Here is a 144,179-nt window from a genome sequence, read left to right on the forward strand (position 1 = left end):
AACGTGCCGATACGGAGCCTCTCCACTTCTCGCATGCGTACTCGTAATGCGCAGTGGTCACATCTGACTCTGGACTCAGCACACAATAGAGACCTCCTACACCCCCGTGCTTACCCACGTAAGCAAAATCGCTCAGGGCCTGTCTTTTTATAAAAGAATATAAGTCTAGAATGGGAATTTATATCTTAGAATAGTGGAGATCTTCTAACTCTTCTTCTTTCCAGCCTTCCTCTTTTTCTCTTTCTCTGGCTCTCTTACTTTCCAAGGCCCTAGAGTAGGTTTGTAAAAATCTTGTAAGCGATTCTTCTTATTAATATGTGCGAAGCTTGTAGGGGCTGGTGTGTATTATGTTCTGAGTAACTGGTGGTCTGTAGGTGTGCACAAGAATCTTGCATTTTGCTGGATCAGTTGATGTCACTGACAGTAGACATTTTACTATTTGCTTGTTTAGTGATATGATCAAACAGTTTAAGTGGGTTTTTTTTTCAGAAGTTAGAAAGTGGCTGAGTGTCATTTAAACCGTGTAAACGCTTTAAGAGTAGGCAGTATCTTATAGATGTGCTCAAGTGAGCCTGTTGTCTAAATACTGTAATTAATCAGGGTACTTGTTGGCAAGGTGGGACGACCTGGTGAGCGTCAAATGTCGCTACCATAGTCAAGGGTAACACCATGGGATAACCTTGGTGGCAGGTTTATTAACGAAAAGTCAAATTAGTGCTTTGCTGTAGCCCTTGGAGACAGTGCCACCAGTTAACAAAGGTTCATAATTCAAATGTTAAGCAATGGTGGGAAGAAGCTTAGAATGTTCGCTCTTCCTTAGAGGATATACACCTAACATCTGATGTGTAAATATGGAGAAAAGAGAGTGGGACAGAAACACACACCGAGTTATCAATGAAAATTAGCCCAAAGCTTACGACAGAATAATAAAAGCGCTATTATTAGTTTTTTTTAAATTATTTTAATTGTTTTTTTAAGGGAACACCTGCGATTTCCTAGATTTTAACTTCTGACATCACTAAAAGTACTCGAAGTGAGACTCTTGTAAATAACATGTTGGAATAACATAAGGAAAGCTGGGTGGTCAAAGTGAGGGAGGGGACGGTTGTCCACAGGAGGACCTTCTCAAGCGGCCCAAGATCGCTCCGGTTGGCATGAGTTTATGAATGCATCACTCCATCAGCTCTCCCTTCCACTGATACTAGGTATGACATGACATGACATGACAGCAACTTTAATGACTTCCTTGAAAATCAAATATATGTATTTATTAAATCGCAGGTATGGATTGTGCTGTTCAAGGGCTTGTTTTTCTCAAATTTGAGTATCGGGTTACTTGCAATGAACTACACCCATGTATTTAACCTTTAACGGGAGAAGGGTAGCAGCATCACGCAAACACAAGATTCCTGGTTGAGGCTGAAAAGAAAGGGTTAAAACTAAATTAAGTTATAAAGTAGTGTGCACTAAAGGAAGATGGGAGTTCAAAACAAGTATGCACGAGAGCAGCAAACTCAGAGATTTATATGGAAGCAGCGGCGAATATCTCGCCGGCACGACGGCAAATCAGGGTCTGGCTGGTTCCCACGATTGTCACACAGCAGGAGGATGAGATGACCGCGCCTCACTCGCAGTTTATCCATCATGACTGTGTGAGGGCCTTGTCACCATTTTCATTCGCACCTAATTCACTGAGTGCGGACTGCTTCGATGGTCTCTTGCCGGCTTGACTCCCTCCCACGGCCTGGTAGCCACGCAGCTTTCGCTTACTCCATCTTCATCTTTGCCAGCAGCTTGCTTCACATTGCTGTTACAGTAAACGAGACCATCAATTAAAGACAAGAAGACAGAACATCAACGATGATGATGATGATGATGAAATTTGATTTGTCTTCGTGTAGGTCACTATACAATCTTCTTTGAGCTAAAAATGCCGACAAGTTTGCTTTAAGGGCGGTTCCTGTGTATAGCACGTGGCATGTGTTGATATTACTGATGCCGGTCTGTGCACCCAGCTTTTGAAAGGCTGGAGGGTAGGGTAGGGGTCGAGAGGTTGGTAGGGTTGAGGCGAGGTCTGAGTGAATGCGAACAATGCCTCTCTTCTTGAACACCACCGACCGCACAATGGTATAAAATAAGACCGTGCGATTGAAACAATGTCACAAGATCTGTTCTATTGTCATTTCGCTCACCCGTCTAATAAGACATGGGTGGAAAACTAAATGTCCCTTACTGCATGGTAATTCAAATCCTACAGTCTTGGAAATAAGGATGCAACCTGTCTGAGGTAGTTCGCTTGCTCTCTCTCTCTCACAGAAGTGGTAGACAGACGGGAATGTTGTCTTCATATGAATGACCACATTCAGTCTTTTTTTTCTGCATATCTGTTTTTCGAACTGCGTACAACCCTTTCACAACCTCTAACCCCTGTATCACATTCTGCTGCTGTCCTAAGGAAGAGAAACAGTCTAGATACCCAGAGATAAAATGATTAATTACAATTACAAATAAAAACATCTTTATTAATTCTCTTCATAAAGGTTTCTTCCATATTACATAATACATAAGAGATTACATGATACATCAAGTATGATATTAAATATAAGCATTCATAAAAACAACAACAACAACAACAACAAAGAAAAACTGGGCGCTCTAGGAGCCAGCTGAATAATATTCACTCAAAGACGAGTTCTGGCCATGATTTGGTTGTATCTGTGGATAAAATTGTAGACAGTTTGTGATACTAAACTTGCGATATACTGTCTCTAAGTCATTCTGCTCCTTTTTAATCGCCCATCCTGGTTTTTGTTCACTTGTCCCTCTCCTGTGTTGCTAGGCTTGCACTCCAGCACAAGAGGTCAAAAGTCATGGTGCTGCATCTTACTAAAGTGTGGACATCTTGCAGGAGTTCCGGGCTCATGTTAAAATATCTTTTTCTCAAACAGTAAAGGTGGCTATGCATTTTCTTGACAGCACCATTAATATGAGCTTTCCATGTGAGTTTATCATCGACAGTTAGACTTAAAGGGATACTAAAGGGAAAATTAAACTGCTTAGAAACTCGTAAATAGTAGGATAAATTTGAATCTCATCTATTTTCATGTCTGTTCATGTGGAAAACGTTGAAGGTTTTCAGTAGAATGTTGTGTTTAATAAGAGAAATATCACGGGACTCTTTCGTCTGCGACGACGAAGTCTCGTTCTTCGTCACGTGACCCTATGACGTATGGTTTCCATAGTGAGAACCATGCCTCGAGAATGTGCTGCACCCGATTGCCACGAAAAAATGGGAAAAGATACGATATTGTCTTTTCATCAGTTTCCGAAAGACAGAGCCTTACAAAAAGAGTGGGTCATACAATAACAAGGCTCGATCCCACACGTGTGGGAGCCCAGAGAGTGGGACATGTGCAAGCATTTTGTTGACGATCAGTGCTTTACTAGCCGGACCCGAATGTCCAAACAGTTAGGTTTGGCCTTCAAGGCACAGCTTCTGCCAGATGCAATTCCGACAATTTTTCAACACAATGAAAGTGCTCGAAAAAGAAAGAAGGATCTATCTGACAGACGAGTTTCACTTGCCAAACGACCACAGCATAAACAGGTCAGTGTCAGTGCACTGTCACTGTGTTTACAAAATGCACTTTTCATTATTGGTAGATAACATTACAATATACATCTATTAAAAATACATAATAATAAACGTGTTATGTGGTACTTATAATAAGCGGGTTTCAGTAGGTAAAAATTCATAGTACATGCATAATAAATTTAAAAATGTCAGCATCAAACTGCAAGTTTAAAAGAAATGATTGTTGAAATCCTTGCCCTTGTTACATTTTTTTTTAAAATCCATGTTTGCTTTTATAAAATGAAATATTTTTAAATTCATATTTTTGAAAAGACAGCCTATTTGTTTATGAAATCTAAAAACAATAAAATACATGTGAAAGGTATTTCCTACATAATGAGCTTATCAACAATAGTAGTGAAATCTATGTGCAGTACACTGCGGAAGTTAGAATTGATATTTCAACATTTGAAAATTAGAGTAATATTAATGATTGTGTTTTATGTTGGATACTGTAAAGAATTAAAAATAATAATAGCTTGATCACATGGTATAATCATACATGTTTTATTATTGTTTTAATGTTTTGTGGAATGATTACTTTATAAAAACTTTATGTTCAGACTATGACGAGTCAGTCACAACAGACAGTTCAACTGTGCTTAAATAAAGAGGTCCAGACCCAGACCTCAGCTCCAATCCTGAAAGGTAATGGCCACTTTTCAGTTCTTTTTTTCTATTACACATCTCTTTTATCTAAAATTGGCATGAATTCCACAGACTGTGCCAGATATTTTCTTCTTATAAGGATATTCAAGGCCAAAAATATGCGCAGTTTTAAACACTTAGATAAAAAAATAATTTTATATGGCTTTGTAAAATTTTCATGTGGATAATTTTTTTCATAATGAAATGAAAAAAGAAGGAAATTGTGTCTATAAATGTCTGCTAGGTGTGATCCTGATATGGGGAGTCAGAAAATGAAAACGACACCTCAGAGTGGAATAATTCAGCAGTCAAGGAGCACCAGTAAACAAAGTTTATATTGCAGTTACTAACAAACAGTCAGTACTTGATAGTTTATATCAGAAACATGCTAGCACAAGAATTTAAGCTGATATTTAGCTATAAAAATGATTTATGGTTTTAACTATGATTTTAGTCTTGATATTTGTCTCTAGGAATTCTCAGAAAGATGAACTGGACACATATCCCTTCCTTGAAAAAAAATTTATCATTCACAAAAAGAAGTTGGAGGAGCTGCTGAGTGTCTGCAGGCAGTGTAGCAACCCCTCTACTATCACAACTATAGACGAGTGCCGCATAGAAGTCAAATTTATAACCATATGCCAAGACAGCTCCTGTGGCCATCATTACTCCTGGACATCACAGCCACACTCTTTTAGGCTTCCTAAATGTTCAACCTTTGACAAGTACACAAACACACATGTGTCTCAAATTGTCCACTTGGTTTATTGGAATCCATAACTGTGCAAGAATTAAGAAAATTATGACAATATACATTGTTGAAACTATTTTTAAATGCTTACAGAGCAATCAAATGAAAAATTCACATGCAGTGGAACTTGAGGAATTAAAAAGATTAAGCCACATGTCTGTATATTATGTGAAAAAAAAATCAGTTGTCACACAGTTTTCCTTGCATTATTATTAGTTTTTAAGAAAATAAAGAATGAAAGGTACATTCAGCACCAAGTATTTCATAAATGATGTCTGTAAAATAAAAATGCCAGATGCATGCAAGATTTGTTTTGAACATAAAAATGAAATGTGTCCCATACCTGAGTTTGAACAAATAAAAAAATTTAATGTTAATAAAGGGAAGATCTTATTTTACAATTCATGTCAGATACATGAAAATATTTTTAGACATATGATATGAAGTGTGTCCAATAACTGGATTTGGATAAATATAACAATTTTCATGCTGTATAGGGAATATTTTCTTGACAATTCACTTTTAAGCTTTTACTCTACATTTTTTTATGCTTCAACATTTTGTATAAGATTTTTCTTTAAAGTGCTTTTTCTTGCATTCATCCTTTTAATTTGATGTTGCTCAGACTAAACTTTGCCTATAAATAAAAAAATGCTGGTACCTTGATTGAAATATCACTCACTTGTGTGATTCTGTTTGCATATAGTCTTCTCGCAATCTTTTTATATTAATCTACTTTATTAGCATTATAGTGGAATTCATAACAAACCTGAAAGAGCCACTTATAAAGTCATTATGTATTCAGAGCATTTCTCTCAAAAATCTGAAATGTAAGCATTATATATGGTTTGCCTGCAAAGTGGCTAAAGCACCACTAAGACAATAAGAAATAGCCTTCATGGCTGGTAATGCACGTCTGGTCCTCCTCTACATTATTTTTAATTTGTGCATAATAAGGCAAGATTTTCTTTCTTCATCTTTTTGTTGTGGCCATTCCTCACAAATGCACCAGTCTGAAACTGATAAATGAATCTATGTACACACATTTAAACAACAAACATATAAGTTAAAAGCACAGGCATAATAACAGATAAAGCAAATGTCTCTGCTTGAATTCTATGCATCGTTGTTAAAAAAGTAAGTCGTTAGTCGAATTATTCAAACTATATCCCCCAAAAAGGCTGCAAATATTGTCTGTTTAAAATATTTAAACACAGATATTTCAAAATATTAATTTTGAAACTATCCTTAGGAAAGTTCACTTTAAAACCCAAATTATAATATACAATGTGTATATTCCGGTGTGTGTGTGTGAGGAAATAATTAGCATACCAAATGTAATTTTATTTTTTAAATACACTACGAAGTGAATTTGTCAACAACAATGCCCAGTGTAAAGAGTTCGAGTGCAATATGTTTATTTAAAGTGCTTGAAGGTAAAGCATGCGTTCACTTTCTGTTCCCGTGCACACAGTATGACTTACTTCTATAGTCCTACGTACCTGCTTTGTGCTTCGACTGCTGCAACGTTTTCCTCCTCCGCCGAGGATGTGCAGTCGATTGTGAGTTGATAAAAGTGGTTGAAATTGGTAAAATTGAACATTACTCATGGCAATCTTGATTGTTAATGATTTTGGATATCACAAATCCAACTAACGAAACACACCGATCACTATCCTAGCAATGACCACAGACACTTCCTGTCCTCTTGTGACGTCACAAGAGGATTTTCCTCTTGACCGTCTCGGGAAGCTATCGTGGTTACTCGGCGGAAGGACACAAGGGTCGATTTCACTGGATTTTTTCGATTCTTATAAACATCGGCAACCGAAATAATGTTAATAAGCGGTAATTAAGTGAGAAACGAATCATTTATTTCTCCTGCATTGCTGTCATGCTCTGTAATTTTAACTAAATATAGTTTTGAAACGTTTGACCGTCGCCAGAGCCTTATCACAACCCTTTAGTATCCCTTTAAATAAACTGTCTACTCTTGTTACGATGTTACGACCTCACCTTTAATGAGTATGTCATCAAAGTCATTCAAGCCTTTCCTGTCAAATGAGACTGCATGTAACACTAATGTAATGAGACTTGTAATGAGAAAAAAAATTAGGTGGGAAGTGCACACACAAACAGACACATATACATGTACACGCACTCACAGATACATGTAAAACACACCCATCCACACACACACACACACACACACACACACAACTTTCGCGGCGTGTAAAAAGTCTTATAAATAAATTGTGCCTTACTCATCATTGTACATTTTTTTTAAATGGGTGGCCTAACCAGTCGTACCATCTGCGTTTATAAAATTTGCAACCTTCGAAAAATGAAATGAAATGAAATAAAAATGGCAGCGGTAATACCCTTCCCCCACCCCACTATCACCCAAACCACAAGCACAAGCGTGTACAAGATAAGATGATTAATACAACCGATGATTAGATGATTACAGGGTGGCTACCTTTGGGGTACCTGAAGACTAATAGTTCTCTCTTTACATCTCCTGTCAGAGTGAGAGAAAGACGCTGATCACAGTGTAATCTCGGGTGGGTGTCGCGGACAAGGTCGACCCTCAGGGAGTGATAAGACTCTCGCCACAAAGTCACGTGATGTCGCTGGCACAGGCTGCGAGTATGTGCACGCACACACGTACAGGTGGTTGACAAGAACAGGCAGTGACCATGGCTAACAGACAGGTGGGCGTGCACCGTGTACATATGCACGTACGCACCCTCCTTCTTACTCTTTCTTTCATGCATATATATATATAAACTATAGAGACCATGGAGAAATAAGTACATCAAAATCGGATAACGGATCATCCAAATATAGGTGATCAGAACTTGAACTCAGCTGCAAGAATGATGCACACACACACACACAGATTTTATTTGGTTCTTTATTGCTTCATTATAGCACATCAAGGGATTAATTCTTAGTTGATTGAGTTATGAGAGGGGACATTGCTCTCTCAACTATGAGAAGCTTTGAAATAGGACTGGTGTGTTCTCTTTATGTTTTTTTTCTTGTGGAGATTGGAGAGCAAAGACATTAAAGTACAGAGACAGAGAGGGTGATAGGGTAAGGTATCCCGATCAAGTTTCATGGATACAGGTATTGAAAGCGTTGGTCGGCGCTTTTGCGTGTACCAAAGTATATCTTTAGTATGACAGCCCTTTAATTAGAGTTCTTTCAAGTCTCCATTATTTTTTGTGCGTATGAGTGTCCTTGTCAGAATAAATTTGCACATCATATTTGTGTGTGTATATATATATACTTATGTGCTCATGTGGTTGATTTCTGTTTATTTCTGTTTTTGTGTGCGGGTGTGTGTGTGTGTGTCCGAGTGAGTCTTTGTTTGCAAGCAATCGAGTGGATGAGAGTGCAATATATGTTGTTGTGTATAAGTTGGCTTACATCAATAGCTTTTAACATTAAAGAGAAGACATTCAAACGAGATAATGCCGACCTATCCATCACCTTTCAAAGCGCTCCTCATATTGTACTGAGCTGACCACGCTTTCATTGTCTACATCAGACCTGGGCAAGGGGCGGCCCGCGGGCCGGATTCGGCCCGCCCGCTGGCCCGCCGCCAGTATATATACTATATATACAGTATTGGGTACAACTGAGTTAACTATATTAGTCCGGCCCTCTAGAAGAGATCCCTGAGTGGTTACTCATACCGTATGTCATGACATGTGTTGAACTTTTAATTATTTCTATTTCATTTTGTCAGGTCTATATTTTACTTTCCAGAGACGACATCCTGGTGTTCATCGATTCTGACATACTCTAACAATTGAAATTAAATAACATATGAAACACCAAGCAGCTTTCCCAAGATTGAAAATCCTCTGATGACCCTTGGCTTGTCAAAGGAAATATGCTTTAGCACAGACTGAAATAATAATAATAATAACACGGATGAATGGTAACACCAATTACTGGTCCGTTTGTTTGGTGCTTACAACAAAAGTTACTTTACAATATAGGTGCCTCGAGTTAGGTATCAGGACTGTCAGAGGCAATTATGGACAGATGCTGAGGATCAGAGGAGTAGCGATGTAAATGGAAGAAGCATGTCAAGACTGAGCCATCAACCCAGACGAACAAGAAAAGAGTTTATCTGCAAGAATGCCTCGAAGTATCTCTCTATCTAATAATGACCTTTTCGTCGTTAGAGAGTATTTTTAGAAGTTCCTCAGCCTCTTGAGATTGCTCAACACCCGGTCCACGCGTAGGGCGGTGCCATGGTTTCACTCGGAAATGCTTGATGCATGACATCCTTGCTGTCGACAACTGGCGGTGGGATCTTTAATGAGTGCGCAACACCACGCAAAAGAGCAAACGATACAAAAAAAAAAAAAAATACTAACACACACAGAGAGAAAGAGAGAGATGTTTGAGTTAAAGCATATTTCCTTTCATCGGGATGCTGCCGTTGCGACATTCGCTGGCACCCTCACGAATGTGTCCTTGAGCTTCACAGAAGGTCGGCCACAGAAATACACATTCAGCCTGTAGGTCGACTGCAGGTCACCTCATCGTTGCCTGACAGAAGTCAGAGCAATAGTTGGAAGACTATTTTATACATGCAATACCAATGTCTGCTTATTTCCAGAACAATAAGCCTTCATAGCCCTTACATACGGATACCTTTTTGTACAATTCTTTGTTGATTAAATCAGCCAATTTTTCCTTTCTTTTTGATTCAGAATTAATTTTAATAAAATATCTTACCCTTATTAACTCAGTTCTGTTGTATTGAATTGGCTTTTTAAAAAAAAAAATTGTGTTTGCGATTTACAAACCTGGTTCTACCATCAGACCAACTCGCCATTTGCTTTATGGCGCAAGCACTAAGGGATGGTCACCAATAATTTTTAAGCGGCGAATGAAAATTGTATTTTGTACATATATCTGCTACCTTTGATCTAGAAGTTTGAAATAATGATATGTTTAAGCTTTCCTGTAATTTCCTAACTGAAAATTTCAATAATGTGTCGTGGTTTACATAAAACCAGTGATGACTGTCGCGGTTTTATCAGCGAAAACACACGCAGTAGCGCAAGACTTCCCGAGCCTTAACATGAATCCTAACGAAATGTTGATCTTCATTGTCCAGTATCAATTACTACATACTGTACCACATGTTGCAGTCTCATTCAGAATTTTACTGGCCCTGAAGGTGGAGGATGAAGTTTCCCAAAGTTCACATTTCTTTTAAAAGTATCGCCAATCAACAATGATGCAAGAAAATTTAATTGCGCTGGTCAACATATCCACTGAGCATGAATTTACAGCAAAATACATGGAAAGTGAGGTTTGTAAGCCCTGATGTTTGATGACAAAAATATAGACATTAACTGTTGAATGTCTTGTAACTGATTTAAAGTTTTGATGAGAGGTGAGGGGTTGGAGGGGAGTTACTTGTCTCTCACAATAAAGTCTACTGATGGTCCACCTTCTCACACCATCTCCTGATCACACACATTCACTCACACATTCACTCACACATGGCACAGACTCTCACAGCTGTCGGTGCCAGACGTTGTTCCCACCTGTGGGAGACTGGCACCGCAAGGAACATAAAAGCATCGGTGTGTTACTCAGTTGTCAGTACTACTCAATGCCCTTTGGCGGCTGGAAGCCAGGCAGCATGCATTTCCAGTCATCAACAAATTAAAATGATTGTTCTTTCTTATATAAGAAAGAAACTTTATGCTACTAAAGTAATAATTGCTCTTAATTAAATAAAAATTTTGAGATTAAAACTAGGGAGCTAATGTGAACATTTGAAATTAAAGTACAGTGGAACCTCGGTTAACGAACATAATCCGTTCTGGAAAGTTGTTCGTTATCCGAAATGTTCGTTATCCGAAACAGTTTTTCCCATAAGAAATAAAGGAAATCGATTTAATTGGTTCCCAGCCCCTAATGACTCGCTATGTACAACTCTGACGTCTGTGCGAGTGGCCTTGACCTGTGCATGCTGATGTTTGTGGGTGTGTATCTTGAGAATGGAAAGGGTGGATTACTTTGAATTCGGCAAGTCTTATCTTGAACGTATCATTATCTGGTATCATTAGACATTACTCCATCATTAGTTTTTTACTTGCATGGAAATCTTTCCAAAGTGAACGTACAAACAAATAACTGAAGATTTTACAGAAGATCTTTGTAAGGATGTTTTCTAAATCTTAAAAAAATAAAGTCTTTTTACGGGTAAGACCTTCCGACTCCGGTAGCCTCTGTGTTTATTTTCTTCTGTCTGTGAATATTTTTACTGTTAATGTTATTTGCGTTGCTATGATATACTTTAATGTGAAATCTGTATGAAAGACCCGTACAGTCATTCAAACATTAAACAGCGCTCCGGCTATGAAATATTTCTCAACGTGCAAGATAGACATAAATTGAACCTGCAATGCCAACAACTGTACTGAAATCATTAAATTCCACACACTACGCTATATCAACATCATTAAATGCCGCAGAGTTTTCCATGCAGCAAGAAAGCTTTGTGACTCCTTTTAAAACGAAAATAAAATCCCTCAACTAGAATTTGACAGAAGGTAAACTCTGCTCCATAACGACAGATGTTACTGGTCTCGGCCATCTTACAGACAAAGAAACCCTCCATGCTTATAATCACTTGGAAGGCAACAGGCGGTCAAAATGTGTTGCTGGGTGCACAAAAAGTATCCTCCTCCTCATCATCATCATCATGTAGAGGAGGTCACTTCTCGATTGTTCCTTCTCCCGAAAATTCAAGGGTCCCATAAAGTTTACTGAGATAGACTTCGTAAGCAGGGTTCTATCTGTATTACTTTCTTATTTTTCTTGTTGTTGGCTGTCTGAACTCTTGCTCAAAATCCAGCTATCCCAGATACATTCATATACAAAATAGTATATAAACTTCATACAGTAGTACAGCCTAAAAAAACTTGACCACTGTCTGTTGCTTCTGCCTTTTTTGTAACACTCTTGGGTAATACGACATCACATTTTCATTGAACATGTTTAGGCTCCTATTGCCTATTGCACTGTTAGGGAAAGACTTTTCTACAGACTTTTCTTTGGAGCCATGATTGAGGATTATCTTATTAAAATAAAGCACAAAAATCACTAAATAAGAAGGATGCTCACAGATAAGGAACGACCGATCGTAACTGTGTCTCGAACGCGAATGATGACATGCTGGTCGGTCACGTGTGGTTCACGTGGCTGTTCGTTATCCGAAATTTTGTTCGCTATCCGAGACAAATTTTTAACGAATGTTTTGTTCGTTATCGGAAATATTCGCTATTCGAGGCGTTCGCTAACCGAGGTTCCACTGTATATCGATATTATAAACCCGCTTTAATACGTCTTGCCTACGCTAAAGCAATATGAAGAAAACTAGGCAAAAATTTTTGGTGAGTTTTTTTTCCCTTGCCGCGACACCTCACACCCCTTTGGTCGTATTTACTTCAAAAGCAACTTGTTCAACTCTCAAGCCACGTTAGGCAAAGTTTTCTCCTGCCTCGGCTACCCCTCCCCCACCTCCACCTCCATCTTTGACGGTAACCAAGTAACGCGAGGAAAAAGACTGCACGACAACGCCCTCTAGGCTGCAGTTGTCCAAATGTGGGAGCAAGCGAGAGCATCCACACAGGCAGCAAAGGCAGTGAACTCGCCTCATCCAGTGACGTCAGGAGTCCAGGTGTCAGCAACACCAACCTCTGATATTTTCTTGCCGAACTTCTTGCCAATACTTAGGTTTCCGGCCTCACTCACTTCAGGGGGGAGACCGATGGGGAATAAATAATAAAAGGAGGTTGCGTGCACGCGCACGCACGCACACACACACGCACACGCACACAGAGAAGAACAAGGTTGAGACTGAAGCAGACGGAAAAATAAATAAATACACAAGGATGTGGGGACCAAGTGTGCATTTACTGAGATATGCACCCAGTTAACTCTTGTTGCCCAATGCGTTTTATGCTGATGAGAGGGGCGTACACGGTCTAAATCCACAGCGGTGCCAGACATACACCATAGACATTGTAGACCCTGCTAATGATGTGCTAGAAAATTATTCTGGAAAACTGTTCACACGAATAAGTGCATTTCCCACAATCACACCAACACCAAAAACTTCTAGTCCCATCTTGTTCTTACTATTCTTCTCTTTCTTTGTCTTTTTGGTGAAGTCACTCTATCATGAAGATGTTAATCTTTGGGACTAAAAATAGCGAACAAAATTTTCTGGAAAGTTTTCATTTCTTTGCAATTAATTACATGCATTTTATATGTCCGTTCGCGCCTTCCTAATTTCACGAGTAACATGAGTTCTGCTTCCATTTCAAAAATATTGTTTCAATCGCCACTTTGTACTTGCATGGCAGTCGTCGTGTCACTGGTGGCCAGTTTATGACAGTGTGTGGTGAAGTCGCGTGTACTTGCTGTTATTCGATGTCTCCTCCAACTCGCACAGTGCGGTGCAAGTGTAGCAAAGATTTATTTACATTGTCCCGAAAAGGATAAAGGAAATAGTGTTTGGATGTGTTTGAAAGATTCGCAAACCCTCGCCCCTACATCACTTGCAGTTTCCTCATCTAGGTTTCCTCTCTTCCGCCCTTGATCTTTCCTGCCTTCACTCTCATAGGTGGTGTGTGTGAGAGAGAGAGAAAGGAAAGAGAGAAAGAGAAAGGATGTTTGTGAGGGATGTGTATGCCCGCACGTGTTAAAGGGTGTGTGACGGGAAATCGTTTGACATTTCTCCTCTTATCTATATGTATACATGTGCTTATAAAAGAAATAGAATCGCCTTTTAATTAATTCTATATCCAGATAGCTTCCTGCTGTATATATTTTATTTCTAAATTCATAGTAATTGTGTGATTAATTAAGTTCTTTTAAATAAAGTACAATAATCTTGAAAGTAGCCCTGTCTCTAAATAAAACATTTAACTTCCGATCACTTTCTCTCAATCCCGTTCTCTTCCGCTCTCCGTTTATTGAAAGTTGTCAAAAGTACTTTTGAATTAATCATAATCTAAAAACTGCTGTTCTGAAAAGAAAGCTGGACCCACATTCAGGATACAGTGACCTTAGACGACCCTGTTAAGAACGAGCACTCGCCGGAGTTGTCCTACAATGACTTGAGACTGTTCCATGTACACGAGGACGCCTGGCAATCTGTTGCATCATGGTTCATCAATCTGTCATTAGTCTTCATCTGCTATCAGCGAGATAAGGAGGTGAGGTGGGAGAGGGGGATGGAGCCGTTCCTGTTCCTTTTATCGCGCGGCGAGCACCTGCACGTAGAGGGCGTCGCCTTCCGGACAGCACATCGGGGTACGTGGCTGCCGGTCCTGGGACCGCACACGGGTGGCGAACAGACGTGCACAGAGCCGTGGATCAAGGACGATCGTCCTTCCGTGGATAACTGCACGCACACCTCCACTGGGCATGTTGCCGAGGTGACTCTGACCTTTTCTAGTGAGTTCAGGTAGCTGGAGGGAGAGAACGTCAACCTCAAAATGCCAGCGTTGAGGGGAATCGGTTCTAATTTATAGTTTACCTGAATCAGCAGCTTGTGGTCGTCTTCTAGTTGCTGACACTACATAATAAACATGGCGTGTTTTTCTCTCGAATATTGTGTGGTATAACACAGCATATGGCTACAGAGCGTTAACCCTGTAAAATGTCTCGTAAAGGTGCAAGTGAAAAAAAAAAGAGTATACACAGTTAACAACCATTCATTATCTTAAACTTTAAAAAAATCTCAGATACTAAATTTTGCTGTGTGAGTGCATTTTGTGAAAACAGTTAACGGATCACGCTTAAATTTATTTATATAAAAAAAAATAGATTTCAAATGATTTGTTTGTTTTATTGTTTTGAGGGATTTAAAAAAATAAAACTGTTTGGTTTCTTGTCTGAAACCGTTTTGCTTTATCTGGCCAAGAGACTTAAACGATATTGAAATGTCAGCACTCGCTTTTTTTCTGGAGCGAATGAAGTTTTCTTTAGCGAACACTGCGCAGCTACCCATGTTCTGGAAATTTCCCCTGAACCTTGGGCGATGTGCCTTTGACTGTTTGCGGGGGATAAGGGGTAAACCTTAAGGAATACAAGGCTTTTAGTAAATAGCATTCACCGTTGATCGATGTCTGAGTTGCAAACCGGTAGATAGACACCACTTCATGTCAGTAAGACTTTGTGCAAACGTGCTCTGGTTTCGCGTAACACAAAGGATAATAGAGAAAACCGAGATCAGATCAGGAATCTTAATTATTTGGTAACCACGATGTAGATGTAAAGCTAACCGGTGGTTAAAGAGGAAGATGTGCAAGGTTTCAGGCAAAGCGATAAGAGAAGAAGAAAACAAAAAGGCAGTCTGTAAATCACAGGGGAAGGGTGTTCAACGATTTGTCAAACATTCTAAAATAAATTACCTTAACCTCTTCATTCCTCAGAAACTATACCGCTTTAGAAAAAGAGGAAAAAATCTTTGAGTCGAATCTTATACATTGGACCTAAAAACATTTTACAAAGTTTTGTCAGAGAAATGCCCTGACCCCTTACTCATCCCGGTGTGTTCATTGTGTGTACTGTGTACTGTGACTGTTTAATCAGTGGATCCTATTGTGGGATGATGATATCTATCAGTTCTGATATTGAAACGATCGAAACATTGTGACATATTTATTATTCAAAATTTAATTCAAAATGTTCCGCCACATCTTTCTAAAGTTTTAAAATCTTATACATTCATTTTTTTTTTAATCTAAACATTACATCAGACAAGAGTAGCAAATCAACAAAAGCGTGCTTTACATTCTTGATATGACCCAGTACAGTCGACGCCGTATGAGACATACTAAACAACGCGCAAAATAATAAAATAAACAAAACAAAAATTAATTCATCCCGAAGCACAAAAAAAACTATATTTCAGAATCCACTCATCGTACTGATGTGCAATATGAGTGATTTTTTTCTCGTGAAAATGCGATGTTGATAAAATTACAGCTTCATTAAGAGAAGCATGCATAATAATAACAAAACGGATGAGAACTTATGAGTGGATGAATTTATTATGATTGGATATGACGATGATGTGAGTAGGTTAAGGTTTGAATGGAATGATGAATATATCGGCTGTCCAATTTGACTTGATGTTCACAGATACTGTGTCAAATTCACAAATGGGCATTTTTCCATGATGGATGGAGATATTGACCTGTTTGAGAACACCAGTTAAAAAAAAAAAAAAAAACTAAAAAAATAAAAAAGCGCTGTACCTTGTTAACGTAAGAAAAGGACGGTAGGATTAGAATGGAAATGCGATGTGAAGGGTGTGGGGAAAGAGCAAATAGTCTCATCAGCTCTTCCCATTGCCATCATGCACTCGGTGCACTGGGATGCCAAGGATATTTTTCATCCTCCAGGGCGAAAGGTCAGGTGAGAAAAGAGCCTGAGAGAACAGCAGAAGAGAACGCTGTTGACTCCGGAACACCGCAAACCGTATTTTTCATTCTGCAGGTGGTTCATGTAGGCTTTGCAGTTAAAATGAGAAATCCTCCTTCGCCTTTCAGCTGTTGGTGCCCAAAACTGATCTTCTGACATCACAATTGTGTTGCCAACTATGTGTTAATAATTTTTCATGCATGTTTCTATTTACTTTGAAACTTTGCTATGAAACAGCCACGACCGATTAGAGAGAGAGCGCGCGTTTTGAAAACGTGTGTACCTATATATACCTGTACCAGCCATCCGAGTGGAATATGAACGTCGGTGACAATCATCTTATTTTAAGTCAAGAAAGGCAGTTGGATCGTGAGTGCTTCTGAAAGGATCCCTAACCCCCGAGTTCCTGATTAGCCCACGCCTCTAAGTGGATCTCGTCAGCAGTTGACATTAGTGTTTCCTCCTCTAAGGAATCGAGGGCAAGTAGAGAATTTTTTTTTTTAAAGCTGATGGTTACCTGTTGATAACTTCGCAGTAGTGGCGATGAAATAGGATGGTCTCTCCATGAAACGCAGTCACTGGGCAAATGTTGTGCAGTCCTCGCGTTCACCTTCAGAATTAAGCTCCGCTCTGCGAGGGGGGGTAAGCTTGAGAAGAGGGAATGTGCGAGGAAGAAGAATGCCTCTGAAGGAGACAAGTGGAAAAGGCTGAGCCACATCAAGTCGCCTCAGATGTTCGGCACGCCCCTCAAACATTTACCTTTGGTTGCAGTCCGTAGGGCGCCTTCCGTTGGAGTTGTCTCGGGTCAGAGTCTTTGAAGAACATCGCAGACGAATGGAAGTTATATCTCAAAGTTGCAGAGTTCGTAGAGTTTGTGGTCCCATGCAGTTTGAAGCATGCCTCACAGTATTTTTGTGCATTTGCCTTAGATGTTAGTCACATTGGCCAGTTTCTTTTTCTTTCACTCTCTCCAAGCGTCAGAATCACCAGCGTTCCTCACTCCTCTCACCCACTGGAATATCTTACATTCATTTACATACTACGCCTACAATATCTACGATGCTCCAAGCTTTCTTATGAACATGACACTCTTTTTTTCACCAGTTTCCTCTACCAGTGTACTTAATGGAGAAAGGGAAAGAAATGAAAAATACAGAACAGATCGAAGACTATAAAAGTATGTTCTCTTTTGTCTGGCATTTAAAATCCTGAATTTACAAAAAAAAATTAACTTTAATAAAAATAGTGGCCATCCCAAAACACATTTCGGAAACAATATTATCTACTGTCCAATTCTTTTTAACAGATTGAGAAGCCTGAAAATAACCTTGAAGCTGCTTTGGAATCTGTCCTACACAACACACTGACTTCAAATTAACAAGATACAAGTGTTTTAAGAAAACGCTTTATCCCAGAGGACAATTTGAGTCAGCTCAATATGAAAACACAAAACAGTACCATACCCTGTCAATATCTGCCGAACAGACTCATGCTTTTATTTGTACACAGTAACATGGTCGAAACAGGAAGAACCTCATTATGTTGGTCCTCCATGCAGGTACACAGAATCAGTGGCCTGATGGGTATTAGAAAATCACTAGGAATCAGAAAAGAACCAGTTTCTGGAGAACAAAGAAGCCCTCTTCTCCAATGTAATTCCCTTCTTATAACTTGCAATTTCTAATTATTTGCAAACTTTAATACTGTCTACATGACTTACCCCAGATTTGTCTGATTTTGACTTTTGTTGAATTATTTTTTTCTGTAATGTTAACATCCACTTTTTTTTTACAATATTTCTGAACAGATGTGGCTTTTTTGGCTATAATCAACTGAACTGTAAAGACTTTATCAAAGAACTAAAGCATACATGTTCCTGAAAACTACAAACATTACTGACCAAATAAAACACTATTTAAAGGTTCCAACATTGAAGTGCAACATATCTGAGGAAATATATAGACATGCAATCAAAAACACACCCATCCACCTGCTCTCATGTTGACATAGGTTAACTATTTCAATACCCATTGCACTCTGCTCATTAGGATATTATAGAAGAGGCCACTACCCAACACAGCAACACCGCACTGCATCAGGTCAAAGGTGAAATTGACTGGAAGCCAGGTTTTCGGATATTGAAACTTTAGTCACAAGATAACTTGCATGTCAATAGAACTTGGGGCTCTTTCTCATGATAAAAGTGGCCTTAATAGATTTAAAATGACAAAAAAATTTTGATATTTCAAACTTTGTTGTGAGGTTTCTATGCATCATACACCAATGAATGTGAAACGGAAGTTGTCTGTCAGTCTTTTATTTAATTCGCATGTATATCGAAGTCCAAAATCAAACTAACAGGTCAATGTCACACGAGGTTGTTCAGTAAAGTTCACAGATATATAAATTATACCTGGCGGACTCTTACTGCCCAGGACAAAATGCATTCTGTGACTGATGAAAGATGAATTAAACGACATTAATGAGCCATTATCTCACACAAATCAATAGTAAAAAGAGAAACAGATATAAATCATAGATCCTTGATAAGACTTTCTAATTCTTCTTTGGTGAACATCCGGAACAAATTCTGTGGTGTAACGGTGGCCATCTGCAACAAAAATGATAATGAACAGATATTATGGCACCAAGGCAAGGAGATTTTTATTTTGGAAGAATACACAATGATTGTTGTGGATCGCTCTTCTTTATCATTTCCCAAATATAATAAAAGTATATAAAATTTTAACCTTAACAATTAAACTCCTCCTAAGTTAAATATCAATATCTATGCTTTCTCTCACTCTCACACACATACAGAGCATGTGCACATTATAGCCATCACACCTCCACATTGGTGGCATTGAGTTTCTCTTCCATGACTTGCTTGAGAATAGTAAGGGCAGACTTGCAGGCATCCTTTAAAGTCATGGACTGCACATAAATGAAATAATGAAATATACATAAAAATATGAATTTTGTACATATCTAGCATATGAAGATCCAAAAAGTGTGCGGTTCTCTGTGACAGAAACTTATTTACATCATAAACACCAGCATAGTACCTTTGACTATACAGGTGTAAACATGGACTACACCATAAAACAGAATAGAAAAAGAGATACAGTCAAATCTCGCTACTATGCCACCTACCGGAACTGAGCAAAAGTGGCATAATAACGAGGGTTCGTAAAAAAGGCTTTATTTGCTCAAGTTACCCGTCAGTCCAAAGCTCTCAAGAATCGTCTGCTAGCACTAGCTGTCCCCTCTCATTCTCCCCCTCACCTCTTCATGCATCCTACACCCCTCCCAACCACATCCGACCTGCATCCTGTCGCTAGTCGACCCCCTCCCGCTCTCCCTCTGTCACGGGGCTGTCACCCGGCCAGCGACCACCACCCCCTATCGCCAGCCTCCACCCTCCCTGTGTACGTGCTATGTTCCATCCCACCTAAATGCCATGTCCCACACTACCATACAGTAGAATAATCGAGCACTGCGAGGAATTTCACAACTTGTGCCTTTTAACAACCACATGATAGTGGCATAGTAGCGAGAGTAGGGGGTGGCATAGTAAATTTTTTTTGCATTGAATTTATAGTCGGGACTGAGCAAAAGTGGCATAATACCGAGAGTGGCATAGTAGCGAGATTTGACTGTATATGGACAGCAGGAAACTGGGAGAGGACAGGGAAAAATAAGTGACAATGAGTAATAGATTTCTTTTCATTCAATTTGGATGAATGTCCCTTGATAATGTTGATTCTTTAAATCCAACCAAACACACAAATTAGCAGATCAAAGCCATATGAATATCTGCCAAGATCTTAACACAATCCACAAAACACTGACTTCGACTTTGATTTATAACATTATTGAAGCTATACTAATGCCAGCAAAGCTATGCTAATGTGATGTTAAATGACAAGAAAATTTCCACATTCTTTATAATAATATATCAAACACCACTGAGATATACCTAGTTGAACAGGTGATTTAAAGAAAAAGAGATATAAGGTGTGAGAGAGATTAGATGAAAATAGCTGGGAGCTATCGGAAGTGAAAGAAAAGTAGGAATAATACCTTGTGAAAGCTTTCTTGTAAAGCTTGCTGTGCACCTTCTGATCCTGATCCAATGGCCTTAGCATCATACTGGATAAAGGTGCCTGATGGATCCATGTGAAATCTGTTTAAAATTTACGGAACTATACCACTGTAAAATATTATAAAATATTGTGCAAAAATTTACTCTTAAGAAAGCGTGAATAAATATGGAAAGTTAAACACATACGAAGATTTGCACGCATATAAAGAGGACTGTATCCAAATGTATTCTGACGTACGCATGCACGAACAAAAGTATTAACCCAAAGACAATTAAAAGAATTTCTTTTTGCCTCCTAAATTTATAATAACTGCAATTAATAATGAGGAAAACTATGAAGACTAGACAACTAGCCAAGTTGTTTCCATCAATATATACTCACAACCGGGGTCCATTTTCATCAATCCCTGCTATCAGCAAAGCCACACCAAATGGTCGACTCTATACAGATCATAAAAGGCTGAAAGTAAGTATAAGCAAGCCCAACTGGTGTTCTGCCTCTTTTAAAAAAACTGAGGTACATTAAGCAAACCTCTGTGTTGGTACCTAGCTACACATGGATTTCTAGCATTTCACATAGACAATAACAGAAATAAGCCTTAGGAGAACAAGTCAAAACAAGGATGACTAAAAATATCTTGTCTTAATGTCACCACTGTATTTGAAAAGATATCTAAGACTGTTAAATCTTTAAATAGGGTTCCCAGGGACAGGGATGGTGCCAAGTAAGGACCTTATAAGGACCTTTCATGCATTCGTAAGGACCTAAGTGACAGTCATCAATGCTTAAGTTTTTCTCTTGTATGGTCGGAAAGATGTATTATTTATGAATCTGTGGTCTTCTCTATGTTCTCAAATACATGTATTTCTAGTAATAAATAATCAGAGTTAATTTTGATGCCTGTCTGCCATATTTAGATAACTTAAAAAGTGTCCTTAGCGCGCTGATAACATACACCGTTAATGTTCCAAGTTTTCTAGAAATCTAAGTAATAATAATTGCAAAACCGGAAAGCCATTCTTTGGTGTAATACAGTCAGTTCATGTCTCTCTCTCACACACACTCTAACGGGAAGAGAGAGAGAAATAGAGCTATGCACAGTAGTACTAGAAGATCAAGGTTCAAGAAAGAGTAAGTTTCTAAAGACCTTTTGAAAAAAGAGTGTTTTTTGCGAATACAGAAGGGCAATTAGTGTTGTACAGATGTGTAGACCAAACATGCAGCGAAAAATCATCAGTATTTTGCGCCAAAGTTGACCCGAAAATAAATTTGTGGTAATATTTTATCGATATAAGGACTTGTAAGGGTCACAGAGAAAATGTAAGGACCTGTGTGAGAATTTGTAAGGACCGCATGGCAAATATCAGGACTTATAAGGCCTTACGGCGAAAATTCAATATGTAAGGACTTGTAAGGACCTGGGAACCCTGTTTAAATTATCATCTGTATTTTTGTGGGGATGAAACTTCATTCAAGAATGGTTCCCACTAGTATGATTTTGTCCTGGATTTGATCCCTTCATTTTTACACATATTTGGTGTAAAAATTATAGTAAAACATGCAAACAGTTGTAGTGCATTGCTATGTACAGTTGTTGAAAAGTCTGCATGAATTCATACATGCACGTGAGAAGTTTTATAAAGTTTAAAATAAAAACCCAACAAAACAAAAGAAAACTTGTGCTTCAAAATAAACATTTTTTTGTAACTGATAAAGAGAAATCACTTGATGACATAAACATCCACTGTATTTTGGTCTATACCTAAATGCACAGTCTGACAAGGTCAAACAAAAAAATTAAATGTAAAATATTTTAGGTGTGGTTTTAATTTTTTTTTCTAAAATGATGTCATATAAAATATATAAAAGGATAACATCAAGCATTATACTGAGCCAGTGATCAAACAAGATATTACTTACCATTGCACCAGGATTTGGATCATCATCACCAAATGCTAAAGCAAGGTTAGACACAGCCTGTGTGACACTTTCCACACTGATATTCTCATTGTATGTAAACCAATGATTCTGAAAATGTAAGCATGACCTAAGAACATTATCCCATGACCTAATACTATTCCAAAAAAGGCGAAGTACTTATTTTATACCTGCTGGCTTCAGTATTTGTCCTACTAAATATTTTGGGCTCTGAAGTCTTTGTACTGTAAACAAATGCAATCAAACTGTTCTTTTTATGTCACATTTGTCTGAAGGAAAATTTATGATTAACAAAATATCTACGACAGAAGGACAAAGACTGAAAAAAAGTAAAAAAATCCGATATAAGTAGAATAACAGCTAAAACAGAAAATATTATTTCATACTTTTATGCTAATACAAATTTCTATTTCTAATCCCCCTTTCCTTTCACGTACACATAGTGGAGGTAAAGAAAAGAATAAAAAAACACTAACCTGAGCTTCAACACGTGCTTTGTCAATTAGTGTTCTTGAGTCAGCAATCAGGCCACTCATAGCACACCCTATTGATATTTTTAAAGTTTAAAAATCACTGCAAATATCTAAGACCTATTTAGCAAATAAAAGATTAATAGACTATGCAAGAGATATTTTAATCCTTAACAATATATAGTTTCTTGCTTAATTATTAAATAAATGGGGATTTTTTAAAAACTGTAAACAACTGAATGAACTGTAAAAGATTAAAATCAAAACTGAAGCCTTTTCCTGAAAACTACAAACATCACTAACAAAATAAAATGACAACATTTGAAGATGCGAATGATGAGGTGCAACACACATCAAAAATACACATATCCACCTATTTTTATTTTGGCACATTTGTAGGTTAACTATTTCAATACTATTATGCTCTTTTCCATTAGAATATTATCTGGTCAAAAACTTTAGGATTTTCTAGGTGGACAATGCTTGAGTTAAAGCTAAGTACCATGGTGACTGACGTGTATCGATAACACATCCACATAAATGATATGCACATAGGCAGAGTCCATTACACAGCCATAACCAGATTTTTTTTAAATGGTACTGACGGAATAATTTGAATATTAATTCTTGACTAAAAAAAGACTACACTACTGTTTCATTAACACTGAAAGAAAAATATAATGACAAATGAGAATTACCAATGTGCTTGTCTACTTCCATGATCTTTTCAATGCTCGAAGGCTCTATGAGAGGGGAGGTAACCCTCTTCTCCACGGCCAACACAACACCTTCGCTTGTTTGAATGCCAATCGCTGTAGACCCCAACTGCAAGAAAGTCAGAATAAGTTATTTTAGAGTGCATCTATAATGCATTTCTCATTTAAGACTATTGTTCATTGCCAATCAAAACTACACGATGAGTTTATATCTTAAGCTGCCATTAATGATAACAATTACTACTTATAAACAAGTCAATGATGAGTGGTCTGAAGTCTAAGAACTACTTACTAGAATGATTATTCTTATTGTATAACAAAATCCTCCCAGTATTGATATTTAAAAGCAAACCTTGATTGCTTCTATGGCATATTCCACTTGGAACAGGCGACCTTCTGGTGAAAATGTATTAACCCCACGATCATACTCTGAGCGTGTCAAAAACATTTTGGTAGGAAGGACTGCAAATAAAAGCATAACCATATGAAAATATTAATACAATACTATAGTAGCTATAGACTTCGAGCAAGACATTCGTTTGTTTTGTCACGACTTTATTTATTCATTTGAATAAACTGTTGTTCTCAATCATTGAAAGAACACTTTTTGCCGAGTCAAATCGTATAGTACGTAGTCCTTAGTATAACCGTTGGTCAACGAATCAAGTTTTTAATATAAAGAACAAAACAGCTTTGGTATCAACTGAAGAAAGCCTAAACATTACCGTCATAATCACAAAATCTCTTGATACTTTACTGGTCTTACTCTTAGTCTGCATTTTGACAACCACTTTTATTTTTTGCAAGTCCATGATTTTACTTTTTCACAGGCATAATAGAAGTAAAAATTGTCAACACGTTCTGTGCCATCTTAGTATATGCAATAAATTAAAAATTAATTACCATAGTAAATATCATTTATATGAAGGCTTTCATGATCATGATCAATGCAGAATGCAAATCGTCAATCATAAGTAATTTTTGGTTGTGCTTCCTAAATAGAACTTACCAAAAAATAGCTAGTCGAAAAACGGGTTAAAGATCACAGATGGGGACTTCAGCACAAACACACTTTGCAGACAGTATTGACGTTTTTACCGCTTGTTTTCCTGTACTCAGTAAAGTAGTCCGCATGACACAGCGAAGCAAGTTTACAGATGGCGGCGATGCTACTCTTCTGCAGAATATACATCTTCAATCGAATCCATATAAAATTTGAAAAAATTGATAACACAATATCAACAAAATATCCCTCACTTAATTATGATATATAAATAGTATTATTTTATATCAGTTTGCATAATAGTTGTACAAAATTCTTTAAGTTCGAATAAGGATGTAAATAGCAAGTCTAAAAGGAGAAAGTATACTAAAGGGGGAAAAAAGATTTACTTTAATGAAATATCTTTAATTCTTATTAATTTTTTAGACATACTTATGATTGGAGAGCTGTTATTTGATGCCGCTAGCATTTAAATGGCATCGAATTATATCGCAGCATTTCATTTACTGCTCGAGAATTTACAAGATGGAAGCTGCAGGGAAGGTTGGTTCGAAAGCTTAACTTCTTTTACGTTTCTATTTTGCGTCCTTTGCTTAGAAAATAAAATGCACAAATGCATGATCTTTATTGCTTATCGTTATGTTTTTGAATTACCAGTTTTCTAAGGTTTTGTGTTGTTTGAGATCTGAAGAAAAGGCCATCCGTTTTATTGCTATGACAAGTGCGCCGCAGCAGTAAATAGGCATTTGATTATTAGTCATCAGCAAATGACATTGATAATTGTGCATTATAATTTTACATTAACCTATTATATAGTAATGTAACTATAGCTTTTCTAGAATAGTTTGCCTCTTAGAAAAGAACTGCACAAACTGTAAGCCGTAAACAATAAAGTGTTAAAATCAACTCGCAAGACGAAAGTGTCTAGCTATGCTGTTTTGCTCATTTGCTGCGCTAATTATTTGTCTTGTCGACTAGTCACTAATGAATGATCTGTCACTATATTGTTTAGGATATAAGTAATATAGCATCCATATGGTGGGCGTATTAGTTTTTTGGTCGTGTAGCATAGTAAATGCAAGAAATTAACTTTAGGAGTTTGTGGATATTTTCCCCCCCAAGTGCGAGAACATAAACGTTTAAAAATATCAAGCATAGGGTGGATCCTTAGCGAGGAACTAAGCGAACTTCACATTAAAGCTTGTAAGCAAACATGAGATTTAGTAAAAGTCAGAGACATAACACTGCAGTTATTATAATGGGCATTTTATTTTTAGTGGGGAAGGGCCCCTTTAGAATCCAAGATGGAGTAACAAGCCAGTTAAGTACTAGTCGCTCATCCTGAAAGGGCATGGTGTTTGGAAAGGGAAGTTCTTTATCTATGCCACCTTTTGCCTTCACTGATAATTATGCTTTAGAATCAATAATGCTAACCACTAGTCTATGTTAATAAGGAAAAGGATAATTAGAAAGGGAAAAGTTATTCACCATTGCAGAATTTTTTATTTGTGATCTCTTTTGTATTTAAGCACTGTTTGTGTACATTTATATATGTTTTTTTATGGAAAATGAGGCACATTGTGTGACAGATAAAGACATAAGACATTATTTGCTGTGACATTGCACAAGGAGCAAGTCTTTATGATGGCTACTACTTTCTCAGATCAAGAGTTTTCTAACTTTTTTTTCTCTTTTTCTTAAATTTTAGTGCATTTCTTTCACTACAGTTCTTGCAAAGTCACTCATATACAAAAGACAGTAGAGAATTCCAAATCCTTTAGAGTTTGAAGTCTTTCACTTAAGCAAAAAATAAAGCAAACCATGCCTATAAGACTTCCTGGGCTTGTAATAGCAACATTCCACATGTCAGCAGCTCATACTTTTTGTAAATTAGTGAGACAAGTGTTTGCAAACTGACTGATATCATGGAGATTGAACTATTTAACTTTCTTTATAGAAGAGTTTAGATATATTTTGCTTGAACAAAAAGAAGACACTGTATCCATTTATTTTTAAGTTCATTCTCGTTTTGGTCGTATATATCCATTTAAGACAAATAAAATATGTACCTGTGATTATATGTGATTACACATTTAAGTACAGTTAATTTTGATTCATACAGAAAAGAGCTCTGAGTAAAAATAATAATTAGTTCTCTTTAACATCAATATTTATGATAATCTTGATGACAGCGAAATTCTGTTTGTGTGATATTTTCTTTTTCACAGGTTGTAGCAATGGGGTTTAATTTGTCTGCTTTGAAGGAGCCAAGAGGGTTCATCAAAATCATTCAGTTTGTGAGTATTTGTCAGTGCAGTCTTCTGTTATTTACTTATTTATATTTTGCATTGCCAGGACTTAATTTTAACCTGTGAAACGTTTTTCAACAGTCTAAAATTAATACATTGTACTACTGCTGTAATCGTTGGATTCAAAATAAGATATCTGATCTGATAAAAGTGAAAATACCTGCAAATAAAGAGTTCTAAAATGCAGAGTACCTGTTGTCTAGGTAGAAACCATGTTAATAAACTGTAATCAATGAGTAAACTGCTCTCTGATTCACAAGCCATTGATTGAGAAGTTTGAGGCTACCCACCACCATTTCATTCGCTGTGCATGGATTATCCCTGTAGCTGTGAAAACCCTCAATTTTGCTTTTTGTAAAAGGCCACTAGAATGATGTAGTTCTGAGTTGTGAATTGTGGTAGAAAATTGCTAGCAAAGCGATATAATGTGTGTTGCAGAGCAGTAAAATTAAACAAAATTTATGTTTTGAAAGTACATTTTCTCTTCTATGTCATGTAATGACATTAACATTATGTATTCTTAATTCTGTTTTTATTTAAAGGGAATGTTTTTCCTATACTTATTCAATCCATACTACGCATTTACCATCATGACACCCCTTCTGTAGCTGGTTGATCCAGCTGTAAATGTACTAGAATTTGCATATTTTTGTGCATCTGAGTTCATGTTGGCAAATAATATTGTTTGCTATTATTTTAAGATACTGAGGATTATGTGTCATTTACATCTGTTAGGGATTTACTTTCTCTTGCTACACTATTTCAAGCAAAGGTCACGATTTGAAAGTGAGAGGGATGTAACTCTTCCAGGCTTATTTTCTAGAAATTCCCAGTAGCCTACCTTGGCTTATGTTAGTATAGATGTATTTGTAATGAAGCAGACTGTTTCTTACAGTACATGCTTCAGCAGTGTGTTGCGTATATCATGTGGTTTGCTTTTCTTTCACTTTGACGGACTTCAGAATTTTTCTGAACAACATGAAGAGAAAAATAGAGCTAGATGTTGACCATGTAACAGAGTTTGTGCAAACATTGTCTTTTCCCTTTCATGTTAAAAAACTTTTTTTTTTTTGGATGCAGTCAGTTTTAGTTTGCGGTGCCTGTTAATGCTTTAAAGTGGTTTCTCGTGGAGTTATTTGTTACCCTCAAGGTCTTGCAATCCCAGCTGGGTTGTTAGACTCAGCAGCGGATGTTAGTTACTTGCATATAAAAAAAAATTTAAACAAAACACACCAAAAAAAAATCCCATACATGGTTCTACATCACTAGAAGGTGGATGGGTGGGGCTAACTACTTATTACATAGGTGTGTTGATCTTTTCTTTACATGATATCTATTAAACAGTTGGTGGAAGTACTGTGCTTTAAGTATCGGTTTATGTGTTATGCTGGATATATGCAACTTACAGTCTATTGTTGTGTGCTGCATTCAGCCTCCCAACTTTAGAATTGGTCTTTGGAAATTACTTTGTCTTTAGATCTAGCATGCTGAGTTGACCTTTTAATGCAGGCTTTAAAGTTGTCATTGTGCTGATAAGAAAAACCCATATTTATGGCAGTGCAAGGAGACTTCTTTATGTGATTAAAATAAAGTAGAAGATCAATACTCGCTCCAAAGAATTTGAATGTGCCCCTGTTCAACTTCCTTTTTGGCTTTTATCCCTCCATATTTTCCTTTTTTTTTTCCCCTTACAACACAGGAATGACTTTTTGTTTTTTGATTTCAAAGGTCCTCAATTTGCTTCAAAAGCGAGAGTGTTATTGTCTTTTGAAGTTTTTTTTTTTTTTTGTGTTAAAATACCAAGGAGTGATATACATGTGTGAATAAATTTCTATGGAATTGTATTTGAATTACATTACATATTTTTTTTCTAAAGAATGGAAGCTTATTCATGGGAAAAAAATCAGACAATTTGCACTTAAATAAATCATCAAAGAAATTCAGTGCTTAGTGTGCAGGAAGTGATAATCTGGCACTGATGGCAGTGAGATAAAGGATAACTTGACTTATTTGTGTACAGTTAACATATATTTTGTAGTTTAGCAATTACATTGCAGCAGCAGGAAAAGGAGCTTATGCGAATGAAGACAAGAACTGTGACACTAAGATGAGATACATTCACTTCCTTTTCACTCTTTCTCTTTTGCATTTGCATGCACTCACAGCCCAACAGTCAGCATATGAATTGCCAAAGGACATTTAGTTAGACGCGTTGTACAATATGTGACCAGGGCATTTTTTTTTTATTGATTGTGGTAACAGTACACCAAACACAGTGACATACTGGGCAGTGAGCAAGTATGTTTACACACCAGTGCATTCAGAAAGAGAGAGATGAGATATAGAGTGATGTTCTAAATAGCAAGTCTTCACCAGAAGGCCACGTGAAATAGGAGGACTGAAAAAAAGAAAAAAAAAATATGTAAGAAATGTATAATTAGATGGGCATATGCATATTCACAGAAGCATTTTTTTCCTCAAAGACACCTCCTGTCGGGGTTTTTTTTTTTTTTTGTGGCTTCCTGTTCAAAAGAAATTTGCATTGGTGCGAGCAGCCAGGGAGGAAAAAATTATTTCGAGAGGCTTTTTCAAGGAAGTTCATTGTCCAGAGAATGTAATGGAAAGCTGCCTCAGTCGAGCATACCAACTGTGTCCCGTTAGAAATATACACATACACGAGAGTAGGGAGGGGGAAGACGAGCAGAACTATAAAACTCGTGCCCGTTGGGTGGTGGAAAAGGTCGTTGCTGGTCACCTCTGACGTTCTATGCCCCCGACACACCGTTCCCCACTCTCACGGTCCTCACTCTACGTCTGGAGACCGTAAAGTTTGTCGTCTACGATGGCAAAGATTGCGTGACTTTTGTGTAATTTTTGACAAATTGATCATGCAGCCGTCCTCACCGATAGCTGGCGTTGAAGTTTGGGGGAGTTGGTTGCGGGGCAAGTGGGTGGCTGAAAAAGCATTTCACGTGATGGGCAGGTCTGAAGACGGAGGAATTGCCTGTCCGCGGAACTGCCTGACAAGAGTTTTTCTTCCACGCTGTCGAGTCGGGTTTGTTGCTTAGAACTCTACTCACGATGGCGCAGTCTCCTTTTTCTTTAAGAACGAGGCTATCGATCGAATGGAAGTTGCGGGGCGGTGTCCGGGTGGAAGAGAAGAGCGGAGTAGGGAGGAGTAAGCATATCTGAGAAATGTTGACGGAGGGAGGAGGACGAGAAATGATCTATGGGTGGGACGGCTAAGACATCATAATGGCGATGCGTGCTTAGCGTGCTTCGTCTCCTCATGGCAACATCATTTGGAGCAGAACGAGGTGGAGGTGGATACCCAGGTGAACAACAATCCGTCGCTCCGACTTGGCCCAACGCTCCGCTAGTACTTTAGCTAGATGACTGAAGCCTATCAGCAGCAGTCCTACTATTATAAGGGAATTAAGCTGACTGCTAGACGTTAGCCATTCAGCTAGTGGCAAACTGCACCAAGCTCTAGGATATGGCGAAAGTAAACCTCAATACCACACACACACAAACTGCTTGGGGGTTGATTTCTCCACTGAGGGAGAAGAGGAGAGTGGTTGCAGGACCGTCCTGATGGCAGTGATAACGCAGACTCCGTCTGTTTGTCCATCAGGCCAAGAGTCCACAAACAAACCGCAAAGCCTTAATGCGATGCACGCTGCACAGCTAGCCAGCCTCCTTTCTCTTTTAAAGTCACACCCGAGGACAAAATTAGTTTTGAAGATCTGAGGTATTATGGTGGTGACAAGACTTTTAACACATTGTTTCCAGGCGTAACATGTGTGGGTTCATCCCTTAGGCCACACCTCAATATCATGAGGCTAAAGTTCTGGCATTAGCTGTGGCTGTCAGTATTCGGCGTTTTGGTCAACCGCATGCACATTTTTTTTTTTTTATAATTCGAAATGCATCTTTTGCAAGAAACAACATGATTTTGTGTTAACTAGCCAGCAACCTTTGAGCCAAATTTGAGTGTTGTCTTGGGTTAGCCTTTAATGCGCCCACTTGGTAACCTAAACATGCCTTCCGGATGGCAAAGCCCGGTTGGTGCTGGTGAAGCAGCGTTAATTAAAATCTTCATGAAAGTTGTAATAGGTCCGGGCAGGGCAGTGGTGTAGAAACTGATCCGAGGGTCACAAAAGACCGGGTTTTCCTTCCCTCATGTATTTTTAAGTAACCCACAGCCAACGATCCCCTCCAGAAAGACTTCCGTAAAAGCTTTAGAGTTTGTTTTCTAAGATCGTTAGTGTTTGCAAGAGTTTAAACATGTGATGAGAGAGAAAGAAAGGCTGCAACACCACCTTCAGTTCAGTCGAATAGAAGGCAGCTGAATTCCTTTAAGACAAACGGTCTTTATCCAGAGTTCTTTGCAGTATAGAATAGTTTTAAATCAGGGTTTGGAAAAGTACGGCCCTCAGACTCTTTGAACCGGCGCGTCTGCCAAATTGAGGAGGACATTAAAACATTTTTTTTTTATTCAGTTTAGGTTAATTTGATTGAAGTTTAATTTATCAAGTACAACAGCGCTAGAAATCGGCAGTCCGTGACATTCTAACACAAAGTACAAAAATAACAAATAACATGGCTGGCGTGTCCGATGTCGTTAGAGAGCATCGGGGGCGGCTGCCTTCAATGGAAAGACTAGTTTTAATGTTTTATTGTGAGCGAATTCATACAGCTTCACCTTACACAATAAACTCGGTAAGTCAATACGGTTATGTACTCATTTGCTGTCCATTCCATTATCATTAGTTTGCTGTGTAGTGTACTGGCCATTTTGGTATTATACTGGTCCGCCGCATAGCTTACAATTTTGAGACAGGCGCGCAAAAAGAAAACTTTGCCTACCCCTGTTTAAAAAAAAAAATGAAGACACATATCCAGTGCTACTGGCAGAAAAGAACTTTAGTATTGAGAATATCGTCAAGACTGGTCTGCATTGTAAGTTCATCAAGTTTACCCAAAGCTTTTTTTAATTTTTATTTCTCGGTGGAATGGTTGCATCCACTCACAGGGAAGGTTCACTAGGTACCTCGATTGTCTTCCCCTTTATCAGCTATTCCTCATCGTGCGGAGTCGTTGCTGCGTGAAAATAATTTCCTATCAAACAATCATTCCCAGGATCGTGTCTACTGCTTCCTCAGTGTTCCCATGGAGGTCGTTTCAGTGGTCGTTATAGAGTTCCAGAGATAAAGCTATCAGAAAGTCGTTCGTGGCATGTGGAGAGGACAGCAGCGTGTGGTTAGGGATTATGTTCCTGGGGAATCTAAACTACACACGGAGGAGGAGATGAGGTTCAAGAAAGGCTGAATGTCGGAGAAGGATAGAAAAAGTGTAATCGATTTTTTTTGTTTTCGTTATTCATCGGAATTCAGTTAAACATCTCGGAATCGGATACGCTAAAAGGTTCTGCTGGCTGTCACTCACTGTAAGCAGTGTCCGTGATGGCTATTTTTGCATGGTTAAAACCCCACTTTAGTCCGTCTGATTTACGTTAGCTACACTTTCAGGCGGCTGACAGTCTCGTCGGGGCTGGGAAGCTATCAAGTAAATGTTTACTCTTCCAGAAGAATAGGGTGGCGTGGCATGGGGGAATGGAGAGAAAGAGAAAACAGAGTTGGAGGAAAAATGGGTCCATGCTTCCCGCACCAAGCACCGTCCCAGATTCAGTTTTGAATTGGATACCAAATCGACTCCGACTTAGATTAACAAAAATAGCTTTTTCGATCTGCTGGGAGACTAAGTATTTATACCTCCCTCTATTATCTCGTTTTCTGTATCCTTCTGCCTATTCCTTAACTCCACCTCGGCAAGATTACGTTTTAGATAAAATATGAGCTTGTTTATATTTTTATTGTTTGCTGCAATATTACAGTTGTCTCGAAGGTTTGTCTTAAAGGCAGCATAACTCTCACATTCTTTGTTGTGTTCTTTAAAATAAGCCGCTGTTGTGTGATAACACTTTTCTTGTCCTTTCTTTCCTCTCGTCTCCTTACGTCTGCACCAAACATGAGCCTTAATGTTTGCTTTTTCTTTTTTTGCTGTTGACTTTTTTTCCATATTCCTTTTTCTTTTTTTTCCCCCTCTCTCTCTCTCTGTCCTTACCGAATTTAAAGAACCGCGGGCAGACGATGTGAGCTAAACGCTTTAAATCCAGTCGGATGAACCCGGCTTCTGTGGCACGGAGCGGAGAACACGGGCATCGGCGTCGCGCGTCTGAAACTGTTAATGTCGTCTGCGCCATTCATCACAATGTTTCAGCTTGTCCGAAAATATTAATTTTAAAAATAGATTTCCTGTTGGTCCCTTTCTTTCATTTTAACGTGTTTCTCCGTTTTACTTTTTTTTTTTTAACCGCATAAAAGATTAATGAAGGATTTTCAACGAAAACGTCTGGGGCTAGGAAAGGCTCGGCGTGTTAAAAGTCAAGGTTTTAAAGTGTTGATATTATTTTGTGACGGGAATGCGTTGCTAAGAGCAGATAGTGCGGGTAGCTAATGTGCAGTTTTCTTGTTGATTGTGTGTGTGTGTGCGCGCGCGGATGAGAATCATCAAGTATTCCCTGAGCATTATTGCATGAAAAAAAAAAGTCAAAAGTTAACCTGTATTTCTTCATATGCTCGGTCGAAAGCTCAATAATAGCAACGTGATGTTTTTTGGTAAGGAAGGGATGCGTTTGAAAACAAAACTTAGAAACAGTGGATGTAAGCATGAAGTGAAAACAGCTCACGACGTTCAGTCGATAGTAAGTATTGTCTGCTTGGCGTGGCGCTCAGTGGTGGAACACTCTACTTGAACATTGCCCCGCATTGTCAGGGAAAGAGAAAAGGATGAATCTGATAGACTCGTGAGTGTAAATGGTATACTATATCAAAGCAAGGGTTCTGGAGGGCGGCGCCTGACGCTCTGCTTCCGCTATCTTTATCTTACACGATGAACCAGGTACCCACTTCTGTTGCAAAGCTGCTGGGTGGGTAGGGACAGTTGTCTGGCCACAGCCTCGGACTATAGGTTAGTGCATGGATGGAGAACAGAATTTTTGTGGGAAAAGTGGGGAGCATATGACTCGGCTGTGCTGTCAAGCTGTTTCTGTCAGGAAAACCACCGCCAGGTTTGGTGGCTTTGAGCAGAGGTTATCGGGTGACTACAGGAAGCAACCGAACAAACACAAGGAGGTTAGCGTAATCGCTTGATTATCTCTGGGTTAGTAATCAGTCATTTTTCCCTTGGTTGATACTGGTCTTTGGAGGGAGTGCATGGGTAGAAGCGGAAGCTATCGGGAGCTGTGCTCCTTGTACGAGATCCATAGCAGTCTCCCCAGGCATTTGCACTCGAATGGCTGGATTTTTCTTTCGGTAGCGGCGAGCAGAGACCACGTTTTGCATCCCTGAAGCATGATTGGAACCACGAGGGACTTGTACAGACTGTACTTTGTGGTTAAGTTGATGTCTCCTCCTGACCCTGCTCTGCCTAGACATTGCCGTTGCTGCTGTCGCGATTCGGATGTGGATATCTGTAGGGAAGCTGTCGTCTTTTGAGAGGGTGGCTGTACATTTTCATACTTTACTGTTGGCAGTGACCATGACTTTACTCTTGTCATTGCTGGTCTCCATTCCGTATTCGTACATTCCGTATGTTCTGTGCGTTGGTCAGGTTTTGCCATTTTTTGTTAGTGCCTGCTATCAGATCAGTGCAAATCGGTCTTCCACCGATAGAAATGGAATTTTTGGCCTTTTATGAATTATGTTCTCCTAAAAGATGTTGAACAGCACAGGTGACAGGGAGCACCTTTCACGTACATCTACTGTAGTTCGAAAGGAAGCTCCCATCTGAATTTTCTCATCACATGTCACCCCTTGTGACGAACTCTGCCTTTTTGAAGTATTTGAAGTTGTGATATAGGTCCTGCTGAAGCTGAAGACGCTTTTCTATAAGAATGCGACAGTTGAAGATCTTAGTTGGCGAGGGGAGCTGCTTACGATCATGGGAGAAGACGGGGAGGAGGTGTTTGAATGTGTTTGCTCGTCTCGAGTTTCCGCTTGAGACACTGCATCCTGTCGACCCACCCTTCTCTAACTTCCTCCGCTTTCTGAAAGTTAGTGATCGCCTGATGGATAGCACACACGCACAGACGCGATCACCAACATGCAGACATGCGATGGGCCTGCTGCTGGCAAAATTCGAGGAGTCAAGATGTGGATGATCGACCAGGAGGATCATCATCGTTAAGTGCAGGGTCATGTATCAGTGCTCATGTATTCTTTACTGTTCACATTAGCAGCCTCTGGCATCTCACCACAGGCTCTCAAGTTTCTGGGAAACTTACTACAGCAGGGTAAAAACCTGCCAAACAGAGCGGTCGGGGTAAACGTGAGTGAAAGTAGCGAAGCAAGACCAATAGGAGAGCTTTATTTGGCACTTCACTACATTGTCTCCCTTTATGTAGAAAGCATTGAGCTTGTTGGGCCTTAGGAAATTATCTCCCTTTCCCACTAGCAGGAGAGCTTATTTACACTTGAAGGTGTGATATACAATGCATAAAATAAAAATTGTTGTTGTTGCTGTTGTATTTATAAAAGTCTATCGCATTGTCGTGTTACTCTGTTTATGTGGGTAATTTCCGACAGTGTGGCGGGGTGTGTAAATGTGACAGCAAGCTGGGTAAGTAATTTATGTAAACATATACCGTGTGTCCTATCCCCACAAAATTCGGCAGTTCGATTATGGACTGTGTTTGGTGGGATAAACATTGCCCAGGATCTTTTTTTTTTTTTTCTCTGTCTAAAATGTCACCGGTGAATCCAGATGAAACAGCAGCAAAAAATTGCGACAGTCTTAACACGCAGTGCAATCATGGACACGGTTTCTAGATGAGAGAGAATGAGGAGAAAACAAATGCAGGGAACAGTGAACGACATGAGAGAGGGATTGAGCGAGCGAATTAGTTGGGTGGCGGATGGCATCACAACAATTTTATTTCCTCCATCATTGGAAACTTCATAGCCGAGTGGCTGAACATGAGGTATCACCCTTCAGACACAAAGAGTTTCAAGTATCTATAATTTATCATACATATTGATCAGGGCTGGACCGCGCTGGACACAATAAAGCTTTCGTTCAAAAATTGGTAACACTACGGCTGGAAGAGTTACCCGTATAAAGAAAGTTCATATGTCGAACATTCAGATATTAGGAGAAATGGAAAGGTGTTTAAGCCACCATCAGTATTTCAGTAGGCAACAGAGTGTGTCGGTCAGCGCCGAAGTTTTAGGGTGAAGATCACGGAATGAGACTATTAAATCGCCAGGTTATTTACGGTGCCACCGAGACATTTTCTATACAGCCGTTTCGTCTGGCGACTGCTAAAGTTGTTTCCTTTTCCTCTTCACCCTATCCCTCCCTGCGGCTCCGACCTCCCCTCCTCTTTCTCCCCCACCGTCGCTGTTAGCTCACCAATACCTGCTCTGAGTTCATTTCTCGTCTCGGGCACGCTATTCTTTCTCTGCACGTGGCATCTGTTTACAGGGCTGGCTGCTTGCCGTAATATAGCCTTAGTTGCTGAGACGGCGTGCCCTTTTTGTCCCCTGTACCGTCATTTTGTGAAGTGGAATGAGGCGAGCAAAGTCTGCTGTGTCTTGTCGCTGACAGAAGCAGACGACGCGTAGCTGCACGTGGGCTGGAGAACGCCCATACATCTCCGGTAATGACTTCAAGCCAGCTGACGCCGCCGCACCCGGGCAACCGAAATGGCGGAACTTCAAGTCTCTTTGACAGCTCGCAGAAACATGGAGGAGTCCTTACACACGCGCAGGATAGGCTATTCAACTGGGGAGCCAACTGAGCAGTCTCTCTATCCCGGCTGCTCTCTCTCTCTGTCCCTTTCCAGATTCACTGTTATGATGTGGCATCTAGTGTCTCTTCTTGTTGTGGTATATCGTGCATGATGGTTTGTATTTCCATATGGGTGCTCTTAGCAAGCTCTTCCACCCCGAAGCTAAGGGAGAAATGGACACTGCTAGGGACTTCCAGAGAAGGATCTTCCAGCGAGTGCCGTTGTTACACTTAGATGATGATTACTTGGTTTGCAATCTAGACATTTCCTGAATTTCCAGAATAGGGGGTGGTTAAAGGGAGGTATGAGAATTGGGAATCAGTAGCCGTACCGTATTATCCAGTGTTCGTAAAATCTTTATTCATTACCTCCCACTCTCTTATCCCCGCATCCCCCTCCTGCTCCTCCCGTCCCCCCCCGGACGTGCTTAACAGCGTTGGTCTGTCACTAGAGAAATATTTCGGTTTCACCGTCCATTGGCTAGAGTGTTGTTAACCCCTTGCTTTCTGGGGTTTGACGCTGGCGCAAACGATTGCTTGGTTCGCTGGTCAAGAGGGAGACAGCACTCGAGAGGGCGGCGAGGAAAAACTTGTATTTTCAGGCATGAAAGCGTTTCGGTTCGGACGAGACCATTTTCTGGGATCGGTGACGGGCAGACAAGAGACTGGTAAACTGAAGGAAAGAAAAGAGGGGCAGCGGTCTGCCGTCGCAAGACCCCGGATTCATTCTTGTCCCCATATAACCGTTTGCTTGCAGCAAACATTCTGTTTCCAACAAGGGATCCGTCCTGCAAACGCAGGCTCTGCCATTAACCCGCAACCTTTCCCTCCCAGACTCCTCCTGCTGGAAGTAAATCATCAATTCTCTTCACTGGGAAAACACCATTTGCTCTTGGAGGGGTCTGGAGAGAAATATTTATATGTTACTATTAACCCGACTTGGTGTCTTACGAACTTGCAGTCTCCATTCTTGCAGGATAAAAGAGTCATTGAGGCATGCGAAGTATGATGGGTGGGAGGTTTGGGGAGAGGGGAAAACATGTTTTCGCAGGAATAACTGACGACCAAAGACAGCAAGAGATGTTCGCATTCACCTTCCACTCCTGTCCCCTTCCTCCCAAATATAAAAAATCTGCTGGGCAAATGCTGATGAGGAAGAGGCATATTCCTAAATTGCAACATTTATCGACTAAGGAATTAGTGTCTGCCGTGACTAGGACCATCCTTTCAAGAAATACGATAAAGTAGACGTGTATCGGAAAATACCGGTTTACTGGCGAGGACATCAGAGGAAGCTGGGTCCCCGAACTAAACGAGGGACACAAAACATGCCAGTCGGCATGGCGCTGATTGTGGTTTGTGGCAAAGGAACTCTTTGTAAAATAGCTGGAGTTGATTGCAGGGCACATCATTCGACAGGAAGCTAGAGACTTGGCTGGTGACCTTATGTGCATGTCAGATATAAACGTGGATATTTTTTACTGTAGCTTCAGCGTGGACATAACAACTCGGTAAACGACGGAAAAAAGGCTTTATTGCACGTGGAATTATAGTTTATGTCTGTACATAACTCAGTCTTGTTCAGAGATGTACATCATGAACTTGCAGTATCGTAAGTAACCTCCTGTGAGTACGCTACCCTTCCTTATTCTCCCCGTTCCTTCCACAGTCTTCCAAACAACCCTCGCACGCGCGAACACGTAAGCCGAAAAGTATTGCAAGGAGAACAGTGGAGAGAGAGAGGGGAAACAAGAAGGCTGACCAGATTACACATCCTCTCGTTGAGAATTGATGGATGAAAAACAGCGGCCTCCTGTAAGGAGGGTGCCCCGCAGTTTGACAGGCCGGGGAGAGGAAAGTTGAATCAATAGATAAAGCTGGGAAACAATTGCGCCAGGCTTCCAGCCGCGGGATTGTAATTTAATTAGTTCAATCAGGCTTGCTGGTTTTTTCCGAGTGGTCTGGTAGTCTGGCCAAGCGGAGCCAGCCCAGGACGCAGGGGAAAACGAGGTGGTGTCTTTGCGAATTAGCTGCCTAATAGGCATAGGATCCAATCTGTGCTGCTGACGCGCGTGAGGCGCGTGTGTGGGGCAGGAGGACAGGGAAGGGGATGAGGACGTCACATGCTGTGTTGTCGCGAGCAGTGCAGTGTAGAGACACTTCATTGCTCTCATTTTACTGATTGCTTCCTCTATATATATATATAAAAAGGGTTTTTTTTTTGGTTACTCTTGGTCTCAATTAATCCATTATAAGCCCTTCAGTATTGGACAGTCCGTTATGGGTGTGGGAAAGGGTATGGAAAGTGAAAATCACATCTGGTCACTAGTATTCAGCATTTGCGTGAAGAAAAAGTTGGTGTGGTTCATTGTCATTAGCCGCGTGATCGGTTTGAGTTGCGATTAGGGAGGCGACAATAGGGCTGATTGCCACGACGATCTGCCTACAGAGGTCTCAGTGTGCAGGGTGTACAGTACACTGCTCAAACAGTGGATTAGTAGTCTCCCGCGGTGAACTGTTTGTTTCTCACATTGTGGTGCACCCTGATTGTCTGGCCAAATATAGACCATCTTCCACCATCTTGAATATTCTCAAATAAACAGACGTGAAAGCCCAAAGTTAGGCTGAGTTGTCTGATTGGTCGCTTTTGTGAGCTTGGACATTCGCCATTTAGAATGCGGATGTGAACTGAAGGGAACATGATGGGAACAAAAGACGACTATAATGGAAATTGCTAGAATGTGTGTATTGGTAAAAATTTGAAGCGTTCAGGGATCAGACTGTCTTCCGCACGTGCTTGCACACATGGTTATGGCCGTCTTGGGTGTTCTTACTGGTGCTTTTCCGACCCACACTCCTCCCTTTACTGATGGTGACCAATTCATAGGAACTAGGTAGTGAGACCCCAGTCCCCATTCTTTCAATGGGTTTCTTTGGGAATTATGTTGGTCGCTAGTTCAAACATGGAAGCCGCTGCAAGATGTGAAGGCTGTTTACTGGGTTCTTCCATGACATTGTTTAGTTTGTCTTTCCACTTCTTCGCGTTGTCAGCCCGCGGGACCTAATAAATTGTTTTGCTTCGAAATGTTTCTGCCCGAGGCCTTTTGCGTGATGTCTTTTAAAGATCGTCGTATTTGAGGCGGAGTTAATGGAAATTAATGTAATTGGTTCTAAACGAAGCTGCATGTGTATGAGTAAATCGTCATTCAATCCACGTGCGCGCGCGCGTGAACCGCCAGCATTCTGCCTGATCGCGGGTAGTTCATAAAGTGTCATGATGAACTGATGAATGTATTTTGAATGACAGTAAGCTGTATAGAACAAGTGATTAGGGGTTTATTTTTTTAAAGAGAGATCAAGGAGGATTTTGTGCGGAAGGAAAGAGGTAGGCCGTGCTGCGTTGACAAGATTAGAGAGGATGATATCGCTGGAAAGGATTGTCAGTTTGAACTCTTTGATCTAGCGAAGAGAAAGGAAAAAAGAAAAAGACTAATCTTAAAACAGTTATTTTTCTTTTGTTTAAGGTGGTTGAAAAATCGCGACCACACTCCAGAAGACTGAGAAATCTTACTACAAAGAGATGAAGTTGTGGACGTTGAGGTTTTCTCCCATCCATTCTAGTGATGTCTTTAACATATTTCATATGCGAGTGCGTTGTTTTTCTTCTTTTTTTCCCCCATCCTTTCTTTCTTTCCTTTTCCTGTCTTTGCTCGTACCGCTTCTATTACTCTGCCATGGAGGCGGTCGTCTTGGCCTTTGATTTAACTCGCAAGTGAAGGATTTGGTGCTTCGGTTCCAGTTGCGCTGTACGATTTTTAGCCGCTCTACAAAGTATGAATTTTCTTATGTTTCGGGATGTGATCTTTTCTGACTCGTGTGCGTGTTGAGGCCTGAGTATAGTGCCTATAATTGTGGCCACGAGTAGAGAGGTAGTTAATCGACCCTGCTGACGCGTTTTGGGGGGAAACATCTCGAACAGGATGCTGATTCCAGTAACAACTGTAGAACGACTAAATGTCGGCTGTGATCGCATGCCTTCCCTTATTATGTGATTTGTTGCGGGCAATGTCGGACAGCGTTGGTCGGCTCCCAGGTCGCTTTATGCCGAGTCTCTCCGCGATTCCTGCGCTTCTGCGGGTTTTGAAGTGCCACGTCCATGCGCAGAAGGGAGAGTCGTCCGTCAGTCACCCTCTAAGATGGCGAGAATTTTGTAGAAGCCAGATCCATCAGTGCTGACGTTGTCTGTAATTGTCTTCCTTTCTTTGACCTTGCTGATGTTTTCTTCCGTTTCGTTGATTTCTGCCGTTTCCAAGCCCGCTAGTCTTTTCTTTCTTACAGTTCATTAACCTCGGTTCTAAGGAGTCCTCCGGGCCGAAACCGTATACACCGAGAGAGACCCTCTCGTTTTTTTTCTCCCTCACTTTTTTTCTGCTGCCTACGTCGTTGGAAGGAAAAATAAATAGTGGAATGTAATCAAGTATGCCAGATTGGGTACTCTCATCGAAAGATCAAGAAAAGCGGTTTAAAGGTTGCCCGCTTGTTTCTTTTTTTTAAAAGCTCAAACTTACTTTGCTTCATGTTCTGCCTTGTGTTGCTTCAGGCCTTTCCTTCGTTCTAGAAGATTCAGGCAAATTCGGGATTGCGACAGGAGGTCGTGTGTGATCTGAGGTCAGATTGAATGCAGACGGAGAGCGTTACATAAAAATGCAATTCCTGTACAGTTTTCGTCCTGTCCGCCAGTGTGTGCGTGCGCGCGTGCCTACGCTGCCATTCATTACGCGCCAGATCTTCGCTTCCAGATTGAGTCGTCCTCCAGCTCCATTTTCCAGGAAAAACTGAAAGGGTGTTGGTGGAAAGGGAGGCTACGCTGTCCGAAATTCAGATGAGAGTTGTTTGCTCCGGTGGTCACATTATCGTCTTACGCGTCAGTGCAGACATTCCTGTGTCCATTTTTTCCGAGAGAAAAACTTTTAAAAGTATTATTGCCGATTTCTGCCTACTCCAATGACAATTAAATCTGCATTCTTTCTTTCTCCCGTGCGGAGCATAGAGGAGAAAGAAAAATTGAGACTCACAATGTTTTCGATCCGGTCAGGATTCTTGCTATGTACCTGACGTACGTCATTAAGAAATCCTTGACAGAGAGTACGTTGAATTCGGGTGGACAAAGTACCCGTGTCTACAGTGTCTGTATTGCGGCTGAAAGGGTTCGTTCTGAGCTCTTCCATTCTGCGGAATAGTCTTGCCGATAGCTTGAGTAGAATTTATTAGCGCCTTTGTTGCCGTTCGGCCAAGAGCTTCCTCTGAAGATGTTTCCGATGGGACCCTTGACCGCACAACATTTAGGGCGAGATTTGTCGGGGATTGTCTGCAACGCGGAAATCGAACTTCACTTTGCCATAGACAATGAAAGACTATTTCTTCAGGTTCTTCAGACCTGATAGCCGGCTTGACTTAGCGTCCGTGTTGTACCACGGCCACTAGGGTTGTTTTTGTGGGACTGTGGGAAGTGTAGTCTCTTCGCTACTACAGCCTTTTGGCGGATGTTACAGGGTGCGTTGCTCAAAGCAACATGTGAATGATGATACAAGATATTTTATTGTTTCGCCATGGGACATTTTGAACATCAGTACATGTCATGAAAGGAAACGAAATCTCAGCTGAGTCAACACACTGCACCACTGCCCCACACGACATCCCGCAAGAACATTCTCCATCCTCACCGTAGTAATGTTCGCCAGTTTTCTCTCCCCTCCTCCCTCTCCCTTCTTCATTACTCTGACCGCGGTGCGCCTAACTCTTCGGTTTGTCGAACTCGTAGACAGCACTTACCTCAAGTTTTAATCACGGTGTACCTAATGATCACATTAAAGTGCACCTGTCATGGCGTGCCTAATGATCCAATGTCAGGACCTCCTGCTATAACCATAATATGCTTAAGAACCTAACCATTCTAAGTTTAATCATCTAAACTTTATGTGCCTAAAGCTCTGAACACAGTATACCTTGCTTTTTAACCGCAGCATGCCCAGTGATCCGACCACGGTGTGCCTAAAGCTAAAAAGCACATTGGACTTAATTGTCTAACCAATGTCCATAACGATCTGACTACAGTAAAATATCCGCAGAAACAAATTTGCTCGTGGACTTCTCTCCCTGGCTCCGCTCCTTTGCGTCTGTCGGGTGCGGCATCCATCCAATATTTCATAGCCATTACCATCAGGCGCTGTATCTCGGGCAACGGTTCATTTGCTAGCGCCGTAATTTGTTGGATGAGCCAGAGTGTGTCTGACAGACTTCGTGTCCTTCCATCCCTGCAGGTCAAAGTCCCCCGCCAAGGCCGAGCCCCGCAGCTTTGATAGCCAACGGTTGCGGGCCTGTGGGTACATTAGAACACCCGCTTGTGACGTGCAGACGGCGCCTTTGAGGAGTAAGACCTCCACTAACCACACCTCGGAGATTATAGTCTCCCAACGATATCTATATATATTTCTCGTTAAATCGACTGTACAGTACATGTCCAATTAGCGGGATTTGAAATTGATTGGCATCGACAAACCATGCGATATTGCAAAGTAGTGCTCAGGGGCAAGTCTGAAGCACAAGAGAAACCGCATGGAGCTGCATTAATGAAGATGATGTAAGGTTATCTATAGAGGACTCGCGTACAATTGGAAACGCAGACCTAGCAGGTCGGCTGAGAATTTTCGGTTCCAAAGCTTGCTAGGCCTGTAGGCATTTAAAAGTCGTGAATCAGATCCTGCTGTTACCTCTGCTTTATAACTACGGCTCCACATGGACTGCTATAGTCGATAAATGTCGCTGTATTTTTTTTTTTTTTTTTTTTTTGTGTGGATGAAAACAAACGCCTGTGCCCGGTGATGATTGGAGATACACGAAAACTAGCTCTTTGACAGATTTATAGCCATGCAAATATTTTGGAGTTATCGGGATATCCACTCGATCAGTTGGCACAAATTACAGAGCAGCTAGGTGAATCATTGCCTGAGATACAAATCCCGATAATAATGGCGCTGGTTCTGTTCTGACTACATTTTTTTTTTTTAACCCAGCCTCTCTTCGCTTCCGTCTCTAATCGATTTTTTACGGTTATTGTTAATGAAGCTAATAAAGTTCCGCAGACTAGTATTCTCTAGACTGTCTTGCAAGGGCTGTCCAGATTATGGTGGCCTCCCTTTATTTCCTCTCTGCGACTTCATCGTTAGTTGGTCGCGCATTCTCATCAAAGGCATCCCGTCATATTGCAAGGTCCTGGGAGACGAGCAATGTGGTAACGATGCGTTTGACAGCCACATTGGATCCGCGATGTTGCCGTTCATCGCGATGGCCATCGCGGTGCAGACAACGGAAAGAAGTTCTTGACTGGCCTGCAAAACTATTTAAGAAGAGTGGTCTGCCTTCCAACACCATCCGAAAACAACCTTCGTGTAGTGGCTACAAGGTTGCTTGGTTTCAGGGTGTATGATTGTATCGTTGATTAGGTCCTAGGGTGTATGACTATATCAGGGTGCTTCTGGTGTGAGCGTTGCGAGTTTGCGTTGCACTTTTCTTGGATCCTTGTCCGGCATTGCTGATCAACAGCTACACGAGCTGTGGCGAGGCGACCTCGCGTCAGTCACCTTAGCATGTCTAGCTTCTTGCGTGCGTATGCAGTATTCAAGAGATCCCATAATTGGATTTCTTCTAGACTTGTTAAGCCTCGCGTGATAAAAACGATTCTGTCCTAACCTCTCTATCTCTTCTCCTCCTTCTCTCTCTGACACACACGGCACAGCATATATGTGTGAGTGTGTGTGCGCGCGCGCGCACGCGCTACATCACATTTGCCTTCAGGAAAGTTTGGATATTGGGTGCCGTACTGTCGGCTGGGGAGATTTTCTGGTGATGAAGAACCAACGAACAAGGGCCAGTGCAATGACGGACAATTGGGTGCCGTACAGAGTCGGATGGAGGAGCCGACGTTGATGAAGAACGGTATTTGGAGATGGTGTTTAGTACCTACGGGCGGCAGGCCTTTGAATGTATCGGCCAATCTCCCGCTCAATGTAGGCCGCGCGTGTCCTGGCGACTACCCGCAGTCCTTGTGGAGTCTGTTTGCCTGCGTGTCCTCTCTGTTTTCTGCATCCTCGCTTCCCCTCTCCACCCACCCTCCTGCCACGTCCCTGCTCTCTCCTGTTCCCAGCGCTCGTCCGGTGTCTGTTGGCACCCAAAGGTTCCTATCCGGACTTTCTCTGGTTTCCCTTCCAGTAACCCCGAGGCTGTCCTTGTGATCGGCTGTTTGAAAAGAGAATGGTGTTTGCCAAAGTTAACGTTGGCGTCGGCTGCAATTTCCTGTGTCCACTTCTGCAGACGGTTCCTCTTCAGCGTCGTCCTTTGTGGCCCTCTGGCTGCTGCCATGTTGGAGCGGGGGGACCAGCTGACATAGTCCTCATTTTTATCCGCGTGGCCAGCTCGCGTGTGTGTTCATCTTTCAGCGCTTTTTAACCGAGTTGGGAGTCCGGAGAAGACAGTGCCAAATGAGGAGGAAATTATTGTTTGTGATTTGAAAGAGGCGAGATGAAAAGTAAAATCAGCGCTACCTCGCCCACTTCCTCCCTTAACTTCCTTCCTCCATTCTTTTCCCCACCTGCAGAATGTGCGACGGGTCTCTGCAGCAGCAGTTGAAGACAGCAACCTGTTGGCAGGCTGTTCGTCGTTCGCTTAAAGCAGTGCCGTGAGGTCGTGCCATTGTCAGCTGCGATCCTCTCGACTGACGTTTAGTCTGGCACAAAAGAGTGAAGGAGATGCGCAAGTCATATATGAACCCCAACCGGAACGGTCTTCTAAAGCGACTCCACTCTTGGAAGCTTCCAGACATCTTGGTATCTGGCTCTGCTGCTGATTGCGCCTGCCGGCTAGAACGGCTGAAGAGTTGTCTCCCCCTTGCTCTCCCCTCCCCATTCAACCCATTCTCCTTCGTCCCACCCCCTACCCCTCTTTCCCTCCATCCCCTCCACACACACTCGCAGGATTTCCTGGACAAATTGTTTGAACTGGAGAGCACCGACTGTCTTGGGCTGCTGACGTTATTGTGGTCTCCCTTTGCTCGTGATTGGCAGGAAGTTCCCTTCACGTTTTTATATCCCATAATTTAGAACAAGATGAGTACGGTCTATTTTAGCCTTTGTTTTGCCAGTCTTAGCTCCTTTAATCGTGGAAGAGAAGAGAAAGGATATGGTGGACCTAATCGATTTCCGACTAACACAGCATGGGAAGTTGATTAACTTTCTCTACTTCTGTGTGTGTGTGTGAGAGAGAGAGAGTGAGAGAATGGAAAGGGTGGAGGTAGAAACCACACACACACACGTGGCTCCTACAGCGATCAAATCACGCATTCATTTTCCTCCGTTGACAGACCTGTCATGTAGTCTGCCCCACTGGTGACAGTCCAGTCGGTCATGGCGGGCCTGACGGTACAAACCTCAGTACGTTGGTTAGAAGACCAGTGTCTGGGATCATTTTCACACCTAATCAGCTCCATTGGCGGAACCCTAGTTTTCTCGCCCCTGCGCAGACGCATACTTCCGTCGTTTCGATAACGCAGCCTAAGCCATTAATGTTTCCCTTGATTATTTCTTTCTTGTTTGCTTTCGTGAAATATTCTATAACTGCAGTATCAACACCATTTGCCCCTCCTACGTGAAAAAGTTTGCAAACTGGGATTATAAGGGAGATGTTGGCGAAAGAAAACATTTTTAAACGTAAAAGCGTTAAGTACAGAAGGTCGCTGGGTGGAGCGGAGAGGAGGAAGCAATTTTTTGCTTCTGGAACATTTCATTAAGGTTTTGGGGTGAGAAGGATTTGGGCGTTACGTGATCTGTCCTGAACTTCCGATATTTATTAGTTGTTAGAATTAAATAGTTAATTAAATAGTTTCCATCCTAACATTTTAGAAAAAGAACCCCATATTTTTCTAGCTGTCTTGTTTAGTGTAAAGAATGACAAGACCGCCGAGCTAGCTGTGGTCCCTGGAAGCGATGTCTTCCATTGGCAGCCAACGCTGTCGTGAAAAACCAAATAGCGCATGACTGGCATGTGTTCTGTGGCGGATAACAGGCATTCCCTTGCCAGGTCTTGTGGGGAGAAGAAAGAAAAAGCAAGGGGTGGTGGGGGGAACATTTCAACCATTATTTCCACTGAAGAAAAAAAAAAATGCGTCGATTTCCTGTCCATCAGAAAATACAATATGGTTGAGAAAGCATCGCGTGTATTCGCACATCGGCGGACCTCTAAGACCCCAATTGAATTTTTCAAAATTGAGCTTCGTAATTTGGGCAGGAAGAACGGTGCATTAAGATGAGGAGAAGGTAAGAGAAAAAAAAAAGGGGGAAGAGTTGGGAAATCTTTGCGATTCGCCTGCATGCTACGAACGTATCTGCATCCTTTTTTCTCTCCATCGTGTTTGTGGAATCTGAAGAACGAAAAAAAAAGTGAAGTAAAATTTTCAACGAACAAAAAATAAACGCCTTCAGAATGAAAGTCTTTGTAGTGTTGCCTTAGAAACTATGTAGGGCTTCTAATATACGTCTTTATGTGATGTGTCTCCATTTTCTTGGGATTTCTATCCCAGTGTTCTTCAATTTCTTCTTTCCAGACATCTCATCTGGCAGTTGCTTTTTTTGTTGTTCGTGTTATTTGCTTCTGATTTTATTGAAGTTCGCTGTATTTGTCAGCTTTGAACAGGAGGTAATAGAAACAAATATAAAAGAAATGAGCCGCATATGAGGTTGATTTAATGCGCTGTTTTCTTCTTTCGTGTAGGCATCTTCTTCTAAGAGGTACTGGGGAATGTTGGAGGGGTTGGCTATGTAATGATGAGACGCCAACATGGGACATCAGGTGTCTTCTTGAAGCAATATAAACACTTCAGCATCCTACACATACACAATAGTTTTATCGCCTTAAAAAGTCCAACAGCAGCAGAAAATTACAAAAACATTACGTTTGACATCGAAGAAAGGTCCCCGTATTGCCAGCACATGCTTCATATCGGATTTTCGCTGTTGTTGTGTTCTTGTCCGTGCGATGACCATACCATATGCATGTGCACTAGATGCGCGTCTATCTGTGAGAGCCTGCAGCTCACGTGGTTGTTGTCAGCAAAACGAAGGCTGCTTAATGATCTTCCTCCGATGGACATGGACTCTTATCTCGCATGATTCTATCCAGATAGATGTTGAACATCACCAGCGACAAAGGACATCCTTGGGGGACCCTGCTGTTGTAGGAAAGCGCTTTCCCAGTTCTCTATTGAGCAGAACAGAGCTCTCAGAATTGGTGTACAGCGACTGAATGGTTCGGATTATGCCCTATTCAGTGTTGAATTTTCACATCATGCGCACGCGCACACAAACACACATTGCTGAACCGGCCATTCAACGTAGGGGACATCCAGGGAAGAGAAAAAGACAATGCGATCAAGAACCAATACACGTAAAAGCTTTATTCATTCAGTTATGTATTAGTGTTTGTAGGTTTGTTGATTTTGTATAAACACTGGACCAGCCGACTTTTGGGAAAATGTGTTATAATAATAGCTTCTCCTCTTAGCCACCTCTGTTTCCGCCAAAGAGTCCTGTAAACTACCGCATGAGACTTCATGGCCAGCTGCCAGTCTGGACACCTGCTTGGCGTGAAGTCGAACATGTCTGGCGCCGTTGAACAACAATGATTGGCTTTGTAAAGTCTGAGCTAGTCATTCTGTTGTTGGGTTAGTTTATGGTGTTGAACGGGATGACAAGACCGCTAACTGCTGGCGAGGATCTGTCTGAAGCTGGCATCTGACGACTGGTGTTGATGGCCCTCTGTGTGTCTCCCAGGAGGGTAGTCAGTGCTGTTCGCGTTCTTCAGACAAACCCATCCGGGTCTCTGCCCCGGCCAGACTAGCAAGACAAGCGAGAACTGTGTGTGCTTGCGCGTTCGTATATCTGCATGCGCATGGCTGCTAATGTCCACGCGCTTGTGCGTGTGGGTTGCTGGATGGGCGGGTAGGTATATTTTTGTGTCTCTTCGTATATCCAGTGACACTTCGGAGATTAAATCTGACAGAGAAGTCAAGCGTTTCGGTGGAGGCTTGCCTCGTCTGCCGAGGCAAATCTCTCGGGGATTTCCCTCCCGACGCTGCGGCTATCGTGGCTGCAAATTGACTTGGGAGCCTGGCATCGCCTTCCCTTTGTCGGTGTGAGACCGCGCATAGACCTACATAAGTCTGGGCTGGACACTAACAGGCGCTGGTCCACCTGAGGCAGTCTCCAGAGACATGCAGCCCCACCAACTTGCGCCAGATACGCAGACTAATGCAGAGAACATATTGATGTTGTTTGAACAATCTCTGCTTTCGTTGTCATTAATGAATTGTTTCTCCCACACATTTTTTTTTTACTCACACAGCACGTGATACGACCGTTAAAATCATAATTTGGTGTTGCTAAAATGCTGACATTGGAACAAAGATGCAACCTAAGATGGATGATTGATTCCTTTTGGGTGAGCTCTTATTTAAGTAAAGGAGAAATGATTTAGCGTGTTTCTTACTTTCTGTCTTGTGCGCACGAGCTGCTCTGTGATGTCCACTTGTGCTTTGATGATCAGCCTGTCAAGTCCGCAGGGAGTTTAGCTTAAAAGTTTGCTTCCTAAACTGCTTTTACCGTTGGAACAGTGTTGATGGATGCTCTTCATAACAAGAAAACACAAGAAAATAACCACCACTTTTTATCTAATTTGACGTAAAGCTGGTAAAAACTGAAGTTAGAATGTTTCAGCATTAAGGCCGTTGTTAATCGGACAGATATGGTCAATGTTTGTCCATGTTTATCTAGTTAGGAAGGGCCATAGGGATGCACAATTTTATCTGTGGTCTTTTACCATGCTGTCATCCCATCCACCCTTGCTTGCATACATCATTGTAGTCATGCGGACCAACCTCAGGCGATAAACGTTTGGACATTTACAATTGATTAAGTGCCCTTTGTGTGCCGATTTTAACGTTAATGTCGGTTAATATTTGGAGGCAAACATGGAAATTTTCTCGATCGATCAAATTAAATTGTTATTCGCTTGCTAAAACTATCTCAACAACCAGTTTAAAATAAAACATGCAATAACAATCACTTGTTAAAAATAATCACTGGCATTTGTGTAGGAAGGACCGTCATTAGTGCTGATGGTGTGTTGAACACTGATGTCACCCTCCAGGTCTTGGCCCCGTCCTCCGACGCATTCTTTCAGCAGGTAGAGGACAGGTAACAACAGACAGGAATACAGTTTCCCTAAGGGAGGAAAATTGAACATGAGGAAAAGGCCGTGGACGATTAGGTGCATGCAGGTCGATAGCTGAGGAAACCTCTCTCTCCTTCTGCACGTGCAGCCCTGCCGTCCCGTGCACTGGCCATTGATCTGCTAAAGCAGCTATGCCAATGCCAGAGCTGAGGCTTCTGATTAGCAGCTGCTCTGTCAGCCCCAGCGGTGTCTGGGAATATCGACATCACAGTACGGGGTGTGGTGGTTGAGGGGTGGCAGTTAGGAAGCAGGAGGAGGAGGGGTGGTGCACGTGCTAGCTGCAATAGTCCCTGGCCACGCGGATATAGCAGCGTCGTCGGCGTCGTTGTCCAGCAGGAAGTAGGCGTGTGAGCGAGCACGTGCACCGGGGTCTTAGCTGCTTGAGACGGGAGGTTAAGAAAAAAAGAAAACGGCGTCCGGAACCACCGTACCCCGCTGGCCACACCCTTTCCTCCTGCCTTTTCCACCACCACTCCCCTTTCTCTTCCCTCAAATCCTCACCTTCGATAAAGCCATCACGTCTGCGCGGGCAAAGGAAGCTAGACATCGTTAGTTGTCGCAACCGGATGCCAGCGGTCAAAGTGAGGTCCGAGGTGTTGCGGTGCGGTGTCGCCGTGCGTGGGTCGCGAAAAATACATTTGCATGTCGTGCACACGCACACATCTTGCGAATTGCTTGGTTTTTTTTTCTCCCTTCCCTTGTTTGCAAACGTCTCCTTCAATTGCCGTTCATTGTAGCTTGTGTGTCACTGCTTCTGCTCTTCTTCGTCTTCACGCATACTGCTCCGATGGGATTTGTCTTATAAAGGAATGTTCATGGTCATAATATTACTTTTGATGATAGGGGATTGTTGACAAACAGTTTCAAGCTAAGACACGTGCTTGCTTGGTGGCGCACGCGCTTAACACACCGTTAATATGTCGGTAATGTGGGACCTGGCAGGGAATCGGTGAACCGTTAAATTTTGGACGCAGGCCACGTCTGGTTGGTTAGTGTTGAATCGTCCCCCCAGTTCCCCAACAACACTGTTGTCACAGACACAGTGTTCTGCATAGACAATTTCCGCTTTGCAGAAAGCGAAATGAATGGCGGAACTACTGAAGCCAGCCACTGCTAAGCACTGATGTCGGAAAGATGCTCGGGACCGCTATACCTCTTAATAAGAATGGGTGGTGGAGGGAGTCCGGGCGGATACTCCGATAATGTTTCTGGTGGCAAGACAGCGCGCTTCCTGTAAACGTTATACGAGCACCTCTTTTGGGCGCGCAGACATAAAAGGACGTGATGTGGCTGGGATTTATCGCCCTTTACTTCCTGTCTCTCGCTGGGACACGTCTTCCGTGTTTTTCCGTTGAGTGGTTTCAACTGGCCAATATGGCCGCGGTCTTGGAGACTTTATCCGAAATTAATAGTTCTCCATCCCTTCTCCGTTCCTTTTTTTTTTTCTAGCCATAGTAGTTTTTTCCGCCTCGGTTTTCTTTTCCTTATCTCAGATTTATTTTAAGTCATTTTATTTTATGGCTTCCCCCGTTCGGAGCTTGTTGGGTTGTAAACGTGCACGGCTTGCTGCCGACTGAGCCATGGGTCAAGTAATGTAAGACGAATGCACTTCTGCTTCGTCTTCATTTGGCAGAAAAGATTCGGCACGGCGGGCGCCATACTGGCCTGCACTGTCAACGGTCCCAGGATTTATTCTTTGTGTCGGTGATGTTCCATTGGACTCTGTCACATCAAGGCTTTTTTTTAAGAAGTCTTCTTAGGAGGCGGACGCACGAATATGCGACTGTGTTTGGACAATTATGAATTAATAGATGTAGTTAAAAAAATTCCTAGCTGACTCTATGTGTTTATGTCAAACTTGGATTTGAGTTATAATGTTTAATTAATTTTTTCTTCCCCGCCCGCCCCTCCTTCCGCCGTGATATAGCCTTCGTTGCTGGCTCGGCGTAAAACACCTATTCCCTTCCTCCCCCGACTCACCCGAAAAGATAATGAAAATCTTAGATGGCCCTAGTGTTACAACTTTATATACACAACCGTTGTATTTATTTGTTGACTGGGGAGGGGTAATGGCCGAGCTTGGTGTTGGATAACATTTGTAGAACTTAATAAATGCTTTAACTTTTGTATATTTTCTGGCAGCATCTCAGATCTACCCGTAGCGAAGGGTGCTCGAAGGGTTTTGCGTGCGTGTGTGTGGGTAGGGGAGGGTTAGTTCCTTTTTTCTCCATTATGGCCTGGCTTTTATGCACGCGATAAAGTCTCGTACTGCAGCATTATTTTGCGGCGAACTTAGCACTCCTTCCTTCTAGCTTGCAGGCAGTGCGCGCGCGAGGTGTAATGGATTCTTTGCAGACCTCAGTCAGCCTCTGCAGTTAGCCATGCCCTCTCAGCTTTTTTTTTTTTTTTTTTTTTGACAACGAATCGTATTTTTTTTTAATAAAAAAAAGGATGAAAAAATAAGCCAACTCTTGATGCAACGACATGAAGGGTAGGAGCGAGACTGGAGGAGAAGCATCATTGTCGTATGTCTAGGCCAGGGCTTTTAGAAGAAAAAAAATGGAGAAGAGCTGACGTTGATGCATGGGCTGTATAATACGTAATTACATGCAATCTGAGCCCTAGATTGAGTTCGAAATTGTGGAGGGCAAGAGTACGGGTCGTGTAGGGGAAAGGACGAGAGATAGTTTCATTATTTATCTTTACTGGGGGGATAACGTTTCTTGTCGGTACGATAATAACATTGTGTCGCAGCGTGGTGTAGGTTTCATTAGGTGCACGGGCAGGCATGTCGATGCTGCGACTTGAGGATGAGGAGGAGATGGGGAGGGTAAGGGTGATGCTGCTGTTACGTTGGTAAGTTAATTTGCATGCAGAACTTTGGAGGAATGGTAAGTGGTCTCTGTTGGTCCTCTCTCTTTAGCTCGGCTCGGCTTTGCTCCCCTTGTTCTTCCTCTTTCCATCCTTGTCCAAACATCCCCCGACCCTGTCGCTCAGTTCTGGAGATAAAACCTTTGCACAGAATAAGATCACACTCTTGACATCACCAATCTCTCCGTATATTCCTAAAGGTCATGTGATCTTGGATTCGCCGTTGGGTGTAGCCCATATACAGTCATGATATCAAGTCTGCTTACATGTTACCAGTTGGTAGATTAGCCCTCAAGGGATTTTCGTTTGATGAACACACATCCCTTAATGGGCAGCAGACACCCTAGTGATTGAAACTGATCAAAGGCCTCTGTCTTCCAGACCTGATGCCTTAGCCTCTCTCGGAATTAGTCGATCGGATCCGAGCAATTTCGTGTCGGCCTTGGGCTTTGTTGGTTGAAACCAGCACAGGAAAGAAATATCTTTATCGGTTTGGCCTTCTTTGGTTACATTTTAGCTATTCTTCTCTTCCCTTCAGATCTCAGTTCACACACACAACAAAACACACAGGAGAGAAAGAAGGGGGGGGTGGCTTCTCCGGAGTGGTTTCGAGCATTAGCAAAGCAGGCGTAAGTGGATGATTAATACCTGTCCTTGAGGCTCTGTTCCTTGGAGGAGCATGATGGAAGGATCATTCTACACTTCCAGAAATTACCTTTTGGCAGCTGCTGTCTCGAAGAATCTCATGGAGGAGCAGTGTTTTGTAGCTTTCTTGCGAAGCTGTCACGTTCTTTTGCCGTATTATACTGTTTGCGCGTTGTTCTCTTTTTTAATTAGTTTACTGTTTTGAAAAAAGTTATCCTTTTAATTAACTTAAACTGCGAGTGTGATCCTTTTCTCGCCGAGATACAGCCTCCATGGCTGCCCGAACTCTCCCGCATTTGGCTGCCCAGCTTTCTCTCCTCGGCCCCTGTCTTGCGTCAACAATCAACAGCTTCAGTTTTTTGTTTGTTTGTTCGTTTGTTTTTGTCTCTCTCTCTTACAGTTTTTTTTTTTTCTCGCTGACATCTGCGCTATGGCCTGTAGGTGCTGACTCCATTTCTGTCTGCCGTTTTGAGAGGTCCTTAGGGTCTCGCTACTATTCTCGTGTATTTGGTACAGACAGGGCTGCCATTGACAGGCAGCTGCTGCTGGACTCTAGGTGCTTGGGGCAAGAGAAAGATTTGTAGGAGTGAGAGGGAATATTGCAAAAGATCTAAGAAGGTGGGGAGAAAGAGAAACAAGTGTAAGGTCTGATTTGAGTATGAGCCGAGTATGTACTAACTGCTAGCTTGATGTTTCATGCATGGCAGCTAGGAGGTGACTAAATGGTTAATGCACAGTAACATTCAGCTAGGCGCTGGCTTGATGCTTCACGCTTGACATTCAGCTAGAATGTTTGTGTTTGTTTAAGAACAATCTCGTAAACGCTTGCGTCAGTCCGCTTGTGAAGAACCGTTATTGAGTCCTGTCTCGGTATTCGCATACTCATAATTGGGGATAGGAAGAGATAATGATTTTCATTGGTATTTTTTAACATGTGATCTATTCCCAGGAGTTGCCCTTGGTTGTGTGTTTTTTTTTTTTTAAACATTTCGTACGTTGTATATTTTTTAAACGTTACGTGCTTGTTTATTTATTCATTTTATTTCTCCATTCCTTCCTCCTTGCGAAGTAGTCTCTTGAGAACTCCACAGGTCGATAGCGCTAATCCCGATGAAGCTGAAGGGATTGACAGGATTGTGTTTCTCCAGTAATTCTCGGCCAGTCGTGAAGCAAACATAAGTATGGAAGCTCCCGGCAAGTCGTGGACAAACTGAAGCTGAGCAAACTGCTGGATGATACGCGTACCTTTTTTGTTTGCGGCAGGAGACGTCGAGGATGCGCAGACAACAGCACATTTCTCGTGGACGTCGACTACGACGGCTGCTGAGTGCGTGGTTGTGTGTTATAAAAACAGTGGCGGCCTCTAGTGTCGCAACATTTAAAAGGGGAAAAAAAAGAAGGAATGAAATGGCAGGTTGGGCTGAAGTGTCAATGACATTCTGAATCGTTTCTAGTCTTAATGTTCGCTTTCAAACAAACCGTTTAATTAAGTCTTGTTTGAAACAGCTGCACGCGCCGGTTCCCAGGTGCCGTCATGCCTGTACTCGCGTAAACAAGCCGACATTAAATTGTGACGTAGGTAAAACAGTTGGACAAGTTTCCTTCTCTGATATTGCAGTGGTCTCCATTTCCCTCATCTCATCATCGCAGTACTTAGGTTTGAAGTTGTACACGATCCGTAAATCCATGATTTGTTGTAGACCACAGTGCAAGTACACATCCTGGGATTTCGATGCTGCTGCTGCTGGACAGAAATTAAATAAAAGCATGGTGGTTTCCTTGTACCGCCCGAGAGCTGTCAATAAACGATTGTTTTGCAACCCGAAATTTTGAAGGAAAAACAATTCAGATGTCAGTATTATTTAATTAACCCAACTTGCCACTTTAAATAGCTCGTCGCCATTGCTGCGAGGATCGTACAAGACATTGGTTTATAGAGCCAGATGCTTGTGGTGATGTAACCTTAGTTGGCATATAAAAAAGACAGTTACATTCTTCCTTCACTCTCTCTCTCCTTTCTCTTTCTTTTTTTTTTTTCGTCAGGGCTATTTCAAAAAACACCACTGAGCAATCTGGAGAATGTACCGCCCGCACCAATATTCGTCTAGGCCACTTGTGCGTCCATCAAAGGGAACGACCGAAACAAGACGAGGATTTCACGGAGAGAGGCATGAAAGAAAACGATCGGCGGGGCCAGCTTAGTATCGTGTAGGACATCGCAGTATACAGTCGTATTCTGACCTCGGGGCGTCCTGCTGACAAAGGATAAAACACCTTTCCCATCCCCTCTACCCTTCTACAGCCATGAAATGTTGCGGCTTGTCTGCACCGTCTAGTCCAAAGGCTGTCAGAGCCGAGCAGGTTTACCAATGATTTCCCTTGAGGGAGCCCGAGTGTCATCTCCGAAACCCTAGCGAGAAATTACGAAATATTCCCTCGGCAAACCGCGATAAATTGAACGTCACCCAGTCATGGCCAGTCGTCATTAAGGGAAGGAAATTCTGGTTTCTGGTTTAAAACCTTGGCGGATAATTCGCCTGTGGACATTGTCTTTATTTGTGTGCACACTTTACAGGCTTATGCAAACGGATTTAAAAGGGGAAATTGTAGGTTTGCCTTTAACAAAGAATGGAAGGTGGTTGAAAAATTGCAGTGGCGAAAACACGAGGGAAGAAAACTGGTTCATAAGCGCTTTAAAAGAAAAGAGAAAGTGTAGCGAAAATATGATCAGCACCAGCTCTTCGCAGCTTTGTGTTTATCTCTGTGCCCTCTCTGTCCAAGCGCTTGATATTTAACTTGTGTTTTTATTTATTTTCTGTACACAGTTTGGCATGCCGAAACGAAAAACGCGCGTGGATCCATTGGCATATAGTGCAGTAGAAAAGGGAACAGAGGAGATTAACATCATCTCTTGTTGAGTTAGTTTCCTCAAAAAGAAAACTGCAAGCAGCGTTAGGAATAGCACCAGAAATTAATCCATTTTCGTATCAGCGAAGACTAGCTGACGCCAAGTCAGTCTGTGTTAAAGGTCTACAAGAGTGCAGTTTCCTGTGTGAAAATAAATGAGCTGAAACCGTTACACAGCATTTTTTCCTGCAGTCTGCATGTTAACCCCTCACCCGACACCACTCTTTCTTGCGATACAGACATGAAATGCAGAGTGTTACCCAGTGAGAGTTGTGACCAGATAGATGTCCAGGTGACACTCCTGAGGTCCCAGGTTTGCCCTCTGTGTACGGTGGTGTTTGGGGGCTTGGTTTTCGAGGATTGGGTTAGGAAGTTATGCCCACTTCAAACCAGTGATTTGAAGGGAAAAAAGACTGGCTGGGTTTGAGCACACTGCGGAGCCTGCTTGCATAAATGATATCTCTGTCTGCCTCTGTGGCTTACTCTTAGCCTTATGTACAGATTTTACTCACCACAACTTTCTCTCACTCTTCACAGTATTAGAGCCGACTTTACCGTCATCAGAGGACACCTAACACATCGACAGTGATTCTACAACTACTTTTTTCGTCTTATTATGTTTTTGTTTTTCTTTTTTTCTTATTTTTTAAGTATGCGCTTTGAGCCCGCCTTTAATGGTGGGTGAAAAAGCGCTTTACAAATTCAACATATTATTATTACCACATCTCTCCCATTGTCAGGAAGATATGCGGGCACACGATTCTGTCGTAAATCTCGTAGAGTGAAAGCAAACGTGGGCTGTTACTATAAAAGTAGTTTGCCAGAGAGAGAGAGAGACATAATCAGATTTAAATTCATTTGGCTGAGTGGTCCCTCGGCTGTCGTCTTAAGTCTGAGAGGAAGGCGCAAAAGACCTCGAGTAGAGAGAGTTGGGAGGATGGGGATGTCGAGAACAGGAACCACACAGGGTGTGGGTGGCCATGGTGGGGACAGGTGATCCTCCGGCCACGCTTTGCATCGTGCTTTGTCAAAAAAACTATGTGGTTCGTTAGTTCTTTGTCTATATCCTAATTTCCGTATTATAGCGCTTTTGTCTTGTAGGACCAGGATTGCTGGGAAATTAATGTTTAACTGTTTTGTCACCAACCCTTTTAAGATCAGCATGTATACATAAAGCTCCATTTTCTCTTATCCATTTATAAACCTTGCGCTGCAAGATTATTGTAATGTAAAGCCTTTGTATGCTTATATTGTTGATTGGTCGGTCGCTATTTGTACCAATTTGCCAGAAAAATATATTTCACCTTATTTGTTACATGTGTTTGGTTTTTTAATGATACAGTTTCGGCTTACGGGCATAAACTAATGGGAAAGGTATTCTTGTTCAGTACCCTCAGGGGCGCACCCTAGTCGACCTCGCTTTTGAATGGGTTCCTGACTTCTTAGAGGACAGGGGACATTACAGCAACGAAAGGATGAAAATAATGGGCAGCACTTGCAGCACAAGCTATCCCTGATATTAGCTTTGGATAAGCTCATGCTAACATTCAGGTGACGTTCGCTGAAGCCTGACAGTTGCCATCCAACCTCTCCACTATTAGAGAACATTCTGGGCTTCCTGTCCGAGGAAGAACTCACTACGACAAAGATTACCTTCGTGAGCTTCTCTCCTTCCTTTCTTCTCTTTTCATGTGTCGGTCTGCGTTTATGGACCTCTGCTTGAATCCTTGGCTAAGTGCATTGCTATTTTTTTTAGTAGTAATGTGCTTTGAAGCCATAAACTTGTGCTTTTGATAGGATGAGGATGGAACCTGGTTAAGTGCCGTATTTGAAAGGCAAGACCTGTCAGATTCTGTAATTGAATAAAAATTTCTTAACTCTGAAACCTATGTGCAGATAAAATTGAAGAATGTTAGAATGCGATCAGATCACTGCTAGCTAACACAAAAAGGTGTAAGGGTTGTTTAGGTTATTTCATAAATGAAAACTATCGGACATCGGCATAAATTGTCATTAACCGTGTCTCTTTTTTGTAGCTATTGGCCTAAGAGCTCTCCTAGCCTTACACTTTGTCAAATAGGGAGCGTTGTATGACATTCTTTTTTGATAGCCATGTGAAAGTTTGCCAGCATGGTCATATGTTAAATTGTATTTAGTTAAGAAGGGCCTGTGAGCATGACATTGAAAATAATAGTGTATCATGCGGGTTTTTTTTAACAGGTTTACAATACGAATTTCAAGAACGGTGATATAAACGTAGTTTTTTCAAGAACTTTTTTAAATTAGTCGGTAATATTTGTAGACATATTTAAAAACTTGATGAAGGACGAGAGTCGGTAAGACAACATGATATGTGTTATTTTATCACTGGAGAGAAGTCATACATAGATAAAAGTTTTCCGTTTTAACCCTCCCTCCTTCCCCATCCTCCTCCGCCCTCCTCGCCCCTCCTGCTCCCCACCCCCAACGTAACGAGTGTAATTTGTGAGACCAGCGGGTGTGGAAGTGTGAAGTTCTCCGCATTACTTTGCCCTTTGCAGCGACCTGATGGCAGCAAGATTCCTGTGACATATATCCACGGATCACTTTTTACATTCGCCAATTAGTCGTAAATATTTCATTTCGCGTGTCTTGCGCTGTACTGAGGCTGCCTGCACGCATGCGGGTCCACTGAGCAGCGCTCACTTCACATCAATCCTCCCTCAACACACACAACACTCGCATTATACTCGCCACCACTATCACCATTCAGACTTGTAGGTACTTTATCACTCGCCATCTCTTGGGCTACTTAATTTTCGTCCCTCAGGAGGAGGAGGGCAGGAATGTGCTTCCGTGACTCTTGCCGCTGTCTCTCCAGCGGCGGTGGTTGTATGACGGGAGACAAAAGACACCACCACCAGTTGCGCAGCGCCAGAACTGCGAAGGTATGCGCTGGTGGCTGGACGAGTGGCTCTGGCTGGCTGGCTGGCCGTGACCACCACCATTGTCCTGTCAGCTCTCGGAGAGGCGCGAAGGTTGCTGTAGTGAAGATGAAACTTTTCAGTCATGCAGCCGCCGCTGCTGTTGCTATTTCCGCTGACGCCGCCGCTGCTGCTGCTGCTACTGCCTGTGCGGTGTAAGTTGCGACGGACGGACGGACGGGACTACGGTTGTTGGCGTCGGCGCTGTTGACGGCATCGCTGTCAGATGGGAGGCGATGATCAGGGGCCCGGCGCTGCCACCATGACCATGTGCCTGGGGCTAGTGTGGCGGGCCTGCGGTGGCCGTGTGGCCGGCTTCCTGACCTCTCGGCCTCTCCCCAGGTGACGCTGCTGGTGTGTGCGTCCGACCGGCGGGAAACCGCGGCATCGTCGGCAAGATGATTGTAATGATACTGACGCTCAAGATCGCGGACGTGGTAAGTGTCGTCGGCAAGCAAGGTGGTTTGTCCCCCTAGCTCACTCTCACATTCACGGACCGGGTAGGTTCCGTCGGTAAGACGACCGTCAGGGTATTGATGCTGACGATCGCGAACGTGGCACGCTCCGTTGGCAAGGCGATAGTCACGGTGTGGTAATTTGCTTTCGGCAAGATTATTTTAATTTGGCTAATGCTCGGCTTCGGAATCCCGGATTCCGAGTTTTGAAATTTTTTAAACGAGGAATTTCGATTTCCAAACTCCCCTACCCCCACCCTTTTATTGTGAAAGCAGTGATGTGATTTTCATGTTTGAGATTTAAAATTTCTAGTTCAACATCAATTGTTTGAGATTCAGCAAATGTTGCAGCCAAAAGTTTTGATTTGTCCGCCATTTGAAATTCACCTAAATATTAATTTAGGGCACAGATGTTCCCTGATTAAAAAAAAAGGACAATGCTGGAACCGTCACATCATTTTCACAAAATCCACTTTTAGAATGTTAAATTTGTTCTCCAAAGTTGCGATTTTCACCCATGGGTCTTTCACAATACTCTCAGAATAGTGGTGGCGGCCAGAGATTATTGCCTGGAGGCTCGCGGACTTGGTAAATGCCATCGGTCACTTGCTGGAGAACTCTTTATATTCTTGGAAACCAGTCGTCTGCAATCATATCACGATATGATCAGAAGTAGACCCCAATTACTCGCTGTCCCTAAATAGATAAGTATGTCAGACGAATTTCTGCTATTTTGTTCTCAAATGTCTGTGTTCGTACATCATTTACCTTCGACAGTACCGTGTTAAAAAGAGCTGAACCATAATGTTGACGGATATTTGCAGATAACAAGGGTTTGAACATACTTTGACGAGTTGATGCCATTTGAACATGAAAAGTTTACCTTTCATCGTCGTTGAGATCTGCGGGAGATAGTAGGTTGTCCTTTCGATCGTCACAGACAGACTTCGCTGGATGTTTGCCGTGCGATATCTATGTCAAGATGAAATGTGCTTACCAGCATACAGTAACAATTGATTTTTGATCTTGACGCCAGTATTATCGAAGAAAAAAAAAGAAAAAAAAGTATGGGGCCTTTTGATCAAGCCTGTAAGACAGATGTCGAAAGTTCCGGGGCCGGGCGGCCAAATAATGATCCAATTTCTAAAGAATGGCAAGAAAAGTCCATGACGAATTGTAAGGAGACCTCAGAGCCACACCAGCATCGCGGCAGCTCATAAAATTTAAAGTAAATGCGTAGTGCGCATTGAAAGTCCTTTTAGCAACGAATTTTGTTTCAGTAGAAAATGTTATTCGTGGAAAGTTCATTTGTAAAGGCTTTTAACTTTCATAAATGCCGATGGTGGTGCAAGTGCAGTGCGCGCTGAATTGATGTATTCCATTTGTACATTATTAGAAGAAAAAGACGGCAAGCTTTTTCTTCTTTTCGAAAGGAATCTTTGCCTGGTGTAGTTACATGATAATAACCGAAAGATAAATTGAAATTATTTTCGTCATTCCAGTCTCTTTTGCTTCGATATCTCCCGTTATTCTGCACAACTAGAATTCTTTTTTATTTTTCTGTCTTGTCTTCTTTCCTCGTTATTTTTCGCTTTGGACGGCATTTTGGCCAATTTGTGTTTCAGTATGTTTCATTTCCTTTTTGATATTTAAAGCTTTTCATATTTTCTCAAACACCTGGACAGTAATGAGTCCAGCGAAAGCAAAAGAAGTTGCCATGGTATTCATATTGAGAAATAAGATGAAAACATTTTCTTCTTCCTAAGAAGTACGTGGAGCTTTGTCAGAAATCGCTATCGCTATTCTTGGACTACTTTGGCGCGCGTGCCTGTGTGTCTGTGTGTGTGTCCGTCCGTCTGTTTCCATATTTCCTGCTAGCCACTGAATTTTATTGTTTGAATATGCACGGGCATCAATTCTACCTTTGGCCTTCTTGCTGTTCTGACTGAATTGGGGTCTTTTTTCTTCCTGTTTTTGTCCCGTTCTTTGTCATTTATAATCATCTTCCGCATCTCTAGTCCCTCGGCTGTTATCGTCACATCAGAAACTGAACCTTTCGGCTGATCATAACATTCGATACATTCGCTTAGTAGGTTCACTGAAGGAAGAGACAGTTGATGCTAGCAAAAACAGTTAATTAGCTTTTTTAAATTCTGACCTTTTTTTAAATCTGCAAATGTTTTCTGCCTGCAACATGAACGCGCTCAGGTTTACATAATATTTGCGAATAGCTTTGAGATCTGTCTTGTCAGTAGTAGTCGACTCTTATTGAAAAGAAAAAAAGTGTTATAAAATTTCAATTTATCATTGTCGGACTGGTGGTTTCGTTTTCTCTCTGCATCTCCCTTTGTGAATGAAGTTTAAAAAAAACAATAAGTAAATGTGGCCACAGTGAATGGTACTTGATACAAACTTTCCATTTCCCTTGACAACATCGATTGTAGAAAAATGTAGAGAGTGGTAAAATAGTTACCGCTAAAACCGTTTTATTAAAGCTATAAGTCTTGCCATCTAACTTTATCCTTGGGTGTGCTTGTCAGACCTTGTGGATATTTTATTAGTTTCATTTTCTTGTAACCGATACCCTATGATAGATCAGAAGGTCATCCCTGACGGTGCAATAAAATTTCAATGATTTTTGCTTTTTTTGTGTCTGATTGATGACAAGTAAATGCAATAGTAAATATTGCTTCTGTAAAGGTTACAAATGGGAAAATGGAGGAGAAAAAAGCTAGTTATTCATTAGAATTTAATATCTTGTAAGTAATGGTGCAAAAAAAGCGTATTTTATCTTTTACAGATGTTTTCTTTTTCTGTGATTGACTGCAGATTGATACCGAGTTTACAGAAGAACATTGAGAGTACTTAATTCGTACTTGTGTCTGTGAGAAATGTCTCTTCGCTGGCTTCTAATCGAATTTTTTTGTGTGTCATTTATGGACATGGGATCGGCACAGTGTAGGAACATTTACTGACATGTTCATGTGTTACATAATACATTTCGTTGTAGATTGTTATGTGTAGATTTCGGTGTATATGCACATGCTGTCCTTTAAAACGACTTTTTATTTTTAACTTGGATCTCTCATCTTCATTGGTACTCCCCATTTTTATTTTACCTTTCTGTTACGTTCACAAATACTAATTCCCTCAAACAATCCCTTATCCCTTTTTTTCTTTGTGTCCTAGATTAACCGTGTCACGTGAATGTAATGTCCTAGTCTTGTACTGACATCAAAGACGTATTTTCCGTTATTCGTCCATAAACGTAATCTTCACCGACACATCAAAGACTTACCTTTCTGACCGTTGACGGTATGATATATATTCACGTCCGTGAAAGAACTTGAAGAAATTCAAAACTTTCTTGGCGCATATCCTTGTGTATTTTTCGTCGTAAGTAAATAAGGAGATATCTTGTAAGTAAATAAGGCAAGGGGAGGGAGGTCTGGACATTAAGATGCTACTTGATGGAGATTTTTGTTTCTCTTCTCTCTTCCCTCCCTTTTCCTTTGCAAGTCCGTTCATGAATATGTTCTCCCTATGGGCGCTCAGTGCCATAGTGGTTAAAACACTCGCGTGTCACCATTGCAGTGAGAAGCTTAGGGTTCAGATCTCGTCTTGGGACAATCTTTCTGAATGTGTTTGCTGGGTTTGCTGCTGTCAGAAGTTTCTCCGGGTATTTTTTGCTCTCTTGACCATGAATTGACTTAGCAGGCGAATAATTGGCCACGTTTGTATCTAAAAACGTGTGGTGTCGATGTCGTAGTCCACCTCACACTCATAAGAAAGTCCAATAATCAAATAAACAATGTCGAATATCACCGAGAGAGGGTTGTGGGGGTGGGGAGGGAAGGAGGAAGAGACTAAGTTTCACTTAATCTTAATCCTTAAACTTTAAATTTTAATGAAACTCACCAGGACGTACTTCTCTTGCGTTAAGGTAGTGACCAAAAGTCGCATGATGACAAGTCGGAGGCAGGGTCCAGTCCATTTAAAAACAGCAGACTAACGTTTTGTCTATATGGGTGTGAATTCTTAAAGATCTTACTGTAATATTGTGCTTCACATACTATTTTTATGGCTGTGACCAAAACGTTTTTCTTCGCCGTCCTAATTGTTCTTTTTATTCCGTTCATAAATATCTAACTAAATCTGTACTTTCGACAATTTATTATAAGAATCGATACTCCCTCACCAGTTCGTTGTTGCCCTTTATGTTTAGATAACCCCGGAGGTCCATAGCTAGTGGGGAAAGAAAACAAGGTATAAATCTTTCGTCCCCGAGTGCCATCTGCGTCAGCCGACGGGATAAATGCCTTGCATACGTGATTCACAAATTAAATATCGATCTTGGAAAAAAAATATTAAACGAGTTTTGCACGGTTTTTGTCCGTTTCCCTGTTTTTCCCCTTATTTTGTATTATCAGAAGCTGGTTGTCAGGCATAAATAGATTCTTCTGTAGATTCCAGAAGTGTGCGGTTCTGTTTCGCATGCCCTTCGCATCGTGGCCTTTAGTGATTTTTTATCCCCTAGACACACTAACAAGTCGTCTCATGCACACCAATTCTTCTTGCCTGTATCCTCCATACCCACGGCGGGGTCAGAGTTCAGTCTGTGTCGTTTTGACGCTTATTGCTTCTTGTTATTTTCCTGAGAGCATTTTTTATTCGTTTAAAGCAGAATGCAAAAGATTTTCCATTTGCTTGCGTCTCCCTACACTTCCCTTTTTTGTGGTGGTGGGGCTGGGAGTGTGGGGGGAATCGGAATGATATCCCAAGAGCGAAACATAAACATAAGAATGCATTCTAGTCATGCCGGCAAGTGTCGGGTAGGCTGTTGTGGACGGCCTCCAGAGAAACAGATGTCAAACTTCACACCATCGGGAAGACCGGCGCTACAGCACGATGCAGGCGCTGTCATCCAGGCATCGAAATGGATGGCGCTGCTGGTCGAAAAGTAGCGGAGGAGATTGTGGAAGGGGGACAGGGGTGGGAGTGGGTGGACGCTTGTTTGGAACTAGCTGTGTCGGTGAAGTAATGAAGATGGAGAGACGCTCTTAAGTTCGGTAACCGCCTGTTGTGGAAGGTCACGTGCAGAAGAAGAGAGGACGTGCGAGTTTTGTCCCCTTCCCCATCTCTACCCACCCTCGCTGACCCTGGATCCGATAGCAGACCATGCCAAGTCATTCGAAGGGCAAGTTTTATTGAGAAAACAAGTCAGTCGATATGAAACCTGCAGATGTGCATTTGTTGAGGCTGGAATGTCCTGATGATGCCGTCGACCATGAAACAGACCGAGGTTCAGCAATATATCAGCCTTATGGACTTACCACCTCGATCATTGTATCTTGAAATATTGCTAGGAATAAGCGTACAAATTTCAGTATCTATTTTATTTATTTATGCTGCCTGTTTCTCTAGCTCTTTGCAGCTATAATATCTTACAGACCGTAGAATCCATTTTTTTTGATTCTGATCTTCATACAAACAGCGAAACTTTATATAAGAAAGATAAAGTTTTCATACTCTCTCTCTATATATATAAAGCATTAAAAGTCATACGGACTTATAACATAAGCGTTTACTGGCCTGGTATATTCTAGTGCTAATTTCTGATTTGTCGAAATAACAAAGATTAGTCTGGACAAGTCATGCTCGTCTTCTCTATTATCGTAATACAAAAGAACTGGAAGAGCGACCACCACCAGCAGCTCCCTCACCATTGACTCCAAGCCTGACGATTATCCTGTGAGTGACGATAGTGGCGGCGCATTATACAGATTGGAGGGGAAATGGCGGCAAGGATGTGGCTTGGTGCGACTACTTTGACTAACGGTGCTGAGCCCTTACCATCGCGTGCATTTTGATGGCGGCCATCGACCACGCTGTCGGCATTAGCAATGGAAAGCACCCGCTCGCCATGCTTTTGTTTCATTAGCAAGGAGGAGGACTCTGGGCAAGCACATCATTGTATCAACGATTGGGACTGTACTAGGGAAGGGGTGGAGAGGGAGTGGGCATGACAAGTCTTGGAGGCCCACAACGTTACCAAAGAAGCTGACAGGTTGTCGGGTTCGAGTCGGAGTGTTTTTTCTTCTTTCTTTCTCTCCCTCGTGCATTATCAGAGTTTCGCCAATGCGTGGGCTGGAACAAACTTGTAGCAGCGGGGAATGTCCACCTCGACAACGTCCTGCAAATGTCCATACTTTACATCTTGTCGCTTGCCCAGACGAGCCATCAGTGAAAATTCTTGACATGGATTTTTAAAATGTATTTCAGTGTAGGTAGTTGATGGAAAATTGATGTACGTCTCATTTTAAAAGGGTTTTCTTTGTCAATAATTGGGCTATTTTTGGCAAGCCGACAGCTGCGTTTATCATTATTTTTTTTAAAGTGTCATAGTCACACACAAGCTGGCGTAGTAACTGCACACAGACTCTGACTATAACCTTTTACTCTTAGAGGGAGTTACTGGACGGCTGGTTCTGCGGCAAACCAGACATCATTTCCGTCAGTACTCTTCCGGTTTACGAATTGTCTAGAGAAGCGTGTTCATTAGAACCCGGTCAAGGAGAGCCAAAACATTAGGAACTGTATGCGCTATTGTCATATGCACGCGCGCGCATCGCCTGTTTGTTTGTTTTTGTTGTTTTTTTTTTAAATCGCTGCCTTCTCTGTTTGTTTTTCCCTCCCACCCCGCCTCCTCAGATACAAACACAGACTTAATAAAGTTTCGTATCTTAATGTCTCCTCTCTTCATTCCTTCCCATCCTTTGACGATCATACTTCTCGCTGCTCTTTTTTACTAGGAATTCATTTAAAGAATCCACTCTTTGCGCTCGTTAGTTTGCCGTTAACTAAATTAGTCTTCTGTGATAGATTTTGTTTCCAGTCGAACGAAGCCCACGGGTTCAGGTCCTTTATTAGTATCCGGGAGACAGAAGGGCCTTAGCATGTGTTTGCTGGTTTGTGTACATCCGCGTTCACTTTTCCGTCCACCAGACAGGACTCTTCGATCTTGGTGGGTAGAAAATTACTCGAGAGAAGGAGAGAAAGACGGAATTTGTTTGGAAGGGAAAGGAAGGGGGATGAGAGAGGAAGAGAGAGTGGAATGCTGCAGGCTTTTGACATAAGAAAGGTATGTACGACCCTCGTGTCTATTTGCCCTGCAAACACTGCAGCTTAGTATGTCAGCAGAGAAACAGCCGTTGTTGACTTCTCTACTTAGGGCCGGTTGAAGCGGGATCTAGTTCCGTCAGGGAAGGGAATGGCTTCTTGGGACGAGGTTCAGATGAGCTTGAATGAGGAATTTGGGACCCGGAGTCAGCTGAAGTGTTCGCAATGTGACAGAAGAGCATCCTTCAACCTGCTGGCCATAAACTACGTCATCGAACAAGCGTTGAGTCTACAATCTGCTAACCAAACTCGCTGCCTGGACAGTTTCCTATACACACAACAGCGACGCCCCCTACCGACAAGAACTCTGGAGTGGGCTGGCAGCGATGATTGGCTGTCATCTGTAACAAGCGCATCTGTCATGCTAATGTGCGGCCGTGTGACTGTTGATGGACTGACTTGTAGTGAGGCAGACGAGAGAAAAGAAGCATATAAGGCGCCCTCCATGACCATCTAACCCTGACGTGAAATCAATGGCAGACGGGCCTGACGTAAGACCACAGCTTCCGCTTATTTCTTTGCGTTCATCTTAGTGCAGCTCTGAAGCCACCTTTCTTTCTTTCTTTTTCTAACCGAGTTCTTCAGACAGGTCGACCAAGTAATAGGCTATGTCCTCCTTGTCAAATGAAACATAAGGCAGAAGAGAAGAAACGATATTGCAGAGCGTAAGGACAGGTCTTTACATCTGCTGTCATTCCCTCCCCGTCCTAAAAACTGTTTTCAAAAGGTTGCTCGTTCGGTATTTGCGAAAAGGTTTGCCCTCCGGAGATGACGTCACAGACATGGCTGTTTATGAATCACTCTGCAAGTATCGGAAACTATTTCCGTTAAAAATGGAATTTTAAAAAAGTGAAATGGCTCCAGGCATGGCTGATGATTGGCATGGTAACAGGGATGTAACCACAATGCCTGCTGAAGCTCACATACCAGACATTGACATTATTTGTTTACACTCGTGAAGGGTGGGGAGAAGTTGACATAGTACACAAAGAACAGTTCACCTGTATAATTACCAATATATAGAGCTTGGATGATTGTAGAAGAAAATCACTTATACAACGGTAGACTAAGTACAAAATAAATACACACAGATCACATCAAAGCTGGTACAGATACTATTTACAGATTGTTTACTTTTTTGAGTACACGCTTTTTATGGAGCTGGAAAAGTTGTTTAATTATAACTCCATATTAATAATTCAGACTATTGCGATGTTTCTTGGTTTCATCCGTTTGCCAGAGGTTTCGGAAATTGTGTGTTTCTGAAGACAGGGGCAGACTTGCGAAACATGAAAATAAAATGCGTCTACGCTTGGACCTTCTTCCCGCGACTCGTTCAAAGCGGGCTGCACACCTTCGTGCGCGGCTGAACTTAACGGTCTTTGGTGGCTGTTACGTAAGGCGTCTCGTGCCGCCAGCAACTTGCAGCAAAGGTTTTCTGTGGCTGGAGGCGGAGGTGGTAGGGGTCTGTAAAGGGAATGCCAGAGCGAACGTCGGCATGACAAAGTTAGCGTCTGTAAACTCCGAAACCTTTTTGTTCGCTCGGATTTCTCGGAGTTGGTGGGGAGGGATGATGGGGTGGTTGGCTGGGTGGGTAGGTGAGGGGCGGGAAAGAGATGCATTTGCACCTTGTCGAAGCTAGCTTTTCAGTTTCCGCCGTTCTGCCCTTGTGAGAACCGCCCCGACGCGAAATGGGAGGCGAGAGACAAAGTGGAAGCTGAAATTGGATTTGTTTGAATGTGTGCGGCACAATGACTGTCGACCACTATCACCAGCTGCTTCTCTACCCCTGTCGCCCTTGTCGTCATCAGCAGCATTGAGATTGATCATGTCCCCATTCTTCTTCATTGGTCCCCATCTCTTTGCCGTTTCAAAACAAGCGTATGATAAAGAGTGAAGGAGTCTCATCCTTTCTCTAAATCCCTGGCGATGCTGGAATGAGTAGTGTTCGTCCACTGTCTTCCCTCGTCAGCCAGGCGATTAGCAGGGATTGATCGTAACCCTTCCGATCACCGGCCATCTTCGGCGCTAAGCCGCGTGGATGTCTTCGATCTGCATACTTCGCCCCTCTCTCCTCAAGACGTCAGCAGCATCGGGCCCGCCATAAAAATCCTCGGCAGAGCGTCGACCCACTTGCCCATCAGCCCCAAGTCCAATAAGTAGCAGCAAGACTTGCTTGTACTGTAATAGAAATTGTCGCCTGCTGAGCAGCTGTATTTGTGGTAAAGCCGGGCAGGCTCATTGCAGTCGTGCCTACCTCCCCTCGCTTGTGGAGATTTCACTGGCTCGTTTAATTGTGGAGTCTTCATTTGGAAGGCGATATTGAGGGTGAGGATGATGCGGTACCTGGATAATAAGCCTTTACCCGGATAGATGCCTGGCTTATTGCCGACTGCGGAGTTCGATTGTGGATTTAGCACATTTACATTTTAGCACAAAAAGTATTATGTCCTTCATTCTTTCTCTCTTTACTTCTCTTTCTCTCCCCCCTTCCCCACTTCCTCATCCTCCCGGCCATCCCTTCTCCAGCTAACTGCGTTTGTCTCCTCCTGTAGCTGAATTGTGGTAAATGAAGGCGGCGAATAGGGTTGAAACGGCCGACCATTTCCTGCTAACTGCGAGGGCTTCAGCTTGGTCCTCGGGTTTAATGCGCGTTATCTCAGACCGCACCGCACCTTCCTTCACAATGCAACCTTTGCACCCTTTCTGTCTCCTGTAACTGGCACGGAGGAAACGTAGTCCGTTCTTTCGCTCACACATGCCTTTAGGACCACACTTTGATTTTGTCAAAATAAAAAATATCGTGGATCGAATTGGAAAAAAGGAACTTTGGAAGAACTTATTTGTCTTCATTTCTCAGAAACGAGAAGAAAAATCGGACATATGATCGGCACATCAGCAGCAGATTGTTTCTTCGTGTGCATCTTTGTATTTATTCGCCTAGCAAATGCGTGTTTCTTATTTATTTATTTCTGTGTTTTATCTCAACATCTGACGAGAGTAAGAAGTGCGGGTCTCAGCGGACTAGGAACCTGCCCCCTTCCATACGCCCAATGGGCCAAGGCTTGCGGTTGCCAAGGTTTCCCTGTACTTTGGGGACCGAGTGGGCAGCTGCTAGCGCGTGCGGTAGTTCCATCCCCTTGTTGCCGAAGTTATTGCTGGGCCGCCCGCTGCATTTTATTTTCTCATCTCTGGAGTAGTCTTTTGTGAAAGGTAATTGCCAGAGAGGAAGGGACAGGACGCCGCGCTATTGTCGCCAAGATTGGAGCCCAGGAGGACTGAGGTTGGCGAGGGCGTTGTTCTGTAATCATGTCGTTACACTGCCAGGTTTTCTTTCCTAAGACAGCGCTGTCGCTGCCACTGTTTCTTAAATTGATCCCTTTGCGAGGCCGTAGGCTGAGGGCTTGTGTTCGGCCCTGGCCTTCCGTTGATCCTTTGGTGGTGGCATTAGTGAATCTCGGATTCAATAGCCTGAAAAGACATTAAGCTCAAAATGGAGTTTACGTTGGTGCAGGTGTGCGTGCGTGTGCGTGGATGGGAAGAGACGGTCCTGCCATTCTTGGTCTTGTGTGGATGTGCGACGGCGTGCGTGCGTCCTGTGATGTAGAGGATGGCTGAGGTGAGAATCTATAAAGGGAAGATACGGCTGGAGGGGAGCAACAGTCCAAGTATCGATCATCGTTCTTCAGTGTCATCACGTACAGGAGAGATATTGAACATGAAAGGAAACGTCCCCTCTTCCCCCGCTCCCTGTCCCGGAGTGCATTTGTACTCGCATCTTGGCCACTTTCTTGTACGCTTCTCTGTTTTTCTTTTGATTTTTTTTTTTTTTGCCCCCATTGCCGTCTGCTCAGATCCCATAACAATTTAATTAATTTCAGTGTCTTTGCTGGACGGGATTCTCTGTCATATGGCTTCATTTGCTGGGTCGGTATAGACCACTTAACACCGAACAAGCAACCAAGCCAGAAATTATTTTGGGATTGAGATGGGGAGTGTGGCACGGTTAGGTCGGAGAAGAGCGTTGAGTGCGAGTGAAGAGAACAGAAAAGAAAAAAATGGGTTTAGACATGAAACATCCCATGTCGCAAATGATTTTGAAAGGCTGGTTTTTTTTTTCGTTATGTGACAGTGTTTCACCCACCCACCCTCAACGAGTTTGGGTAGGGGAGAGCCTGGCGAGGGTAGGGGGTTTGGGTTAGGGGAAGGGACGCAAATAAACGGTCAGAAAAAAAATATGGCCAGACATCTCTCTAGGAGGTAAACAAATTTGTCTGGATGCGTGTTTTTGTAAGACACGCAAGAGGCGAGAGTCGTCAAGGCAACGGAAAATTGATGATGATGACAAGAAGGGAGATAAAAGAATATCAAAGGGAACGTTCGCGCACAACGACGGACAACGCACAAGACAAGTATGTTGGGAACGGAGAGTGGTGGGGGGATGAGGGTGGGGCAACGGGGAGACAACAAATATCTCTGTCAACGAATGCGAATGTCGGTGCGCATTTCTGTGAAAGATGTCTCCTCCCGATGATACGGTCGATGTTAACACGTTTCCTTGAGCCTGATTAATGAAATGGACATCAATTCAATTACAGAATGAATGGAACTGAGTGAGGAAGCCAACAGCGCAAGCGCCGGTCTTGGTAAATGTGTTCTGTTTCTTTAGGCTCCTTGCAAAGCCTGGTTTAGGGATGTCTTTGACACATTAATGCAGAGAGATGCGTGCTGCTGACACCAGCGCGAGCGCTCAGTCCGCACCTGCTTTTGTCATTCGCTGAAGGGGTGGAGATGGGATGTAAGAGGAAGTGATAGGACGAGAGGTGATGGACGCGGCATCAGTATAGAGAAACCTACTTTCATTGACATGCAGATAGCCGCCATCGACTCCTACCCTCGTCAGCGCGGCCTAGCAAACCCTATCCCCAAGAGGCTAACCGGAATCCATAGCCCCCATAATACGCTAAATGTCGAAAAAAGTGAGGAAATGTCAGCGTTGCGAAAGATTGAGTGAGATGAAGCTTGAAAACCTACAAAATCAAAAATTGCATTTAACCATTAACTGCATGGAGATTGTCCACTTTTGCGTTCTTATGCATTATTATCTTTTTGTAACGAAAGAACATAATCACGCATGGGAAAGGAGTTTTCCGTATTTATCCGCTTCAGGCAGGCAGCGATGATGGGAGGAAGAGAAGCACATAGGTACTCTGAGAGAGAGAGACACCAAAGAAGCACTTCGCTTTACTGATACACTCTCTCTCACGCAGCCAGTGGCGTGTGTTGGAGGGAGGGCTGCGATCCCCCGTCTGGTACAAAGCGGAAGTCGCCGAACGCGTCCAAGCGGAGAGTCTGCCTCGTCGATGGCGTGCCGCTTCCCTCGTCACGTCATGTCCGGATCCTCCCCGTCCAGCGCTCCTCAAAAAGGCGCGTGCGTGCTTGGCTGCTCGAGTTTGCGGTTCAGCTGGCAGTTTCGTTTTATAATCGGAATATGAAAAACGACGTACGGGTGGAAGCCATTAAAAAAAAAAAACAAAGCAAAAACGAAACGAGTGTCGGTTAAAGGATTTTTTAAAAAAATTATCGTCTCCTTTTGGTTTATTTTGATCGGCATGGCAGTAAACATTTTCAGCGTTTGCAGATATTGCGTTGCCAAGGGGATGGAGATGTTTAGAGGGCAGAGTGCATACCTGTCTATTACGTGATACGCTTGCAGCGGGGTTGGTGCCATTTCAAACGTGCGAAGCTAACGGTTTTGTCTGTGTGCAAAATAATCAGCTTACATTTTGTAAGGTTCTTGAGATTTTATGTGAAGGGGTAGGGGGAAGGGTTTTCTGTTTTGCCTGAGGTGGAAGTTTTGAGTCACATGACCACAGTCAGTAAACGGTGGAGTTTTAAATCAGTCGCCAGCCTTTTTCCCCGGTCACGTCCATCGGCGTATTAATATGCAAACAAACGGCAATGAAAAAAAAAAGTCCCTGAAGGAATGAAAACAAAAATGTCGACTTTCAATTTCCTGATTTCCCTGTTTAAAAATACCGCCTTATAAACATTGTTAACACTTCTTCATTTCTATTCATGAATTTAGACGAGAAAAGGAAAACGAGTTTGCGCTTCCTTTTTTTTTTTGCATTTTTCTCATTTCTTTTTTTCTTTTTTAATTTCTAACACGAGACATACTAAGGTACCTGAGTGCCAAACCCCATAGAGAAGATGGTCGGAATTCTGTTTGAGCTGTGGTGATGCTGGGATGTTAGGCGACGGGTGTGTAGGGGAATAGGAGGAGGTGGGCGAACGGTAAGGAACGTCTTAGTGGGCGTCTTTGGCAAGGAGTAACTCAATTAGCGGCAAGACGCTGGTTTTGCTCGGGAGGCAAGGCAGGGGGAGAAGGGAGGAAAGGGGGCGACGTCTGTTGCTGGAGTCGATTTCGGGGGTACCCTGCTGGGTGGCACAGGCCGATGGGTCGTTGGATCGGCTTTCGGTAAGTACCGGGCAGGGTTTCGGCTGTCAACACCAACCTATTTATGGGGGCGCCCGAGACAAGCTGCACATTTTGGTTTATCTTTATATATACTTCCAAAGACTGAACACAGCGCATATTTTTCAAGCTGTTTTTTTTTTAGTTTAGACGAAGAGAGTGACACGAATAATAGACCTTCTCTTCCCTCCGCCTCCTCTGTGTTTGTGGATTATGGTCGTAAAAGAACCCACCGCCAGCTACCACCAGGCCCATTATATGCAAGTCGCTGTTAGGCTTACAACAAACGCATGTATGTGTCGCTGCATGCGCAGTCGTGTCTGAGATGGAAAGTAGTGCTTTCCTGATTTAACTACTATCCATTTCTTTCACTGTCGTTGCATAGGCAACCCATTCGAACGAAATCAGTTTTCGAGGTTTTGATCGTCTGCATATTCTGTTTCTTGCCTTTTTTTCCCGTCGCCATTCATGGCTTCATGGCTTCATGGCTGCAATTTAGCTCAATTCATCAACATGTGTCCGTGGAGGCATTAAGTTTTCTTCTCGTTTGTAAAGCAGTCGTGCCTTATATGCTCGGTGAGAAGGCACAAGAAGACCGGAAGAGATGAAGACAGCAAAAGAGATACCGGGAGAAGGGAAAAACACCATAAAAGCAGTGATGAATGAGAAAGAATGGCCAGGAAAAGAAAAAGAACCCCAAAAAGGGGGGAAGCAATTCACGTGTCTTGACCTGGCTTCATCCCCCTATCTCCCTCTCTCTCTGTTCTTCCACAGCCTCACGGCGTCATGGACGACAATAAATTTACGCCACATCCCAGAGGAGCTATGAGTTCCCCCCAGTGTTCAGTGGCGCGCCCCATTACGCCATAGCTGATTTGCCAGTAAGATTTATTTTGCGCTAGAGATGCAGTTTGCATACCATTTGGGGAGGAGACTGGCCCACCCCATCATCTTTCGGGGACTACCCCATGGCGGCGTGCACCACAGTTTCTGGGTTTGATTGAATCTGGTTTTGCAGCAGGCAGCTCCCACGAAGCTTACACAGCCTCCAGAATTCTTCACTGGGCCTGCTCGTTTGTTTTCTCTTAGGACAGTGAAAGGTGTTTTGTCTTGTTTCACTTTGCACAAAATGCACACAAATCTGTAAGATGGGGATTGATTTCCGGAAGAAACATAGGACTTGTATCCTAGATCAAGGGAGACAATTTTATGTTAGAGGAGGAGGGAAGGATCGGATGGAGGAAGTATGAAACGCAGTGGGATTTTAGGTTCGGTGTTAAACTTGCTTGGAGAGTTGGCCTCACTTCTTCAGATAAAGTATTAAAGGGATTATCAAGCAGTAACAGAAAAAGTACACAGCAATTTGTTAGTATGTCATTTTTGCATCCCTAATTTCATGTTCTTAAAGGCATATAACTTTGCTACTTATGTCTGAGGGCAGTTAATTTCATGTCCTGTTTTGAATGTCATAAGCAATAAGACCAATAAACACCTGGCAAAATCACCAAACTTTTTTTTATTTTGTGCCTTTTTTACCTCCATTTATTTCTCACACATTGAATCTCAAAACTTCTTTCACTCATTTGTATTAAAAGAACTCCCAAGGTTATATCTTCACACAGCCTTTTTTAGTGTAGTGCATCACTTTGTGTTGCAGGTGCTGTCATTTTGCATTTGCCACTACTACAAGTTTCAGCTCCTCGACCACGTTCCGTGTGAAGTGTGTGAATGCCACAGAGGAATCTGTGACATTTTCATATGGGTATCCGATGGAGTAAGTATTCTTAACCTTTAAATTTTATCTGTTTGGGTTGTACTATTGGTGTACTATTGGTACTGCACTAATGTAGAATTTTTTTTAATCAGGAATTTTTCTCCAACAGTGTTATGTTGCCACTAATTTTTAAATGATCAATATGTAGCATGTTTCCAGCTGTCTCCCCAACTCTTATATGTTTACATAAATGTGCAATGCATATTTTCTTACTCTCTTTTTCTCTCTCACACACACACACACACACTTATATATAGGATTTTACTACTTTTAAGTATGCAAGTTATCTCTTCTCATTTAGCTTCTTTTGAGAAGTCAATTTTCAATGAATCATTGATGCAGCTGAGTTTAAAAGCTCTAGCTGTCTTTTATACTTTTGTGTTTCAAGCACCTTATGAAGTGTATTTTCCCCACATTTCTTTTACAGCCTGGAGAGTGTTTGTATCAAGCTCCCAGTGTGTCCAGGAGCCTCTACTACGCCAGGACTAGATAAGTTCTGCCTGCTGGCAGGTGCCAAGCCAGCTGCTGAGTTCTATGTCTTTGTTGGGGTTATTGTGATGCTTTATTCACTGGCTGCTCTAGTCATCTACATCTTCTTTGATGAGTTGTATCGCAAAAACAACAGACTTATTATAGTGGTGAGTCTCAGTTTTTCCTTCTCTCTCTTTTTTTTTTTTGTTTTTGTTTATTTGAGCATGAGGGGAAGATATTCATTCGCTCATGCCATTCTTTCTCTCTCTTCCCACTGCCATTCACAGTTTCATTGTACGAGAGTGTGAACTGAGACGTTCATGGCTTAATCTTTGAGACGAGCATATGAGCTAATGAAAGCGCTCTTTCCAGGTTGGAGCTGGTTGGCATGTATTAGCTCTAGAATTGCCAGTTATCCAAGTAGAAATGGATCATCTAAAGAACCTTGACCTTGCTTCCCCTCTTCATCTCTCCCCTCCCCACCCATTCCCCATCTCTCTCATATCCTCCAATTGTCTTTTGACGTCAGATATAGATTGTTTAGAATACTTTTTTGCATCATCAGTAAGGAATCCTTTACAGAGACCATTTCCTGTCCTTTCTTGTGTTGTAATGTCACATCTGTTTTCAACATGTTGCAGCATCGCCCACTGGATAGATTATCTTTTGTTTCATCAGTAATGATCTAGTCTAGACTGTAAATGTTTTGTACAGATGGGCAAATAGCACATTCCTGAAAAATTTAGTGATTTGTGTCCAATTAATTTTTTTTTTCTTTGGTGTTCATTGAACAAGTACATCCTACTGCAAATGTTTTTAGCATTACACCAGTTTAGATATTCTGTAAACAGAGTTTAATTAAAATAGAGATCCTCTTTCCATTAAGCAAGACTTGGTGTGCTGTACTAATGCTGTCAAATGATAAACATTTTGTTTTCACTTTTTTGACAGGACTTTGTGGTTTCGGTTGTTCTGGCACTTCTGTGGCTGAATCTCCTCTTCAGCTTGGGCTTCAGGTCTGTCCCATGTGAAGGAATATACTGATCCTTCTGAGGGAGGCATATATTCCCCAAGGTTTCCTGAGTGTTCGGTCAAGGACTCCTGCTCAACAGAGAACGTTGGAAATTATGGATCACTGAATGCTTCCATAGTAAGTTTTTCTTTCAGCTAGCAAGCTCATTTGCTCAGAGCTATAATGTATGATATTGGGCTTGTTCAACCGTTTGAGCATTCTTTCCGTTTTGTTTCTGTTATCTACTTTTTTGCATTTACTAAAAGTTTACTCTTTAGGTGATAATGAAATTAATGGTATTGTTATCAGGAAATTGTTAACTTTGCATTGAGTAAAAATTACTTTGTCATGTGCCCATATTTGCTTGTTTGTTTAATTTAAACAACTTTCAAAGAAAGAGACAAATTTCACATTTTGTGATGGGTTTCTCCATTTCCCCATTTTTGTCATGTTTTATTCACATATCAAAATTGTGCTTTACCTATCAGTTACCTGCAGTGTTTCAGAGACAGCTGTTAAACAGCCTACACTATTACCCTCCTGATAATTGGATTTTAAAATTTTTTCTAGATCTTTGGCTTCCTCAACATGATGGTGTGGCTGGGGAATCTATGGTTCCTGTACAAGGAGACTCCATGGTTCAAGATCCAGTCGAAACCACCTTCAGCTCCAGGTATGCAGAGTGACCTTGACCCACAGAAAGTGTGACCTTTCAGGTGTTTTATTCTTGCAAGTACCTTTTTAGAGAAAGAGGAACTAAAGTACTGATAAATCTGACCTGTGTTAAAGCTTTCGTGTGAATTTTTGGCCTGCATTATTGTGTCCCTAGGCTTGCCTTAATATTGTCAAGTATCACCAGTGACCCAAACATTGCAGATGTTGCAGCTGACGGCTATCTATGTGTGACACTGCCTTTTGCTGAAGCCAAAGTTTGCGTTAGGTTCTTTTGTAATTCTTGTTGTACATCTACATGATAGGCATGTGGGAATTGTTTTTTTCCTGCTGTGATAACTTGCTGGATTGGTCCAACCCTTCTCCCTAAGCCAGGTACACTGGGTTCTCTGATTTCATCTTAACTTTCACTTCTACATCCAACAAAGCTGATGTCACAAACTGGTGAAACTAAAGGATAGCTGTGGATTATTCTAAACATTGTGAATAGATTAAACTTTGGTTTTTGGTGACTGTGTTTGCTGCGCATCAACCTCATGTGGAGGAACGATTCTGAAAACTGTGAAAAGTGACAGCATTTTAAGTTGATGAAGCAGATGTTTTCTTCCACCAGTTCAGCTTCACATTGTAGGGATTTCACCTACCGCGCACTTACCTTCATGCCATCAGCCTAGTCATTTGTGACTGTCATGGACTTTTCAAACTATTCACCTTTCATGGTCCATTAATGTGGCACATTGGATCCATCATTTTATTGTGGATTGTGCTTGAATGGATTACCACACAGTGACACGTCAGTTCATGATCATAAGACTTTAAGTTGTTACAGTAGTAAAACTCAGTTGACTTGAAGAGAAGCTTATGTGAACTCAGCTCTGGATATTTGCAGTTCATCACAAGGTGAGTAAGAGAAAGATAAAGGAAAGAGAAAGTTTCTAGAAATTCTCCTGTGGGCATTTTTTTTAACCCCCTTTTTTTCTTAGCGTCATATCAGCCTGCAATCTTTTCAGAAGGGAGGATGATTTTCCTCCAGCTTCCTTAAAATGTGTTTGTAACTTTATGAAATAAAACATAAATATTGTACATTCTGTTCTGACACTGGTTCAAATGTCTGTCATGTAAAGCTTTGGCTACTTTGACTATCATTGTGTGGTCATAAGATGGCAAAGCACAGCAAAACAAACAATTAAAAACAGGAAATCTAAGGTCATGTTTGGGCTCTTGATGTACATTTTTTTAAACATGATGTGCTTTGAATGGTTTGAAGCATCAGTTAATTTCACATTTTTTACGAAAAGCTTTACTTTTTCATATAATGTTGTGCAAGTTGATCAAAGCATTCTGTGACATTGTGATGATGTAGAATTATTACCCCTCTCACTTTAAACAGTGTTGTTCAAATCATTTCCTAAAACCTTGAACTTTCAAAGGTGTCATTAAATGATAAAACAAACTATTACTTTATCTGCTTACCTTGTATACTAAATTTCCACTACTGTTGTTCTAATCATTTCTGCATATAATATTGGACAAACATGCATCCAAACTTATTATGTAAAGAATCACTACTTTTTGCACTTACCTTATTCTGTTAAAAGTGAATTGCATATTTTTTTAGGCATTAACTATTACAATTTATTAAAATGATATAGTTATAAGCCATAACAATAAAAGTAATTCAGAATATATATTCAGAAATACACCATTTAGTAAAACTGTCATCATAAACATGTCAAGCGTATTTCTTATAGCAAACTTTGTTCTCACTTCATCGTGTATAAAATTTATGTATTTATTTACTTTTGATTCAAACACTCGTCATAATTCATAATGGGTTGTGCTGGAGAATATGTTTGAAGATTAATTTCTTACAATTAAAATTCAAATAAAATAATATACAGAAAAATTCCACCATACCTGTTTTAAGGTTTCCACTAGGTATTTTGGAAATGACAGTTTTTATGTAAAGTGTTCTTTTCATCAGTGAGAAACTGAACAGGAGCAGTTTATTAATGTTACTCTTTAAATTTTAATTGAGAAGTTTGACTATATCATTCATGAAGTTAGTATTGTGAGTAGAATATTTTCAGCAAGCTGTCGTGCTAGGAAAAGGGGGAAAATGAGAGCTCCACACATCAGTGGCTGATTATCTTTGAAAGTAGCTTGAATCCTGTAACAGACATTGAGATTGTCTGCAGTTGTTTGTCATCTATATTTGTGGCTAAACACATCCATCTGGATTTGTTGCAAACAGTACAACATGGATGACATTGAATTAACCTGGGATCTTGTTTTGCGGATGCATTTTTGTCATGAGATGAAGATACCGACTTTGATGGAAACAACTTGAGTTTTGGTCTGCTTAGAAATTGAGATCATGAAGCCAAAGTAGGCATTGCAAGTTTTCATTGATCTTCTAATTAGTTTTTGATTTTTTTTTTTTTTTTTTTTGATTGGATTACCCAAGCTCGTCCTGTAATTTATACGAACTTCATCCAGCTTGTTGACAAAGTTCAGGAAAGTTTTAATGTTCTTCCAGTGGAGTTGAAGAAAAAAAAAAAAAACCAGTTGAGAAAATAAGTGACACCAAGAATATAGCAGCGATTTTGTCAGCAAAACTGTTGTCACTTTTCTTTTTAAATTTCACTAATGGAGGTTAATATCTGCTTTAGTTTTAAAGGTTATCAGAGAAATATAACATGAACATAAAAGTCATCCTCAGTTTGATGAATCTTCAACTTCTGTGAATAGAAACCAAAGTCAGCTTCTTTTGGGTATAATGAATGTCACCTTTATCATACTGCCATCTTTATTTGGGGAACAAATGTTGTGTGGAAAATGCATACATAAATTTAAGTTTGTGTTGTACAGGTATTTTGTTTTCCTTTTCCATAGTAGCTCTTCAGTCCTACAAAAGGGATGAATATAAAATGGTACTTTGTTTATAACAAAATCAGAATTTCAGATGACTTACAAAGTAATGATTTAATATTAGTTTTATAACCATCAGCTAATATCTGTATTGAATGTGATTAATGTTGTGTATGTAATTTTAACTGTTAGCCTTCACTTTTTCATGGCTTTGATATGTATACAATAATACTTCTAGGCACACAATGATGTATGCTTAATGGCTGGAGAACCTTGTGCTCACATTTGATTGAGTATTTTGGTACTGTATGATCAGTTTTGACTGCTCAGTGACGAAAAAAAAACCCCCAGTTATTTCTCCTTATTAAGTGCCATTGTAGTGTTCAAGAGCCATGTCTCAGTTGTCTGTAATGCACAGGGTACAAATATAATCTGACATTCAAATGTAATATGTTTAGTGGACGAGAAGGTATGTAGAAAGAGTTGAAGAGAAAAATGTTTCTCCTTTGTAGAGTTGATGCTAGTTGGGTGTTTTATTGATTAATAGTTTATTTATGGATTAGTTTTTCCCAAGAGTGTTTTCATATCCTTTCTAGAATGTTTACAAATGGATGACATGGTTATGACTTTTTTAACCAGTTTGATTTCCATATGGATTATACAGCTGTGTGGCCAGCTTTGATGGACTTTAAATGTATCTCTTCAATTAAATGTTACTTTTTCATCTTTTTTTTTTTTGAAATGTATGTGAAATGTAACCATACAGATTGCACTAATATTTGAATGTGTTACATAGGCTTACACATTTACATCTTATCAACACATCAGCAGTGGGTTTTTTGGTTGGGGTTTTTTTTTGTGTTTTGTTTTGCTTGCCTTGATGACTTTTAAGTTTTAAATCACTCACTCTTTTGTCATAGATAAACTTTCATAACAGTGTTCTCATCTGTAAACAATGAAAACATCTCATTTTAAGTATTTATCTTTATCATTTCTTCTAGTAAAGTAGACCAGCATACATTGTGATCTGTTTTCCTACAAGAAGATGCACTTTCAATCAAAGATATAAAATGCTAACAAAACTAACATCTAAAATGAAGAACTTATTGTAGATTACCCCAAAGACTTACTGTACAGGTAAAACATCCCAGAATCCAGGGATCAAATGGAAATTGAAAAAACAGATTGTTCCTGATAATTTTTTAATTCAGCCTTTTCTTTGCGTGTGTTTATGTTCTTGAATGCAGAACTACAAATACAGAATTGACACATACATTTGGTATTAACTGATGCTCTCTGACAAGTAGATAATTTTTTTTATCAACTCATTAATTACCCCAAAATTTAAAACTTCATATAACAAAATAACCATTTGAATCAAAGATATTTTCAATGGGAGGTTTGGCATAGGGCTAAACTCTGCAAGTTTCTGTTTCATTCATGTGCTACACTGGTGTGCAGTTGACAAATTTCAAATAAACAGATATAATTCTTATATGTCAAAAGTTGATATTTTGTGTCAGCTGGATATCCATTTGTGTGTAAGTGTATGCTTTATGAATGATCCAACCTGTGTGAAAGCTTAGTAAATTAAGCTTCTATTCACCTATATTTTGACAGGAAGAAAAGCTCATTTACTATTAAAATGTGATCGGTGATTTGCGGATTTTTGTCAGGCATACAAATAAGTTATATTCTAATCTTTGCTATTACAATGTGTACCCCAAGCTGATTTTTTTAATCAATATTGAGCAAAAAGTACATAGATTTTTTAAAATTGTGATTTTAATAGTACCAAGTATTTTTTCTATACCTCAAATAGCTTCAAAGCTACAAGTATTTTAATATTTTAATTTCCATATAAATTATCGCTTGCACATATGAATAAAATACTGATATTTAAAACTCCAACAGTTAAGTACTAAACTCTTAGTAACCCCAGAAACAGAAAGTACTTTCATAGCCAGAAACTGAAATCAATGAAGTAGGCAAGTTAGCTTTGTTTAAAAGGACAAACGATACTACTATGGTCACTGAAAAAAGAAATAACACAGAATGTTTCTTATTGTGCAAGTCATTTTCCAACATCAATTGCTCTAGCTTCCCAAGCCAGCATAAAAGTTGAGGTCACGAGACCACACACTTCCTAGTCAGTCTAATTATCTCATCTACTAATAACATTTCACATACTTAATGAACTGCAAAACTTGAAATTAATGTGTACGCTTACCAACAATCATTTTCATGGCATGGACCATGGAGGCGGAAACATTAATTCCGTCAAAACCAGAACACCAAGCAGGTTCAGTAATGCCATCCGCCATGTCGGCGATGGTCAGTGGAGCACAATCAGGTTTTACAAGACAGTTTTGTAGTTCAAAGAATGCTACGTTTTTTTACATCAATATTAATGTGTGTTTTCTGATGATAACAAATACCCATAGTCGAACTTTTCACATTTGATTTTACTTTTTAGCGCACTTTTTTGAAACAAAAGTTGCCAGTTTTTGGTATCAAGTTAAAGCATATTTTCTCCCCTAGATGATGAAATTGCCTATACTCTCACTCTTAGATCCTATACTTTTACACGGGATTAATCAGTGTTCAGTGGAGTAGGGAAATACATCTATGTTGTGTGTGTGTTTGTGAATGTGTTCTTGCATGCACAGTTTGATTAAAGGTTCTCCCTAGGACAGACTTCCATCTTTGAAGATGCCAGAGGTGGATATTGTCAGCTTTATTTGAAATCCTTCTAAAGATTCTCACAGCTCCACCTGAGTCTACAGACACATTATTAATCTGAAAACTACAGAACTTGGATGCCACTGCTGAAAGTATTGTCTCACGACATGAGAGGCCCAGATCCACGTCTAATAAATGGTCTTTTGCAACACTAGACTATTAGTCTATCAAGCGAGTGTATTTATCATTGTAATATTTTCATGTGTTTCTTTATAATTCATATACTCTGTTTTCCATCTCCTGTTTGTGTTTTTTTTTTATTTTGAATTTGATGGGAGAATCTACACATGAGGTCATGCAGAATCAAAGCATTTTTTGTGGACTTTCTGCAACCAGTGTAAGTTGTTTGCAGATCATTTTTGCAGATTTTATTAAATTTTATTTGGACTTCTCAGAGACCTCTCATATTTACTAATCTTCTAAAATGAAAACAAGTTGCATAAACAAATTTCTGTAAAATACGTACATTTCGTTAATTTCAATGTATTTCATACAGTTTAATTTTTTTTTCTGGAAACTCTTCGCATTAAGTGTATTCTACTAGGTATAATTTTGGAAAAATAATCATAATAGTCACTAATCGTAATATAATTTTTAGTGGTAAATTTGCTTGCTTTTTTCTATTTTATTACATTTGATCCTGTTGTGTGATACCCTGCTGTGTTATATATATACACACTGGATTTTTACAAATTTGTCTTGTTTTTCCTTTAATCTCCTTCTCAAACCTTTCTGCACCATTTGCTGATGCCATTCCATGCTTGCAGTTATTTCTCAGCTACAGTGTGTTTCTCTCTCTTCCCTATACCTGTTATCCAGTCATAAACCAGTTCAGTGCTAACCATTGTATTTAACTTCCTGCTTAATCTTACCGCCAGCTTTTTGTGCATTGAGATATGTGTACTAGTCCAAGTTGACTGGGAAGATAATTATTTATTGAGAATATAAAGCATCTCTGAGCTGATATGTGACATATTTTGGTTCACTAAAATCTGTTTTAGAGTATATCACTAACATTTATTTCACTTTTTTAATATAAAAACAGAAGAAGCATAAAAATAAAAAAGCCTTTGAGTAATATCATTCAAATAGTAGATTCCCAGATATTGTGCTCATTCAAAACCTTTTTGTCATAAGTAAGATAAGCATTTTTCTGGCAGTTTTGACATTAGGTTATAGAATAGCCCAGGTTCATAGAGACTGCCAGTTTATAGGTTCTGATAAATAAAGCCTGTAACCTAAGGGAAGTTAACAGAAGTTTTAAACTATGTCTAGTGAAATGAGGAAAGATGAACAAATGCTTGCTAATATAACTCCTGACAGGACTGACGTTACAGGAGAGTAGCGATGAAATTTTCTAATTATTCATTATTGCAGTTCTCAAGATAAACTTAATGTGGCACCAAAGTAATGCTTTGCATTGATTTTATATGCACAAAACATGCATTTTAGATGCATTGAAAGGTTACACAATCAGTAGTGTCTTAAAAGTAGCATGGTTTGGTTAATGTATGATCCCCATGTAATGTGAAGATTTTGTTGGTCTTGCTGTGTCATGTCAGTGCTGGTTTCAAAATCAGGAAATTAAGTTTGTACACATGTATTTTCTAATCCCCCAACCTTTTTTTTTTTCATTTCTGCAGGACAGTTAGAAATTTTATTTTAACATTGAGTTTCTTTGTATTCCTTTAATGTTATAAACAACATGGATTTTAAGTCTATATTACAAAAGGAACCTTGTGATCACAAACAAGTCAGTTTAAAACAATTTTCAGAAAAATATTGCTTCAGCTAAGAAGAGTAGATGTTGCAGTGATCTCTCTTTTTTTAAGTTTTAATATATCATCATAACCATCCTGCAAAATCAAATAAAAAGAAGAAAAAAGTATTTTTTTTTTAAATCCTAAGAGGATTGTGTTTCTATCCTGTTAAATGCAGGAATTACATTTTACTCTGATGGGTGTGTTACCTGAAATTTGATGTGTTTACTGTCACACACTTTTAGAGAATTTGTGTGTATGTGTGGGACATGCATGCAAGTGTGACACTCCCATTCATGCAAGTGTATGTGTAAATGTGTTTAGTAAAGTGTGGAAGGGAGAGAAAGGTTGAGGGGAGGTACAGACAATAAATATAAAGAACTTTATTTATTAGGTGACACTTGCCCAACTCATATCATTTTTTTGAATCTATATTGCTCCTTGTTTGCCACCTTTGTTTTTACTCATATTTATTGTCTGACCCTGCATGTAATATGCTTCTATATAAAAGAGATAAGTAAAAGAAGAGTTTTTACCTGGTGGATGAACTACTTCCACAAATCACATACAGTATATTTTGTCTCATTAAAAAGTATTTTCCCATTTTTATTTTCTTGTCTGCAATTATTAATGAGAAATGGACGAAAAAAGTTTTGAAAAGCATTTAAATCAAGCTGATGAGCTCAGCCCATATGTTTTTGTATCATGAAGTGAAATAAGATTTTCTCACTCTTAGCAGTTTTTTTTAGCACTCTTTATAGCTTACTGATGAAAGAAAAATTATGAGTCAAAGGATGTGGCATTCGCTTCTCTGATACTTTAAACTAATTTTTACAGATCATGTTTTAGAAATAACTCTCTCTAGACATTTACTATTAGACATATATATGTAAGTGTGGTGTAAGCATGCACTGTTGAAATGAACAGATTCCCTACAATAATAAAATCATTTGACTAGATGGTGTTAAAATATCTGTGTTATTTTTATGTCATACAGAACAGAGCCAAGGGGGTGCCAATGTGTACTAGGAAACGTCACATGTCTCTGGCATGCCACCACATCCGTGCTTCTTTCGACTGTGCATCACAGAGCAACAAAACATTCGTGGAGCTCTGGCCAATATGCAACACCAGCACTTATCATTGTGCCATGCAAACAAAGGAAGGCCAACAAAAGCAGAGAATTTACCAGCAGCATAAAAATTGAAGAAAGTGCGGCTTCCTTGCTGGAGCATTAACAAAAGAAGACCTACTCTGAAGAAGAAAGAGTAGTATGGATGCACCTTTCGCTATACCAATAACCCTCCTTTCTTCACCAATGTATAAGGACTTAGCTGATGTTGCTTTCAGTTAGCTGCTACCACACTACATGTTACTATCCTAATGACGAGAAACCATTGCTAGTTACCATAGCACTTATCATTTTCTGTCTATGAAGATTCTGATTCTGTTGTCTTTAATCCATGTAGTCATAGATGATCTGAAGTTTGAAAGCTGACAAGTACAGCACACATCCATATTGATCATAGTGCAGTTTTGCATTTATCACCGTAGCCTAAATATTATTGTAATCTGATCGATAATCTGACCTTCACATATGCATGTAGTGGTTTATATTTGTGTTCTTTGCGACACTAAAAGACTGAAGCAGAAGTGATGTTTTTCTGCTGTCTGGTGAGCTTTATTGCCACTGTACTTGTATGTGAGCAATTTGTTGTTGTTAGTGATACATCATAGTGTAAAGAACATCTGCCAGGATTGAGCTGTATTTGTGTTGCAGTAGAGCCACATTACATTTCCCTAGATGCAGCAGATTCTGAGCATCTTACCATGTGATAGTTCATGCAAGCAGCAGTGTTGTATCATGTATTTTGTTGCTCCTTTTAAAAGTAAATAATGTTGATCCTAATTGTGACAAGTGTTGATGTTAATAATAAGAATAATTTATTGTCAAATGCATAATTCACTTGTTTTCTTTAATTTTCCATGATTTAACTATGAAGCTGGTTTTCTCTGGATAATCTATCAGTTTTTGTTTGGTTTTAGTTTTGGAAGGGGAGGTATGTTTTTCTTGCATATAGCAATCTAATTATTCAGTCCTAAAACTCCAGTGTCTGAAAATTAGACTAGTAACTTAAGTCTTCATACAGCATTAAGAGTTTTGTGCAAGGTCCATAAAACTGCTACAGAAACTATTTTTGTAACTGACCATAGAATCACAGAATATCAGCTCCATTGGCATCGACTGCAAGCATCATGTGTACCCATTATTGCCAGTTCATGCACAGAGTGCTCATAGTATTTTTTTTTTGGCTCACTATGAAGAATGCAATCGTGTTTGGATATTTCTGAGCACTGAGGACTTGTTCCTTTGCAGTTATTTCATGCAACTGCATGGCTGATCCATACTTGTAAAGTTAATGTCATGCATTGCATGGTGTTAGTTTTGGAAACAATACCTAAGCTTTCTGGGTTTTTATTTTTTCCGTTATAGCTTTAGTCCTAGGTCAGGCGCTAGGTTGTTTACCAATGGTAGCAGTGTGTTGGGGAAACTGCATATTCATTCAAGCATCTTGTGAAGTGCACACTTGGGTAAACAAACTTGTTGATCATGGAATAAGAAATAAGATAGTAACACAGAAGATAACTTACCTATTTCATTGACCTCCATATTTTGTTGTGAATGTGTTCGTTGTCCCATTACACTTACAATTAAGATGGTTCTACCCTTGGAATTATGCCCAGTCCTGATCTATTTGCACTTACCCAACTCCATAACCAACCATAATCTATTACTGCTCATGTCTTCAGATTTAAGGTATTTTCTTAATAGTTACTAGTCTTTGAGATTGAGTGCAGACGACAGGCTGTGCTTAGTAGATACAACAGACCTGGTTACTCCTAGGATTTTGGAGTGGCTAACAAATTGCTGTTTTAGAGCAAACAAAAAATGTTTTTTGATTTTCAGTTTTTGGTGTGCTTCCTGTTATTAGTCATGTTGATTTAGCCTTGGTATTTCAATGGAAAATAAAAGATTTCTAAAATTTACTGAACTGATCCATGACAAAGGAATACCTAATTTGTGTACAGCATTGTGACCTAATAAAATACTTCTTGTTCTGTCAAGAATGCTTTTTTTCTGATTAAGAATACTCTTCATCTTAGTCTACAGTACCCAGGTCTAGCACTGGGGCCAGCCCAACCACCCTCTCATGGAGCATTGCTGATCTCAAATAATGTTTACTTTTTTCTTGTTCTTCACCAACAACAGAAACTGGCAGTAAAACTCTCAATGTTAGTGTGACATCGAGTACAGTGTCTAATAACATGTTAAATAATACACCACCGTCTTTACTCCCTATACAGCTGGTTTTTTTTATTGGTAGAACTGACCTGCTTGAAAATTGTTTCCCCTATTTTGAGTTCTGTGCTTTACAATTGAAATTCTTAATTTTTATAATCATTGTGAAGTAGCAGATAAAGATATACTGTAACAACACTAAGGAAGGATCAAATTTCGCCACGCTTCTTTACCACTGAAGATTTTCGCCAGCAGATCTCTGAACATTCCTAGAGATTTTATTGAATAATCATGTGTGCCAGCACCGGGATGGTTTGCTGGCTGCATTATGTCATGTGCTCCTGCACCATGCCTCCAGTTCTGAGATGACAGCAGCAGATGTTTTCATCTAGTTTGATACCAGTTATTTATGCAAAAGCAATTTTTGAAAATATTTTTGTGTAGGATTGATGATGCTTGCCTTAACAGCATAATGCTTAAATTATGGTGATAATTTTGTTGAAGGGTTTTTTTTTACTTATTTATTTAGTTTTTTTTTTTTTTGGTTCTTGGTTTTTACATAGAAACACTAAGTACATTGGTTCAGTGGTAGACTTATCAACAGAGCTTATTAAAACTTATCAGAAAATAACTGATAAGTAGTATAATGAATTTTTTTGCTCTGGGAAGACATTGCCATATCTACTCATGTTATGCCAACGGTTTAAACATGATCAGGTCAAATTGCTCATGGACTTATACAACCTTTAAAACAAACACCAAAATGTAAGCAGTGAAAGAGTTCAGATAAAAAAAAAATGACCTGCATGGTAGATTTGACTATTATTAATATTAACTTATTTGTCAAGGGGTTTTGAGAATGTCCTAATGCTAATCAATGCTGAACAATGTTCGCAGTGGTGTATATGTTCAGTGTTCCTATATCTTTTTCACATGTACACATACATGGATAAACTGTTACACATATTTTTTGGCATTCATGTGTTTTGGTGTAATGTTCAGCTGAAGTTTGTCTTGCTCTAATATCACAGGCTAAAGACCAAAATGATATATGCTGGCAATGCATGTCCTCTGCTGCGTTTGTGGTAAACGATCTCAAGGTTGAGATGAATGTAATGTTTGACAGCTCCCAAAATCATCTAGGCTCTCTAACATTTCCTTATTTCTCACAACACAAATACATTTTTACATAAGAAATTCTAGTTTACAATGTTATGCATCTGTACCATTCAACATGTTCTATTTATTCACGAGGCTGTCATATTTCCTAACAAATTTTATTGTCCGTGCACATTTTAAGTATTGTGATATCCTCTCAGGGCAGCTCAGTGCATAACCGTTAACGCCTCTCGTCAATACACTGAGGCTTGGCTGTCCTTGGGTCAGATCTTGTCTCAGACCCACTGGAGGTTTCCTTTCCTTTATGTTTGGCAGATATAGCCTTAGTTGATGCTGAATCACCAACTCCCCCATCCTCTCACAGCAGTTCCTTTACTAAGGTGAGACCACCCTCACAAACCACTTCCATTCAAACCTTGGTAAAACTATGCCACAGCTACATTCTCAAACACCATAAACTTGGTGCACCCAGCAGTAACCGTACTTCACATTTTACAGCAGCTGTGTCACACCATTCTAACTGGACAAAGGAGAAAACTTGGAAGGATCAAATTGCATGTTTTCTAAACAATTTTCTCATAATGGCAGCAAACATCAAAATTGCTGCCATTTCTGATATTACCAAGAGAATAACATAAAATGACCGTGAAAGCATTCACTCTGCACATGATGCTATCTTTTATTTTGCTGAGGGATGACAGCATCAAACTTTTGTGGACAGATACATTTCCATGCTGAAGTGCATTGTGGCAATGACTAGAATGCACTGCCTTCTTTGTCCTCTTGTCTAGCTTGTCTCATGAGGCAGAAACGATTGCTGCAAAAAGAAAAACAGAAAAAAAAAAATCAATTCACATCAATGGTAAAAACTCCTTATTTTCATGGCTTGGGAGTATTTTAGATCCATCTTCTATGCTAGATATACACTTATTGGAAGATCAGGGACAATTGATGCTATTCTGAGCTTGTGTGCTGTTGCCATTAGTAATGCATGCTATTTAAGCTGATATTTTGGCTTTCATGAAAGATGAAATGTTTCATGTCAAGGAGACAGATGCAGGCTTTTCTAGAAAGGAAATCTTAAGAGGAGTTAGATGTAAAAATAAAATTGTCATGGAAAGAATTGTGATGCTGGCTTAAAATCAAGGTTGCGGAGATGGACATCCGGCACTCTCCATTAATTCCAAATTAAAATCATTGATCGATGCAAAAATCTATGCACACACACACCTAAACACACACAAAAAACCCACTTGGAGCAAAACTTCCAAAGGACCACCACCACATTTTCTCGATTACTTGCCCATAGCACGCACATGTAGAAAGTCCTACACAAGATAGCATGCATGTACATATATTCTGCTCCAAACTACACATGCACACAAATCTGTACTCCATACCTAGATCTAACCTGCACAAGTGTTAAAAGTCTCACCTGCCCAAATAATCCTGAAAGGTAGCCACATAGGTAAGCCCCAAATTTGTTTTCTCTTGTACATACTGCTGGATTAAAACAGGCTGAGAAACATCCACCTCTAGCCACACCTCACTGTCAATATAGCCATAAAAAAAATTAATTCTGATGTGAACAGAAGATGACAGTTACCATCATAAGATACTGGCTCATTTCATAGAAGATTAATCAAGTAGGACTTAAAAGACTACACCAACATTTGTCATTAATTAAAAATTATCCAGAGATAAAAGTACTTCAATGATATTTTAATACCCATTTATGGAAAGAGCAGAAAAAAAGTAAAAGCTATTTAGGCTATAGGATGGTTACATAACCCTGCTCCCAAGAACTCCCTACCCCCATTCCCCAGTCTGGTATACCGCAGTAAAGTAACAATAAAATTTCATTGTAGAAGACATAATAAACTAGTTTAAAATTCAATGTATTTTTGATTCTACAGTAAAATATCTCCAGCAAAACATTATTCCTGTAATATTAAACATTAAAAAATAATAAAGATATCTGTGTTCCCACTTCTTATGTAAGCTGATAAGGATGTTTTCTCAAGTGATAAACAAAGCTTACCCAAATGGCCTCAGAAGAGTAGAAGAAAGACTGAGGATAGATTTCACAACCCTGAGGCCATCTGGTCCGCCATCAAGTGCACGAAGATCCTCATATCTGTAAAAGCAATCAAAGGTACCAGCAAACCAATGAATTGATAAAGCTCTCGTGTGCAAAACCACTTGGTTTACATCAAATGCAATATAGTAGCACAAGCAGATGATAGCAAAACTTTAAAAGAAAATATGGTCCTGTCATTTTGCTGAAAAAAAAATCAGCTAGAAAAAATAAAAACAGTTCAATGGATGGCAAAGGACTAAGGCAATTTTTCTTCTAGTGGTCCAAACAATGTTTTTGGAAAGAAGGCCTGATTGATTTAGCTTGTTTATTGACAGTATTTCAGCGTTCACGTGAATAATGCAGCACATTCATGACATGGAGAGATAATTCAGACCTTATTTAGCAAAAAATTCTTCACAGCTGGAGTACTGCACATTTCCAATATGTGTGTGCATAATGAGAAAAAAAGTGAAATGGAAAAGTTATTAACCAGACAAGAAGAGAAACTACTCCGAACTTCATTTACACAGAAGAATGGGTTACTTCCCATAACACCATTAAAATGATAATTTCTTCTAGGCCAGCAAAGAGAGGGGTGTTTGATAGGTAACAATATCAGAGATAAAAAGTAATCTGATGCTAAATAACACTACTTATATTATCAGCTAATATGATTACACCCATAGTTTCGAAACTCCAGCAGAAGGAACAGTTGCATGAATCCTACCTTACATTCCAGTGCCATACTTTAACATTGCTCATTTAAATAAAAAGAAAAAAAATCAGGTGGTGTTTACTATTGACTTTACTATTGAATTACTTTTCTGGAATCCTTGCTTATTTCTTGGAATTTCATAACAAAAGACTTCAGAACAGTGTATGAGCTTTTCTTTAGTTACGAAATGCTCTTCCTCTAGGTAAATAATGCTGCTAAACTGCAGAAGATTTATGGTGCTGTCACTGGCTCACAAAAATTACAGTAGCCTTTATAATACTTGTAAGTAAACAGACCATATAGAAACTCACTCTATTATCTGCTTCTCCAGGCCAGGAATTTCTTCACTGGAAATATAAGGGGGGTTGCTAACAATAAAATCAAATCTGTCTTGTTGTTTAAGTTCATGCAAATCTGAAAGACAAAAACTGAAGAAATAAGTTATAAAAATACTTTGAAATGACCTTAACATGTCACTGACATTAGGAAGCTTTATCAGGCTTACATGTAAACATTAATCTCAATGTTTCTGAAAAACAATACAAAGATAGTTGTAGAATCCATTTGCAAAAAAACTTCTTGGGATATTTTATTTCCCTTTTGAAAGGCAAACATAAATTGACTTGAATTCTATCTTACCATCACTAATGGTCATGGTAATGATAACAGCATCGTCTATCTTTGTGACATATTTTTCAAAAGCATATGTGAAATTTTTAATGTTCTAAGCCTTGCACCTTGCAGATAGAATAGTTATTCATATAGACTGCTGGTTTTCATACCTTGTAGTGAACTAACCTATCATTAAAAAAAAAGTGATTAGCACTTAAGATGCTGCTCAACCAAACCTGACTTTTGTTTATCTCTCAACCTTCCACTCATGCAAAAAACCTTATATGAGAAGATGAAAAACCTTTGTCCAAGCATACATCAGCTTGATACACTTCCAATCTGTCTGCTAAGCTAAGGCGCTCTGCATTTTCTTGAGTCAGGTGACAGGCATCACTCGAAATGTCGAGACACACAGCTCTCATCTGCATAAGTAACACAGGTAAACATAAATTTTCTTTAACACATATACAATTTCCATGTGCCGAAGACACATCATTTTAATATTCTTATTTGTGCATGTTTCTCTGGCTCATTCACACATACATTTCATAGAATCTGCACATAAATATATAACAAATATATAACAATACTAATAATGTGAGATACTGTATAGCATATCACACTTGGAATGCAGCTATTTCTAATAGCACTTATCAGAAAAGCCTGAGAAATAAATCTAAGATTATCAACAAGGACACTAAATAATATTAAAAAAGCCAAAACAAAAAAACCAGTATCAGAAAAATAACTAATCAGGCAAAGTCAGGCAAATAATAGATTAAAATATGCATGGATTCAAAACAAAAAAAGATGCATTAAGTCCCTTCATTGACCTGAGGAAACTTTTGCAGCAATGACAGAGTTATTGCTCCTGAACCACAACCAACTTCCAGGAACCTTCCTTTCTGCAGGTTTTTCTTTTCAATGCTGTCTGCTGCATGTCCTACAAGTTCCTAAAATATTACAAGATGAATAATGGTAGACCATTTACCATCTCACAGAAAAATGCACCAAAAAATGCATATACTAAAGAATCAACACAACATGGTTTTCTCTCTTTGAATAAACACTGTTCAATCACTGACATAAAAGTTTATATGAATATCATTCCAAAAAAAAAAATAGAAGATAAAACATTTTTTTAAGCATATGTGCTTTTATTTTCAATAAATATTTCAAGTTCAAAAGCTACAAAAACTTAACATTCTGTTTTATAACTGATACTTTTAAGCTCAAAGACTTTAGATATATTTAATGAAACATCTTGTAATTAAATTAGTTATATAACTCTTTCTCTAATTTACATCATGGACTCCTCCAGTCTTTGTATGTCACTTATCAGCTTTTGCATTTTTATAATAAACTCAAGGCAGCATCATACTTTCTGTGGTGATATTACTGTGTAGAAAAATACAACTGGAATGGTCTTATTCACCATGTTCTTATTATCCTCCTTCCTGTTAACTATCCAGACTCCATTTCAAGTATTTTGTTCAGCAGTTGATATCCTCAATCTCCATATTCTCTTCACCAAACTCTATTTCACTGGGCAGCAAACTTCACTACACCAGTCCCTTTACTTGGAATGCTCTTCCATTGGCCCTCTGCCAGCCTCTTTAATTGGTGCCTTGGCATTTTAAAAGACTTCTTTCAAGTGACTTTCAAAAATTCTCTAGCATGGGATCAAAGCTCTCTAAATGTATTCTCCTCAACTCTTACCTCTGTCTCAGGAGTAGGAATGAAGACAGGAGGCCGAAGAACGAGAACCAGGTCTCTGAAATCCCACTCTCCCAGGATGTACTGCACTGGCATACTATGAACAGAAAAACAGTAGGAAATTTTGCATGGCAGTTATCATGTAATTTTTAACTGTAAAAAATGGTCACATTAGTAGTTCTGTTCTCATTGTATTGATAGAAAATGAGTCATGTAAGCATAAGGAACAGATAAGGTAATATTAGTCAAGACATAGTCAAGACAATTTGTCTAGGAGCACAAAATGATCAAATTCTGCAAGGAAATTTTAAGGAAACTGATACAAAAATGCAGCATTAGCAGACACTTACTGTTGGAGTCTTTTTTTGCACATCTCATTGACTTGCTGTACTTGCTGGCTTGTTAACTTTCTTGTTTTTGGTACATTGTACAGCTGAAAAAAAATCCACAATCATATTCTTACTTTGATTAACATTACAAAGCAGTTCAAATAAGTCATTATTTTATGTTAAAAACTATAAGAATCATAACAGTTAAAACTATACATTCTAAAATACTATCATATTGTAGGTATGATACATGTTGTTACAGTCCTTACCGTTTTTTCCCCGAACGACGAATGCTACCAAATACTCCACACTGGCTCTAGGTTCTGGCACTCCACTTTTTTTTAAAATCTGTGCCCAGTTTCTACAAATGTCTCCTACAGTCCTAACCCTCGCCCTCTGTCCTGGATGATAATGCTCACAAGCACGTATGGAAAGATTCCTAAAAAATACAGGATGCATAACACAGAACATATTCTCACGGAGCAGACACAAAGTCATTGCATACTTTCTCCCCTGAGAGTGGACCTCTGTACAACCATAAAACGTTCGCCTGGTACTTTTCATGCACTTCATCAAACACGAAGCATATCGCAATGTTTTCAGCGGAGTCGCCATTCCTATCTGTCAAGCTGAATATAATCGCAGTACCGCTGTCTAAATTGGTTATTCCAGATTACATGGATGTGAAATTCTGTCGCGTTGTGATTGATTCAAGGGGGAACTGAAAGCGTTATTAGAGACGAAAGGTGACAAGCATGCCGTGTGCTGTCTGCTGTAACCGGAAGTAGAAGTCTCGACTATTTGAACAGAACCAGAGGAAAGGGAGGATATTCCTGCGGATACGTGGTCGAGAGCTTTTAATGGTTACATCCCTTGCAACGTGGACTTCGAACTGTTTGTGCGCGCGCGCGCAGATTGAAGTTTTATTTTTTTTTAACAGTTGCATAACTAGTGTTTAAATCTCCTACCTTGGTTACTGATGTGATGCTTTGATACCCGTAATGAGGGGGTTCTTTTAGTCCAACAAACAAAATAGAAGACTTTAAATCGTTAGTCTTCGATAGTACAGATGGGTACGTGTTGTTTAGAGCCAGTCGGACCAGTAGTGGATGAAATTGCCGCTGTCCTCTTGCAGCTGTCCACAATAAATTGATATCTGATTTTCTGAGGAAGTAAAAGCTCCAGAAGGAAAGGGTTGGGTTCTGATCCATTCCATGCCTTAGACAAGACGAGCCGCTTACTGACCCTTCGCAGTAAAACTTTTTACACTCAAAAAAGAGTTAAGAAAGACGGCTAAGGTAAGTTTCCCATAGATAGGTACAGTGTTTTAGGCTCAATGATAGGTATGTATGGGTCTCCGCTTCAAAGCAGTGTGGCGATGATCGTCTGTATGAGGTTCTGACTTCAAACTCTATTTGTCTGATCCTCACTTAATTTTACAGGTTTCATCTTTTCGTCAAAGGGAAGGTCATAGTTTATGTTTGATCGTGTAGTTTGCTCCACATCATGTTTATTTTATTTTTACCTTTTTTTTAAATTTTATATTACACAAATAGAGAAAACAAAAAAAGCAAACATTTCGATCAGTACTGATTCTCCACACTTTCCTCTTTCGTCCTTGGAAAAGAGGCAAACCTCTAAAATTTCAATAGCAATCATATTCAGTGGCGTAGGAAGATGTTCGGCGTTGGGGGCGTCACTCACTCACTCACTCACTCACTCACTCACTCACTCACTCACTCACTCACTCACTCACTCACTCACTCACTCACTCACTCACTCACTCACTCACTCACTCACTCACTCACTCACTCACTCACTCACTCACTCACTCACTCACTCACTCACTCACTCACTCACTCACTCACTCACTCACTCACTCACTCACTCACTCACTCACTCACTCACTCACTCACTCACTCACTCACTCACTCACTCACTCACTCACTCACTCACTCACTCACTCACTCACTCACTCACTCACTCACTCACTCACTCACTCACTCACTCACTCACTCACTCACTCACTCACTCACTCACTCACTCACTCACTCACTCACTCACTCACTCACTCACTCACTCACTCACTCACTCACTCACTCACTCACTCACTCACTCACTCACTCACTCACTCACTCACTCACTCACTCACTCACTCACTCACTCACTCACTCACTCACTCACTCACTCACTCACTCACTCACTCACTCACTCACTCACTCACTCACTCACTCACTCACTCACTCACTCACTCACTCACTCACTCACTCACTCACTCACTCACTCACTCACTCACTCACTCACTCACTCACTCACTCACTCACTCACTCACTCACTCACTCACTCACTCACTCACTCACTCACTCACTCACTCACTCACTCACTCACTCACTCACTCACTCACTCACTCACTCACTCACTCACTCACTCACTCACTCACTCACTCACTCACTCACTCACTCACTCACTCACTCACTCACTCACTCACTCACTCACTCACTCACTCACTCACTCACTCACTCACTCACTCACTCACTCACTCACTCACTCACTCACTCACTCACTCACTCACTCACTCACTCACTCACTCACTCACTCACTCACTCACTCACTCACTCACTCACTCACTCACTCACTCACTCACTCACTCACTCACTCACTCACTCACTCACTCACTCACTCACTCACTCACTCACTCACTCACTCACTCACTCACTCACTCACTCACTCACTCACTCACTCACTCACTCACTCACTCACTCACTCACTCACTCACTCACTCACTCACTCACTCACTCACTCACTCACTCACTCACTCACTCACTCACTCACTCACTCACTCACTCACTCACTCACTCACTCACTCACTCACTCACTCACTCACTCACTCACTCACTCACTCACTCACTCACTCACTCACTCACTCACTCACTCACTCACTCACTCACTCACTCACTCACTCACTCACTCACTCACTCACTCACTCACTCACTCACTCACTCACTCACTCACTCACTCACTCACTCACTCACTCACTCACTCACTCACTCACTCACTCACTCACTCACTCACTCACTCACTCACTCACTCACTCACTCACTCACTCACTCACTCACTCACTCACTCACTCACTCACTCACTCACTCACTCACTCACTCACTCACTCACTCACTCACTCACTCACTCACTCACTCACTCACTCACTCACTCACTCACTCACTCACTCACTCACTCACTCACTCACTCACTCACTCACTCACTCACTCACTCACTCACTCACTCACTCACTCACTCACTCACTCACTCACTCACTCACTCACTCACTCACTCACTCACTCACTCACTCACTCACTCACTCACTCACTCACTCACTCACTCACTCACTCACTCACTCACTCACTCACTCACTCACTCACTCACTCACTCACTCACTCACTCACTCACTCACTCACTCACTCACTCACTCACTCACTCACTCACTCACTCACTCACTCACTCACTCACTCACTCACTCACTCACTCACTCACTCACTCACTCACTCACTCACTCACTCACTCACTCACTCACTCACTCACTCACTCACTCACTCACTCACTCACTCACTCACTCACTCACTCACTCACTCACTCACTCACTCACTCACTCACTCACTCACTCACTCACTCACTCACTCACTCACTCACTCACTCACTCACTCACTCACTCACTCACTCACTCACTCACTCACTCACTCACTCACTCACTCACTCACTCACTCACTCACTCACTCACTCACTCACTCACTCACTCACTCACTCACTCACTCACTCACTCACTCACTCACTCACTCACTCACTCACTCACTCACTCACTCACTCACTCACTCACTCACTCACTCACTCACTCACTCACTCACTCACTCACTCACTCACTCACTCACTCACTCACTCACTCACTCACTCACTCACTCACTCACTCACTCACTCACTCACTCACTCACTCACTCACTCACTCACTCACTCACTCACTCACTCACTCACTCACTCACTCACTCACTCACTCACTCACTCACTCACTCACTCACTCACTCACTCACTCACTCACTCACTCACTCACTCACTCACTCACTCACTCACTCACTCACTCACTCACTCACTCACTCACTCACTCACTCACTCACTCACTCACTCACTCACTCACTCACTCACTCACTCACTCACTCACTCACTCACTCACTCACTCACTCACTCACTCACTCACTCACTCACTCACTCACTCACTCACTCACTCACTCACTCACTCACTCACTCACTCACTCACTCACTCACTCACTCACTCACTCACTCACTCACTCACTCACTCACTCACTCACTCACTCACTCACTCACTCACTCACTCACTCACTCACTCACTCACTCACTCACTCACTCACTCACTCACTCACTCACTCACTCACTCACTCACTCACTCACTCACTCACCACTCACTCACTCACTCACTCACTCACTCACTCACTCACTCACTCACTCACTCACTCACTCACTCACTCACTCACTCACTCACTCACTCACTCACTCACTCACTCACTCACTCACTCACTCACTCACTCACTCACTCACTCACTCACTCACTCACTCACTCACTCACTCACTCACTCACTCACTCACTCACTCACTCACTCACTCACTCACTCACTCACTCACTCACTCACTCACTCACTCACTCACTCACTCACTCACTCACTCACTCACTCACTCACTCACTCACTCACTCACTCACTCACTCACTCACTCACTCACTCACTCACTCACTCACTCACTCACTCACTCACTCACTCACTCACTCACTCACTCACTCACTCACTCACTCACTCACTCACTCACTCACTCACTCACTCACTCACTCACTCACTCACTCACTCACTCACTCACTCACTCACTCACTCACTCACTCACTCACTCACTCACTCACTCACTCACTCACTCACTCACTCACTCACTCACTCACTCACTCACTCACTCACTCACTCACTCACTCACTCACTCACTCACTCACTCACTCACTCACTCACTCACTCACTCACTCACTCACTCACTCACTCACTCACTCACTCACTCACTCACTCACTCACTCACTCACTCACTCACTCACTCACTCACTCACTCACTCACTCACTCACTCACTCACTCACTCACTCACTCACTCACTCACTCACTCACTCACTCACTCACTCACTCACTCACTCACTCACTCACTCACTCACTCACTCACTCACTCACTCACTCACTCACTCACTCACTCACTCACTCACTCACTCACTCACTCACTCACTCACTCACTCACTCACTCACTCACTCACTCACTCACTCACTCACTCACTCACTCACTCACTCACTCACTCACTCACTCACTCACTCACTCACTCACTCACTCACTCACTCACTCACTCACTCACTCACTCACTCACTCACTCACTCACTCACTCACTCACTCACTCACTCACTCACTCACTCACTCACTCACTCACTCACTCACTCACTCACTCACTCACTCACTCACTCACTCACTCACTCACTCACTCACTCACTCACTCACTCACTCACTCACTCACTCACTCACTCACTCACTCACTCACTCACTCACTCACTCACTCACTCACTCACTCACTCACTCACTCACTCACTCACTCACTCACTCACTCACTCACTCACTCACTCACTCACTCACTCACTCACTCACTCACTCACTCACTCACTCACTCACTCACTCACTCACTCACTCACTCACTCACTCACTCACTCACTCACTCACTCACTCACTCACTCACTCACTCACTCACTCACTCACTCACTCACTCACTCACTCACTCACTCACTCACTCACTCACTCACTCACTCACTCACTCACTCACTCACTCACTCACTCACTCACTCACTCACTCACTCACTCACTCACTCACTCACTCACTCACTCACTCACTCACTCACTCACTCACTCACTCACTCACTCACTCACTCACTCACTCACTCACTCACTCACTTTTCACTGTCAGATTTGAACACACCACCTTTCAGTCTTCAGACCTCGTCGTTAGCCACCAGGCTATACAGCCGTTAGCAAACAACGTGTCTAAACTTCGTGAAGAAGTCAAGTTCGCGTTTACAACAATCAACAAATCCGCTGAACCGAGACGCACACGCACCAGAAGCGGTGACGTCATCGACAACGAGGCTGCTGGTAACGAAGATGACTAGTGCACGACGGACCACGAACACTCTGCTACTGTCCCCCTAGGTACCTCCAACTGCCAGGAACACACACGTCATACTCAATGGAGTGAACAAGATCGGAGTGACAGACGGCAACAACCTACCCGATCCTCTCCCCTCCAGACATCATTGTACGCGTGGTCAGAGTTGCCTGCCCAGTCAATGGAGGACATGGAAAATGGACTACAGTACCCTACAAAGAACACCACCAAGACAAAAGTGACAAGATGGCCCGGCCCTCCACAGTTCATGACAATTGCTATCCCATAATGTCGAGGACTTTGTGTGGACGGCAAGACACAAGCAAGACAAGGGAGAGAAGAAGTTCCACTGACCCAGTGACTACGCGACACGAGGTGTCCGTGCTAACGGTCACCAGGACACAGCACGGGACTCACCCGTGAAAATATTTCACATCTTCAACTGCGACATCGACGGTTTGCTCGTGAAAACACAATATCCTGGCTTTGTACAAAGCATTAACGTGTTTGTTATTGTGTCTTACAGACATTGCTTGACGTCAGCAGTACACTGCAATGTTTCTCTGACTTCCAACGATACTTCAGTCCTGCTTCGACACTTACATCGCCAGGAAGAGCTGCCGGCCGATATCCTTGTTTTAGTAAAAAATGTATTTAATAAGTGTTTGCATAAACTGCAGTGTACGGTTGACAATTTGATTTTATTGCAATTTGACACCGAGTTTAACGAGACAAGTTCTGGACTTAAACCCACAGATGAAACGCAGGGTTCGGAGACAGACCAGGAGGAGATCGATCCTCGGCCCAGAACCGGATCCGCTGGGGTGGTATGGTTGCGGCACTAGGAGGACAAAGAAGACTAAAAAGATATGTGTGTGTGTGTGCTGCTTCCACCATTTTGTAAGTCTATGATCATGTTGAAAGCACAGTTACATCTGGACTTACAGGTCTACCACAGAGACGTTAATATTCGAATACCACTTCTACCTACCGCAGCGTTCTCATGGCAACCTACTATTTCTACCTACGCATCTGGTTTTGTAACATCATTTCTCATCTCCATCTCTTCCCCAGAAGCACATTTTCCCGAGTTCCTCGACCATCTCACCGGAACATGGAGATGAAGCTGAGTTTGTAAGGTGGCCAGTGACAAATCACTGTCATGTGACCCCTAACTTTCATGCTCGTTGACCAACGGTGACCTCGCCACCAGTTCTGTTCATTTTTCACGGTTCCTCAAAGCCCCATGGGGAGTTAATCACACCAGCTCTGTCCACACTTTCCATGTATCCTCCTCCCTGTATCTTTCCTCTTCTTCTGTCTTCTCTTCTCCACTTTCCTTATTGTTTGGGCATCGTGGTGTTGATTCCCTCTCCGATTTAAAACAAATGATATCACAGATGGTTCGCCTCTTCGAAAGTGAGACGTTTGCGATTTCTTTGTGGCTGTCGAACCTTTGCAGTCAGATGTTCCGAAATGTTTGTAAAGGAGACATGCAGGACATATAAGTCACAGGGCAGAGACATTCATTTTGTCCTTTTCAGTTCGGAAAAGAATTACCTGCAGCTGATATAAATTGCATCAAGCCTTATGAAACTGATATAAAGCCTTATGGTTACTACTTCATAGCAGCTCTCAGTTCCACGTTCGCTTGGCCCAGTGACAAGAAAAAGCTCTTCTAGGAGCCTAGAGCCAGTAAACCACTCACAGTTAGCCCACTCAATGTATCATCATCGTTATTTCCTAAGATAGCAGTTTCATAATCCACTTACCGGAAATTGGCCGGCTGGTCATGAAGCCTTTGTTGAAGCGAGACATTCGATGAGATAAAATCTGAGAAGAAGGGGAACTGCCAGGGTCAAGACTGGAACTGTTTTCCCGTCAGACAATGTTTCAAAGTACAGCACCCTTTCCTTTCTTTAGCAACCAGTAGGTGAGACAAACACAAATGTTTAGCTTAGTCTCGGGATTTTTTCTAAACCGAGTATATTTGACGGCGCCATCGTTAGGACAACAAGGAAAGGACTTTCTTTGAAGTTATAAGTTGTCGGTAGCCGTGAGATCAGATCCCATCCCCAACACACCTTTTTTTTTTTTTTATTACCTTCTTTTCCGTACTCCCACCCGGCTAGCCTCTTGGTGATAAATTATGGGTAATGATCAGTAATCTTATTTTAAATGCATGGATCCTTGAATAAGATTCCTTAATAACATATTTGACATAAGAAAACTGCATTCCACATTCCAGTTTACTGACATTATATTTACTTTTTATTGCCTCCGTGAAAAAGGCCACCTCACAGGCACATATAAAAAAATATGCAGAGTAAATGTTGAATATTGTTAATTAAGAAGGTATCCTTTGTGTGTGAAATATATACATGAGAGTTGCGACAGAGTAAGAGTAAGCGAGCGAGTGACATAGCCACAGAAAGAAAAGTAATGCATGGGAACTCCACCTCACTTTGCGTCTCACCATTCCTTCGAAAAGTCGTGTCCCCGTTGCCGACTACGAGCTGTCAACCTGTCAAGTTAGGGAGATCAACAGCGCACGTGCTTCACTATTTCGCTACATTGACTTGGCACATCACACGAAGCAATAGAAGTTGACAATAAAATCGCAGGTGCCAGAGCTATCGAAATCAACCTGGGCAAAGCGGGATACCCTGGCTAGTCTATTGGAAAAAAATATATAATTCAGGCACATTTTGTTTTAGAAAAATCTGCTGAGCAAGTACGACCTTCGCAGGTCTCGGTCTTTTATACAGCCTATATTCAGTAGACCCTTGACTATACGACTCCATCCTCTGGGACTTTGCCAGTGGAGCTTAATCCCAGCCTCTCGCAAGTGCTCAAAGGCGAGCAATTAGAGCAGTTTTACTAAAATAGAAAATACAGTCAAATGAATACACCTGTGTGGAAGTCTGACAGACTAAAATTCAACAAATGCATTTTCATTTATAAAATAGCAACGGATAAAATGTTCCCCATTCTCTTTGCTATTTTCCTCAAATAACGGACAAACTTCTCTGAAACATATTCCGATTCCTAGACCTTTCTAAATCAAGTCTGAAATAGAGAGAGAGAGTGAGCGCTGTGGAACAGCTTCCCTCTCCATCTTAGGCAAATGAACCTCTAATAATAATAGTAATAATTCCTGCAACTGTTTAGGTTATTTTTGCAGTGAAACTGCGATTTTGTTCGCCGGTTTGCAGATATGGACAAGAATGTCAAGATAGTTTCACCATCAACCTCTGTTGCGCAACATTTGAACCCTAGAATATAATTAGTGCTAAGACTTTAAACCTCGTTTTCAAGTCTCCACTCTTGATTTTTTTTCTACCTCAGTACGCTTGTCCCACAACAAAAACATAAATAACACACGTTGGTAAATCTTGTTTTCAAGTATGGATGACCTGTTCAAATATGCACTTAATATCTTACTCTTACGGGGCTTTTAATCAGATATTATTTTGAATCTTTTTAATTTTTTTTCAGTTAGTGTTGTTTTATGGTGTGTGTGTCTTACCCACCGGGCGGAAATACCTTGAGGTCAGCGGGAGATCACTCTCGCATTTCCGGCAGGGGGCGTGTGCTCATCTATCTGGTATGGCGGTACAGCCGAGCTGATAACTGGGGACGATGACTGTAATGAGGGAGAAATGTTGACAACTGAGGCATATTAAGGACCTATTAGCTTGCTTCAACCGGCGTCAGTTCCAGTAGGTCCAATGTGCTGGTCACGGGGCATGTACCTTCACATAAGTCTTTTCATTTTTGTTTCTCTGTGTCCTGTCCCTTCGTTGCTTTTAGTTTTGGGGTTGTTTTTTTTTTCTTTTTTTGCTATTATATTTTTCCATTCATTTTGATTATTTCTTATTACTGCAGATATGAGAAATATTCAAACGTAGTCCAACCACAGTTATCCTATTCAGCTCGGGCGATAAATGCCAGAAGAGTGCTTCTCCCTTAAAAAATCTATATCCCGTCTTTACACCAGGCTATCCATCATTCATATGTTTGCATGATGACATCATAGCATCATCACTGTTGTGCTTTCAAGATGATTGTAACTCCTCGAAAATGGCTTTAGTGGATGGTTATAAGACAAGGCTGTGTAATATTTGTTGTTGTAATGTGTTGTAGTCTGTGTTAAATTGTCTCATGTATGAGTGGTGTCCTGGTGAAAAATGAGTTGTAACAGGTCTTCTATTGTCTCATGTATGAGTAGTGTCCTGGTGTAATGAGTTGTAGCAGGTCTTCTACTGTCTCGTGTATGTATGGTGTCCGGAGTCTTAATTACGCCTTTGTTTGGGTCATTTGGACGACGACCTCTTCAAAAAAAAAAAAAAAAAAATCGACATCATGGAGTGTGAGCTGAACACGTCTGCGTTGTTGTTGTCGTCTTCACGCAGCTCCCAAAACTGTACTTTTTCGTGACTTCCATCTTTCTGACCACTGCATAATAAATAGAGTGTGTAGAGTGAAAAACCTCCAAAAGACCACCAAAAAAAAAAAAAACCCATGTAAAATGACTGACCTGTGCAAGACCTTATAGGCTCGAGCAAAGAGGATTATTCTCTATGACTCGAGACAGCTGTACCAAGAAACAAAGAACAGATGCGATCGGTCCCTTTGTAAGCAGTTACTCACTCCCCACTCCTCCATATTGCTGCCTTCTGCTGTGACAGGGCATCTCATAAGACGATAGTCGGCATCCACCGGCGTCAATCGAAGAAGTAAATAGTTGACTACAATACACCACAGTATAATACAACAGTCGTGTATGGAGCCTTACCTGTCACACGCACATTGGACGAAGCTGTCACCAGTGATGACCGTTGTGGTGGTGGGAAACGGTTGACAGTTGCTGCTAATCTTGACTATTGTCATAAACAACTGACACAGCTCAGCTCCAAGGACGGAGGGCTGCGTGTTCAAGTCTTTACATTTCATGCGTTTAGCGAATTAAAACAAAAGTTGTTTGTTATTCGTGTGTTTGCTTTTTTTTTTTATTATTATCGTGTCCTTACAGTGTACAACATTCTGTCTATCGTACTATTTTTTCTTCTCTCATTCTCTTTGTAAAGATATGCTAATATGAGCTACAGATCTATCACACACATTTAATATTGTGTGTTACTCTCAGATTGTCTAGGTTCAAAAAAAAATTATCAATCAAGCCAACAATTACTGTATCTGTGCATCTTCGCAACACTTCAGAGAAGCTAGCAAAACACCATGGCTCGAGAACAATCTGCGAATGACAGCGAAGAAATTTTGGCCAGCACTTGCCAAGGCCAGAGCGGGAAAACAAGAAGACAAGCCACCCTCACCAAAACTCGCTCTTTCCCCCATCCAACACATTTTCCGTTAGTTCATCTTGTCTGTCAGCCCCTGGGTAGAGGAGAGAGAGAGCAGGAGGCTGGGGGTGTGTTAGAAATGCACAGCTGTGCCGGGTTACACCCCACACTCAACCACCACCCCTCAGACGACGAGATGCTGAGCTAAAAATAACGCGCAGCCCTCGCTCTCCAGCTCGCGACTCACTACAAAGAGATTTCCCGCGCGCTGCCTTCTGGGATGCAAAGCTTCCCCCGCCCGCCCTGACATCTCGCGGAGATGCCGAGAGAACGAGAAGGGCCGTCACTCCACCGAGTCAGTCGCTAGCAGCAGACGGCTTGTTCGCAAGCATCCAGTGCGTGTGACAATTCTTCCAACCGGCGATCTTTTGCAACATTTTCAGACAAGTTTCGTGAGAAATTATCGACTCTAGTGCCACAACAAAAGTATTTCATTCTTCCATCTTCCTGGTAAAGTCTTTTTTTTTTAAAAAAGTCGTTTTTATCTGGATAAAATATTTTCTCGAGGAAAAACAATTGTTGCAAAGTTGTCAGTCTTTCTGTAAGGTTTTTTTTGGAATACCGTTTTCGTAAAGGAAGAAAAAGCTAGAAAAAGGTGAAAATGTCAGTTGGCCAGGGTTGTGAAGCGTCTGTTGCGCCATCGAGGGTCAAGGTGCTGTCGTGGATGTCGTTACTCACGATAGTTGTGCTCGTAGCACTGCAAGGACGGTAGAGTGCGAGTGTCCACAAGAGGATCCGGCTCTTGGGGAGATGGTGTACTACTCGGACGCTGTGTTCCTCGGCACTGTGTTGCGGCACATCGACGATCCTCTCAAACCTGGATCCTTCGTTGCCGAGATGAAAGTTAGCTGCATCTATAAGGGAGCACCTGTGCCGGCGATAGTGAACATCAGTGATGCAGGTAAGTAGTGGGCAAGTGAAGGTGTCGCGCGTGACCATGCTCTTGTTTGTTTGCTTCGTGTGATCGTATGAGATGATGCTCCTGCGGGGGATTACTGCTCCATTGTGGTCTGAAGTGACAGACTTTTTTGTCTCTCAGAAAGATCACGAGTGACTACTGTTATTATTTGTTTCTGCTTTCCAAAAGAAAAAAAACTTCGAGTATTTTTTTTTTTTTTTTTTTTTGTTCATGCTTGATCAAGTTTTTAATGTGTGTGCTGTGGTCGTGCCCTGAAACATATTGCTCTGTATTATGCTTATAACTTATAACAATCTTCGACTCACGGGACGGATGTGGTGAGCGACAGTTATGATCGAGCCGCTGGTAACCCAACGCAAGGCAGACGGTGCACGATAATTGCGTGCCGAGTTCATGTCCCTTCTTGCAACACTCCTCGAACAGGTTAGGGTGGGGGGAGGATGGTGGAGGGGTGGGATGTGATCAAAGGATCTACGTCTGTTGACGAGGACCGTTTTGGAAAATGTAGAAGTAGGAAAGTGTGGGGGTAAACGGAAATGATAAATTTTTAAATGTGTCAGACAGATGTCCGACCTTGACCTGTTTATGACCACCTGCTTGTGATTCTTCAACGCCAATTTCCTCCCTCACCCAACATCACGGGATTAGGTTACACGGAAGTGTTACGGATTTTGTTTTGGTCACGCACCTCCTGTAATGCCATAAGGGTGTGTATTGGTCAAGCGTGACATTGCTGACCGTTGGATGGCCATGAGCAACGAAGATAAAGGGAGAAAAGAGAGAGGAAGGGAGTTGAGAAGGTGATCTGAGAAAGCTCTTGCCTGGCAACCAATCCTCCTCCCCCCAAGCTCCTGCCTTTACCATTAATACGTTTCATCAGAACGTTACGAGAAACCGAGGGCGCACGCGAGTGGTGACGTAATCTTGAACCAGGTTGTTTGATTCCTTCAGCTGGTTGACTCTGTACTCGCCAAGAGTAGAGAATGGCTGTAAAGGCAGTATTTTCGCATGTTTGTTCGTTCTTGTATGTAGCAGAGGTCAATCCACTAGCTTTAAACCCCCGCCCCCGGCCAGGCTGTTTTCCTCTTCCTCCAGGTCACCTGTTCCTATAAAACTCTATTCTGAATAATTCCAGGGCCAGGAAAAGTTGCATATTGCATGAATACGTTTGCCACAAGTATGAAATCAGATGGCGCTGACATAAAGAAAAATTGTTCGCATCAGTGTGTTTATTTCATGCTGCAATACTGTATTTTTCAACGCATTTATCAGTTTCAGGACGCAGTTATTTTGGCTTTCGGGTTGTTTAGATGAAAATTTTTCTGTTTACCAGCAAAACGTCACTCGCATTGGAGACAAACAAGAATAATTGCAGGCAGTTGATGTGTTTAACTGCTGTGTTGCTTTGTTGGATGAGATTGCAATCTCTCTCACCCTTTCTGCGTTCTCACAAGTGCTTCCAGGCATGTGCTTTGCATCACAGTTTCACCAAACAAATGTAAAGAGACGATAAAAAGTGTAGAATCTGTGTGTGTGTGAGAGGTGTTGTTTCGATTCTCATAGCAGTACGGTTGAATGAATTGCAGCGTGATTTTTTTTTTTTTCGTGTTAGAAATTAATTTCAAAGATTGAAGCAGGAACATTCAGTAAATACTTGTACCAGTCCTTGTCGCTTCACGGCTGTCGCATCCCTCACAAAGCTGAGATCAAACGACCACACTATGGTGGAGGTGAAGGTCGATATGCCGTTCTCCAGACCTGGATTCGTAATAGAAAGCACCTGAGCCCACCACCACCCTACCCATCATCCGCAACAGAGGGGTGGAGAGGCTCGGCGCTTGGTCCTTGCTGGTCGCTGCAGCTACAAGCACTATCACCTTGGCAACCGACTAACCACGGCAGGCTCATCTGCAGAGTGAAGTGGCAATGGCGGGGGATGTGTGGGAGGAAGGGGACAATTAAGGAGTGGGTGTGGGGGGTTGGACAGCTGACAGATTTACGCCAACGCCAAAGTATTCGCACCCGAGAAAGAACTGAGTGGATGGGAACATGGGCCTGTGGAACGCTGCTGGCTCCCTTATCTCTCTTTCTTGCTCCCCACTCACCACTTCTATCCATAGACCGAAATATTTGCCAGAAAAGCAAAACAACATGAAAAACACTGAAGCAGAAATGCTTCGGGATTTTTATTATTATTTTGTTGTTATATTTGTCCCTGTTCACGAAGTTTGACTTCACAGCCAGGTAATGTCTTGCTGATGGTCGAGTCCTTCAGTTCATGCACGTGGGTTATTTTTGTTAAAGTTTATGAAGTGTAGTGCAATTTTCTGTGTTTAGATGGGTTAGGTCTGGAAAGAGCGGTGAAAGCGGAAAGAATGAAAAAAAAAAAGGAGTCAACCCGTTATTATCGTTGGTCCAGTGGCACGGGTATCACTGGTCGCTAATAATGAAAAATGCAGATAGCTGTAAAAACTTGTCACTGCCATGTCCCCAGCTGTGTAGATTATACATCATTACTGTCGTTTATGTTAGTGATTAAACAAACTGTTAACAGCTAACGGCACCGACCGCCATCAAAGCGCATATTTACCTTCACCTTGGAAACGAGAGCTGTTGGATTGCCTTTTATGTTAAGATCGTGGAAGCGCGTGCAAATAATCAGTTTAAACGGCAGGCAAAGGAAAGCTGAAAACTAACTCTTGCTAACCACTCCCATCTTCTCAGTATGTCCTCGTGCGATATCAAGTGGCCATATGTGTGAAGAGCTCACATCATCGGGTTAATCGGTTTGAGAGCAGTCGCCTGTTAACCATGTGTGTAAACGGAAAGCAAACAACAACCGTGTCTCCCAGGGACTGTGGGAGGAAGGGGTAGTGGGAACGGAGGGTGGGTGGAATGGTTGTTGTCGCAATCATTGCTGCAAGGCATCCCGTGGAATTTAGGGTTTAGGACAACCCATTATTGTAACTGATGGACTAGTGGATGGTGGACTGATGTAAATGTAATGATGTGTGAATGTTCTGTAAGATTTTAATCGGTTTCTGATTCGGTTCTTGTGCAGGGATGCCGCTGAAAATGCTGTGTAGTCTGTCCAGAATTGCTATGAGGTGGCTATTTGAAATTGAAATGTGCTGTTCTCTCTGTGAGAGAGAATTTTCAAAAAAAGTGGCAATCAGCAGGAGATTTTCATCATATAGCAAAAAAAAAAAAATTGTTGATAAAATTTGTAAATCAGTCATCAGTAAAGGTCAGACATTCAGCGCTGTGTGTGTGTGTGTGAGAGCAAACTGTTTCATAATTGGTGTGGAGAACACAAACATCCTTGTGCGTGGTACTACCGATGCCAGACTAGGCAAGGCGCTCAGACCTCACAGGTTTTCACTTTTCTCCCAAGAACCCTTTGGTTGCCAGGCGCCGCAATGACATTGACGAGTTGGGTCAAGACAGCTCTCCATTTCTGTCCCCCCCCCCTCTTCCTGTTTTGCTGGTTACCTTCGTGGTGTCCAGGATGCTAGAGACCGTTATTCATTGTCTCTCTTAAAGACTAAATTAACTTACAGTTTAAAAAAAACAAAAAGTCGTTATTGCCTGGTCGTGGCACAGGTCCGTGGATTCTTACCATTCCAATCTCTGTGTCTGCTTCCAAAGTCGTGAAACAATGCCAGTTGACTCCTCAGCTCTCCTCTTATTTTTTGCAAGTTGACCCTACGCCTCAGCTCTCCTGGCACGTGCAAGTTACTGACGTCACAGTCCTGTCAGACCTCGTCTTCGCTCAGACACTGCATTCAAAACCTCTGCTGCACAGTTGTCGTTCTTTCTTTCATCGAGACTTTCACGAGAACGCTTTCATTTGTTATGTTGAAGAGTCGAGCCATCTCTTGGCAGGAATGGTGGTGGGACATCCCTCAGAAGAGAGACAATGTTCGTGGACGTTCACTTTTTTTGTAGCTAATCGAAACTTCTAATCTTACCCATCGTCATTGTAGACAGACCGCGATAAATATTTGAAAGAAGGATTTGGCTGGTCTTCACCCTCTCCCTCCGAACAGAAAAATATACTGCGATTGAGAAGTCAGAACTGACACAGTTAAAAGAGCCGAGGTCAGAACAATCTCCTTTCTCCCCGCCCCCCCCTGGTTTCTAGTAAATCAGTCTGCGAAAAGAAAACACTGTCGTAAATTTGAGAAAATAAAGAAGAGGCGAAAGAGAAGGACTGGGAGGGAGAAGCAAGAGAACGAATGGAAGCAAGCTATACAATCAGTTGCCATAGCAATACCCTGCTCTTGTAACTGAATACCGATTCCTCATACCAGTAGGCAGCATGATGCCAGACACAGCATCGGAATGGACGCCCGCTACTGTGTATACCCATGGAGATGCCATACATCATTTCCTGCGGACATTTCCTGTGGCGCAATAGGACCGGATGGTGTTGTCTCCATCACGTGACTTCCAAGGGTTTGCAAATTCCCCACGATTATTTCTTGGTGAGTTCAGTAGCAAGTGTACTTGTAGTTGAGAAACGACAGATTCCATAATGTGCATACATACATATGTAGTTCCTTCTATTGTAGATTGAGTATTAGGATAAATCACATAAATCCTTAATCATTAATTCACTCTCTCCTTTGCACGATCACCGACAACGAGACAAAGAAAAGCAAACTCCAAGAATTTTCGGTATGAAGAAAAGAGGTTATGGACTTGCTTGAACCAATTCTTTTTCATCTTTCTTGTTGTATTGTTGGTACCGTTGCTGCTGTAGCAGCTGAAGCCAGTTTCTTTGTTTTCACACCTGACAGACATTGAATGGCCGTTAGGATTTGTCCTTTTTGATCGCCTCTACCAGCTGTTACATATTTTAAGTGATATAAATTAATTTGCCAGCTGCTACATAAATAAAGCGATGTAAACTTTAATTCACCAGCTGTGAATGTAAACATCACCTTTGGATTATTTGCGGCCATACAGTTGTTCTCGAAGTGCCATTTGTGAGGTTCTTTTCCTTGTCTGTAAAAAACTTGCCCCTGCTGTCCCTGCTCCCCCCGCCGGCAAGTCGCACCCATCATGTACTGGAGAGATTGAATGAGGCTCAATGGGCATTATTAAATTGGTTTTATTGGAAATAGCGCGAGGAAAGAGGAAACACAAGAGGAAAGAGGAAACACACTCTTTCCCCACAAAGACACACACTGAAGGCGAAACTTTCCTTTTTCCTGCGACTTTGTAATCTTAATCTGTGTAAACTTGTTACTCCTAATAATAACACCATTATGTTCACACACTCGCAATAAAAATTGCGGTTCCTTTGTTCCCTTTCCTTGTAATCCTTTCCGTTTCTCTTTCTCTCTCACTGTATTTTTCTGTGCATGAGAAGAAAATAATAATTACATTTCTTTATAACTAGGCATATTGGCACATGATTTTTTTTATGGAAAACTTTTTTTTCCCTCATGCGGCCTTCGTCTGAAAGATATCTACGAGAGAGACTTTAATTTGGAAGAGTGCATCGGTTTGGAAAAAAAAAAAAAAGAAGCAGAAATGTCTGTACTTTTCGTGTCTACTTGGCAGGCAGAAAATCCACAGAGACGCATACTGTTTCTCGGTTGTATCACCTGGAAGCTGGCCTAGAGGCACGTGCTTTGTTACTCACCCGCCCAGCCTAACCGGCGTTGACTGCTCACACACGCACGCGCCGTAAACTGCCAGTGCCAGTGCCGAGCATCCCTGACCCCGTGCCTCCCCCGTCCTCTCGCTGGCAAATAGTTCTGCAAATACTTGCCGAGGCCAAGGTTGAGGGGCCGGAAGAATCTTCCGGACGGGCGCTGTCAGCGAAAACTTTGGCAGTCAGCTGTCAGCAGGCTGATCACTTCTCCAGGCGCAGGGTGGGGAACGGGTCACTCACGAGACTGACTGTAATTAGACTACAGCCAGCTGTGACACCCCGAGGCTGTTCAGTTCGTTCACTGCATTCGGTGCATGATAATGTAGCGGGTCGATAGCCGACTTCTCGGACTTGGTGACCATAAAGATAATCTGTATGAACAGAATTCTGTAAATATATAATTACAAACGTCAACATTTATTTAAAAAACCATCAACCTTATTTTCATGTTTTGTATTTTATACACTACTACACACTATACCCTCACCCACCAACAGCTGAAATAAAACCTAGCTAGGATGAAGAGGAAGTGATCTGGGGTTTAAACAACTGACAGAAATTTCCAGTTATTTCCTTTGGAATAGTTGGTAGGAGGACAGCGCACTAAATTTTTCACATGGACACTAGTTGCCTGGTTTAAATAATAGAATATTTTTTTTCTTCCTGTAGCTTTCAATCAGCATTGGGGATGAAGCGATATAAATTGTCTGGGAATAAAAGGGCAGTGCAATCACCATTATAAGATAACAAAGGGTAACTCATTACCTGTCTCATATGACCTTTTAAAAAAAGCCATGCACCAAGAGATCCCGAAGATTGTGGGATGGGAGGGAGGAAAGAAGTAGTGCCAGCTCCACATTATTAGTAAAGTTATTGTTTATTAACAATTTTATCTTCAGTGCAGTAAAGATAAAATACTTTTTTACGGAGAGGCAGAAAAATGTATTATCACAGTCCTTTCGACATATTTGTGTATTTTTAATAAACATTATTGCTGCAAATGGAGTTTGTTAAGCAAAAATAAATCAGTCATGAAAAATAATCATGCTGTCACAAAACCCACGAATTTCGGATTGATAATTCCAAATCCCTCAGATATCGTTGCCGGTGCAACCTAACTATCGATCAGGCTGTTGGCCCACAAGCTTGGAGAGGCTGGCCGGGGCACGTGGGCCCACTTGGACATGACGTCATGCGCTCCCTGACCTGCCCACGTGCTCCACCAGCCTCCCACTCCCTGACCCACTCCGCCCTCCAAGTGCCATGGCTGTCCCGTCTACAGAAAAAAATGTCAATAACAGTGTTTCGCCAGACTGCGCCAAGGGGCCGACGGGAGGGAACCTTCCTCCCAATGAGTGGGATTTGAATAGTCACGTGTCATTCTTATGAAGGCTGTTGGGCGTGAAATTAGTTTGTTGGCGTTTGGCCTTTCTTCGGTGGTTTTCTCTCCCCTTCTGCGTGTACAGACATTTAGGTTAACAGGGATTTAAAGTTGTTAAAGTATTTGCTGATTTCTATGATGCTGTTTCCTTGTTTTGGTTTTTTTAATAGGTCTCAACCGAATCTGAATCCCCTTCCTTGAATATACTCTTTTGATGAATGTTTTTATGCCCGTGGGATAGTAATTTGTCTGGAGGGATCTTAAATATCCTCGCCACTGTACTGGTTCCAGTGTAGAGAGCTGTTCACATGCATCAACCGACATCACAAAACTTGTAACAGGCTGTGTTCGTTTGCTGGCGCTTGCAATCGCACCAGATGGGATGGTGGCAGCTTGCACAGAGAGAGACGGAGTGCACCAATGAATAAAAAAAAAACAACCCTGAAAGGATGGCTCTGAATGTTCTACCAGGACACAGCATCACGAAAGGTGCAACAGCAGCTTGGACTGCACAGATTTCCCAGGTGCCCCGTGAGAAGACATTAGACACAACACCTTCCTTTTACAACGCGGTGCTGTTTGGCATCGTTCACCCTCCTGCCTTCGTGATTTGGGGGGTCGGGGATGGATAATGTTTGTGAATCTCATTATGGAGTACGGAAGATTCTTGCCATTCCCACAAGACCTTATATTTCCCACGTTACTCTAGCTGAATGAGAGAGACAGGGGATGGATTTTGGTTAGAATTCTGGCCGATTATACTGTCTGAAGGACTTACCCCCATCAACCTCTCTTTCTCTTAAACTTGGATAAAAAATGTGCATGCAGCTTGTGTTTTCAGTTTGTGTCGAGGGTCACTCGGCCTCGAGATTATGTGTCTTCTGCCCTCTGCCCTCTCACCAAGACACTTTCCCGCGGTGACGTCTCTTTGTTCCTCCACGAGCGAGCGCTGGCAGGTTGTGTGTCTTTGGTCAGTGACACTGACTGGCACTGCTGCTATTTTTGGCCAGGAAAAACAGAGCCACTGGATCGTGTGACTCCTAACTGACGGCTCCTCTCTTGCCAGTGTCGATGGTGCCCTCGTGGTCAGACGATGCCTCATCAGTGAGCTGCCTCGATGGACGCCAACAGAAAAGGGCGAGGAGGTCATGTTCAAGATAAATTTAATGCAAGACACCTGTGCTCTGCTCTCGCTCTCTCTGTTTCTCCACCGAATTATTCTAATTTTTTTGTGTATGTGCGTCCAAATTCTTGCGTTTGCCTGTCCTCTTTCATCAGTGTTCTTATTTCTCTCTCACATTTTGTGTGTTAGAAAAGAGAGAGATGACATCTTTTAATACTCCAATCAGATGGGCTACAGCAAGGTGCTACAATCAGCTCAGTGTTGCTTGACCAACATTACAAAAGAAATCTAATGAAATAAATTGCCGAAACTTCTTGAAATTACAATGGACATCAAACTGCAAACATCCCTCAACCCCCATAGATAAACATAATTTCATGCTGACAGTTTCCCTGTAACCCTCCTCTAACGCACACACTAACAAGCACACATTTATTAAATAATTTATAAACCTTCAACTCTGTTGATCACATCCAGTTTTATAGAACCCTTTACCTATCCTAACCCACCCCATTAGATAAAGGAGAGAGATGTTTTTGTATATTGTACATTTTGAGCACGAGACTAAATTCCCAGTTTTTCTTGACCTTTTACATCGATTTCTCTTTCTCACTTTGATCAAGTTTCTCAACCTTTTAATGTTTCCAGCTCGTTCTCCATTGTTATCTTCTTCCTACCCACGCTCGCCCCATCAGCGCTCTTTATCATCTGTTTAGTTTCCATCACTCAAGCTCGGTAAAAGCTCGTCGGCCTTGTGATGCCGTGGTCACGTGCAGCTGAAAGCATGCGAAGACACTGATGCTCGGTTCAGGTTTCATCATCACTCAAGACGCCCGCTGGAACGCAATCAGGCCCCGAACCCCTTTTTTTTCAGGCAGGAGGATGTGGGTCACATGCGTAACTATGGTGCCGCTTGGAAAATCGTCAGCGTGGCTCTGGCATGATGAGTCACTCGGAGCCCGGTGTTTTTTTTTGGAGGGACGGATGAGTGGGGAAGTAACCCACCATAATGCCAAACGTATTCCACCAGCCCCCTTCCATTCCCACTCTTGCAGCCCGTAATACTACGCTTCGTTAACGGCTCCCTGCATGCCTCGCATTCTGACCGCGTCGATGTTTGATTGCCTCCCTTACGAGGCTGCAAATCCGGAGTGACTTCCCCCACCCATCTCCCCGAGTGTCCACCCAGACCTCCCCCTCCCAAGCCACTGCTCTTTCACGTTCTGCACTTTAGCGACCCTCACAGTCAGTGCGTTCTGTTCCCCCCTCCATCACCTCGCCCACCCACACCCAGCATTTATGCCAGTTCGTGATCACCGAACCGAGACATGTCAACAGTTCACACGTCCCTCCCCCAACTTTCCCTTTACTCACCGCGCTCGTAACCCTCCCACCCCGCTTTCTCTTATCAAACTTGTGATGGTCTTTAATTTGGTTCTGAGATTATACCCGTGTTCTCCTCCACTGGCAGCACATCACGTGTTACCAGATTTTTTTTTCATCCTAGTTACACGTGAAGCTTTCTCGCTCCTACGCAGTCTCGCTCACCTGCAACAGCGCCCCCTTATCTCATCGTCACTCTACAAGGAACGGCGCTTAGGACCCCCTAAAGGGATCCTGCTAGGAATTCTTGCATGTTCTTTACCATTCCCACTCCCGCTAGCTGTCGAGATAACTAAAAAAAAAAAAAAATAAATTAAGAGTTGCATTTTGATCGCCGTTACATCTTCAGATGCATAGAAAGGTGGAGGTGGTGGTGGGAGGGACTAAAACCTTATCAAGCTTTTAACATAGGAATATATGAAAACATTTATGTCGCACTTCCTGTTTACTCTCCCTCCTATATTGGACACCTTGGTGGTGTTTCAGTTCTGGATTAATGGACTGTAGTGTTTGCTGGTTTTATAGTAGGCAGATAAGATAGTAGTTCAATACTTTTTTTTTTTGGTTTTCTATTCAGTATAAAACAATAATCATGAAAGGAAGCCAGCTATCAGGAATTTAGTACACCGACCCGCTGCATCCTTGGAAGGTCAGCGTGAACTGGCTAACTGCCCTCCCCGAGGCCTCCCTTCATCTGCGCCAACATTATTCAGCAAACAATCGTATCAACAACACAGAGGGTGGGGGATGGTTGAGATTGCAATACAGTTGTGTTTATTATCTTGGCTATCACTACATCGGAGTTTAAAATTAAAATGGTTCTAACCATTTATTTCTCCAGACTGGCATCTCTTTTATTTGTTCATTATGTCTGTTCTCTCGCTTTATCCGACAGCCCCGTGTTCATCGGTCTGACAGACTTGATTCAGTTTGGTTTTTACTTTTTTACCCATCTGTCTGCATGCCAGGCTGCAAGCCTTGGCTGTCATGGCCGAGTCTTTGTGTATTTAATCACGGACGTGTATAAGTGGACTGCTGTCTGTCTACCGAGACCAACGCCCTCTTGCGAATTTCTCCGCTTAGTCTCGGCGAGCCTAAACAATGAACGTGATTAAACTGGAAGCGTTGTACACATTTAATAACATATATCATTATTTAATGACATATATCAATTCTGGCTTCACTATGAAAGTTCAGTTTTAACCGCGCTGTGAAGGAAAGTAGGCGTTTGAATGAGTTAAGATAGTTTTAGAGATATGGAAGTGGAACACCATGATAAGGGATAGCTGAAGATAAGGGCTTTCATCTCACTGAGTGGAAGATGAGGACTTTCATTTCACACCCTTTCCCGCTCACGAGATCTTCGTTGGATATATATGGTGAGAACATTTCGTTCCCGCTGAACCAAACTTACCTCAGGCTCTCCCTCATTGTCTGCCACACACACACATAATATTATATGATAACATGCTGACCTCGGGTACATGTACTTCAGCTTTGATTACTCCTGGGGCCACAGTCAACTTCATGATCATCTGCTGGCAGTTGTCACACGAGATGAAACGCTGCACATGGGCAAAATGGTGATAGGGCAAGGTCAGGGTCAAGCGTCTGGGTCCGAAGTCACGTGCTGACCCCGCAAATATTTTTTTGTTGTTTTGCGTCTTTGCTTCTGAGTTGTAGTTGCAGCTTATGGGTAGAGCTACATTTGTGGTGTCAGAAAAAGTTTAGAACTAGAGAACCAAGAGGGCTATCCTTGAGTGTCCGTGTTGTCCCAGGGCTAACTATTTACCCTCGTGTCATAACTATAGCCACCGAGGGGATATGCTGCTCACTACTGACCTCCCATGTCTGTCTAGCACAATAGGCGCAAACATTTACTCCCTCGACCTGTTCATCCAGCATGCTGTGCAGATTTTTTTTTCATTGATGTACATTCTTATTCATTCGTTCATTCTTCTTTCGTTTTATTTATGAGGTTTAACGTCGTATCATTGTCAAAACATAGCGACTGTTAATCATTGCATTAAGGAGGCTGTGGGATCGATTTAACTGTCATCCGAGTCTTTCTTTGTCGCGGTGACTGGCTGCATTGTGCTGTCGTCCTCGTCTGTGCATCTGCCACGTCGATACTCAATCCAAGTTTGAGTGGGTGATGGTGGTGGTGGGGAACTAAACGAAAAGCTTGTCTGGGTTATATCCAAAGAAAAGAATATCCATTGTCACACTCTGTGTACAGTTGTGTCCTGGTCACATTTGTGATTTGACTGACATGACATGTCTTAATTTTGCTCAAAGTGCTGCGCACTGTCAGGACACAAGAAAAACCAGATTTTACCAAATTGAATTGTTATATTCCTGAAGTAGAACATAAATATGCTGTCAAGGTTTTCGTCTTTTTTGCTTCAACGATAAGTAGGTTTCCAGATGCCACTTTTTATGCTCATTCCATCTACCACTGACCTCCTTACCCTGTGATTGACACACGACTCGGGGACTGCCACACAATGGCACAACATCTGGAAAAGGGAAGACCAGAAAGAATGGATGTCATTTTTTAAGTGCGCGCGCACCTCAGCCATCTGAACTGGTAACTATGGTTACTGGTTTGGTAAATGGAGTAGGAAAACGGGAGGGGCAGACCCGGTTCTGTTCTATGGACCTCGTTGTAAAGGAACAGCCTTCATGAAACGCCCTGTCGGTTGGTGGGAGGAACTAGAGACTACTGGAGACCTCGCTGAAAACTATTTCTTTCAACCGTTTTCCTTCTTCTCAAAATGAAGATGCTTTTAGTAGAAGAATGTCTGCTGTTGCTTTGAAAGCGAGGCGTGTTGAATGAGATGATAGAGAGCTAGGGAAAAGAAGGGAGAGAAAAGGGAAAACTTGTGGACACTGAATAATATATAATGTTTTTGCGATTCTGAACTATTAGAGAAGAGTGGCCACAGAAAATGTTCGTTGGTCGGCAAGCTGTGCAACGAGTGACTGTTTAGATGTTCCTCTCTGCACTGGCAGCTGGGTTGGTTTTTTTTTTTCGGGTTGCGGGGTACACCTTAATTAACTCCACTGATGAATAATTACAGCAATTAATTTGCAATACACAACCTAAGGCAGGACGCAGTCTCTAAATATTCACCATCTTTAAAAAAAAAAATATTAATATTGTCGTGCGCTAAGTTCTTTCCATCTGTTATGCACTATTAGAGGATTAGTCGGGTTAGTGTTTCTGTCATGCACTGTTAGAGGATTAGTCGGGTTAGTGTTTCTGTCATGCACTATTAGAGGATTAGTCGGGCTAGTGTCGGAAGAGGTGACCTGGTGGCGCACAGGTTGAAGTTCATGAAGCGCTTGTCAACGAATCAGCAAGGGTCGTGGGTAGTGTGTTCGGATCCTGCAGCAGGCACACGTGTGTTTTTGTTTTGTTTTGTTTTGTTTTTGTTGGGGGGACGTTAACTCTTTTACCGCTGTGTTGACAATGTGATGAGCTTCATTCGATTGTTGCTTCCTCTTTCTGCTGTGATGACATGTCAAATGGTTGTTTCAAGGCTTAAACCATGGCAACGACTACCTTGAGTCATAAAACCTGTATAACCTACCTCACTGCAGTTTGTAAGCCTGCAATGTCCAATCCTTTATATACCCAGCTCACATAAAAACAGACTTATCTCGCGTTTACGTCTGGTAAAGTGTGGAATCCGTATCTTCCAGACCTACTTCACCCTGTACTCTTATTTCGCCTTCCTTACCCGCTAAACACCCAACTCATCCAGTTTCTTGTTATCCTGCGGCACAGCTCGCATGCTTAACGGAGAAAAACTGCTGCCGAGACAAGTCGGGTATCGTGCTTTGTTACCGTTTGTTGCACACGGCGCCACAAGAAGTGTGGCAGGTCAAGTCCAGACAGTTTCTTTTTGCTCACATTTCTTTGTGTTTGTAGAGGATTTGCACGGTGCTGAGGATAGGGGTGGGAGGAGAAGGGAGGCAATGCATTTATGTCCTGTAGAACACTAGAAGTCACACAGCATGTAATTAGTTATTCGTCCGTCCACACAGCCTGGAGCATCCATCGCCTACACACTAGCTGGCTGTCCATTTTATAGCATCAAACTGGTGAGGAGGAAGAAAAGGGGGATGAGAAGATATTTTCTCTGGAATTTAGCAATGTATGCCTGCAGCCTTCAAGAGTGTTTACATGGCACACACCATAGCGACCGACAAATGCAGGCCTAGTCCTGTTGGCCTCGACAGTGACAGAAGTTGAGCCGTGCACTTTACTACAGCGACCGCCATCTTAAAGACAGTCAAGCCTCGTTTTTGTATTCTTCTGATTCTCCCGCTCTCTCGCTCGCTTCGTAAAAAGACAGAAGACAGGAGAGTTTGTATTCAACTCGGCTGCGATTGCTGAAACGAGGCTAGAATGCAAGATCAAGGAAGTGTGAAGATGAAGAGCTTTTGCTGGAAATGTTTGACCCGAGGTCTTCTTGAGTGAGGCAGTCAGGGAGCAAAGGGTTGAAAGGAGTCTGTGGGTTACGAGCTTGTGCGCTGCTAGTAAGCAAGAATTCTGGCAGCAGTGAAAGGGTACAAGATATATGGGGAGGGCTGTGTGTGAGAGAGAGAGAAGGAGGGGGGATGCATTCCACAGAAGACATGAAAGGCAGACCACGTGGACTGCAAACACGACTCGGCGCATTTCTTGCCGCGGGCAGGTTCGCCCTCGCAGATACTCTGAAGGCCACGAGCCTCGGGTACAATGCAGGGCTGAGCTTGAAGAATAGGCAAAAGGTGAAGTGGAGGTACCTTTCCTATGGCGGGTCCCTGCTGAATTTTTATTGTTCCTGCGTTTATCAGCTTAACATTCTGACCTCCAGCTTTTGCTTACTAGGCAATTGTTCGACAGTTCGCGCCTATAAGGACTGCGTTGATGTAAGTGTCATAATCACAGTAAATATTGACAAAAAGAAAAACTACAAACCGTGAGATTTTTACCCCGAGGAGGCCAGATTCGGTTTCTTATCTAAGTACCCGTGTACGGTTACTAGACTGAAGCGAGAACTGCTTCTGTACTTGGGTGGAAGTGCGTGGAACCTCCTGAAAGGCTATCATTGTGTCCCTCTGGGGTGGAGTCTTGAACTTTATATTTTTTGAAGGATAATGGGGAAGGAGACTGGAGTAAAGTAGTAATGCGAACATCAGATTAAAAAAGAAAAAAAAAGAAGAGTGAACTGAACTGTTTTATTAAACTGCGTTGTGGCATGCTCAAACTTTTGTTTTGAACTGCTTCATGATGGGCATCGAGATCATCCAGCATCATGCTGGCTTGTATTTGTCTGCAAGTGACCGGGGCAGCATGCAGATCGATTACAGTTGAGTTTCCCCCTCCAGAGTGGCATCCCCCTTCCTCCCCGCGTGAACACAATCGTTGCCCTCCGCCAGCAGCTACCGACCGCCTCGTCCAGGCCACACGCACGATTAACCATCTCCTGCGGCATTGGTTCCACTGATTGCAGCTGAGGGGTCAGTTCTTTAACCCAGTTCCGACCCCGTCCTCTCCACTACCCCATGACCTCCCGCGGTCGGGCACGTGGTGTAATCTTAGAGGCTCTCATGCTAGTTTCATCGGAGTTATGAATTCCGCCTTAAAAAAATACTCTCCGCCTCTCCCCACCCTGTGACTATTATTTCCCTTTAGCACGCAAACTCTTCCAACGCACGCGCCTGATTCAATCCGCATGCGCGCGTGGTGTGTATGAATCTGTGGTCACGCGCGCGGGCTGACACACGCCCATTTGACATTCACAGTGCCCCTCGTTTATTATTGCTCCTCCCTCCCGACCTTCTGCCCTCCTACCCCCACACCAAACCCTTGGCCCCTCCTTTCCTCAGCTGTTGTACAGAATGTGCTTTATTAAAAAAAAGAATAAGAAGCTGTTTGATAGTGGGGGTACAAATAAGATGGAGGGGAAGGGTTGGGGGTACGACAGACGTGGGCGTCTAATTTCGAGCTGCACGTGGGGTTTCGAAGATGTAATGCTTTGGTGGGTCGCTGGCGAGAGGATCAAAGCATGTAGCATTATAGGCCTTCTCGTATACAGACCACGGAACAAGTTTTAGGTTTTCTCCTCTTGTCTCGTCTCCTACACGCCCTTTCCTGTTTTTAAGCCTGTTGAAGTTTTTATATTCTTGTTTTGAGGTCCTAATTTTTTTATTTTATTGAGTTACATTGCTCCTGACTCTGAGCAGCTCTGCTATCAAGTGTGTGGTGGGCGTATTTTCCATATGTGTGATGTTAATATTATTTTAATGATTAAATATTTATGTCCGTGCACATGGTTGAGCACGTTCATAGTTTTTTGTGGTGGCGCCACTGCTCTGAATGAAGTATATGGATCGAGCTTTGAGGTTCTGCAGATGATGTGTGCCTTGGTTGTTTGTGCTTTAAGATGCTCTTTCAAGCATCGTACTATAAAGAAGTGCACAGTGCTAGGTATTTTTTCTGGTTTTTGAGGAGTGGAAAAAGGCATCTTTGAAGCACCGCAGCTACAAGCCATTTAGCAGATGACAACAGACTTCAATAGTACATGCCAAAATAATGTGCGATACTCATGGGGCTTGAATCAAAACTATATTATGTTGCCTTCCTGTTGGATTTTACTTTATTGCAAAATGTAATCAACCGTCTAAATAATTCGCGTGAAGCTTTTCGGGCAAAACAAACAGCCAACACCAACGATTCAGCTACCGCTGTTGATACCATTGATTTCCAGCGCCATCGAAATCTCGTATACATTATCATTGAAGGCAGAAAACAATTAGAAAAATTAGAGATCATTTTCAAACGATTTTTTTCCAGTGTTTGAAGCATTTCATCCTTAGGATGTATTAACACATTGCTAAAATGCACGACATAGTGATCGCGAGATGCGTTAGTCCTGAGAGATAATCATTGCTGACTGGTAATTAAAATATCAAATATATCTTATTCACTTCCATACGCATAGGCACCAGTTTGAAAACTTTCTGCCAACACCTTTCCTTGAAGATTAATTGTGACTAAATGAGAAATTTGAAAAAATGTAATTTTTTGATGTAATGAGATCGATGTGGTGTTCGTCCTTGCGTTGACCATCTTGAAACTTCCACCTCACTAAGATTTTGTCAACGGGTTTCCCATCAATACTGACATCGTCCAAAGCAATATTGGAATCGACAATGTGATTTCAGGACTGAAGTCGAGTCCTGTTCCAGCTCGACGCCAAGAGAACGATGGCAGCTGTCTTCCGTGTGTCATCAGCAATGTCCCTTTCGGCACAGGGTGAACCGACACGACCGAGGCTACAAACACCACGTGGGCAGAGAGCTGTTTACACCTGAGGACTCTCCAAACATCGCCATAATGGGGACAAACGGAGCGTCCAAAATCAACACTCGACTTACAGTTCCAGACCCGAAAGTATCGATATCAGCGCCATTTCTATTGGTCTGTCAAACACCACAGACCTGGACGGCCTCGCCATCAGCCGGTGGACAAGAACCATCGGGAAGCTCAAGACTTTTGCTGAAGACCTAAGAGACAATTTAAGTTGCTTTCGAGTTTTTCAACGATTTTAATACATAAGGCGTTCATTGCTTTTATTCTTTTTGCAAATACACAAACCACTCAAGGCAAATAAAAGTCTTTTCCCTAACACACGTGTAGAGAAAGTGTGTGAATATTGCCGGGACTGTAATTGCGTGTTTTAAAAGCAATAGCAGAGTCTAATGCACTTTTTGAGTACCTTTTTTTTTAAACAGGCAAACACATTTCCCCAGCAACACCTCCCCCATGAACAATGTCTGCATAGCAAGTGTGTTTGTGAGCACTTTGGGGTTTGCTTGGCAGAATGAAGGCTTCCTCGTTTTGTCAGCAGCGAAATGCAAAGCTGAATAGCAACCACCACCAGCAAAATTAATGTGTGCACTGAAATGGGGGAGACAGTTGTTGGGAGTGTACATCCTCCCCACCTCCCTGATGAGTGGTATGGTGTGACTAGGTGCAAGTCGACTCTTCTTTTCGGCACGATCACAGAATGTTCCACTGATTTCCTGTTTACTCCGCGCTAAACATATTCTAGAACATTAGTCACCTTCGGCGTTGGAGCTGTGACAGTAACACCTGTAGCAGTCCCAGCGCGTGAATCATAGCCTCGTAATGACATAGTGCACATAGCTCCCTCTTGCGGCAAAATCAACATGGGGTTGTGAACTCGTCGAGCTTTCGTATCTCTGGCGCAGGGTGGCATGAAAGGTCGTTGGAAACTGCGTCTTGGACTACGGCAGTTAAATCATATTTACAGCTTACAGGTCTCCTGGGGTGCAATGTTGTTGTTGTAATGACAGCCGGGTGCAAGATACTGTTCCTCAAAATCTGGGTGAATGCAGGGCTTCTGCTAAGGCTAAATTCTTTGGGGTCCCAGGGACCCCTTCTTCAGATTTTTAAGGGGTCCCTATTCTTCGCCCAACTTTGGAGGGGACCCCATTGACGAAAATTGAAGGGGTCCTCCGAACTTTTAATGCGTACTGTACGCAATTTTTTGCGTAAGCAGAAGCCCTGGTGAATGCCTTCCTGTCGCTTTGGAGATGCACACGTATAAACATATCATCATGCACATGGAGGGCTCACCAATGTAGACACGAGGACTGTACCTAGATAATTTTACATAGTCAAGACCTCTGCTAGTCAGAACCAACGACCAATGAGGCGTGACCGTGTACAAATGAGAGATCATTAATTTCGCCTGTTTCTATGAGAGAACATGTATCTTGATAATGGAAGGGAAGATTTTGGAAAATTGTGTTTTACCCAGAAAAGAAATGTAAGAGAAATAGTGCACCCCACTAGACCTTTAACTGATAACCTTAAACAAAATGCTTTATTCGCGAGTTGATTTTACACAGCAAGTGGCGTCTGGCAATTTCACAAAGAAACCTTGCAAAACTGATGAACTATCGCAAATGTTGTGAACAACACTTCTAACCAAAGACTTTTTAAAGTGACTGTCGGCACCAGCTCTCCTAAACAATTGATTTCAGCTTTAGAAATGATGGGAGAAAAATCTGTTGTACGATTAAAATAGACGAAGTAGAATAATTTGTTGTGAGATTAAAGTAGTCAAACATCGTAGAATAATTTGTTCTAGGAGTAAAATGGCCAGATGATTTAGAATAATCTGTTCTGGGATTAAAATTGTTAGACATTGTAGAATAATCTGACTTCTTTGCAAAACATGACAATACTGCTTTACTTGTAATGAGAAGACATGTCCTTTAATTAGTTTAGGTATGCTTGTATCAGATTCCCCAGCACTCCTGGTTGAAGGATGGGGAGTACTACCACCCCCACTGATACTGTGATTACTAATACTTGCACTAACACCACCGACATTTTTGTAGAAGTGCTGAGAAAGGAAGAATGGCAGACATAGGAAACAAGATTATTTTGTTTCTGTGTATCCTTCTTTCATTAGAGACGCCGCAGTGGCGGATGTTATCAGGAAATGATTTCATGAGTCGACAGACAGAGGCTGTTTGATAATTTAGTAACGGAGTTGGGGATTCCTTGGCTCCTAGGGTCTGCTTGGCCATGAATAGAGGGCCTGACCCCTCGAGCTAATTATTCATGCAGCGATTATATCTCATGTCTGCCTCCGTACCAGACTTTCTCAGATGATTACACTTTTAAGACTGATCACAGGTGTGTGTGTGTGAGAGAGCATGCTCTAGGATTATGCCCGACTTGAACTGTGTATATATACATATATCATTTACAGTTTGTGATTATGTTTGAAGAAGTTTTTACAAGTTGTTAAATAAGTCGCACATGAAGAACATCATCATGCATTTTATCGATTGACGATGTACAAATCCATACATATAATTTATGTATACACATGTATTTATATAATGTTATTATGATATTGTGTAACAAGAACGCAATTGATGGAATATTGGTTGGATTTTGCACACACCATCGTGTCTTGTTTACGAGAACTTTATCAGAAAAAAAAGAAACAGAGATAGGACCCAGGTCGCAGTGGAACAAGGATTATTGTTTCATTTTGTTTAGCTTTTCTCCGCATCCTCTCTTGCCATATGTGTGCCTTTTCATCCATTCTGTTGGACTGCAAGCACAAGAGAAGCTAGAATGCTTTACAAGCATGTGATGTCGTGCACGTTTGTGCCATCACGAGCACTGCTCGCGCAATCTCCGACCCTCGATAAAATGTGTCATCAGACATGGATGGAATCCCAGCCTGTGGGTTATCTAAGATGGCACATGTATCCCAGTGGCTCAGAAACATAAATGCAAAATGTCTCGCTGGCATGAATCTTGAGTGGTTCGTTGACAGACGATGAGAAACCTTTTTTGCTTTTTACGAGTGTCGCAGCCGCACTCGAATATTCCATCGCTGCTTCTGATGGAAGCTTTGCCAGGCACTCATCCTTCTTTTTTCAAGTGAATGCTTATCAGGCCTAAAGTCTTTCGTGGAGCTGGCTTCGGATAGGGTTGTCAGCATTGGACACAGTGGAATTTATGAGTGACAAACAGGAAAACCTACAAGAAGAGAAATAGAAACCAATAAGATAATGTCCTGCCTCGGGACACAGGTTCTTCACAGTCATTGCTTTTATTGACAGTTGTCAGCTTAGTAGGAGGGAAATCTGTGAAAAAAATATTTTAAAAAACCCCGCTAATGGTAGTGTAAACATTTTATTGTAGATATTACCATTGGTAATGGGTTCTGTCCCCTACCGCGGTGTCTTCCTCCCTTCCACCTCCCCGACTGTGTTTTTGTTTATTTACGAATATATCTTTGTTTGAAAAGTTCCCCCAGCCTCCCACTGTCAGGATTATCTTTGTTATATTCCTTCTTTTCATGTGTAAATCGTTTGTTCAATATAAGAATTACACGGCATTAGAGAATGTTGTTTCTCTAAACTGTGAAGGCGGGAAGGCAAGCTTTTTTACGATTTAATTATGAAGAGCTACAGTATAGTTCAGTCACCTCAAGGAAAACGAGGTTACAGAGAATAAATCGCGAGGGGGTTATCTACATTCTTTCCCCCCCTGTGTGGGTTAGTACCCAGTGTTACGACCGTAGCGGTAACTTGGCTCGTTTAAAGATCTGAAAATCTGCGGTGTCACACTTTCCTGTACAAAGTCACTTCAGTCATCCGTTGAACAGAAGATAGAACACGTATACAGCGGCTCACACTGTAATATTTCTCAGTATTATTTCAATGTTCAACAACTCAACGTTATAATCACATAATCAGCGGACTGCCACACAGGCTACTTATATCATCTTACTTCCAACTCACACAGAGTACTACTTCTAACTCACACAGAGTACTACTAACAACTCAGAAAAATCGAATAACGACCACCTAGGTCTACCCCAGCTTTTTATAGATCCCTTCAAAAATGCTAAAAATGCAAAATAAAAAAAATATATTAAAAAATTAAGACGCAGTACGCCCTGGCCTTGACATCGCCACTTCCTGCCAAGGCCTGGTCAAACTAAAAATACTCAATTTCGTAACATACCCTCCCACTTCAAGAAGAAACTCCGCAGGACTTTCTTCTACAAACATACGAAATAAAACAAACATTTTAAGGTATCATCCATCTTCTCAACCAAAAACCAAAGTAAAGCATTATCTCTCCTCACATCAAAACTAACCAGTCTCTTAACAATAAAGCTACTTAACAAAACTTCACACATGTAATTGCTAATCACAGTATCCTTCATCGGATTGTAGTTATATTCAGCTCAGTTCAGTTCTTTGAGCCAACCCGGCTCAAGAAATCAGCACCAACGTTGTCCGATCCCTTTACAGAGTCAAAATGCACGTCAAAGTTCTGCAAAAACAGGGTCCACCTCATCACCCTATTGATCTCAAATCGTGCAGTGTTCAAATAGGTGAGAGGGTTGTGGTCTGTCCGTATGGTAAACCTAACTCCTTCTAGGTATAACCGGAATTTCCTCACCGCCCATACGATGGCTAAACACTCCTTTTCGATAGTGGAGTATCTTCTCTCAGCCCCATTCAGCTTTCTGCTTGCGTAGCAAACAGGGAATAACTTTCCTTCGTGTTCCTGCATCAGAACCGCCCCAATCCCTGTATCTGATGCATCTGTGCTTAAAACGTACATCTTAGAAGGATCTGGGAGCTGCAGCACCGGGTCACTGGTCAGGAATGTTTTGACAGTAACAAATGCCCGCTCTTGCGCTTCACCCCACTCGAGTGAATTTGGCTGTCCTTTCTTTAGAAGGTCCGTGAGAGGTGCCGTCACGGCTGCGAAGTGAGGCATATACTCCCGATAAAAGGATGCCAGGCCAAGGAAAGAACGTAACTGCTTCTTATTTTGTGGCCTTGGTGCATCTCTCACCTTCTTGACATTGTCCTCGTGCACTCCTTTCACTCCGCTCTTAAGACGATGCCCTATGAAGTCTACGTCATCAGTGCCGAGTATACACTTACTAGGCCTGGCAGTCAGGTTGTTCTCGACGATGCGATCAAGCAGCACGCGGATCACGCGGAGATGATCTTCCAAGTCTGAGTGTGAACCAGTATATCGTCGGAGTAGTGCACGATACCCTCCAAGTCGTCTAATATCTTCTTTAAACCCCTCCTCAATGTTGCACCTGAATTTTTCATTCCAAACGGCATTCTCAAAAATTCGTATACACCATCGGGTGTAACGAACGCTGTTTTCTGGATGTCCTCTTCGGGTATGGTCACTTGCCAATAACCCTTGCTTAAATCGATTTTCGTAAAGAATCTGTCACGCTCAGCTGTCGGAACAGATCAGCCGGCGTCGGCATGGGCTCTGGGTCCAAGTGGGTAAGTTTATTAAGTTTCCTGAAGTCGACGCACACCCTGTTGCTTCCATCTTTCTTTCTCACTACCACAACTGGCGACGCGTAGGGTGACTTGGACTCCCGAATAATTCCCAAACGCAGCATTTCCTCGATATCCTTCTTCAAAGACTCCCTGGTAGCATATGGTATCGGGTAAGGCTTACATCTGACCGGGACGTCTGACGTTAATCGTATCTCGTGCTGGATGAGGTTAGTTTTTCCCGGTACGTCCGTAAAGATACAGCTATGTTGTCTCACTAGTTCTTGTAGCTCTGCCCGTTGTTGGCTGGACAGATTGAGCCCGTAAACCAGGTTGTCCACCGACTCACCATGGTGTATGTCTCCCAGTTCGAGGAGGTCCTCACCCCCGTCCTCGACACACCCATCTTCATCGCTCGTGATGGTGGCCACTTGACATGATGCCGAATTGCTCAAGCTTGGCGGCCCATTAGCAATCGAAGCGATTGCTATCTCGGTAATGTTTTCAGCCGCTCTATCTGGATCTCTCTCTATGTACCGCTTGAGCAGATTGGCGTGGAACACCTTCTCTTTTCTTTTTATAAACACGACGTAGTCGTTCAGGCCCTTGACGTTTCGCACTGTAAACGGACCTTTCCATTGCATAATCAGTTTATTGTGGTCTGAGGGTAGTAACACTAGGACTCTGTCGCCGGGCTTGAACGTTCTGTTCTTCGTCTTCCGATCATAGAAATGCTTGGCTTTTCCTTGAGCCTTCTCTAGTTCAGTCATCGCTAGCTGTAAGGTTTCTTCCAACCTTTCCCGCAGCTCGAATACATACTGATAGCTGTTCCGAATTTCGGGTTCGTTGACCTCCTTGGTCCATAGCTCCTTCAAAATGTGCATGGGACCTCGTATGGTTCGTCCAAATAACAGTTCAAAAGGTGAAAAACCGTAGCCTCTTGGGTGACCTCCCGATAAGCGAACAGCAGTGCGTTGACGTATCGGTCCCACTGTCTAGGCTGGTCGCGGCACAGTTTTCTTAGCATGGCCTTAAGGGTACCGTTGAATCTCTCGACAAGTCCATTACACATCGGGTGGTATGGGGTGGTGGTAATCTGGCGAATGCTGAGGAGCCTGGAGACCTCTTTCATGCATTCAGACACAAACTGCGGTCCCAAATCGCTAAGTATTTCTTCTGGCACTCCAAGGCGGCTGAATATTCCAATCAAGGCTTCAGCGACGGTCTCAGTATCGATCTTCTTCAGAGGGACCGCTTCTGGGTACCTGGTTGCGTAGTCAACTAGCGTCAGGATATACCTATGTCCTGACTCGCTGGCGGGCTTAATCTCACCTATGAGGTCTACCGCTACCCGCTTAAAAGGCATATCAATCAGCGGCATCTTCTGTAAAGGTACTTTAGCCACCTTGCCTTTATGCACCGTTTTCTGACAGGCATCGCAAGACTGGCAAAAGCGGGTTACATCCCCGGAGATGCCAGGCCAGTAAAAGGCTGCAGTGACTCTGTCCAAAGTCTTCCTGACACCTAAATGACCACCCATGATGGATGAATGTGCGACGTCCATCACTGACCGCCGTAAGGGAGCTGGGACTAGCACTTGGCGGACCGGCTGCCCATTATGGAAGTTTCGCTGGCGGAATATGCGGTACAACACCCCTCCTTTCTCCTCAAACCTGATCTTTTCGTCATCTTCTGTGTACTTGGCGACCTGCTTGCGACATTGATCCAGTGTCGGGTCATCTCGCTGCATCCGAATGAGTTCTTCTTTATCAATGTCAGGCATTCTCACGTTCGGTATGACAGCTAAAGCTTGGGTTTTTACTTTTTCTTGGGCCGCCTGTGCTCTAGTCATTACAGCACATGTGTGTTCCCACTCTGGGTCGGGGTCATCAGCGGCTCTAGCGCCTTCAATGTTGCCGATGATCAGATCATATGGCGGGTTATCGAGGCATACTGCATTCACCTGGCCACTGAAATACGGCGACGATATTTCAACATCAGCAGTCGGCACATCCTGAGTATGCCCGTGGCAGCATCTGAGCCTCGAGCTGTTACCCGTGAACTGGCCTTCTAACACAAGGTCTTTCCGGATGACGACTCCAGAACACCCAGTGTCCCTCAGCACGGTGACGTTGTTACCTCCCACCTGTCCGCGTGACACCGGCATATTACCAATGTCGCCGGTAGTTCTCACGGCAAACGCACAGTCTACCACTGGAGTGTGCCGCTCGTTCTGGGTCGTGCTGTCAGTAGCGATCGTGTGTTGTCGTCGGCCTTCATAGCTTGGCCCTTGGCCATCTCCCTCACAAATGGCCACGTTTGCTGACATCACAGGATGACGATTCGACGGTTGCGGAGTCCGTCGTGTGTTTCCCTCCAATGTTTGGCGGCTGGTTGAATGTCTCATCGAGTTGCTCGGGCACGCCATGGCTTTGTGACCCTTTCCACCGCAGGAATAACACCGCAGCTCGTTGCCTTGATGCCGATCGTAACCTTGGCTGCGCTGGGCAGATGTGGTGTTCTGGGCCGTGTCGGCTGCAGACAGGGACCCTCTGAACCTGCCTGTGAACTCTCTGCCTTGCGACTGCAGGTATCTTGTCGCAGCATTTGACAATGCTTTTAGGCTCTGGTCTTCTTGCTGCTGTAAGAAGACTGCCAAGTCTTTGGGGCAGGCTTCGATGAACTGCTCTTTCAGTACTATATACAACAGACCGTCGAAGTCCGTCTTTTGCCCCGCTGCCTCAATCCATCTATAAAGGTATGCTCTTAACCTTTCTGTAAACTGCTCGGGGCTCTCCCCTTTCTCTGGTTTACTTGCACGGAAACGTCGCCTAAAGCCGTTCTCCGTGAAGTCATATCCACTCAACAACGCTTGCTTCAACTGATAATAGTCTTGAACCGCTTGTGTCGGCATGCGTGAATAAATGTCCAGTGCATGCCCCGACAGTAACGCACTGAGCGACACCGCCCACTCACTTCGTGGCCAACTAGACAGCTCAGCATGGCGCTCGAACCGTTGTAAATAACTGTCCATACTGTCTTTTCCGTCAACAAATTTCGGCAACTTTGGCCTCTCACACTTCACAGACACCTCCGACATGGTGACTGCTGGCCTCAGACGCGCCATCTCTAATTCATGCACGCGTTGTCTTTCTCTCTCTTCATGTTCCAGTTGTAATTTCCGTAGCTCTCGCTCTGCAGCTCTTTCTTCTCTCTCCCTCTCTCTTTGTTCTCTTTCTTTCTGCTCTCTTTCCCTCTCCTTCTGTTCTACAAACTCTTTTAACTCTTCTCTCTCCAGGCCTAATTCTTTGCCTAACTTCACGAGCTCCTTCGTGACTTCCATGGCTGTACACTCAACTCAAAAAGATTCACTCACAGTTCTCTTGTCCTTTCTACAGCAGCTTCTTTGCAACAGAAACGATGACGGTGCAGATCCCCGGACAGGCCCCCAGATGTTACGACCGTAGCGGTAACTTGGCTCGTTTAAAGATCTGAAAATCTGCGGTGTCACACTTTCCTGTACAAAGTCACTTCAGTCATCCGTTGAACAGAAGATAGAACACGTATACAGCGGCTCACACTGTAATATTTCTCAGTATTATTTCAATGTTCAACAACTCAACGTTATAATCACATAATCAGCGGACTGCCACACAGGCTACTTATATCATCTTACTTCCAACTCACACAGAGTACTACTTCTAACTCACACAGAGTACTACTAACAACTCAGAAAAATCGAATAACGACCACCTAGGTCTACCCCAGCTTTTTATAGATCCCTTCAAAAATGCTAAAAATGCAAAATAAAAAAAAATATATTAAAAAATTAAGACGCAGTACGCCCTGGCCTTGACATCGCCACTTCCTGCCAAGGCCTGGTCAAACTAAAAATACTCAATTTCGTAACACCCAGCATGCCGTGTTTCACATACGCTCGCAGAATGGCAGTAAGGAAATGGAAAGGTCTTGCAACCTTCTTGTGGGAGATAAGCAGTCGGGGGTAACTGTAACCAGCAGTTTGGAAAACCTTCGTCAGATGAAAGTTTATACAAAGTAATGTGAAACTGTTAGTGCGGTTGTACGTAAATAAATCAACATAGCCCGGGAGGTGTGAAGGTAGATGCCGACTGGAGGAAGCGCGTGGGTAGATAGAGAACGGGGTGGGGCGGTTGGGATGCTGTGAAAAGTCTGCAGCCTGACTCAAGAACTTCGACACAGTAAATATGTGCTTTTGGATTAGCCGTGCATGGCTGAGAACTACTTGTTTATGAGCGAAACATTCCATTCGTTTACTTCTTCAATATTTTCCAGTTACCCAGATTTATTTTTATAAATTTCTCATACTGCTTCCGGTAGGGGCAGATAAGCTTAAGTGGCTCATCATGACTTGGAGAACACCTCGACCGTCTTCTTCAGCTGTCTCTCCTTTTCAAAAACTAAACAGTTCATTGGTACCTGTTAGTAGGGTCAACCGTCGGAGGTTTCCTTCGAGTAATGTTTCCTCTAACTTCCTCCTCCCGAAATAATTCGAAAGCACTTTCCTCCCAACGACAAGTACTTGATGGACATCAAGAAGGGCTGCAGCATGAAGCAAGAGTAAATTGTTGCCCTTGAGGCAAAGTGGGGACTGAAGGACAGGTTTCGTGGTTATAAAGGGTTGTCCAGATACCGCAGAAGTGGGTGGTGGTTGTTATAAAGCGGGGGCAAAGATGTCCGAGGGTGAATCGAGTATTTGCGAGGTCTGCTCACCGCTTCGCATCTTGGTTTCCCTTCTTTTCTCTGGGCAACGTTTTACCTCGCCTCATAATTGCGGCCCCTGGCGAGTGAGTACAGCACTGTTCTCTGGTCTGAGCCTACAACTTACAAGGTTGCAGAATGTCCATCAGACACAATTTGTTCCCCTCATTTGCATGTTTATGCAAGATCAGCACAAAGCTTTAAGTGCCAATCGAGAAAAGAGGACACAAAGCTCAAACATTGGCCGCTTCGTTTTGTCTCCAAGGACTTGTGATTCAAGTCTTAATTAGAGGCACTTCGGTTTGCTGCTTTGATCTTCATGTCGACACAGGTCCCTGGGGAGCACCTGTTTGTCAGCAACATAGACGAGAATTACAGCTTGACCTGGAAGCCTCTCTGCCAGACCTGTTAGCGAGCGAGAGAGGAAGATTGTATTGAGTGGAACACCAAACCTGTTCCGAATTTACCTCTGAACCATAATGTACGTGGGACCTGAACATATCTTCTTTTTTTTTTTAATGAGTTCATCCCATAACTGTGTCCAGCATCTCCTGCCTTATCCCCGATAGAAGCCGGAAAGGTTGATGGCAATGATTAAAATGGGGAATAATAAGATAATTATGGGGTTTTGTTTCGGCTTATTTGTCAGGTTACGCACTCAGTCAGAAAAAAAGCTACACAGGAAATAAATTTCACAAAAGCATGCCCTTCTCACAGCGCCTCTCGTGGAACTTTTCCCAGCATGTACAGTCATCATGTAATTAAACCTATCTACACTACTTTCATGTTCCACAGTAGTTGTCACCATGCCAGGCTAGGCCTGTGCACTTACCAGACGACTATAGTCATGGTAGGTACCTTCTTTGAGTCTTAACTGCTCATATTGCAGAGCCATAGTTCACTCCCTTTCACCTGTGCTCCGTGTTTCACACCCAGGATACCAGGTATCACTGTAGTTTTCTGCGTTGGCGTATAAAGGGGTGGCCCCCTGTTCTTTGTACTCGTGCGAAATCTTGTAAACCCTGAAAGGTCAGCCGACTCATTATGTAGAGCTGCCGAAAGAGGTTTAGGGCGTTGGAATTTGTGCCACGGTAGGATGTGCTGTTTATACATGTGTCAGCGGCTGCAGCGGAAAAATATTGTTCCCACCCTTCCAAAAAAAAGGGTCGCTGGAAGCTCGCTGTTGGCAGCACAGAAATGCCACTGCAGCGATTACAGAGATGGTGGAGGTATTACAGTTGAGCTATCGCGTGAGGCTAGAGGGATGACTGGAGTGTTAGTGCCAAACATTATCGTGCACGACCAGCAGGGATGACGAAGAGTTTCAGTGCCAAACGGTGTTAAAACAACCACCCGGCACGCCTGCGCACTGGCGCCGAGCCCACATCGTGTTAAACTGCGAAACAAATGTGTGGGGATTCCTTTCTGACCCTTAATTTTGTCATACACACACACCCTGTTTTTTTTTTTCATAGTTACAGCCCTCCGGGACTGAGTGTGGGGGTTAACTGGCGGTAAAAGATGGAGTGGTGACGTCATGTAAGTTGACCTCAGATGGGGGTAGAGAAGATGGGTTCACCAAGGCCATCACGATCCATTAGTCGGGGGCTTGACGACTGTTGTGGCGGGGCCGGACTAGGAGCAGATGATTTCCTCTTTTTCAAGGCTGTTACCAGCTACTTTTGGCATTTGTCTGCTTTCCAAAGCCTCTTCGCAGTGTTTAATATATATAAAAAAGTATTGTTTACCTGCATTTGCCGACTGGTTTTTGTAGCAAAACTGGTGCCAAAACCAGCTTGGAAGTTTACACGTGTGTTTTACTTACATTGAAGTTTTGTAGACTTACAAGGAGTTGTCAAATCACTTTGGCCGAACATTTAGGGAAAAGAATTAAAGCATGCCCGTGGGGATCCATTTTTCCTTACGGCACCGTCTGTTGAAAATAAAACTTTTTTCCAATTTCAACACCCGCTACTGTAATTTTTTAGATATACCTGCTCAGACTAAATGTATCCGACAGGTAGATAGCAGATACAGGTGGAAAAAGGTAATGGCGGTAAAAATAGTGTCGTCCTGTAACCTTTTAGTCGTGGAGGACTGACATGTTGAAGACCGCATTTCTCGGAGCCAGTATTTTTGTGAGGGCGGCGCCCATCTCACATACTTGGTCAATACCTGGATCCCCTTGGGTAGGGGAGAAGCACACCGAGTCATACGGGTATCGTACCCGTTAGTGAGAACGTCTCCAGCATTCTAGACACTCGGCGAATGGAATATGCAAAGTCAGAGGATCTTCAGCTCTCCCTTTCTGGGACTGAAACACCGTGGGAGCTCTTTCTATTCATAGATCGTCTCCTTCCAGGTCAGGTACAGGGAAGGTAACGCAAACAAAATGGATGAAGGGTCATGAAGGTGGTGGTGGTGGTGGTGATGTGTGGGGGAGGATAAAGAAAGCGTTACGCTGGGTTTGAAGATTCAAAGCATTCGCTGTACCAGATGGCGCTGAAGCACTTTATTTTGTCCGTGGCTCACTGGTTCCGTTTTTCTCTGCGCAAGCTCTGGCGGGCTGGGGCGCCACATAGATATTACCAGCTTATCAGTGATAACTGACACCTGAAAGACAACTTGACTGGTATCGCATATCGCCCACGGTATCAGGACAGCGAGAATAGAAAGGCTTTTGCCGCATGTGGTAGGTACCTTCCTGATGAATATCTGTTTCACAGACGCTTTTTATTTTTACCCCAGACAGGAGTATGATGAGGGACAAGGGGTACATGGGCAAACAGCCACTTCCGCTTCCGTCTTTTTCCCGTAACGGAAACATGCAATTTGCGGCAAAATGCACATTCAACGGGTTGTGTGCTTTGGGGGAGGGAAGGTTTTGGGGGATTTTTTTGCGGGAGCTGGGGGAAGCTAAAATAATATCAAGACGCCAGTGTGACGGACGAGGTCTGCGTGAACGAACTTCCGTGAAGAAAAATTAAGTGGATCTTGCTTTGTGAGCTAAGATTCTTTTCGAAATATCCCTTGCTGTTTCGCCGGAAGTAAACCGTTACTCCATCGCATCATTCGCTCCCACTACCATCTCTTTTCAACAGTTTCTCGCCACTTTTCCGGAATGTCAGCCAGCCTATTTCTGGACCAATACCTCTGTATCTGTTAAGTTGGTGTGTTCCTGCATTGATATCAAATTATTTTTACACCAATACAGTGACAGTTGGATGTCCTGGGTTCGGCTCTCGTCTCGGGCACGCTGTTTTTTCTTTTCATGACTCATCTGTTTATAGGGCTGGATGCCTTGCCGTGATATGTAGTCTTGCTTACTGTCTCGGGGTACCTCCCCCTCCCCCCAATCAGTTTTTTTAAACATATTTGATGTTCATAACAGATTCATTTGCACTGGAGTCATTTTTTTATTTGGATCGCATTTGTACTTCTACTTTTCACAGTACCATGACAACAAGCTTATAACATTTGTGTGTGGGAACCTATATATGTATATCTTTCCCCCGTCTGTTTGTGAATGTTTGTGTCCCCTACGGATAAGGATTTTTTGTAGACATAATGTTTACAGACCTCATTCTTAAATTCTCGTTGGTTTGGAGGAAGCAGATTGAACTTGATCCTAATCGACACATTGGACGGAGTCATTTTGCAGCTGACTCGTTCTTCTTGCCATCAGTGCTCTTCCCATACCTTCTAACCCTCCTCCATCCTCCGGCTGTCAGATGTGCTTTCATTGAAGAACGAAGTCTCGCGCGAGACTAGCTAGTCTGCTTTCAATCGATCACAGGGAGGAGGAGGGTAGGAAATCTCCAGAGTCGTTGGCCAAACACGTGACATCATCACGCCGGTCAGGCTCCCAGAGGCCTGTCGGGGAAGACAACTCTCTCAATTGATGCCACCACCTCCCTCGTGCTTCCTCCCAATGGTTCTTGTTCATTAAATCTTTTTTTGGTGGTTTGGTGTCGCGGATGTGAGGTCTCAGACGTTCCATGTTCTCAAGTGATGTGAAGTCAGCCTAGTAGGACGAGGGCTTCCATGTAAGATGGAGGTTGATAGAGAATTGTAGAAGCGTATCAAGTACCTCGCCGACTTCTGTGTTTCTCTGCCAGACGAGCTTAACCAAACGATGTCGGTGCTAGCTTGTGTTTGTCTAACTTGTGAACGGATGTCTGAATCAATTGAAACCTTTCCCCATTCTCTCGTGTATATTGGTCTGGCACGTTAATTAAGTGGCTGGTTGGCTGGCTGGCTGGTCTGATAGAAACTGTTAGACCTAGTAAGAGTCTCGCGGGAAAGGGTTAATGAAAGGGAAGGAAATCGGAATGTGCGGACTTAACTCTTTGCAGGCCTGGCTTAGAAAGTTGTCATGCACTCAGTGAGAGTTATAGAGTCAAGAGCCTCATAGCCTAGTTAGGGTAGGGGCATTCCACCTCCATTTGCTACCCCCGACAATCATGTACTCATTTTTGCTAACAGTTTCTGGGTGGGCTGGGGAAGGGTATTAGACCCTAGCAGACTTCTCTCCGCAGCCTTCTGTTTCACAGTCCAACGGACTAACTACCAGAGGCCTAGGAGACTCGCCTGTGAGAAATAAAAAGAGCCCGAGACTTTGCGATCTGCATGGTACCCGTATTGCAGGCGAGCCCTCGCCATTGGACATCTTCTGGAAGCCCATAGAAAAGAACACAAGATGTAGGTCCAGCATTGCTGTTTCACCATTTGGGAGAGAGGAAGGTGGAGAAATGGCAACGTGTGTGCATCCGATATACAACGGCATTTGTGCGGCATGTAAATTGTTTATACATTGTCTAGCTTCCTGAGTGATTGTAAACCTTTCGTATTTGTTATCAACGGTTTAGACAATTCTTGAACAAAATACACTTCCGTTCAGGGTTAGTTCGTGTTCATCTTGTGCTTGTTCAGGAGCCAGTAACTTTGTCACTGATCTCCACAGCTAGTGACGTCAGTCAAAGACTTTGCACGTGCTCTCGAGTTGGCTCAGCAACACCAGACAGGAAGCCTCGTCCTCGCTGTGAAATACAACAGCACGTGCACATGAAGGCTCGAGTGAGCGAGGGGGTAAAGATCGCTTACACTAGTATTACACTACAGTGAGTTGTGAGGAAGCGAGACAAGCATAGGTGTGTGGTGGCTGTGTGTATGGGGGGGGGGGAGACAAGGAGGAGTGGGGAGCCACCAAGGCGAACGTTTGCGGTGTTTGAGTGAAATTTACAGTGCTTCATCTAGAGCTGTGCCGCTGGTTACAACAAACTCGGTTAGGAGAAGCTAACATAAAGACGGTAAAATATTTCATAATTTATCTGTACTTAGCGTGGTTTTTGCTATCAAAACTATCTTGTTTATTTACAAATCTTAACTAGAACTGCTGTTTCACGAAATGTGTTCAATACATGCTCAGAATCAAATCTGTACAGTTCAACGAGACATCTCAACTAGTCTCAAAGTTTTCGCTTTCGCGTGCGTTGTCCAAGTAGTCGCCATTCGTATTAAACTTGTGTAAACTCGAAGGTTTTCTGTCAACATGTTCATTCCAATCTAAAACAGCGGGAACCTTCCCATGCCATAATAAACCATGTTTTTAATATTGATGAGGTGATAAGCCAGGCACACATTACTATAATTCTTTTAGTGCTGGAGTTTGGGGTGTGGGATTAATATACCTGACGTGTTGATGCTCGCCTAATCCCCTCGGAGCCAGCCGCCTCGTGCCGCTGGGTGCACACGTCACCCTGTTTGGTGACGTGCTGTATATTTATAACCCTGTATGTCGACAGCTTTAAAGTCACGTGATAACTGGGTGGGTTTTTTTTTTGTTTGTTTGTTTGTTTGTTTTCTTGACACTTGTGCATGGCGGTTGTCATCACACTGTTCTCCCCGAGGTGCAGCTGTGACAGTGAAGTCTGCAACTGCAAAAAATCCGTCAGACGCTTAATCAGAAGCTGATCAGATAAACAACTCTAATATTGTCAAAATTAGGAAATTTTATTGAACGGAAGTAATCCCCGATGTCATGTACGATAAAGTACATTGTTATTCACCAAGGGATGAAAAGAGAATGCGTGTGTGTTTTTTCAGACATTCATTCTGCACAAAGTAGAGAAGTGAATGTTGACAGGAGTAGTTCAGTTACAAGACAGCAGCCGTCAGACATCACAGTTATTGGTGAATCGAAAATTGCTACGGAAGCCTTGTATTTTATGGGATAAATTACACATTTCCTAAACAGCCGTGACAAGTGTAACCAACCCTCATCATGAAGGACATGGCATTATATCATCTATAGCAGTAGTTACGATCCTGCCGCTGCAGGAATTTCAGCAAGGTAGCAATATACGTTAGATAACAAAACCACACAGGACACTGATAAACGAAAAATGTTTTACCATCTGTATGTTTGCATTTTCAAAACCGAAATTGTTTAAACCAAAAAAAACAGAGCTTCACTTGTATCATTGTTTGAAAGAATTACTTTGTTTCTATCTTCATTTGTTGTGTGATACACTTGTAAACAAGTCGAACACAAGTGCAGTTGTAAGAATGCCAACATGAATGCTGTAAAGAATGGTAACCGTCGGGTGGGGTAGGGGTCCTTGCAGTTTGGCAGGAGGCGGGCTAGGGAGATAGCGGGTTTAGACTGATGTTCAGTATACAGAAGACAGCCAGGGTTTGTGATAATCCCCACCTATCTTGTCTCATGTATATTCTTAGTTTTTGTGGCTGAACTGTAAAATGCTGTTTGTGTATATCTCTCTAGAACTGTGTTTTTACATCGCAAAGCAAGCGCGTGGATTGAGTGATACATTTTTGGCCAATTTCTGTTGTTTACCGCCCTTCAGTTACTTATAAAATTATCTCTGTTATTTATTTTTGTTGTTGCAAAATGTAGCAATTTGTATATGTCATGCCAGCACTGTATTTTTATACCCAAGATCAAGCTGACAAATTGGCCTTGGTATACTTTTTTCCTCACTGTCGACCTCCCTCCAGTCATGTATACACCTCGCTCTTCTGCGTTAAGCTGCGGAATCTAGCTGTTTGCACATGCCATTCCAGCACTGTGGGTTTTTTAACACCAAAGAGGAATCGGATTGAGTGGTCGATGTGTTTTTCTTTTACCCGAAAATGCTGTTTCTGTTGCTTACCTCCCCTTGGTCATGTATATATTGAGTTACTTCTCTTTGTCAGTTGAAATATGCAACAGCTAGAACATATGCCATCCTGTGTTTTTGTACACAAGTTTCTCATTGTCGTTTCCCTTCAGTTATACATATACTTAGATTAGTCACATAGATGTTTGAACACGCAAGTTACTTACGTCCCGTCAGGCATGGGATTGAATAAAGAAATTTTTGTCTCTCTTTTATTGTAACATTTTATGCTTCTGTATATCTTTCTGTTTTATGGAAATAGCTGCGCGGATTATTTGTCATCATGCCGGTAACCGCTCATAAAATCAGACCAAAATCGGGGGATTTGTGCTGTCACCTGGTTAGCAAGTCTCTTGTCGCTTTCCGACCGGCGCAGCGCCGTCCGTTGACCTACCGGTCAGCACCCTATGCGCATGCGTAGTCTCCGCGACAGAAATGATGTCATCAGACATGGCGGCGGAGGGCAGCGTCATGGCGTTTGTCGTGGCTTTCATGGCCTGCACTCTTGTACAAAGCGTGTTAGCGCGCTCGCTCGGCCATCTCGTGATACTGTGTCATTCATCGACCGCAGCCATCGACCACGTCTGACATCATGACTCGGGTGTCTGAAGATCTCCCTTTTGGCGGACGACCAACGTCAACATTTACAGTAATGCGTACTACGGGGTGAGGTTCTGGAGGTTGGGGGGTAGGCAGTGGACATGGGTGGGGAATTTAGTCTACAGTTGGCCATCCTCCCATCTCGCATCCTGTCGCGGATATCGCTTTCGCGCAGTCACGTGCTTCCATCAGACTGGTGCTGCGGGCTGCATTCATTACAATATCGCATCCTGCTGTTTACGGATCTGCCCCGCGCCATCCCGCCATCGACGTAGGAGGATAATCTGCAGGAGTGCCTGACTGAATGGCACAATGTGCTTGGATGTCCGGCCTTTAATCCTGTCTGCTGATTGGATGGTTTGACGATGTCACGCTCTCCTTTTTTAATCAAGTGACGTAATGCTGCTGTTACGTCATTATTGTGTCGCAGCAGTGATGTCAAATACAGTTGTCGTCACACTTAGCCACGCCTTAACAAAATGGCCAGCTCAGGAAAGTGGTTTTCAAATCGCAGACACAGTGGTCTACAAGGAACATGAGAGAGAATTGAAAGTCCCGACCTTTTGATCGGTGATTACCGCAGACGACCACTAGAAAACACATTATTGCACTCATAAGAAAATATAAACTTTTTTAAAAGTTACTTTAAAACCCACACGACGATTGGTCGAAAGACATGGGACTAAGAATTATCTCTGTCTGGAATGATAGACTTCTTTGTGACAAAGTATTATCAAGATGAAAATAGAAAGAAGAAATATTTAGGTAGATGTTGCTGACGCATCTGCCATTCCGACTTCAGTAACCCCAGCTGCATCATAATAGTGAATTACTACCCCCTTGTGATCCGTAGAGAATGAATTGGCGGTGCAACAAGAAACAGCCAGCTCCCAGCTTGCCTCCGAAAGAGGAAAAAATAACCGTAGAGCCTGCCAGCATGAAACATTATGAAGATTATATCATGACTAATTTACTGCCGAGGGGTCTATATGAGTTGCAGGCATGGACTGAATTCTTCCCGAGTGCAAGTGATCATGACCTCACGAGGGAATTCGTGCATTTTTTGATGGATCGCACCGCCAGAAACTGTTTTTTAAATTAGTAAAATGTTAATACTTTCAGACTGTCAACTATATCATTCATTTAGCCATCAAATTAGCACATCTCATGAGACAGATAGGTAGATGCCAAACATAAAAACAACAATTAAAAGCACTAAGAAAAATACTTTGGTGTTGCATGCAAATGTCTTTGACATGAAGTGTATGTGTGTTGAGAAGAGGAGGGGTTGAGCTGGAGTTTTCTGCTGAGGGCTATATTGGGACTGGGATACCAGTCAGGAAAAAAGAGAAAAAGGCCTCGACAGTAATACGAACCATTGAGGTTTTTTTTCCACTTTATTTTTAACACTTCAAAGACTTTGCAGTCTTGTCATATTTTTCAGAACAAATATCTTGCAAGGAGTGACATCGGTCCCGCGGCAAACATTTTACCAGAGGGATGCCATTCTCCAGAGTTCTAGAAGGTTGAACTTGCTTTATCTTGTTCAAAGATATGGTCTTCCCGTTAAGAATGTACAAAGAATTGAAAAATTGTTGCAGATTGCAGTCTTTCAAAGCCCTCAGGTTAAAATGTTCTCCCATATCACCCACCAACCCCTCTCGCGTGCGCGGGCACGCACAAAGAAAAAAGAATGGTTGGTTCCTTTTGAGTCTTGGCGACAAAGCTGTTGTAAAAACGATGCCATCGCTGATGTACATGCTAGCGGCCAGAGCTCACAGCCTTTTCAGTGAA

The 144,179-nt window shown here is 42.2% G+C and overlaps 4 protein-coding genes and 1 long non-coding RNA gene across 5 annotated transcripts; 1 reads left to right on the forward strand and 4 right to left on the reverse strand.

Moving 5' to 3' along the window:
• Positions 1-5,927: 5,927 nt before the first annotated feature.
• LOC112571445 lies at positions 5,928-6,735 on the reverse strand. The gene is made up of 2 exons (XR_003100826.1): positions 6,536-6,735; positions 5,928-6,052 (listed from the first exon to the last, which is right to left on the reverse strand). It is a non-coding gene; the product is annotated as an uncharacterized LOC112571445 (long non-coding RNA).
• A 12,083-nt stretch (positions 6,736-18,818) lies between these two features.
• LOC112571442 (proteasome subunit alpha type-5-like) lies at positions 18,819-24,928 on the reverse strand. The gene is made up of 9 exons (XM_025250420.1): positions 24,757-24,928; positions 24,100-24,209; positions 23,730-23,856; positions 23,038-23,105; positions 22,544-22,651; positions 21,005-21,063; positions 20,601-20,703; positions 19,365-19,451; positions 18,819-19,128 (listed from the first exon to the last, which is right to left on the reverse strand). Exons 2-9 carry the CDS (start codon positions 24,193-24,195, stop codon positions 19,051-19,053), a joined length of 726 nt encoding a protein of 241 aa, XP_025106205.1. The 5' UTR covers positions 24,196-24,209; positions 24,757-24,928; the 3' UTR covers positions 18,819-19,050.
• A 310-nt stretch (positions 24,929-25,238) lies between these two features.
• Positions 25,239-89,316, forward strand: LOC112571443 (synaptoporin-like). Its single transcript, XM_025250421.1, is given in 8 exon segments — positions 25,239-25,293; positions 26,979-27,047; positions 75,405-75,521; positions 75,949-76,159; positions 76,944-76,982; positions 76,984-77,142; positions 77,575-77,677; positions 86,047-89,316. Coding segments are annotated over 6 exon segments (549 nt in total). The 5' UTR covers positions 25,239-25,293; positions 26,979-27,047; positions 75,405-75,516; the 3' UTR covers positions 86,079-89,316.
• A 249-nt stretch (positions 89,317-89,565) lies between these two features.
• On the reverse strand, positions 89,566-95,718 carry LOC112571441 (hemK methyltransferase family member 1-like). Its single transcript, XM_025250419.1, has 9 exons — positions 95,191-95,718; positions 94,943-95,025; positions 94,596-94,689; positions 93,710-93,829; positions 93,178-93,298; positions 92,576-92,678; positions 91,511-91,606; positions 90,905-91,018; positions 89,566-90,286 (listed from the first exon to the last, which is right to left on the reverse strand). The coding sequence occupies exons 2-9, from the start codon at positions 94,963-94,965 to the stop codon at positions 90,226-90,228; spliced, it is 732 nt and encodes a 243-aa protein (XP_025106204.1). The 5' UTR covers positions 94,966-95,025; positions 95,191-95,718; the 3' UTR covers positions 89,566-90,225.
• Positions 95,719-130,738: 35,020 nt separating this feature from the next.
• Positions 130,739-132,994, reverse strand: LOC112572144. Its single transcript, XM_025251698.1, has one exon. The coding sequence runs from the start codon at positions 132,992-132,994 to the stop codon at positions 130,739-130,741; it is 2,256 nt and encodes a 751-aa protein (XP_025107483.1).
• Positions 132,995-144,179: the final 11,185 nt, after the last annotated feature.

The sequence above is a fragment of the Pomacea canaliculata genome, linkage group LG9 (assembly GCF_003073045.1).
Source record: "Pomacea canaliculata isolate SZHN2017 linkage group LG9, ASM307304v1, whole genome shotgun sequence".
Taxonomy (NCBI): domain Eukaryota; kingdom Metazoa; phylum Mollusca; class Gastropoda; order Architaenioglossa; family Ampullariidae; genus Pomacea; species Pomacea canaliculata.

Excerpts from the sequence above, each read along its gene's own strand:
- LOC112571442 (XM_025250420.1), bottom strand. The coding sequence starts at position 24,195 with ATGTTTTTGACACGCTCAGAGTATGATCGTGGGGTTAATACATTTTCA. Across the intron at positions 23,106-23,729 it reads GGAAGTAGACAAGCACATTG|GGTGTGCTATGAGTGGCCTG; the intron begins GTAATTCTCATT and ends AAATATCAATAG. Across the intron at positions 21,064-22,543 it reads ATCCAAATCCTGGTGCAATG|AGTCGACCATTTGGTGTGGC; the intron begins GTAAGTAATATC and ends TGATCTGTATAG.
- LOC112571441 (XM_025250419.1), bottom strand. The coding sequence starts at position 94,965 with ATGTGCAAAAAAAGACTCCAACA. Across the intron at positions 94,690-94,942 it reads TGCAAAAAAAGACTCCAACA|TATGCCAGTGCAGTACATCC; the intron begins GTAAGTGTCTGC and ends TTCTGTTCATAG. Across the intron at positions 93,830-94,595 it reads TTCCTACTCCTGAGACAGAG|GAACTTGTAGGACATGCAGC; the intron begins GTAAGAGTTGAG and ends GTAATATTTTAG.
- LOC112572144 (XM_025251698.1), bottom strand. The coding sequence starts at position 132,994 with ATGGCGCGTCTGAGGCCAGCAGTCACCATGTCGGAGGTGTCTGTGAAG.